The following is a 144,179-nucleotide window of genomic DNA, read 5'->3' on the forward strand; positions in this document are numbered from 1 at the left end:
TTGGTTAGGTTTAAGTAGTTCTAAGGTCTAGCTGACTGATGACCTCAGCAGTTAAGTCCCATAGTGCTCAGAGCCATTTTTTGTATGGTACTCGCCACGTTGTTTACGAGACAGGAAAGCTCATTCCACGCATTTGGCGTCTATTTAATAGCAGAAGCCACTATGTAGCACTCGTATCCAATGAGAGTGGCGACTGTAGAATCTAACCTACTTGATTCATAGTATAGCTTCTAACCTAACCTAACCTCCTTTGGCCCAGTCACAAAATGAGGAGGAGATCGGGCCCAGCGTGCGCACGCTGTCGGCTGACTCTGTCGGGCGACGTCTGGCGACGGTGTCTGACGACCGTTGTCGGCGCCACTGTGATGGCAGCCGTACGGCCGGCGACGTCGCTGTCTCGGCAGTTCCGTACCGGTTCTTACGCCGTGTGTTTGTTCCTCGTTTCTGTCGCCGTTGTTAGTAAAATAGCACTGATCGCCTTTCCCATTTCGTATAACAAAGCAATATTTCGAACTGATATTACGGTTTTTACTCTGTATTCAGGAAAAAATTAATAAAAGCGCCTGTTACAACGCAGACCAAAGAAATACCGGAAAATACCGGTTATTCGGAACTAAAATACCGGTATCGCCTTTAACCGGTCAGTCTTTTCCCATTCCTGCCAGGCACTACTGTGCCACCAGCTTTCTATTAACAAAGCTGTCCAGGTAAAGTCATCGCTAATCACCCAGGGCTCCGGAATGTCACATTTCGAAACATTTCAGTCCGAGCTTCCTTTATTCTCAGGATAGAGTTAACGATAGTCTGTGCGAACGCGCAGGTGTAGATTATCTAAGTTTAGTGTAACAGAGATGAGCATTTATGTTATGGCTGTGGACAGAGAGATTACCCGTAAATGACAACATGACGCGAAATCGGCGGTTTTTACGAAAAATGGCGAAATTTGTCATTTTCCTCGTTCGAGCGCAAAATCTTATAAATCGGATGCCAGTAGTTTAGTGACTTTGTAAAGTGGTAGTTACTTAATGTCGACGTTAGAGCTGGATTTTTGTTCTCAAGACTGAGATGCTGACGCCGCCCTTTCGCGGAGGAGCCCGCGGTCGGCGGGCAGCACAGGCGCTGCCAGGGCGGCCACGCCCCACTCCAGGGTGGGCCCCACGTGTGGTTCGTGAACCAGGCTCGGACCGGCTGCACTCCCTCTGTATCCTACCGACAAATCGATGCCCACCACCTGCTTCACTCACTGCAGAGCCTGCGTGCTCACTCCATTCCGTATCGCTACAACGTGTGACACGCAGCCATTTGTAAACGATTCCAGCTGTGACTCATCGATAATACAGTCACAGAATACTACGTTTTTTTCGTTTTGTGAAGTACATAATACTACATTTCCGAACATTTAAAGCAACATACCGATCTTTGTACACCTTGAAATCTTTTAAAAACCTGACTGAGTATTTTATGCATCTTTGGTCAAACACTCCTTCCATACAGAGAATTGCATCATCTGCAAAATGTTTGAGCTTAATATTAATACTGTCTGCATGGTCATTAATGGGACATCACGAACACGAACAGCTAAGATCTCAACACAGTTCCCTAAGGCAAGAAGTTACCTCTACATCCGCCGATGAATCTCCGATGCGTGACAACTTTCTTCGTCTTCCCTACCAAAAAATGCTCGATCCAGTCACAAATTTCGCTCGATACACCGTACAATTGTACTTTTGATAATAAGAGTAGATGTGGTACTGATTCAAATGACTTTCGGACATCGAGAAGTACTGGGTCTACCTGACTGCCTCCATTCGTGGCTTTTAGTATGCCGTGAGAGAAATAAGTGAGTTGGGTTTCACGAGATTGACGTTTCCGAAATGCGTGCTACTTGACATAGAGGACCTCATTCTGTTCGAGGCACCTCACTATGTTTTAACTCAGATTATCTGCTAAAATTGCACAACAAATCGATGTGGAGGATAGTTGGCGGCAGTTTTATGAATCGCTTCTGTTGCCCACCTGACCTGCGCTCTCTTCCGACAACTGGGGACAGTTTTTTGTTTGAGACATTATAATTAACAGATTACACCTTATAAAAGAAAAGATTACGAAATGCGTCAATGCATAGCAGACGTGACAGGAAAGTTGATAGCGACCCGCTAAAACGTCCAGGTGCGAACTTTTCGCTCATTTTTCTCGACAATAACAGTAAGCAGTGTACACAACACCGCACGTTAATCAACAATGTGTACTTTATTACTACAAGACTGTGTCATATTTAAAATTGTGAGCGAATCTAAACGTTCCGTAGTGATCCCACGTCATCCGAATTTGATGGATCATAAGACGAACACTTTAAATTTTGCGATTAAAGTGATTTTCATTTTCTGTTTAAAAAAGTGATGTGGCGACAACTGCTGAACAAACTTTCCTCACCCTACTGCACGACAAATCGCAGAAAAAGCGTCGCGTTCTGGACAGGTCTCTAGTGCGGGGCATTAATTAAACTGCATATTTTCGTAGTATGCAAGTATATGTCCACCAAATAAGGTACTTTAGCTTTGCAAACACGTAAACAAACGTGGCGGCGCGTCGCTTTGCTTCTTTCAGCCAGCCGCGGTTTCCCACACATCAGGCCGTCACCAGAAACTTCATTCGACAGGACAGTGAAAATAATACCGCACGAATACTGCGGTGAGCGCCCTCGGTGCTGTGTCGTACCGCCAGAAGCACGTCCGTGTGGCGTCACGTGTCCCGCGCTGTGACCGGCCGACAGGAGAACACGAAGCGGCTGCCGTGTCGATATAAGGTCCGCGCACTTGCTTGTCAATCGTGAACCAACGAGTCTGATAATTTAATCTCACTTTTGGAGCAGACGCTGTTTGTCTATGCTCCAAATGCAGGTACAACATTTCTAACATACTCTGGCACTTTCTTTAAAGAAGAAGAAAACAAGATGCTGGTCCAGTGGTGATTTAGAATGAGAAATACACAAGCTGTAACCTGTTAAAGGGAAATGTTACACTCGAAACGTGACGGCTACGACAGCTTTGTGCGAATGGACAGGGAAACTTCGAATAACTTGTTTGGAGCACCTTCCCGCTCACATTGAAAAAGAAGACACAAGTACGAGAAAATTTATTCTCTTCTACTATGACAGATTATTAAGGTACCACAATGTGGGAACATGAAGCCTACATCGCCGTTGGAAGAATTTCGACTTTTTATTTTACTGCGTGTTATGCTGATTTTCTTCTTAACCTTGTCCTGCGTAAACTATGGCTGGGAAAGATGCTACACGTCTACTATTTTGGTAACTGCCAGTGCTATTTTACTTTCTTGCTTGATCGTAGCTTGCACTGGTTGTGGTGTCTCACGATACGCTCATATATAAATTCTAACAAAAGTATTTCACTAAGCATGTGCGGCAAAACACCATCACACAAGTCAGCCACGTTTTCAAATTTTCCATCAATCAAAATTTCGCTCAAACACGTCAAACACGCGCCGTGTCAAGCAAAACCCTACACGTTCAAATATTTGGCACACAGAGTAAAACTGGGTGCCACTATTTGATTGTGTAGCGGGCCTTTAGGTGTTTTTAAGGGTGAATTGCGTATCTGATAGTCTCAGCAGTTATACGTACGCCATACGAAAATGTGCAGCGTAACTCACGGGCAGAATTAGAGATCTCCCCAAAGTGTACAGATTTAGCGACGATTTGCTGTGTAAAAGTTTCGGGAAATATAACTTCAGTAGATTACCCGTGTTGCAAGTAAAACACTTTTAAGATGGGTTCATTATTACGGGGAAAGCAATTTTTAATTATGAAACTAGCAAACTTTCAATACTATGGAGAGAAGCACTACCGCAGAAGAGGTGAAGGGAAGGCCAGAAGAGATAGAAGGGGGGCAGGGGGGAGACAGGGGGGAGGGGCAAAATCCCCGGGCATCAGGCGTCATGGGGGGCCCCATGTCTCTCAAGGCTTCGGCGGCCCTAGAATACAAAGCTGGCAAATATGAGGTTGCTTTTGTAAAATAATTTCTTCATCCTGCACCTGCATAGCCAATCCGGCTCTTTCTTGTCACTTTTACCATTCTTACAGGTGAACTGCACGCAATTCTATTTCTTGCTTGACTTGAAAGCACGACTTTTTCTTTAGACACTGTACATTGAAACCGCATTACTTGTGATGGAATGCCGGCCGGAGTGGCCGAGCGGTTAAAGGCGCTACAGTCTGGAACCGCACGACCGCTACGGTCGCAGGTTCGGATCCTGCCTCGGGCATGGATGTGTGTGATGTCCTTAGGTTAGTTAGGTTTAAGTAGTTCTAAGTTCTAGGGGACTTATGACCACAGCAGTTGAGTCCCATAGTGCTCAGAGCCATTTTTTTGTGATGGAATTTGAAGTGTGCTTCCTTTAAATGCTGTCGGAAAAACTGACAAAGCATGTGCGTAACAAATGTACGCAGCTGTAGAATGTCGCTATGATCTGTTACGATTGCCAACAACATTCAAATCTAAGGTAATCTGATTGCATCACAAGGCGATTTTACACGAAATATGCAGACAATATTTTCATGCGAGAGTGGACTCAAAATAAAATATAGTAAAATTTGATCAATTCAGAACGTGTATAAGTCGGAAATCTGCCTAAACCGTAGAAGTAGTTCAGTCCCGACACATTCAATACACTTTTACAAGCTAACTTCTTTTTATATATATACAGCAGAACGTGTCTAAAACGGATCGCTAATTCTACGACTTTATTAAGAATTTACTGTGTAATGCCGAAAGTTAATTTTGACACAAAGACAATATATTCCTGACTATCTGCTGAGCGGCGCTAAACGAGAAAAGAGCAGATGTGCTGCGGGCGTGGACATCAGACTGCACCGCTCTGTGCAACAACGAACAGGTTAGCGAGTAGTGCCGGTGCATCAAAGGAAATGGTTCGTTCGTGAGTGCTCGGTTTGGCGGGGTCTCTGGTTTTCCATTATTAGTGACGCATAGGGGGGAGGAGGGGGGAGGGGCGCACGCTGGAACACTGTAGAGCAACTGTGGACGCTGCTGCAGTCGGTGCAGTGAGGGAGACGAGTGTTGTTCCGATGACGCACTAACAGCATTATTTTCTGTCCGTTTCATTTGACTAGTAGCGCCTTAAGTGATAAAATGATTCGAAGGAAAAGTACAAGTCGCAAACACTTTCACTTAATGAAAACATTAAGATAATCGAGGCGAGTGGGATAGACCAACTCTCTGTACACGAAATAATGCTGCGTTTCAAATGCGGTAAAAAACAAATTTACGATGCTTTAAGGAACAAGAAGAAGATACTGGATGAATGGATGATTGGGATGGGGCAAATGAAAAGAAAGGCGAAGAAGACGGGAGATGAAGAAACTAATGGAATAATGTGGGAATGTTTCGTAAGTGCGTGGGAAAATAACTTACCTTTTTCTGGACCCACGTTGCATAGTGAGCCAAAGAGCTTGGAAATACCGGGTTGAGGCATACACGGGAAGGCTGTACAGTTTCAGAGCTAGGCACAACATCGTGCGGAATGAAGTGTGTGGGGAAGCTAAGGATGTGCAGCAAAGTGTAGCAACAGAACGGAAGACAGTATTGTGCGACCTAACTTCGGATTATGATCCGAAAGACGTGTTCAGAGCCGATAAAACGGGTCTGTTTCGTCGCGCACTGTCTTCAGAATCTCTAGCAATTCGAGGTGAAAATACTCTTTCCACAACAGCAGTTGTGACTGGTGCAGCAAGAGCAAAACTCACAAGCGTCTCTCTATTTTTACATGAAGTACCTGTACTTTTAAGGGGATGGAATATATCACACTATCTCTTAGCTGTTTCCAAATTAGCTGCTTCCCATTCCTCAAGTTTCTGCGACACAATGTTGTTCACACATCCGATCTGAAATGTTGCACATCAGTCTACTGTCTTCAGAATTATCAGAAAATTTAAAAATTCAGCCCAAGAAACAGAATTTTTAGCGTTGTACAATGAAATCATTTCAGAGGTTGAAGTGGAGAACTCCATTTTTCCAAATAAGTCAGTTGAGTGTCTTAAAATAAATTGATAACAGGCTCGTATTTTAACTGAGTAAAAATACTTCCTTTCCCAAGTTTAATAAAAATGAAAAAAATTATTGAAGTTTGAAATTTACCAAACTTCCTGTTAATGTTTATTTTCTTTAAGCACGCTGAAATCGTGGTTATTTGCAACTTTTGGATTGAATTTAAAAACATTTCGAACTGACATTGTGTGAAATGAAGCCAAATAAGTGACTGTCGGTTTTCGAAAAATTGTTTCAGCAACGTAGGACACCTACCCTGAGATAGAAAATAAGATTTCCAAGGTTCATACATATCAACTACTCTTAAAAACTCCTCTGAACAATGTTAACAATCTAGTTTTAACACTACCTATAACTTTTTTGTATTCAGTATCAACGAAATCACAGAACGATTTCAGTTCACCCATGTCACAATACTGAAGAAATTAATTCACTGTTGTTTCTGTGTCAGTGGGAAGAACTTATTTCTGCACTTGATCTCCAGTGTGTACCACATGGACTGCACAACGGGTGCCTTCCAGGCTCACCTCGAGAACACTGTTCAGTTAGGGACAGACAATGTTTACTCCACGCATCTTGTGGCACCAAAGGTGGTATCACAATTACCTGCCAAAACGTGACAATCGTGTCAACTATATTTTTAATTTTTAAAATATGCAGGTTATATCCCAGCTAATAATCCTGCTGTTTCTCCACCGGTGCTCGGAAGACAAATTACTTTGCACTGCACACCTTTCGCAGTAATAACTTTAAGCTTTCGTGATTTCGTGCATCCAACATGACAGACACACACTTAGCATTTTTAAAACGTTCACTAAAATCGACTCCTACTTTGTCTTAGAACATTCAAATATCTTCTGAAACAGCCCTCTGACGAGAACAGAGGTGCTGTCCATTGAACGGAAAGAACAATTGTGCTTTGTGGTATGGAAGCCAAACAGGACTTCTTCCGCAGCGATACGTTTCTGTTCCTCTATTTGTAGTATGTGACATGAATTTCAGTCTGATACGCCAAGCTGTCCCACAGAAAAAGACTCTACAAAGAACGAAATGAAAAACGACTAACGGATAAAAGAAAAACCAAAGTACTTTTTCGGGCTATGTAATTACAGATTAAAAACTCTCCCTTACTTTCCTTTAATGGCGCCGTGAAGCATTGTTTCTTTCCACGTCTCATGTCTTCATTTTTATAGGTCAGCACAAAGAACGCTACTTCTCTTGGCTGTGCGTCATTTCGACTGTCAAAACGTGTCACATAAGTGGCCGTAAGTTTTCCTTGGCTTCACCTACAAGCACACAACTTTTCCACCGCTAACATTTTCAACTTGATACGCCAAAGTCTTCCTCTGTTTGTAGTTTATCCGTACTTAAAAAGAAAGTTATGCTGCCAGAAATTCTCGCAGAAACGGCGATCAGTCGCTTCTTTTTCTTTGTGTGTTGCGTTTTGTCGACACGTCCCCCATGTTCAATGAAAAATACTGAGCGACCCAGCGTACATTGTACCTTCGTATAGTCGTGGTTTACTACGACAGGGAACTCTCCTTTCATGGGTTTAGAGGAAGAACACTTTCTTCTCCTCGTATTAACGGGCACGAGTTTCCCTCACATGCAGCAAACAGACAATGGAGGGCGCTAAATCGAGCCTGCCGAACCTTGTGTTGCAACTGCCGGCTACTTCTAACTGTTGTCCCTAAGAGTCTGAGGACATAGTGTCGGCTGCATCTGCGCGCCTCCCCCCGTCGGAGATTCGAGTCCTGCCACGGGCATGGGTGTGTGTGTCGTCCTTGGCGTAACTTAGTGTTAAGGTGGATTAAGTAGCGTGTAAGCTTAGGGACCGATGAGCTCAGCAGTTTGGTCCGATAGGAACTTAACGCCACCACCTCGGTTGCATCTACTACAAATTTGTCACACAACAGTGAATAGCTAATGCGTAACTATGAATACAATTGAACATTGATAGCACTTTAACGTTCTTTAACGACAACTTGTTACATCCGTCCTTCACTTCCGGGGTAGCAAATGATCGAGACGAATCGCGACGGAAAATCATCTGTTCACACCCGTCCTCAACCCGTGACCAAAATACAGCGTCTTCTTTCATCTTTGCGTTCACAGGAAGCGGTATTTGGTAATCGGTTTACAAAATCTGGTTTTGGGAGCCCCATGTAGGAGGGGGTGTGTGTTACCAGCTGTATAGCGCGGGACGAGATGAACGGTCTGTGGCGTGGATGGGACGCAGGCTGCCCGGCCGTGCCGACACCGACGTCGACGCCTCGCCCGCCCTGCCGCAGCCGTTCCCTCGCCTGCCTGGCAACGCCGCCCCGTGACGTCAGAGCTGGGTGGGGGCAGCCGCGCGCCCCGGCTGTCGGTGCGGCCCAGTTCACAGTTGACTGTTGAGGGAGCGGCCGAGAGGACAGGAGCGTGCGACCTGACAAAGGTAAGGCGGCCAGCCGGCTACTGCAATTTCTGGACGCTGCCGATGTTCTGCACGCTTTTGTGTGGTTTGTCGCGTAACTTACGAAGGCAACGTCAAGGAACTGCTCGTGTCTAATATATTGTCTTACTTTTAAAAATCACGATGGCAACGAACAAAGGGATCGCGAACAGGGTGTTAAATTACTGCTTTGAGTGTTCATTAATTTATTACTCGTTATTTATCGCCTTGCTCGAGCCTTTTAACCGGTGAAAACTTGAGCAAGAATAATGTAGAACGGATGGAAAATACCGCCACGTAGAGTCGGCTAGTATTTCGATGGCAGTGTAGATTTCTCCAGAATTCTCGTACCAAAGGTATTTAATATGAAAACCTCGCGTTCTTGATTATGTTCGTAGGACGCAAGTTTCCGAAAACCATCAAACTCGGCACTTGTGACTGGGTGAGTTCTATGTCGACACGGCGTCTGCTGCCACTGGTTCCAGCAGCCGTGGTTGTCTGTAACAATGGACCGCTTGCCTGGAACTGGAGGTCGGCTACAGGTTGCCTATGTAGCGGTTTGCAGGGATGACAAAAATTTGTTTTTCAATATTTCGCTTACTTTTGCCGACATTAAGCATCTACAATGTTGTCCTACCGTACTCATTCAGAGGTATAATCTGACATTACGGGGTCCACACAGTAACATAACAACAGTTGGTAACTTGGCGTGTCTCGAGGCGACGTATTTCATGGCGCTGAAATACGCGGACGTTATTCAGCCAGTCTTCCAGAATGACGGCAGTTAGCGATTTCCAATAAACTCCGGACGGCATTTAAAACACTTAAGATATTTTTCGGTAACCCCCCCCCCCCCCCCACACACACACACATATACGTGAAGTAGCACATATTCGTCGCTCATGCGGTCACCTTCCGCATCAGACTTAACGTTTTAGTTTATTACTTCATTGCAACTGACTCTATATTGCCGACAGTTTGCAGACTGTATCCACGCACCCCATACGAAGTGTTGGCAGAATTAACATCGTCTTACAGATATAACGTCACACACGTTTAGCCGCGCGAAAAACTGGTTTTTGTTTTGGCGACTTCGAAAACACGTTAAGAATAATTTCAAACCGTCCCTAAACTTTTTCTCGCCCACAGGCTTAACATAAAGTATTGCACACGTTAAATCGTCTGGAAAGTAATCAGACGTCGGAAGTTGTTTTGTGCATGGGCATTGCGAATACTGTGTAATCCACTCACTGATCACAACACGTAGCGGCGTGCCGACGTGCTCCTGGCCATGAAACGCAGCACTCGCGTTCATTTCACTACTTTCACGATTCTCTGGAGTTGAGGTTGCGATGCGCGAGCGATTTGTTGCTTTGCTTAATATCCCGGTTAGACTGAGGCGAAGATTTGATTAGTAGTTGGCGAATTCTTGAGAATTTATCGTAATGTTTGTGCCTCTTGAAGTAAACCTTTTGTATTGTTGTTTATCGTTCTGTGACGTCACGTCTCCTAGTTTGACATTACTAATGAAAGGAAAGCGATAACACACCACAATTTTTCTGCACTACACGACGGTGCAGCGCTTCTTCTGTCCGTTCTCGTGTTAATATTTGTCTGGTAAGAGGGCCTCGTGTGTCGACAAAGCAGCGCATCGGCGATCTCTCTGAGACGCGTCGTGTTCTGCGTGGCTTGTCGTGCTTGCGCATCAGTCGCATCGTAAGTGACGAAAGAACGAATATTGCCGATTGTGAAACTGTCACCTACCAACTTCTGTACTTGAGGTTCAAATGACACGATTTAAAGTGCAGTGTAAATTTGTGTGTGCAGGCTATTGACGGCGGTAGAGTAGAGATTTAATTTCTCATTTCCAGTGCAATAGTATCGAACGTGGAGGTAGGTTTATGCTGTCACTTTCCGTCAGAGGAGTGAATCACGTCAGAATGGTAACATTTGTAGAGAGATTCGCTAATTATATGTGACTGAAACCTATAGTAAATACTTCGTTCAGCCACTTACTCTTAATGAAGCCTTATCAATTATCGATGTTAAGTCTGTTTCCGAATTATGGGCTGGCACTAACGTCTTACTGATGCAGTGCTGAAAATGTGTATCAATTAGAGTGCACATCGCCATAAAACGCAAATTTGAGTACCACAAGTATATAATTTTCAATTTGGAGAATCGGTGTGTTGATGTACCGGTTTCCGAAGTCAAGTTTTCTTCCCTGTCGCAGGGACAGGATGATTTGATAAAAGTCGCACGAATTCTGTGAATAATAATTACCCCGATATCGGTGCTCCAAATTGCTTTCACTCTTTTGACGTTGAAGTTTCTGTGGTGGTTTTCCTATTTATACTGGTCTATCAGAAAATATGCAACGCAATTGATGCACAACGTATTAAAAGACCTCTCCAAAACGTCTCGTGTGTAGCGAGATTAGTCGTGTCGAAGTGTGGGGAAATGTGACGTTGACGGATGAACAGTAGCCGCAGCAGAAAAACAGTTTCATAAAAAGGCCGCGAATGTGTGGAATCCACGCTTTGTCACACATCGATTGTCCATAATAAGGGACTAAGATCACTTACGTCTTACGAGTGTGTACAGTGTTTCTTGGTGCTTCTAATTCTTTAGGTGTTTTGTCCAGGGGCAAAGTGTGTGACAGTTGCGTACATTTCCTCAGTGCGGTGCTTGACACGGTACTTGGGCCGGCAGTAGCCGCCACTCAGGTGGAGACGGTGGCGAGGCAGCGCCGTGACGCTAGGCTGCGGCAGTGCCGGGGGGGGGGGGGGGGGGGGGGCTCCCCCACTGGCTGGCCACACTCACACGTTCAGAGGTCCGGCGTGGGCCGTCAGCTGTCGTATGGCCGCGAAGCTCGGTAGCTATACTGATGCGTCAGTGGGGAACGGATTTACACTGGAAAGAAATTATTTCCAAGTTGAGGAACGCAGAATGTTCATTTTATTATTAAACGCCACTTGCACAATTCGTTCAGTATGAGCACCGGAGACTTCGGCGAGATGTTGTACAGCGAGAGATTCGCACCTGGTAACCAAAATTGGAACTAATTTTTTCCAGTGCAGACTGGTATCGCATTAACGCGTTAGCGTATCTACCAAGTTTCGTTGCCATACGATAATTACAGACAAGAGTGGACATCGGCGAGTAGGTGCATTTTACTTCCGACCAGCCGCCTCTGTCGAAGAAAAAAGCGATTGGCGAAAATTTCGCTGTCGCCTGTGGCCCGTTTGGTCATAAACCATTCAGTAGTCAAATGGCTCTGATCACTATGGGACTCAACTGCTGTGGTCATAAGTCCCCTAGAACTTAGAACTACTTAAAGCTAACTAACCTAAGGACATCACACACATCCATGCCCGAGGCAGGATTCGAACCTGCGACCGTAGCGGTCGTGCGGTTCCAGACTGTAGCGCCTTTAACCGCTCGGCCACTCCAGCCGGCCATTCAGTAGTCAGTCAGTTAACAGGAATCTACAGTTGTCTGACTCCCGTCGTGTTTCATTTCTGTTAAAGCACCAACTCTCTGTACGTTCTGTAAATGCCCGTATCTTAAGTACAGGCGGCTGTCTGAACTGGAGTAGGTCGCAGCTACCGATACCGGGCTACCACATTGACTCGTGGCGTAATGATGTGCTGTGTGACGTCACACACACTTACGGACACAACAGAACGCAGTGATGTTCTCATAGTGCCATATTTTTTGTAATGTATGCTGTGGTGGAAAAGTCATCTGTTGCATAGCCCGAGGTCTAGGCTAGGCTGACAGGTTACAGTATCGTTGTAAGTTACTTGAGCCAAAGAAATGCAATGTTATGGTATCAAGAAATCTTGCTGTGGCACGTATTTTACGCATGTTAGATTTCGAAGAGTGTTCTATGTCCATTTTGATGTCATGGGTCGAAATAAGTTGGAATCGCCACTATTTTTCACTAGTGGGCACCGTTCGTCCCTAGTGTAAAGGCACGCCGGCCGGTGTGGCCGTGAGGTTCTAGGCGCTTCAGTCTGGAACCGCGTGATCGCTACGGTCGCAGGTTCGAATCCTACCTGAAGACCTAAGCTGTTGACTCCTATAGTGCTCAGAGCCGTTTAATTTTGAACAAGCCTCTGCACGAAGAGGCGTCGGTGCAGCCAGCCAGCCCCGCACGCGTCTGACACGTGAGCACGGCGCCCCGGGGGAGTCCCCACGTCCCAGGCGAGTACAGCAGGGGTGGGCGAGCTGAAACACGTACCTGTTTCGAAACAAATAAAACAATACAATGTTATGTTTCGATACGCAGTTTCGAAACAGTTTGTGTTTTGTAGTCGTGTAGACCTGACATTGTCATCTTCAATGTATACTGTATAAATATTTCCGTATAAACACAAATGAGATGTGAGAGTGCTAATTAAATCGCAGAAAATATGAAACTTTCACTTAGGTGTCTTGACAGTTTATTTCCTACAGCAAATGCGCTGCTTTCGTGTCGTGTGACTTTCATACATTCCAACTGGCTGAGGACAGAGTCGGTATCTTTGACATAGCAGATTTTCCCAAGCTCGTTTCCCTGTATTATAGCTCCTAATCTTGATAGTTTTATGAGTGAAAATCTGTATGGGCTCTTGAAAAGGCATATCATGAGATGTAATGTATTGAGATAGCGTTCTGGGAAGCGAGGCACTGAAACAACATTTATGAGTGTGCCACTCACTCTTTTCTTACAGTTAAATTGACCATTGTTTGTCTCTCAGGGCAGGCCTGCAAAGTGACTGATTCACACAGATCAAAAAATTGCCATAACAGACAGGAGCATATAACGCAGTGGTCAAATATGGCAGTTTTTCATCAAACATTAGTCAGCTGCGTACAGCTCATAATATGTAACCTGATAGCCCTGGAAAACATGTTAAAACATTTCAAGGTAACAGAAATGCAGAGATCGGTATGTTTCCTTGAAGCGTAAAATCCAGCCTAAGATTTAAATAATTCGTACAGGCAGGTATAGATTCCATCCTCAAGTTTAGCAGTTACTGTATTAATGGCCTCATTGCTCTAATCGGAGTTTTTAAGTCTGACAGTGACTTTGTAAACCTTTGCTTAATAAGACAACTTTTGGCAAGGTTGCATTTCTTTCGCTGCTAATTTCTGTTGTGACTTGCACAAAAAAGGAGATAGTATTTCACAAGATTTTTCAATACCTGACCGTTGGACAGTTTTGTTTGTAAATCCGCACTGAAGATGGCGAGGGTGTAAAGGCTATTTGATTTTCAAAAGCCTGTCAAACGTTTCATACAAGGAATTCCATCTCGTAGGGCAATCTTGTTTCGGCGTTAAAATAGGGACGCCCATTTGCTTCCGAATATTGTGTAATTTCTCAAATGCTTGAGGACTTCTTTTGAAAAATTCCGTTATTGACTTCTTCTTTGCTCTTGTCTCAGTAATTGGTTCAAAGCTTACTTCCACAGTTAAATTCAGTGTATGTGCAAAACAAGGTACATGCCACCATTTGCACATCATCACTGCCTCCACCATATTAGATGTATTATCTGTAGTGCAAGCTATAATTTTATTGGTAATACCCAAAGCTGATATCACATTTTGTAATTCACTGGAAATGCTTTTAGCTGTATGTTTGTTATGGAATTTAAAACTAGGTATCAAATATGACTTAAGATTGCAGTTTTCATTAATGAAGTGAGCAGTCACTGCAATATAATTCTCATTGTTCACAGACGTCCATCTATCAGTCGTAATGCAGATGTAGGATGTAGCTTGCACTGCAGCTCGTACTCGTGTTAGGGTGTTGTCGGACACTTGAGAGAGTAAACTGTTGGGGGCGGTTTTTCTACTGGGGGTAAATAGTTTTCATTTATAAATAAGTCATTTTTCTAAACTCTTCACTCTCAACTATTCTTTAACAACACGTCTCAACATCTATTCGTCTATTTTGGCTCGTTTGGATGAAGGTACTGCTCTTATTGCAAATCCAGCCATCTCTGTGTACCACACCTACCCAGAATTGAATCGGCAGATTCCTGAACAATTGCTGTGGAAGTTTAACTCGCTTCGTCACTTTCCAGATTCATAAAAACTGGTTTCGACCGAGTTTCACTTAAATTGACTGTTGGATGCTAATGTCCCAAAAGTCTGTTTAAGCAAGAGGTTGAACTATTAAACGACAACACTGCCGAACGCTTCCTCAGGATTCATCCTCTTAAAATCATCCCACACAGTGCTTCATAACGCGATAGCTGAAGACAGTAGAACCACCACGAACGGAACTGGAGGCGGGAGCAAACTGCAGAAAAAACGGATATGCTACTGGGATTCCCACATTCCGTTGGAAATCATTGTGGAGAATAGGCACATTAACTATACTCACAAATAAAGCCACGTAATTCGAATATATAACGGGACAAATTTTTGTCCCTCAAGGTGCTTCGAACCATTACTGTATAAATTCACCCCGCTTCCCAGCCCTTCCCGTTCACCAGTACACCACCAGTGATACATCAAGCAGCTTTCTTGCAGTTATACCTACATCTGATTTACGTATATGTCTTAAAACTGCCACTCCACGCCTTTTTTATTCAAGATATTATGGGCTTACTTGCGTTTTTCGATATCATTACTGTACATGAACAGAGAAGCGTATGTTATTAAAGATGTGTAATTTAACTGAATGATTTTCACACATTTATTATTTTCAATGTGAATTGTGTGCGTTATTTTATTGTTTGGTTAGTGTTTATAAAGTAGATATTCCGCCATTTCGGAATCGGGCAGTCAGCTAGAAAAGAAGTTTTATTTTCGGAAGTCTTAAGCTTCATGCTGTTGTTCGTGAAAAAGATTTCGACACTCTTGAAAGTGTTTCATGAAGTGATACGCTATATGTGTTTCAGTATCTGTGCCCGAATCTCATCCGACACAGAGCGGAATGAAACATCACTGTTTCTGTACAATTAGTCCGTTCCACGCTTAAGTGGAGGGAAACAGCGTTATTCTGAAACAACGATACAGTTTTTGTGTCTGGCTCGAGATCGAATCTGGTTCCGTTATTCGAGACAGGGCAGAATGAAACACAACTGTTTCGAAACACAGAACCACAGCCGTTTCGAAACACTGAAACAGTTCCACGTATCGATACACTGTACCGAAACATAGAAACAGCGGCCAAGTCTACAGTACAGATGGGGCTGTTCCGTCCACGGTTTTGTTTCGTTTGCTCTGTTTTATTGCGTCTCACTGTTAAGTTACCCTTTTTCGTGTGCTTTCAAATTTTCGTTAGCTCATTGGCCGAGTGGCCTAAAAAGAAAGAAAATGGATCTGAAAAATATTCCCGCGCATACTTACGACGCGAGTTATCGGTAACTATCAGTATGGCTTCTGAATAATACAAAAATAATTGAGTTGAACTTTTTACTGCTGATGTTACGACGAAACGTGCTTTCCAATGCAGTGGCAAAACACATTGATTACTAATGGCCTTCTGTATAATATTCATGTTGATTCTAGAAACAATATAGTGGAAATAATAGTGCACTGAAGCCCTCTTTCTATCGCTACATTCCCGACAACAAACATCGTTAGAAACTATAGTTCAGTTCTTTTATCTTGGCGGCTCGCGCATGCCCGCCCATACGCGGGAGAATGCTGCGTTGCCAGTTGTACGCGCCAAGAGAAGCAACGCCATACTATAGTGTAGTTCGCAAATTTACGTTTAGGGGGGAGCGCGCAGCTTATGAAGTAAAGCCACCACGGCCGCATTAAGCCTTTCGCTGCTGCAGACACGTGCTCCCCGCATTCCGCGCTGTGCGCGATTTTGTCATCACTGCACTGCTCGCCTGTGCTGACTCATGGTGTTCCGACTGCTTTGACACACTTATCATTAGATTTCACAAAAACTATTTGGCCCAAAAATTCGATTTTTACACATCTTCTTGACTGATACCTTTCCCCCATAAATGACTTAATGTTGTTTCTATGTTCAACGCAGTTATTGTGCAGCATTAAATTTAGTAAACCATTGCACAAAATTTTGAACAGTTTGCAGAGGTAAAAGTCCATAGCGTATACTTTCCGTATGGTCGATTTTAGTTGCCACAATGTTGGGAATGAAATCTGGACAAGATACCTAAATTTCGTATAAAATTCACTGTATAACAATATCTCATTTAAGTACCAGATAGGTGTTGTATGTAATATTGAGAAATATTCCGTCTTCGGCGACTGTAATAACAGTTTTGTTTACACCGGGCGTTTGGCTTTATTTTAAATCACTTCAATCAATCAAAAGGAAGTAGACAAAATACATTAAACAAAACTTTGGACTTACAAAACCATTAGGACTTATCAGTGAAGTGCTCTGAGCTATGTCAAATATAAATTTTGTATGTGGCACACACAAACAGCATTTATATGCTAAAACACTGATCAGCCGACACAAACGTTGAATATTGTGTAACCGCAGCGCAAAACTACGAAAGGTGACTTAGCAATGGAGGAGACAAAATACTGTCCACTGAAGGTGCTTCGAAAGAGAAAAATGCGTCTGGTCTAAATAAGACGCTTATTACAGTTGCAGAAGAGGAATATGTTTCAATATTATTGTATAACAGCGACTGTGTAACAAACAAGAAAGAACGTCAGTATTATTGTGTATGTGCCTTACATTTCATTGTTGTCAATCGCTGCGATTGTCATCTGCATCGCTGTAGTCAGTGTCGCATTCCGAATCATCAAGTCTTAGAGTGATGACGATGCGTTCAAGCAGATTGTCAATTACAATTTCCCTTTCCATGTCCTCCTCCTGTAGCCTTTGTGCATGCCGAACACATTCAGCCCATGTTGAAGGAGTAATTGTCATGTGCTTCGTGCAAAAGCCTTTCTGATCGGCAATTTTAAATGTCACTTTTCGTTCTGTGGCATACCCTTTCACTTGTGCCCAAATTAACACTATCAGATTGTAGTGACAATGACACGGTGGCAAACGCAAAACTATATGTCCATCTTCCTGAACAATACAATCGATTTCATAAACTTTTGTGCGAGGCTTATGGAGCGCTAAAAGTTCCAACATTTCGGCACGAGTTTGGTTTGCTGTATGTGGTATATTTTTACTTGCAAGCCACAACATATCGGCTTTTTTGTACTTGTTGTGGGTGTCTTGTCAACAGCGGAGTGATAACTAGCATTGTCCATTACAATCACCGAGTTTGCAGGCAAGTAACGGAGAAACTGATTCCTAAACAACAACTTAAATGCCCCTGAGTTCATTTCGGACCGATAATCCACTGAATTGCTCTTTTTTGCCCGGAACACTAATTTGCTTTCTGGAATGAATCCGGAAGCAGAACCAGCGTGAAGCACAATTATTCGTCCACCTTTACCAACTGGTTCTTTAAACCCACCCGAACCATCACTCATTTTCCAACACGCTTTTCTTGTGTGATTTTGGTTTACCAATGTTTCGTCCAAGAAAAAAAATGTTCTTATTCCCTCATTTTCTTACTTCAATGATACGTGTTACAAACTGTGCCCTTGAACCAGCGATCTCACTACGTTCCATGAAAAACTTTCGTCATTTGTATGTACATCTTTGAATCCAATATTTTTAAGTATCTATTCATCGAAGTCATCCAATGATACAAAATCCGACGAATTTGTGATCAAATTTGTTAGAATTGGATGCCCCCTTTCGAGAGGAACTAATTTTCATTAGGATTTCTTTTGGCTCTGTGTGTCGTTTTCAAGAGATCTCAATGTCCCCAGTTAAAATGAACACCCTTTATAACATTAACAGTGTTTATAAATTGAGAAATATTCCATCTTTAGCGACTGTAATAAAACTTTTATTTATACCAGTCATTTCGCTTTTTTCTAAAACGTTCTGATTAAAACAAAGTTGGCGAAGTATACAAAACTGAATTGTGAACGTAATAAAACATAGAAACTAAAATATGTGATCAGTGAGGTGCAGTGCCCAACAATTTGTGTTTGTCACAACGGACTGCAAATACTTGCCAAAACATCGATTAGTCGACGAAAACATTGAATATGATGTTTCAAAGCAGCGAAGCAAAGAATTGCGTCAGTCAAGTAGCTCGGCAACGTACGAGCCGAAATTCTGCTCTAAATAATATTTTTAATACTGTCGCAAAAGAATATATCTCAATATGAATAGTAAAACAGCGGCTGCGGAAGAGAAGATATACAAACAAAACAGATAACATGAATACTGTATGTGTGCCTTTTCATTGTTTTTAATTGATGTGAAAAGAAATATTGGAGGACAAAATTAGAAAAACCGAAAACTTATGATTATAATGAAGAGACAGAGCACCAGAAATTTCAAAAAATTACATTCAGACGAATAAAATTCATGAAGTAAGACATTTCGATATTGTTTCTAAATAAAGAAAATATCAAGCAACCAACAAGGTTTGAACTCGGCACTTTTCGATTAACAGTCAAACACCTTAACCATTACGCTAACGCAGTTTCTTTCTTTTTTCTCATTTTGTTGTATATTGTTCGTTGAATTTGTTCGGGGCGGACGTCGGATGACACCCGTTCAGGTTCACTCAGTTTTTTACTACAGAGGGCAGCCGACTCTCTGACCGAGCACGCTGAGCTACCGTGTCGGCAGCTCGTCGTTCAACACAACTCCTGGAGGACTCTAAAATATCACGCAAAATACCGACAAACACTGTTTGTATTTCGTCAAAGTACAATAGAAAATAAACCGCTGTTCTTTATTGCGAAAAAGCGGTTCTAGGGAAGATACAAACACCTTTCGTTGCTATCGCCTGATTTAGGAGGCTTATTGCTTGTTTGGTTTAATTAGTTAATAGAATATGAAGCAATTGGTGTAAAGAATGCTTTATCCAAAATTTCTATAAAAGAAAGTCTGCTATCAACACATTGCTTTTGTTCAATTGCTTTACTTTTGCCTGAACGTTTCTAAAACTGAAGACACCCAGTTCTTGTGTTAACCGCCATTTAAATGAAAATTAGTTTCTGTACAAAATCTGTAATCCTCACAATCGAAACTTCCTGGCAGATTAAAACTGTGTTCCGGACCGAGACTCGAACTCGAGATCTTCTGTTGGAGCACTTGCCCGCGAAAGGCAAAGGTCCCGAGTTCGAGTCTCGGTCCGGCACACAGTTTTATCTGCCAGGAAGTTTCATATCAGCGCACACTCCGCTGCAGAGTGAAAATCGCATTCTGGAAAAGTCCCTTCACAATCGGTTTTTCTCTGGAGATGTGAAATTATCGAGAAAAATTTTCCATGCAAACTGGTACTTCGGAGCTTCGTGTTCGGACACCACACTTATAGACGGAAGCCAACAGTGAACTAAACTACAGATTCAGTATGTTTTCAGTGAAGAATAAATAAACGAGAGGCAGAATCACTCGTGAGTGGTAACGAAAATTATGTATACGTGTAAAAGTCTGCGCTATTGTAGAGGTCCATCTGCTCTTAAATGAACTTCGGATCAGTTACTGTGGCACTTCGTATGTTGTAATCTAAATTTCAGCTAAGGAAAGGATCCATCCGTCACTGATATTATAAGGAAACCATAGTGTCAGTAGGACGTGAACAACAATGAATAGCGACAATGATACGTCACCATACGTTCTAGAAAACACTATGAGATATAAACTACTGAGCTTTATTTTGCAGGAAGAGTAAAGCCATTGGTGTATTTATTTTTCGTGCTTTGCACTGAATGAAGTTCTAGACATTAATTTTAGAATTCAAACACACGCTACCTATTAATGATACCTGCGTCTTTGTCTAAGAGTAGCGAAATTGCGTTGAGTTGGATGTACGTACTTAATAAATAGTTTTCTGGAAAGGAGTAATATAGTTCCGATACATTCACGTACGTAATCGTTGATTGCTTACGGCAAGATGGCAGATGGTAATGTATGCAGTATAGGTACGAGCATTGAAGTCAGTACGTAGTTTTGGCGCTGTGTGGTTAGTTAGTACAGAAGTGCTAGTACATTCTGTGAATGGAAATATTAGGCGCTGCAGTGATTAATTGGACACGCACAGAAGTACTTTGATAACATTGTCACGTGCATCCTTGGAGGCAGGTTATGTGTGCAAATATTATCTATATTAGTCAAAGAACTCGTAAATACAGTATTGCCAACCTGTCTAATAATTAAGAGAACTTTTGGCCGTACATAAAATTAGCAAGTGGATCGAAATCATCAGTTGAGTCGCTTAGTGACCACACCGGCACGGCCCCCCTGCGGGTTCGGGGGTAAGACTAGGCCCGCGGTATTCCTGCCTGTCGTAAGAGGCGACTAAAAGGAGTCTCAAATGTTTTGGCCTTAATGTGATGGTCCCCCTTGGGGTTTGACCTCCATTTTTCAAAATTCTACAGAAGTACGAGCCTTTTGGGGAAGGACACCTTACATGGTGTACCACTGGTCCTAAGTGCACTAAGACCTTGGCACTCAGCATTGCACCGGCGTTGTCACCATACCCATTGTCCTCAAATTGGGCCTAAACGCCTGATGGGTTGTCCAAGTTACGCCCATAGTGCATCTACATCTGCACCAGCGATCATGATGGACTTTCCATGGCACCAGAAATCCAGCACGGTAGCCAGCCCGTCGTGGTGGGGTCGTCATGTACCCTCTAGGTTGTAGCCCCCTGACAACACAGGGATCGTACTGCCGATACCTGAGCTGCACCCTCCCCACGTTGGCCAAGGAGTAGATGCCCGTCTCCTTGGGGCATCAGGACTCCCGGCAATGGTCATCCTGCCAGGTGGCCCTTGCTGCGGCTGGGTGGCGCCCGTGGGGAGAGCCCCTGGTCGGAGTGGGTGGTATCGGGGCGGACGTTTCGCACATGAAACGTCAACACGTATCAGGTCGCTCTGCGGCCGAGTCTTCCAAAAGAAAAGGTACCGTTTCTAGTTCTGGTTCTCCTGCCCTTTCCCCCTTGGCCACTCCATGGGAGGAGGGACAGGCCCGCCGGCTTGGGGCGAAGTACTTCCCCTGCTATTTGGTCTGTTCTCGAACAGATGGGGGGACGTTCGCCACCTCCAAGCCCATGTTCTTTGTTCAGCACATTGAGGACATCTTCGGGGAAATCGAGGCTCTCAGCAAGATGCGATCAGGGTCCGTTCTTATCAAGACCACCTCTGCCACACAATCGGCGGCACTCCAGGCGTGCGACCGCCTAGGGGACATCCCAGTATCCATTGCCCACATCTGGTACTAAATAGGACGCAGGGGGTTATTTTTCATCGTGACCTCCTGCTACAATCTGATGAGGAGCTCAGGGCCAACCTGGAGCGCCGCGGCGTGCATTTCGTCCGGCGAGTCCAGCGCGGCCCCAAAGACCGTCGCATCGACACCGGGGCCTTTATCCTCGCCTTCGAGGGGGACGTTCTCCCGGAGAAGGTAAAGGTGATGTGCTACCGGTGCGACGTGCGACCTTATGTCCCGCCTCCTATGCGCTGTTTTAGGTGTTTGCGCTTTGGGCACATGTCATCCCGGTGTGAGGCTGAGCCCCTTTGTGGCGACTGTGGACGTCCTCTTCGTGAGGAACATAGTTGCACCCCACCACCTCGGTGCCCTAATTGTCCTGGCGTCCACTCGCCTAGGTCCCCAGACTGCCCCGCCTATCAGAAGGAGAAAAAGGTACAAGCAATCAAAACTTTGGATCGGCTCTCTTATTCTGAGGCCAGGAAGAAGTATGATCGCCTTCATCCCGTGTCACTGGCCACTTCGTTTGCCTCCGTTGTGTCCACTCCTTCCGCTGTATCCTCACCTCTATCCTGTCCCCCCTCCGCCTCCTCTGCCCATCAGGGGGCTCTGCCTCTGCCTCCCAAATCCCTCCCTTCCAACTCCTCCTCCCCCGCGGCCCCCACCCCCCCTGCCCCAGGGACCACCCTTCCTCCTCCTCCTCCTCCCCCCACGCCACCTGAGAAGCGCTCCTCTTCTCAGGCGTCCATCGGGGACACGTTCCGGACCCCAGCTTCCGAGGTCCGGCGTTCCAAAACGGACCCCGCGCGTGAGGACCTTCTTCAGGTCCAGCCCACCATCCCTGTGCCTCCTCGGCCTTCCAAGAAGGCCTCCAAGAAGAAGTCTCTATCCCCCTCTCCACCCCGGCGCGTTTCATCTGACGCTTCATCCGTGAGTCGCTGCTCCCGGCCGTCCTCAGTTTCGCCGGGACGCTCTGCTGCCAGGCGTTCCGCCGGCCTTTTGTCGGCAAATGATGCGGCCCCTCCTACACCATCAGGGACAGCGGCCGCAGCTGGCGACGAGTCGATGGAACCGGATCCGCCTGCCGTCAGTTGTAGCGTTGTTGCCTCGCAACCTGGCCCTCCGCGGCCATCGAGGTGACCAGCTCTTCCCCGTCTCGTTCCCCCAACTTTTTGACTAGCAATGGCGTTGTTTCATTGGAACATAAGAGGTATTCGATCTAATAGGGAGGACTTACAACTGCTCCTCCGCCTGCACTGTCCGCTCGTCCTTGGTCTCCAGGAAACCAAGTTGCGCCCGACTGACCGTATTGCCTTTTCCCACTATACCTCGGAGCGGTATGACCTCGCCCCTGTGGACGGTATCCCAGCTCATGGTGGGGTCATGTTGCTCGTTCGGGACGATGTCTATTACCATCCCATCCCATTGACCACCCCACTCCAAGCAATAGCTATCCGCATTACTTTTTCTGCTTTTACTTTTTCAGTTTGTACCGTCTACACTCCACCGTCATCTGCTGTTAGTCGGACTGACATGATGCACCTGATCGATCAGCTTCCCCTGCCGTTCTTATTGTTTGGCGACTTCAATGCCCATCATCCCCTTTGGGGCTCTCCTGCATCCTGTCAAAGAGGCTCACTCTTGGCGGATGTCTTCAACCATCTCAATCTTGTCTGCCTCAATACCGGCGCCCCGACTTTCCTCTCGGACTCTACCCATACCTACTCCCACTTGGACCTCTCGATCTGTTCTACCACTCTTGCCCGTCGGTTCGAGTGGTATGTCCTTTCTGACACCTATTCGAGCGACCACTTCCCCTGTGTCGTTCATCTCCTGCACCACACCCCATCCCCACGTCCTTTGCGCTGGAACATACTGAAAGCTGACTGGGGACTTTACTCCTCCCTGGCGACCTTTCCGGACCACGATTTTTCCAGCTGTGACAGTCAGGTCGAATACCTCACGGCTGTTATTATCCATGCTGCCGAACGTTCCATACCTCGTACTACTTCTTCTTCACGTCGCGTTTCCGTCCCCTGGTGGAACGAGGCTTGTAGGGACGCTATCCGTGCTCGACGACGTGCTTTACGCACCTTTCGCCGCCATCCTACGTTGGCGAATTGTATTGAATACAAACGACTCCGAGCGCAATGCCGTAGAGTCATCAAAGACAGCAAAAAAGCTTGCTGGGCCTCTTTCACGAGCTCCTTTACCAGTTTTACTCCCTCTTCCGTTGTTTGGGGTAGCCTGCGCCGGCTGTCGGGCATTAAGGCCCACTCCACAGTACCTGGCCTGACCTCAGGTAATGAGGTCCTTGTTGATCCTGTGGCTGTCTCCAACGCCTTTGGCCGCTTTTTCGCGGAGGTTTCAAGCTCCGCCCATTACCATCCTGCCTTCCTTCCCAGGAAAGAGGCAGACGAGGCTCGGCGACCTTCCTTCCACTCGCTGAATCTGGAAACTTATAATGCCCCCTTTACTATGCGGGAACTCGAACGTGCGCTTGCACTGTCCCGGTCCTCTGCTCCGGGGCCAGATGCCATTCACGTTCAGATGCTGGCACACCTTTCTCTGGCGGGCAAAAGCTTCCTTCTTCGTACCTACAATCGCGTCTGGACCGAAGGTCAGGTCCCCATGCGTTGGCGTGACGCCGTTGTTGTTCCTATACCCAAACCCGGGAAGGATCGACACCTTCCTTCTAGTTACCGCCCCATTTCTCTTACAAGCTGTGTCTGTAAGGTGATGGAGCGCATGGTTAATGCTCGGTTAGTTTGGATTCTTGAATCTCGACGACTACTTACTAATGTCCAATGCGGCTTTCGTCGCCGCCGCTCCGCTGTTGACCACCTTGTCACCTTGTCGACATTCATCATGAACAACTTTTTGCGAAGGCGCCAAACGGTAGCCGTGTTCTTCGACTTGGAGAAGGCTTATGATACCTGTTGGAGAGGAGGTATCCTCCGCACTATGCACAGGTGGGGCCTACGCGGTCGCCTGCCCCTTTTTATTGATTCCTTTTTAACGGATCGAAAATTTAGGGTACGTGTGGGTTCCGTATTGTCCGACGTCTTCCTCCAGGAGAACGGAGTGCCTCAGGGCTCCGTCTTGAGCGTAGCCCTTTTTGCCATCGCGATCAATCCAATTATGGATTGCATTCCACCTAATGTCTCAGCCTCTCTCTTTGTCGATGACTTCGCGATCTACTGCAGTGCCCAGAGAACATGCCTCCTGGAGCGCTGCCTCCAGCGTTGTCTAGACAGCCTCTACTCATGGAGCGTGGCAAATGGCTTCCGGTTCTCTGAAGAGAAGACGGTTTGTATCAACTTTTGGCGATATAAAGCGTTCCTTCCGCCATCCTTACATCTCGGTCCCGTTGTTCTCCCATTCGTGGACACAACTAAGTTTCTAGGGCTCACGTTGGACCGGAAACTGTGTTGGTCTCCACATGTCTCTTATTTGGCGGCCCGTTGTACACGTTCCCTTAATGTCCTCAGAGTTCTTAGCGGTTCATCTTGGGGAGCGGATCGCACTGTCCTGCTTCGCTTGTATCGGTCCATAGTCCGATCGAAGCTGGATTATGGGAGCTTCGTCTACTCGTCCGCTCGGCCATCCCTCTTACGCCGGCTCAACTCCATCCACCATCGGGGGATACGTCTTGCGACCGGAGCCTTCTACACTAGTCCTGTCGAGAGTCTTTACGCTGAAGCTGCCGAGTTACCTTTGACCTACCGGCGCGACATACTGCTGTGTCGGTATGCCTGCCGGCTGTTGTCTATGCCCGAACACCCCTCTTACAAGTCCTTCTTCGCCGATTCTCTCGACCGTCAGTACGGGTTGTATGTGTCTGCCCTGCTGCCCCCCGGAGTCCGCTTCCGTCGCCTGCTTCGACAATTGGATTTTGCCCTCCCTACCACCTTCAGAGAGGGTGCGAGCCCGACACCACCTTGGCTCCAGGCTCCGGTTCGTATTTATCTCGACCTCAGCTCACTCCCGAAGGAGGGTACTCCGGCTGCAGTGTATTGCTCACGGTTTGTCGAACTTCGTGCTCGACTTGCTGGTCACACCTTTATTTACACCGATGGCTCCAAAACTGACGATAGTGTCGGCTGTGCCTTTGTCGTCGGGACCGCCACCTTTAAATACCGGCTCCTTGACCAATGTTCCAGCTTTACGGCCGAGCTTTTTGCTCTCCATCAGGCCATTCAGTATGCACGCCGCCACCGCCATTCATCGTATGTACTTTGCACTGACTCCCTCAGTGCTCTTCAGAGCCTTGGGGCTCCCTATCCGGTCCATCCCTTGATTCAACGAATACAGCAGTCCCTCCATTCTTTCGCTGATAATGGCGGTTCTGTCAGCTTTCTGTGGGTCCCCGGACATGTGGGAGTGCCTGGGAATGAGGCTGCGGATGCTGCAGCCAAGGCTGCAGTCCTCCTGCCTCGGCCAGCCTCCCATTGTGTCCCGTCATCTGACGTTCGTGGGGATGTATGTAAGAGGCTTGTGTCCTTGTGGTGGGATGCTTGGTCATCCCTCCAAGGAAACAAGCTCCAGGCAGTAAAACCGCTCCCAACTGCTTGGACAACTTCCTCCCGACCATCTCGGCGCGAGGAGGTCCTTCTGACCAGGTTGCGGATTGGGCATTGCCGGTTTAGCCACCGCTACGTGCTCTCTGGTGACCCAGCCCCGCAGTGCCCTTGTGGTCAGGCATTAACGGTGCGCCATGTTTTATTGTCGTGTCCCCGTTTTAGTCAATTTCGTGTTGTCCTGTCCCTGCCATCTACCTTACCGGATGTTTTAGCTGATGACGCTCGAGCAGCTGCTCGTCTTCTGCGTTTTATAACTTTAACTGGCTTGACCAAAGACATTTAACCTTTTTACTTATTTCATCTGCATCTTTGTCAGGTCCTTTTGATGTCCCCCCATCCCCTTGAGTTTTAGCAGGTTCCTTGTGCTCTAACACCAGTGACTGGGCGCTAATGACCTCAGCAGTTGAGCGCCCTTAAACCCTACCACAAAAAAAAAAAAAACAAACACCGGCACGGAAACGGAAGACGACAAACAGAAGGCGAAATACAGGACTACCATAAATGATTCACTCGTTTCCAGAATTCTAAATTTCCAAAGTATGACAACTACAGGTACGACTGATGGGTGGATGTAAACTCAGACTCAGCGAGTTTAAACTGTACCGACCACCCCACCGTACGAATGCACTGCCTTTACTAAATGTCGACAAGGCGACGGAAGAGTTTTCCTTTGCTGGAATACACGAGATATTTGAACAAATGTGGCAGCTACAACCGTGGACGGGAGTGAACGAGATTTTTGTACGCAGTCCAAATAAGTCAACAGCAGGCACAAGCCGCGAACTCGAAATACAGCAGCAAAATGTTGGGAAGATGATGCGTCGGCGGTAACACTTCGCACGACAATTAAAAGCGGAAGGTTGCGGCCGGAGCCTTCAGATTCGCGCCACAATGTAGGGAGCACTGGAGGAAGAACATGTCGCCCCCGTGCCGATCTTCAGTGACGAAGCAACGTTGCATTTATATGGAAAGGTGGCTTCCTCCTTATGAGGTCCGTCAGGGGACCGTGTTTTCCCACCCCCACTGCCAGAGCTCAGAGAAGGCGTCAGTGTTTCTGTGCTGGCCACTGACAGCGTGTTGCTACGCGAGGTGCGGAACGAACTTTACTACCGCTTTTGTGTTTCGTGTCAGAAGTCCCTCACAGAAGATTTGTAGTGTGCAAAATGTAAACTTGGTGGGTTTATGCTTCTATTCAAGCACGGATCCTATGTTTACAAGCGGTACTTCGTAAAATATGGATCTCTGATAACGAATTAATCGTTTATACTGTTTTCCGAAGTTACTTCACAGTCGAAGATCATCTGCCGGCCGAGCGGTTCTAGGCGCTACAGTCTAGAACCGCGCGACCGCTACGGTCGCAGGTTCGAGTCCTGCCTCGGGCATGGCTGCGTGTTATGTCCTTAGGTTAGTTAGGTTTAAGTAGTTCTAAGTTCTAGGGGACTGATGACCTCAGAAGTTAAGTTCCATAGTGATCAGAGCAGTTTGAACCATTTGAACTCATCTGTTTTCGCACAAACGCCCAAATAATGGCAGATGTGAAGTGGTCGCGGAACATAAAATCACCTAAAAACCCTAAACAGTGGAAAGGCATCTGCACTGGGTGAGGTACCTGCACAAATTTTAAGGAAGGACTTTCTCCCGTCACAGAAGCTGTTTATCGCAGACCGCTGGAACGATGAGTGGTACCAAGCGATTGAAAAAATTGCCGTTTTCAAGAAAGGTCAACGGACAAATTAAAACAAGTCTAAGAGATAAAGCTGCCAACACGTGTGATGTGACACGGCCCTTAACTGCTGAAGTCCAGGAGAAACTCAACGTGCAGAGGTGTCTATCCGGAGTCTGTTTATTGTGTATATCTGCCTCCCACGTCGACGTTCTGAGCGCTCGATGTGACGGCCGCAACAGCAATCACACACTGGCAGCGCCCGAGTCTCCTTACAATGGTACAGGAAAGTTACGAAGTCCCAGTGAAAAACTAGTCGGAGTCATAATTCCACAACTGTGGGCATTTATTATGCAATCAGAACATTCGCCACGTCTTCCACCGTACGTTAACGAAACCCGCTGCCCGATTATTTTTAGTCGTTGTAGACGTCTTTGTGGTGACGTCTCTCAATATCAGCATGGAGGCGAAATGTCCATCTTCGACTGCTCCCTGCCTTGTGGCGCAAATCTGAAGGCGCGTCCGGCCCGTGTGTTTGCTGTTGCGGCTTTCAATTGTTGCACGCGATGCAGACGGTATGTTTGCAAGCGTAACTGCCGACGCATTACCTTCCACACACTTTGCTGCGATATTTGGAGTCCGTCCGTGGCTTGTGGCTGCTGTTGACTTGTTTGGACTGCTTACGAAAATTTCGCTCACTCCCACACAGCGGTTGCAGGTGCCACATTTGATCAAATATCTCGCATATTCCAACACACGAAAACTCTTCCCTCGCTTTGTCGGCATTTTGGCAAGGCACTGCATTCGTAATGTCAGGTGGCCGGCACAGTTTAAACTCACTGTGTTTGCCGTTATATTCGTGCTCCAATCATATTTGTACATGTGTTTCGGAAAATTTAGAATTCTGGAAAGAAATGATTTGTGGTAGCTCTGTATTTCGCCTTCTGTCCGTTGTCTTCCCTTTCTGTGGCAGTAATGTCACTGAGCGACTCAACTTACGGCTTAGATCCGCTTCCTGGTTTTATATAACGCCAATTTCTTTTTAAAATTTTTAGCCAGATCGGTTCAGCAAATTATATTTACGAATTCTTTGAATAACGTAGAAAATATTTGTACACATAATCTGCCTCCAAGAACACCCCCGACAGTGTTTACAATCCTGTGCCCTTACTATTAGTCACGGCTGCGCGTAATATTTCTTTCGCAGAAAGTACTAGCACTTCGGTACCTCCTGACCACTCAGTGCCGACACTCAATGTACTGACTTTAATGCCAGAACATGCATGTGTACTTTATTATCTGGAATCTTTCCGTAAGCAATCTACGATTACGTTCATAAATGAATATATGCCTCCTTGTATCACAGCCATATTACTCCTTTGATACACAATTTAATTATGTACTTAGGTGGAACCAACGCAGTTTCGTGTCTGACTGACGTTGTTGTTGTTGTTGTCGTCTTCAGTCCTGGTACTTTTTTGATGCAGCTCTCCATGCTACTCTATCCTGTGCAAGCTTCATCATCTCCCAGTACCTACTGCAGCCTACATCCTTCTGAATCTGCTTAGTGTATCCTTCTCTTGGTCTCCCTCTACGATTTTTACTCTCCACTCTGCCCTCGAATACTAAATTGGTGATCCCTTGATGCCTCAGAACATGTCCTACCAACCAATCCCTTCTTCTGGTCAAGTTGTGCCACCTCTTCTCCCCAATCCTATTCAATACTTCCTCATTAGTTATGTGATCTACCCATCTAATCTTAAGCATTCTTCTGTAGCACCACATTCCGAAAGCTTCTATTCTCTTGTCCAAACTATTTATCCTCCATGTTTCACTTCCATACATGGCTACACTCCATACAAATACTTTGAGAAACGACTTCCTGACACTTAAATCAATACTCGATGTTAACAAATTTCTCTTCTTCAGAAACGCTTTCCTTGCCATTGCCAGTCTACATTTTATATCCTCTCTACTTCGACCATCATCAGTTATTTTGCTCCCAAAATAGCAAAACTCCTTCACTACTTTAAGTGTTTCATTTCCTAATCTAATACCCTCAACATCACTAGACTTAATTCGACTACATTCCATTATCCTCGTTTTGCTTTTGTCGATGTTCATCTTATATCCTCCCTTCAAGACACCATCCATTCCGTTCAACTGCTCTTCAAAGTCCTTTGCTGCCTCTGACAGAATTACAATGTCATCGGCGAACCTCAAAGTTTTTATTTCTTCTCCATGGATTTTAATACCTACTCTGAGTTTTTCTTTTGTTTCCTTTACTGCTTGCTCAATATACAGATTGAATAACATTGAGGAGAGGCTACAACCCTGTCTTACTCCCTTCCCAACCACTGCTTCCCTTTCATGTCCCTCGACTCTTATAACTGCCATCTGGTTTCTGTACAAATTATAGATAGCCTTTCGCTCCCTGCATTTTACCCCTGACACCTTCAGAATTTGAAAGAGAGTATTCCAGTCAACATTGTCAAAAGCCTTTCCTGAATCTTTCTTCTAAGATAAGTCGTAAGGTCAGTATTGCCTCACGTGTTCCAATATTTCTACGGAATACAAACTGATCTTCTCCTAGGTCGGCTTCTACCAGTTTTTCCATTCGTCTGTAAAGAATTCGCGTTAGTATTTTGCAGCTGTGACTTATTAAACTGATAGTTCGGTAATTTTCACATCTGTCAACACCTGCTTTCTTTGGAATTGGAATTATTAAATTTTTCTTGGTCTGAGGGTATTTCGCCTGTTTCATACATCTTGCTCACCATATGGTAGAGTTTTGTTAGGACTGGCTCTCCCAAGGCCGTCAATAGTTCTAATGGAATGTTGTCTACTCCCGGAGCCTTGTTTCGACTCGGGTCTTTCAGTGCTCTGTCAAACTCTTCACGCAGTATCGTATCTCCCATTTCATCTTCATCCTCTTCCATTTCTATAATATTGTCCTCAAGTACATCGCCATTGTATATACCTTCTACCTTTCTGCATTCCCTTCTTTGCTTAGAACTGGGTTTCCATCTGAGTACTTGATATTTATGCAAGTGGCTCTCTTTTCTCTTATGTTCTTACATGGAACCAACGCAGTTTCGTGTCTGAGTGACGTATACGTGGACAGAGAGCCAGGTATCGTGAACAGGTAGCGTGCAAGTGTTTGAATTCTAAAATTAGGTCTTGAAGTTTATTATGTGCAAAGTCACGTACGAAAAACCACTGCACCGATGGCTTCATTCTTCTTGCAAAATAATGCTGAGAAATTTATATATCATATTGTTTTCTAATATGTAGAGTGAGCTATCAGTGTTGCTGTTCGTTAACCTGTAATTCACGTCTTTCTGACAGTTTACTTATATTATCATTAAATCGTGGCTCTGGCTCCTTTTCTTGTGCTAATTCCGAATACAACATACGAAACGTCACAGTAAGTGATACAACGTTGTGTAGAGCACAGTTCGCCCTCTACTATATTTGACTTATACAGATAATATAAGGAATTTTCGTTACCGCTCACAAATGACTCCGTTTCTCGTTTATTCACGGTTAAATTGCTGAAAACTTCGGCAAATCTAGTGTTTGCAAATATTGTTCTATTTATAATTTATGAAAATACGCCCTTCGACATTCATGCCTCCTTTATTTCGTCGGGTAAATTTTTCCAATTCCAAGAGGACATGTTAACTCTGCCAAGTCAGAGATATAATTTTAGTCTCCTTTTTTATCACGTTGAAACAACTATCTCTCCATGTTTTCCTACTATGAAAATTAGTATTGAATACTTCTTTATACGTATCACCTGTACAAATTATTTACTCTTTTTACTTCTTTACATAAAACAAAATGCAAATTATCATTACTGCCTAGGTAGACTTAAAACATGAAAAATTGTATCTGTGATCGCAGTTACTTTCTAACGCGCCTAAAAGAGAATTACTATCATCTTTGTAATCTCTTTTGGTTAGGGGTCTTCCAGAATATTTTTCTTTGAGACCCAAAATTAATTAGGGAGACATTCTTTCTTGAAATGAGAATGAGGGAGCTGATTTTTAATTTTTTATTAATGAAATCTTTATTTGTTTATCTTAACAGCAGTTAATCGTCGGGTGAGAACGAATGGCAGCAAAGGTAAATACTCAGACCAACAACGATAGTGAATGATAACCAAAAATGAAAAAAAAAATTCTAGGCCCCAACAGATACTGCAGGGCCTCCTGCACCCCGCATTCTTACACACCACGGCGAGGCACGGATTTCTGAGCGGAAGAGAACCCACGACCCCTTACATCGGTCCAGTCCAGTGCAGTCAGGACTCGGCAGCCGACACGGCAGTCAAATACTGTTCCAACATGTGCAGAGGTCACTGAGGAAACCTCGAAGAAACTATAATCACAGGTGTAGCCGTGTCTGTTCTCACAGTTAGAGGCAGTACCCAGTCTTCACATGACGAATGGCACAGTTTTTGTAAGTTCATGCAAAGCTTTATTAACGAAATTTTTCTCTGACGAAACTTTCCATATAGGACTTAACAAAACTACCATGACGTCAACAGTTGTGTGTGGTGACCCACAGTGTTGACCTTACTGTAGTTAATTTGAAGCGGCAGAAATCAAACTTGGTATTTGACCCTGACGTTACTGCAGCTTACAGGCGTGTGTATACCGATATATCGCCTTGTTATATTGTGAGAAACCGCACAGGTAACGGAGTGTTCGGTGGATTTTTTTCTTTGCACATAAGTTCCGATACAAAGCCACTAAATGTGGCACCAGTGCTCCGGTAGTATAAAAACCGAATATGGTGACTGCTCAGTCTGTTCGGCATCAGCCAATCACAGCCCAGATAACGCCCGCGCATTACGAACTGTTAAAAATAACTACAGATTGCTGCAAAAACTGCTGCTACAGATTAGCCGTTCAAGCCATCGTACTTGGCGCAGCCCTAGTGGGCAGACAGAATAATTCGAGCACTCGGATAAATACCAGGGCAGCCAACAGTCAACGGAATCGATAAAATGTTGTGAACGGGCAGCTCATACGAATTAATTACGTTAAAAACTTGCGACATATAAGCTTCTCTGTAAGACTGATATGAAAATAACTTTGGAAAATACAAGCGGAGATGATTTAGAGTTCAAAGCGCTTGTAATGCAAGAAATGACAGTGAAGTGTTTGTAAGGATACATTCTGAACCTATAATTTGCTCGGGTCTTGACGATCGTATCCCGTCTACACGTATGGCGTGGTGCAGGTAAAATCTGTACTGTCCAGAAATAAGGTGGACTGCACAAAGTACTGTTCGCGTTAAACTGCAATGTACGGCCTCAGGTATTACGACAGGGGCTTACAATCCCAGCCGTGTCGTTACTCAACAATGCTGAGCGGACGTAGAGGCAAGTGGAGGACGGAGTTGTTTACTCGGAATGCAGCGTTCTGTAGCAGGAAGCGTTGACAGTGCTCGCTTCTTGGAAAAAATAAAATAAGAAACTTACACGAAGCACTACACAAAGGCCACGGCGTGCAGCGTTCGTTGCGGGCGTTACGAAAGGGCGAGGGGGGGTGTCACGTGACGTCAGAGCCGCTGCCTCGCCACTTCTGGGACATTTGCTTTCCTACAGCAGGGCGTGTGTGTGAGAGAGTTTGTCCTCAATGGCACTGATAATGTCGTACGTGGTTGTGAGTAATGTATTGCTAAATACTTAATTTCCTATGTCGCAATCTCACTTTCATGTTGTCCGCGGCTCGTGGTCTTTCGGTAGCGTTCTCGCTTCCTGCGCGCGGGGTCTCGGGTTCGGTTACCGGCGGTGTCGGGGATTTTCTCTGCCTCGTGATTGGGTGTTGTGTGTCTTTCATCATCATTTTGTCCTCATTCACTCGCAAGTCGCCGTAGGGGCGTTACAGAACTTGTGGAGCGACGGCAGAACCGCCCCGCGAGGGGTCACCCGGCCACCAATGCCATACGCTCGTTAATTATTGCTTTCATGTTTCACAATGACAGTTACCTTTCAGTTATTTTTCTTTGATGTTACGCTGGGAATTGTCTTAATGCATGCAATCTAAATGTGCCGCTGCCCTATCGAAATGATTTTTAAAGCTAAAACCTTCGAAGATACGCTTTGGCACGCAACTTTTTCAATTACAGGCCACACGTCCTGTGGATAAATTCAGTCGAGACCGTCTGTAGCACATAACTTTTAACGACTTGTCTCCTGTAACACCAAAATCTAATGGTTCCATTTAAACCTTACGTGAATGCTACAGCACCGAAATCTAACAGTCCCATGTAATCCCTATCTGAACGCTACATTTAAAAACTCCCTTAGTACGTCTTTTTCCGACTTATCGAATAAAACTAAGTATTTTTATTCTATTTTCGGAGAAATGCATCGGCTGTAAGGTCCAATATTCGTTTTTTTCTGCATTTTTTGTTGCTATTTTATGGACGTAACGCGTATTTTCAAACTACTCCTGCAGGTTGTTGGTTTCAAATCAAGCATCACAACGAAGACATCGTCAAATGCAAAATGAGTACGCACATATTAGATGTCAAAAGCAAACAAATGTAACAGATTACGTCAAGTAGGACAGTGTATTGTAGTAAGCGTTACTGTACAGCATATAGTCCAGAATCTGTAACAAGAGATTCATTTTTTTGCATTCAGATGATACAATTGTATGGTCACAAATTTTCACAACTTTTTCAAGAGCGAAAATTTTTTTGAATGATTCTAAAATATTTCTTTCCCAGCGGCAGTTATTCGCTGATTTTTGTAGACTTCATGGCGGAACCACTTTTACATATTCTTGGAGCATCTTCTGGACGCACTCTGCTAGACCTTGTGGCACATTTGGAGTGTTGTTACCTGTGTGGATTGTTTCTTCATTGCCCACCACATCTTCTTTATACGAATTCTCTTGAAGTTCTATGTAATTTGATCCTAAATGACTTGATAATTTTTCGTCCACTAAAAGTCACGCAAGAACCTATGCTTCATTGAGGTATCTTTAACTCATAGTAGAAAACCTCCTTTAGAAGAAACATCTTTGCTCTCCGTGACAAAGGGCTAATAATAATAATGGTTAGCCTATTAATCGACCACCAACTGAAGCTAAACAAGACGCTCCCAATGCGCCATGAAGCTTACATTCCAAGTTGCAAATGAAATGTGGACCATGTTAGTTATGGTCGCAGATGGCGCCAACCCAGTGCAAAGTATACCTTTCAGCATAAAAGTTACCGTTTTCGCTCTTCTGTGTTAAAATGTGTCGATAAAAATCGTAGTTCAAGATCGCTGAAACTCCTTTACTGATTACTAGTTCCAGATCATTGACGAGTCATCTCCCGATCTAAATATACAAAATAGTATAAGAGGTGAACAATAGCATAATACGTTTTATGTTCAAAATTCCATTCTACGATACACACACATATGTAAGTAGTAATATGTATTGGTATGTATCAGCCACGAGGCATTACACAGCGCCACAATCTGTTTAGATGAACCGCTCTTGCTGTCACGCACACACTGAAAGATGTTATAGACCGTGATAAAAGTAATGACGTACGAAGGCCATTTCGTAAGTGGTACACACGTTTAGTCTCAGCTAGTGCTTGATTTGTGAAAAAATGTTTCCGATACTGTGACCTTCCAGGGTGGGACTAAGGGGTGTGTTGCTGAAATTCAGGAGTCTTAATACGTTATTTTAACGCTACAAGAAAAGTGATTAATGTGGCCACAGCCGAAAGCAGTGCAGTATTTTAAGATACAGGAAGGTATGTGCAGTACTGGTGACCACGTGCAGTACGTAAGGCTGGGCGCAGATTCAGGTGCGTATAGCGTGTGTGGCGCAGCGCGCCCTTCTGTACATTCACAGGTTCACACGGGACAGCCCCGCAAATTGCGACGCGACCCGACTGGGGCGCGAACGCGCGTTGCCCCGCCCTAACACCGTGGTAGGAGCAGTCCTGCCGGACGCTCACTTCGCCGTGGCGCACAAGGGCAGTGCAAGTATTGCCTATCCGAAAAATACGGCCTCACTGTACACTGAATTTTATTACAGGGTGTATACGACCCGGAAGATCCGGGAAAAACCCGAGAATTTTTCCTTGTTTTAGTTTTCAGTTAAATTTTTGTAACATTCACTGGTAAGAACCAGTACTCTGACAAAGGATATTACTGTATCCCGCTGCTGCAGAATAGCTCTTCAACAATAAAACATTAATTTTTGTCGTCTTTCTTATGGTTTCAGACTACCTTTTCGCACTTTCCTTTCGCACTGCATCTGTAATTCCAGCACTGACGCAAAATTTCCGCTCTAGCTATCTATTGCGCTTGCGAGCTTGCCTCCTAACTCATTCGCAGGACGGCCTACTTCTACTTGCGACCATTCCTAGATGAGGTGCCACTTCCGCAGTTCTCGTGTATACCCTTATTTATCTAAGATTGTTGGAATTTTTCGGGGAATCCAACGTAACTAGACTTCCTATGCGTATCTGTCGTGATTCGTCCTAAATTTCTTTGCCGACAACTGGAACACACAGCATTTTCTAAACTTTATTTTCCATTTCCAAAACTCCTTCTGTTCCATGGCTCGAAATGCCTCCCTAATGCTCACACATAGCTGATACACGATGTCAACAGATATTTATTCTAATCGTTTCCAACGGAAATAGCGATAGATTTGCAGGTGTGTGTGCAAACAGAGGAAGTAACTTAACGAACGTTGATCGTTGCCCCTCAGAATTCTCACGATGCGGAAATGACGTTCATGTGGGGGATGGCTCTGAGCACTATGGGACTTAACATCTATGGTCATCAGTCCCCTAGAACTTAGAACCACTTAAACCTAACTAACCTAAGGACAGCACACAACACCCAGCCATCACGAGGCAGAGAAAATCCCTGACCCCGCCGGGAATCGAACCCGGGAACCCGGGCGTGGGAAGCGAGAACGCTACCGCACGACCACGAGATGCGGGCCCAGGTGGGGGATGATTAAATTTTTCCGCCAGGACACAAGTGACTTCTCCACTAGTACAGACGTTTTCGTAAGGTACAAAGAACGGAATACAAAACGACTGACACATTGTAAAGAGTGATACAAAAACTATTTACTGCTAGTTTCACAGTATCGACCATGAAAAAGTGTTCATAGCTCATAACGTACGTGTTTTAGGACTTCGGTTTACTTGACCTTTTTTCTGTCACTGCCCTTTTTAGAGATGTCCATTCTAAGTGGCTAATGAGCTATACATTACTGCAGTATCTGTAGCCTCACAGACCTTTAAGCGTATCTCTTCATTCCTTAGTGCTTCCCACATCTTTGCATATTGGTTCTTCCCCGACTAGTCTCCTCAACTTTAGCCTGGTCTTCACCACTACTAAATTGTGATCTGAGTCTATATCTACTCCTGGGTACACCTGACAATCAAATACCTGATTTCGGGATCTCTGCCTGGCCATACTGTAACCTAACTGGAATCCTCCTGAACGGAGTATTTGCTATTACTGTCTGAGTTTTATTGCTGAACTCGTGTTTCTTCTTCCTCGTTCCTTCTATACGAGTCCCATATTCTCCTGCTACCCTTGCTTCTCCCCCCTCCCCCCTACCACCGCATTCCAGTCCGCTATTACTACTATAATCCGTTCATCATAAGAATAAACATGATGTAAACATTGCACTATGTATTCTTCCGCGTTTGCTGGAACAAGCATTTAACTTGGACAGCACTGACCAGTCAGCTGGTGCAGCCAGCCTGGTGTGGCGTGGCCAGCTGCAGTTCACACGTAAAGAGGGACGAGCAGAGGAGCAATACAGCTTCGAATGTCATTCTTAAGCAGCATCAAATAATACACGGCAAATTTCCCACAATACGCTGCTTTGGCGACTAGAAGAAAACCGCATCACGTTATCGTTTCTAGCTTACGTACGATTGTAACTGAAAACAAGCATGATGAAAATTCCCAACCGCACGGTAAGTTTTCTGCATAAGCTGTGTGTAACGTAAGAGAGTATCGAAGGATTTCACCGTATAGTTAAATATTGTAGCCACTGCCTATCATCATCAGAATCCACAAAGCCAACAACCAGGCGCAGCATTTTCTCTTCTTTTATGACGAGCCATTCTATATCCCGCCAGCGTTCGACAGTGGCGTGCGAAAAAGATGGGTGCGTTAATTCCTGTACGTCTGGCAGCTTAGCAGTCTTGTTGCTTCTCGCGCCAAATCGCGCAGCTTGGCTCCACATGAGTTCTGTTGGGTTCATACTGTAATGGTGCAGTAGCAAGTGTAATTGTGCAGCATTTGTATTATGTGCTCGATGCTGTGAAAATGACTGTTTTTCACGTTTCTGTGATACTACGTCTGTGGTATAAAACGATGGACCTAGTCCAAATATAGAGGATTTGGTTTTTATTTTTGCCTTAAAAATTAAATTGTTAGGATTCTTAATTTAAACAACTTGTATGAACAGTCTTTCATGAATCATCGATAATTAAGAATTTGTATTTGAAATGGAAACAGGAATTTAGAGTCCATTATGTAATTAGAAACAAGACGTGCATTATTCGTGAAAAATTGTGTTTTATAATTAGGAGATGTAGTTATTTCAAATTGAACGGGAGATTTTAACCAGCGAATAACCGCATTTGGTTCATATTCCATTACGCTATGAGCCGCCGGCCGCTGTGACCGAGCGGTTCTACGCGCTTCAGTCCGGTACCGCGCTGCTGCTACGGTCGCAGGTTTGAACCCTGCCTTGTGCATCAATGTGTGTGATGTCCTTAGGTTAGTTAGGTTTAAGAAGTTTTAAGTCTAGGGTACTGCTGACCTCAGATATCGAGTCCCATAGTGCTTAAGAGCCATTTGAACCATTTTCCATTACGCTACCGACTGCGCTATACGTTCGTTCGTGACTTGCGTTATACATAACGCTGGAGAACTTCAAAGCCGATAATCTCCATAAATTTATGAAAAACATTACGAACAGCCTATTTCTCGGCACTTTTTAGCCGTATTCCACATGCATGTTTCACCACGGAACAGAAAGCAGCCTCAGCCATCTTCATACTGCGCATTAAGAGCGCAACAATCAGATCACAAAGCTGCAGAGGCTGTGACTGTATACGATTTTTGAAATAAAAACCACGTAGCTAAAGCATGATTACGAAAAACGTTGATGGCTGTTAATATATTAGAATATCTGCGTTTTATTTAACGGAACTTAGTAATGAGATACCTGATACACCAGTAGAGCCTACTTCTAGGAGTGTTAACACCACCAGTGTAACTGTGCTACGGCCTTTGTTTACATCATCTTTATTCTTATGATGAACGGATTATACATTTTCATCTCCCTTTATATACTGAATCGCCGCTTCTGCCCTGTCACCGAACGGTTCACAGTAATTCACTCTGTCCTACCTTTCTTTTCATAACGAATCCTACTCCCGTTGTACCATTTTCTGCCGTTGTTGATACTGCCGTATACCTGTGTGACCGAAACCCATGTCTTCTTCCCATTTCGCTTCACTGAACCCCACTGTATCTATATTTAGCCTTTACCATTTCATATTTCAGATTTTGCACCCTCCCTACCACAAGTTCAAACTTGTGACATTCCATGCCCCAGGTCATACAACCTAAACCTTTCGTTCGTTTTCCGCCTTTTCCTTTGGTCGCATCCCCCTAGACAGTCCCCTGAAAGGGATCCGAATGGCTGACCAATCCGGAATCCTTTGCCAGTGGAGGAATCATCAGCCCACTTTCTCGATTACAGGTCACACGGCCTTGCGTGTACAGACATTCGAGACTGTTCATAGCGACATCACTTTTAACGACTTGTTGGCCGTGACACCGAAATCTAATGGTTCCATCTAAAGCCTGTGTCAACAATATATTTAAAAAGTCGCTTAGTACGACATCTCTTTTTGCGACTTATCGCATAAAAGTACGATATTTAATCCAGTTTTGGGGAAACACATCGGCTGTAACGCTCAATGTTCGTTTTTGGTTGTTGCGTATTCGTAGACGCAACGCTTATTTTTGAACTTTCGATTGCAGCAGATTGTTGTCTTCAAATTAGGCCTCACAACGAATACATCGTAAATGCAAAGTGCGTACGCACATCTTAGATGCGAAAAGTAAACAAATATAACAGATTACCTTAAGTAGGACAGTATATTGTAGTATGCGTTATTGTACTGCATTTAAAGTTAAAGCAACTGAGTTGGCTGCGGTCATAGAAAACTAGAAAATTAAATCCCAATGTGTGCTCTTTTTTCAAAGAACAGAGATGGAGTAATAGGGTATTCGTCATTCATGTTTTGTGGTTACATGTGTTAAGTACACGATTGGCCATTAAAATTGCTACAGCACGAAGATGAAATTTAACAGACAGGAAGAAGATGCTGTGATATGCAAATGATTAGGTTTTCAGAGCATTCACACAAGGTTGGCGCCGGTGGCGACACCTACAATGATCTGACATGAGGTAAGTTTCCAACCGATTTCTCATACACAAACTGCCGTTGACCTGCGATGCCCGGAGAAACGTTGTTGTGATGCCTCGTGTAAGCAGGAGATATGCGTACCATCACGTTTCCGACTTTGATGAACGTCGGATTGTAGCCTATAGCGATTGCGGTTTATCGTATCGCGACATTGCTGCTCGCGTTGGTCGAGATCCAATAACTGTTGGCAGAATATGGAATCGGTGGGTTCAGGAGGGTAATACGGAACGCCGTGCTGGATCCCAACGGCCTCGTATCACTAGCAGTCGAGATGACAGGCATCTTATCCGCATGGCTGTAACGGATCGCGCAGCCACGTCTCGATCCCTGAGTCAGCAGGTGGGGACGTTTGCAAGACAACAACCATCTGCGCGAACAGTTCGACGTTTGCAGCAGCATGGACTATCAGCTCGGAGACCGTGGCTGCGGTTACCCCTGACTCTGCATCACAGACAGGAGCGCTTGCGATGGTGTACTCGACGACGAACCAGGGTGCACGAATGACAAAGCGTCACTTTTTCGGATGAATTCAGGTTCTGTTTACAGCATCATGATGGTCGCATCCGTGTTTGGCGACATGGCGGTGAACGCACATTGGAAGCGTGTATTCGTCATCGCCATACTGGCGTATCACCCGAGTGATGGTATGGGGTGCAATTGGTTACACGTCTCGGTGACCTCTTGTTCGCATTGACGGCACTTTGAAAAGTGGACGTTACATTTCAGATGTTACGAACCGTGGCTCTACCCTTCATTCGATCCCTGCGGAACCCCACATTTCAGCAGGATAATGCACGACCGCATGTTGCAGGTCCTGTACGGGCCTTTCTGGATACAGAAAATGTTCAATTGCTGCCCTGGCCAGCACATTCTCCAGATGCCTCACCAATTGAAAACGTCTGGTCAATGGTGGCCGAGCAACTGGCTCGCCACAATACGCCAGTCACTACTCTTGACGAACTGTGGTATCGTGTTGAAGCTGCGTGGGCAGCTGTACCTGTACACGCCATCCAAGCTCTGTGAGACTCAATGCCCAGGCGTATCAAGGCCGTTATTGCGGCCAGAAGTGGTTGTTCTGAGTACTGATTTCTCAGGATCTATGCACCCAAATTGCGTGAAAATGTAATCACATGTCAGTTCTAGAGGAACATTTTAACGAGAAACATAGGAGCAAGTGTAGGCCTACCTGTAATTTATGTTCAGAATACTCTCTTACCATTTTGGTACTGTTGATTAAATTTTGTGATCCAGTAACTGAAGCGGAGGTGTGTCCTTCCTGGCTGCCCTACCTCACAGCACTCAGTGCAAGTTCTAAAAGTGCTCAACACGTTACCTCGCTCAGTCCAAGACTATCTTCAATATGAGTGAACCGTTCACGTCGTTGCTCCTTCTTTCTTCACTTATTGAAGTTTCCTGCATTTTGATGGCATTATATTGCTGTACGTAGCGGACAAACGTAAGAAAAATTCCTATTCAGTCCCTCTCCACAAATACCGCATTGTAAAAACTGTATGTAGGTGCACCGTATTTCTGCTGCTTTTCCGAAAGTCAACTCCAAGACAGCCTAAAATTTATAGACGTGGAATTATTATTAAAATCCAAAGCAAAAACCGGTTTGTGCGACTGTCAGCTATAACTACCGTAAACCGTCGGTCCCTTCTACGTCGTTACAACCGGTTTCCACTGTTTGTTGTCTCTGATGCGGAGTACAATATATTAACACAGAAATCAAAAGTTTTGCTCAGTTCAGGCATTCGCCGGAACTAGCGAGGCCATCTCACAAAAACAGTAATAGAAAAGGATCGTAAAGATTCCCGTTTTCTCTCCTTGTCTTCTTTTTCTGCCATTTTCAATGATTATAATGCTTCTTTTATAAAATCGCAGTTAAGTTTTTGCAACAAATACGTGGTTTCCCTTTCAAATTTTTGGAATGACAAAATGTTTTACCGCCTATCACAAGTGGTTTCCATTGCCTCCTGCATCCTCGTGCTGTTGATCACTGCTGGTTCTTCGACATTTTTAACGCAGTTTCGCAGCCCTCCTGACAAGGCCGCTGGCGGAACGAGTGTGACTTTCTGTGCCGGAAGTCTTTGGCCGCCATTGCTGATTGTTTTTATTCTAGAATTAATCAGTGGCGAGGCTGGAACCGAAGAGCAGGGAAATCGTGATTATTAGTGAAATAAGCTACGCGTGTACCACGGGTGCAGTAATCTACACACACACACACACACACACACACACACACACACACACACACACACACACGGTGAGGAGGGGTTTGGGAGGGGGGGGGCAGAGAGAGAGCCGCTCCCATTAGCACCAAAACTAAACAAAAAAGGAACATATCCCGCAGTAACAGAACAAACTACACGAAATGGCGCAAGGAGGTAGGGAAAGGAGTGGTGCAGAATGTCCGGGGCCCCACTATCACCCGAACGAAAGTACTTACGACGTAGGTACCATGTACTGAAATTGAAAGATATTTTGATTTCCAATCACACGACGAAAGGGGGATACGCCCTGTCAGTAGTCAGTTAGGCCAAAGATAGATTTGTACCTGCCTATAGCAGTTCAATGTTAGCACTGTAGTCGTTACTTGGAGGCTGGTAGAGCTTTGGGGTTGCCATATTTCAGTATTTCACAAGGCAGCGAAGCGGTAAATATCATAGAAAATAACATTAAATTATAATCAGTGCACAAAAATGCACCCGGATTCAGCTGTGTCGCCCAAGAAAAGCGTTCATCAAGAAAACTATCGCCTAAATGGCGATGGCTGTATTCCTTTCAAAACTTTTGCCCAGTTTTCTGTCATTAGTGGACAAAATGCCGGAAGGTGACCGAATCTTATCACCTGGGTAGTATCAGTTATGAAAGTCAGTTCCGATATGGAACCATTTTTTGGCTGGGGTGGGGGGTTACAGAATGAGACAGCGCATTCTGTAGTTCGTTCGTTTCCAAAAGCGCGCTGCTTGAATTCCTCCGAGCTGGCAGCGCCCTTAATCCCTCCCTCACCCTTTTGTACAAAATCTGTTTCTGCTCTTGTGACACCGCAGTAACTGAAGCCAGCAACTTCATGCACAGTTAAATCTTAAAGATGTGTCCTCATTCAGACAGTGTCAAATGACTAAACATGCACGTGTAAAGGAAAAACCAGCTATGTCAGAATTCAATCGTTTGTTGCGGGGCATTTTATTTTATTGTTAAACAGTGTACAACAACCGGTTTTCCTCGATTCTCCACCGACCCCGGGTAGTTCAGCGAGCCGAGCCGCTGAGCTAGCAATCCCTGGATTCGGGAGAAGAGGTGGTTTGAATCCATCCGCCGTCAGCGTTGAAAATGATTTTCAGTGGATTCCCATTTTCAGTTTAGTCAAATGCCAGGGTTGGTTTCTTACTATAGCGCCTTTCTTTCCTGAGAGATTCCACTTCCCTTAAAGACGCAGCCCCTCTGCTTAAATGAAAACAGCTGCATCGAGTGCATGCCAAGCATCTGTTTCGAGACACCGGGCGCTAAAAGCAACATGACATAACCCAAATGCTCCTCATTTAGCGTCACGCATGTCTGCTGGATTCTTGTGCAAGGCAGAAAATTACCTCCTTTATATTGCAAGAAGAGACAGATGCATACTTAAATGAGAAAATTTGGGAAAGCGTAAGACTGGATAATTCCAAATCGTTTGCGTTTTCGCCGCCAGAAATTATTCTACCTTCTCTGTCGAACAGACGTCTCTCTCTTCCTTTACACTCACAAGGGCAGCTCACCTGCTCCCTACAGATTTATGGTCTCTGCAGGGCTCGGCCAGACGTCAGTGTGACATAAATGGGGGCTCCAGAAGGCCAAGCGTTTAGCAAACAGCAGGTATTTCGGGGCGGGTCGGACGAGGAATGAGTCATTTGTCAGCACAGCTCCCAGTCAGCGGTTGGCGCACCAGAGACAGTTCAGAGCGGTAAACCGAGGGTCCTGGGGCGGAGTCCCTACATGCAATCTTTTTAGCTTTTTCCTTTCATTTTATATGTCACATGCACTACAAATAAAACGGAATAATACTCCAGACATTGTATTTATTAGTATTTTAATAAAAGGCACGAAAACGAATCGGAAAGTAAAATTTGAGATTGCGAATGTAAGGGCTAGCAGAAAAGTAATACCTCAGAAATTTTTGTCTTAAAGTGCTTTAAATAAATCAAACCTTATTAACGTTCTACATTTCCGCTGGATGGACAACTAGCGTAAATGTTCAGTTATTTCCCATTTATTTAAAAAATTACTATGTTTTCATTAAAATTTAATCTCCCTTTATACTGGTTAAGGAGATCTACACCAATTTTTTTTTTTTTTATATACATAGCTTACATATTATAAGGACGTTTTGGAGTACTTGCACACCATTTTTTTACTGGCAAGAGAACTTCGTGTTTAACACGTTTTTATAACTCTTTTCTGTGGCTACAATTATTTGCACCCCCATTACTGGCATTATTACAACTTCATTTCTATTTGGCAACGATTCTAACCAACATAAACCACTGCCACTATCTGCTAAACACTGCACTTCTTCGTTACACACTTGCAGAATACTTACTGGCTGACTCAACACCTTCCTTTCATTGCTGGTGTCAGAACCCTCCTCCAACAAATCGTTCACAGCCTCCCTTCAATCGAAACCTTCTGTTTCCAGAAATTAGACACATTTTTGCAGAATTACTCTTTTCTCCCTATTCTGTTCACTAAATGAAAGCTCAAATTTTTTGCAGCGTTTCGTCATTCTCCCTTTCCTTTCTGTCTTTCCCTTTTTCCCACAATTAGTTGGCTGACCCCGATTTGGTCACCATTTTCCTGCCTCTCCCTAGTAGCCTCACCAACGTCGTCATTTATAGACGCTAGTATTTCTTCTACACTGACACCAGTAATCTCCTGTAATTCTGCACCATCTATACTTTCTCCTTCCCCAGAACATGACTAGACTTCAACTTGGTTACTAAAGACTTTCTGGCAATCGCGTTCTGTCAGATTTTCCGCAAATACATCACCCACTTCGTCTGCAACACGGTGCTCATTTTGTGTGTCCGTCCAAACAATCCCCTAAACCTCCGTTAAATGTACAGATTTGTATATAGCGCGTTCCGCCTGTTACTACCTTCTTTTGCTCCTCACAATTCCTGGCTGTTTAGTTCTAACACGTACGTAGGGTTTTGCTAGCGGGTTCAAATTAGTACTTCCCATCTTGTAAACGCTAGCCCTTTCACAGACGGCATTTAGTTTAACAGATTCTCGGATTCTGTACCATTTCTTATGTCCACCACCATTTGCTGTCGCCTTGGCGTTACATCGTCCTGTCACACCGGAGAATACGGTCGATAATTGTGCACCTGCTCCCCATTATTTCGCCTATCATTTGGTGGATAGCGCCACCTCTCGGCACCTCCGCCCCTGCTATTTCCACGGTACTCGCCAATTGTGTTAACGTTTACACTGTGCCGCGATTCTGCATTGTTCGGTCGTTCGATACAACATTTACTTCTACGTGATTACACCGCTATTCACAAAAAACTGTCTGGCAGAGGGTTCAATGAACCACCTTCGTGCTGTCTCTCTACCGTTCCACTCTCGAACGGCACGCGGGAAAAAGAGCACTTATATTTTTCTGTGCGAGCCCCAATTTCTCTTATTTTATCGTGATCATTTCTCCCTATGTAGGTGGGTGGCAACAGAATGTATTCGCAATCGGAGGAGAAAACTGGTTATTGAAATTTCGTGAGAAGATCCAGTCACATCGAAAAACGCCTTTGTTTTAATGATTGCCACTCCAATTGACGTATCGTGTCTGCGACACTATCTCCCTATTTCACGATAATACAAAACGAGCTGCCCTTCTTTGTACTTTTTCGATGTCATCCGTCAGTCCCGCCTGTTACGGATCGCACACCGCACAGCAATACTCCAGAGTAGGGCGGACAAGCGTGGTGTAAGCAGTCTTTTTAGTAGACCTGTTTCTCCTAAGTGTTCTGCCAATGAATCCCAGTATTTGGTTTGCTCTACCCACAATGTTATCTATGTGACGTTCCAATTTAGGTTATTTGTAATAGTAATCCCTAAGTATTTAGCTGAATTTACAGCCCTCAGTTTTGTGTGTCTTATCGCGTAATCGAAATTCAGCTAAATTCCTTTAGTACTCTAGTGAATAACATCAAACTTTTCTTTATTCAGAGTCAATTGCCACTTTTCACACCATACAGATATAGTATCTAAATCATTTTGCAAGTCAAGGCGGTAAATGACAGCATCATCTGCAAACAATTTGTGATGGCTACTCAGATTGTCTCCTACGTCGTTAATATAGATCAAGAACAACAGAGGGCATATAACACTTCCTAGGGGAACGCCGGATATTACTTCTGTTTTATTCGATGACTTTCTGTTACTACGAACTGTGACCTTTCTGACAGGAAATCACGAATCCAGTGGGACAACTGAGGCGATACTCCGTAGGCACGCAGTTTGATTAGAAGACGCTTCTGAGGAACCGTGTCGCAAGCTTTCTGGAAACCTAAAAATATGGAATCAATTTGATGTCCTCTGTCGATCGCACTGATTACTTTATTAGTATAAAGAGCTAGTTGTTTCACAAGAACGATATTTTCTGAATCCGTGCTGACTGTGTTAATAAATCGTTTCCTTCGAGGTACTTCATAATGTTCGAATACAGTATGTGTTCCAAAACCCTACTGCAAATCGACGTTAATCAGATGGGCCTATAAAACAGCAGATTACTCCTACTTCCCTTTTTGGTTATTGGTGTGACTTGAGCAATTTGTCAGTCTTTAGGTACGGATCTTTCTGTGAGCGAGTGGTTGTATATAATTGCTAAATATGGAGCTTTTCTTATCAGCATACTCTGAGAGGAATCTGACTGGTATAAAATTCGGACTGGAGGCCTTGCCTTTATTAAGTGATTTGAGCTGCTTTGTCACACCGAGGATATCTACTTCTATATTTCTCATCTGGGCAGTTGTTCTTGATTGGAATTCAGGGATCTTTACTTCGTCTTCTTTGCTGAAGGAGTTTCGAAAAACCATGTTTAAAAGCTCTGCTGTAGTGGCACTGTCATCAGTGACTTCACCGTTATCGCGAAGTGAAGGTATTGATTGCGTCTTGCCATTGGTGTGCTTTATGTATGACCAGAATCTCTTTGGGTTTTCTGCCAGATTTCGAGACAGAATTTCGTTGTGGAAATTATTAAAAGCATCTCGAATTTGAAGTATGCGCTATATTTCGAACTTCTGTAAAACTTTGCCAACCTTGGGGATTTTGAGTTCTTTTAAATTTGGCATACGATCTGACGCGTCTTGTGTACCATGTGGGATCAGTACCATCACTCACTAATTTATGTGGTATATATCTCTCAATTGCTGTCGATACTATCTCTTTGAAAACATACCACAACTTTTCTACACTCATTATGATTTGTATGCTCCTCCTCATACAACAACTTGTCAACTCTCTCCAAATAACTAACGAATTTATGGAAGTCATCCCTCGGAGCTGCAATAATTTTGTTTCGCCAGTTCATGGGCAGTTATAATACCTCACAAAATTCTTTTGGAAGTGCATTTCCTGTTGGATCAAAACGTAAAAACTGCGTGTTAGCGACATACGATATTTCAGACGATTCTGCTACAAAACTACACCCACAAGTGTTAGTTCCATGTCTGAGGTTAGTTTCAACTTGGCATAATCTACTGCTATGCTCACCCGACTTATTTTCAACCTCTTCTACCTAGTCAGTCAGCTGAAAAACATTTTCTTCTGACACACCCACTAGGTCACACACACTTTTTACTTCATCCATACATTTGGCATTTCTTTTATCACATCTACCCTTCGTTTGCAATAGTAACTTCTTAAAGGCATCTGTTACTTCAATTTTTACAGTTCTAATGGATTGTTGGGAGTTATTCTCAATTTGAGAAATTTTGCCATCTATTTTACATTCTAACGACTTCAAATCATTTTCTCACTTTTTTAAACCGCAGTTTGCCTTACAAGTTTTTCGTTGATTTTCTGGCCAATTGTTTCGGCAAAATTAGTATGTTCATCTTTTATAGAACCCATTATAGCTGCAAACATTTATTGCATACATCTTGGTTCTATTTTCTGCATTACTGTTTCCTGTTTATGTTGTTCCACCGATACTATACGAAATTTTGTATCCAAATTTGACACATTTGATTTAGTTACACTCCTAGCATTGCCATCACAGAACTGGTTGTTACCGATTTCATGCTTATGTCACTTCCAGGCTCTACATTATCTCCACCAGTTACATTAACTGACGTACTTGAAGCAGCTTCTACTCCACAGCCTGTAAATAACAAAGAAACATCGTCAAAAATGTCCTCTTTTTACTGTAACATCTACTAGGCCTACTCCTCTCTGTTCAGCCCTGCTGGTTTGTGAAGCACTTCTATTCATTGAGGGTCCGTCCTCTTTTTATCGTATTTTAAAATGTTTATCACCTTCCATGTTACTCTTTGAAAACACACACACACACACACACACACACACACACACACACGTAACAAACGTACCTTTCATTGAATGCTGCAGCCTCGGCATGCTGAAACCGAGTGTCAGACCACCTCAGCCTGCCGTACCAATGTAAGGGTCCCCGCTCATCGTGTAAGTTAGCATCACTGCTCTTATGTACTGCTGCTCGTTGATACCGCTATGACGCTGCCTGCTGCCTCGCTGCGCTCTGTATTACATCTTCTTTCTTGTCAGTCTGTCCGGCGTCGCGAAATGGGTTGGGTTCAAAATTCCGCGTGTACCGATTTACTAAATTTCCCTCAACCACGGATTCAATGTACCACGGCTTTTTTACTGTTTTCCCCGGCATGTGCTCCATGTGCGTCAGCACGATTCCTGTTGCCTGCACCTACCTGTGAACTCGTTGCAGCAGATCACTGGTAGGAAGGTCGAGCAGAAACCTACCGTACTGCGACTCGCACCAGGCTGCATACAGCGTAACTATTCTGAGAATTGGGAAAAGGTCTTAATTTTGAGTGAAAGGTAGAAGTACTAACAAAATTTTGGTATATTCTAAAATTTAGAATTAAAAGTTCACTGCCAACCCCGCGCTAATCGTAACAGTCATGGGCAAACCCTTTCATTCACGTTAGCAAGTCTGTGGTAACGTATTTCCCGAAATCTGAACAGCTGCTAAGCAAGGATTGTTCTTAAACGCAAATGCTCGCCACACTATTAAGTTTGAGTGTCTAATTAATACAATCAAGTTTTTGGTCATCGATCTTCTTAATGTGCCATGTGATAATTACTTACAAAATCCGTACTTCCTAAAACGTCTGCATTCGGTGTCTTAAAAATTTCTCACACTAGTTCGTACAGCGTTTGTCAGTATGACAATGATGTACATATTTACACATTCACGCATCATTCACACTGTTGAAACGTATACAAAACTGTACAAACATAAACAAAAAATCATTCAAGAAGTAAACAGAATAATTCACGAAAACATTCTCTTGGCTTGTTCGTTGAATGTGTCTGTCCCCTACTTTACTCTGGTGGATGAAAATTAGAACCACGTACTCTGCTGAGCCCGATTCAGACCGTCTGCCACTGTACATGAATCAGTCATTCTCCCGATAAAGTCTTGAGACAGGAGCTCACTCGTAGATCCCCTGTGTGAAACAACTCCTGCAAGGGTACGTGCATAACCGCTAGTGAAATGACGAATAATACAGATTCAGACCATAAAACAATCTACATCTACATCCATACTCCGCAAGCCACCCGACGGTGTGGGGCAGAGGGTACCTTGCGTACCTGCGTCGGTTGTCCCTTGTATTCCAATCTTTTATTGTTCGTGGAAAGAGATTGTCGGCATGCCCCTGTGTGGGCTCTAATCTCTCTGATTTTATCCTCATGGTCTCTTCGCGAGATACACATAGGAGGGAGCAATATACTGCTTGACTCCTCGGTGAAGGTATGTTCTCGAAACTCCGACAAAAGTCCGTACCGAGCTACTCAGCGTCTCTCCTGCAGAGTCTTCCACTGGAGTTTATCTATCATCTCCGTAACGCTTTCACGATTACTAAAAGATCCTGTAACGAAGTGCGCTGCTCTCCGTTGGATCTCCTCTCTCTCTTCTATCAACCCTATCTGGTACGGATCCCACACTGCTGAGCAGTATTCAAGCAGTAGGTGAACAAGTGTACTGTAACGTACTTCCTTCGTTTTCGGACTGCATTTGCTTAGGATTCTTCCAATGAATCTGTCTGGCATCTGCTTTACCGATGATCAACTTTATATGATCATTCCATATTAAATCACTCCTAATGCCTACTCCCAGATAATTACGCAATTAACTGCTTCCAGTTGCTGACATGCTGTATTGTAGCTAAATGATATGGGATCTTTCTGTCCATGCATTCGCAGCACATTACACTTGTCTACATTGAGATTCAATTGCCATTCCCTGCACCATGGGTCAATTCGTTGCAGATCCTCCTGTATTTCAGTAAAATTTTCCATTGTTAGAACCTCTCGATATACTACAGCATCATCCACAAAAGGCGTCAGTGAAATTACGATGTTATCCACAAGGCCATTTACGTATATTGTGAATAGCAACGGTCCTACAACACTCCCCTGTGGCACACCTGAAATCACTCTTACTTCGGAAGACTTCTCTCCATTGAGAATGACGTGCTGCGCTCTGTTATCTAGGAACTCTTCAATCCAATCACACAATTTGTCTTATAGTCTGTATTCTCTGCTTCATTCATTAAACGATTGTGGGGAACTGCATCAAACGCCTTGCAGAAGTCAAGAATCACAGCATTTACTGGGTAACCCGTGTCTATGGCCTGAGTCTCGTGGACTGTGTTGTTTTCTTGAATAACATGAGAGGTAAAGAGAATATCCCGTTGAATAAAGTACTACTATAGATCTTTACAACCTTTTTAATATTTTGGTAGATGTCCATTTTGAACCATTTCCAGACCAAGAAACATTTCGCTGTAGAAAAAATTTGGGGATAATGTCTTTGCCGCATCTGGAGCTTGTACTCCAAGTGAAATGTGCTGAAAGGAAAGGAACTCTTGAAAATATTATTACTAAAGATTTGCAGTTACTCACCAACGGCATCAGTCTGACAGAAAGGGTGTGATAGTGTTGAAACTGACTGATGACAGACAACATTTATCAGCTGTTGCTGGAGAGAGGTGTGCCTGTCTCTCGTAGAAGTATCGTCAGTCACCTGTATGCTGAAAGAGCTGCTCCGTGTTGCCGTGTTTCAGAATCGTCTGCAATGGAAGCAGTTAAGGACGTGACGGAGACAGTGACTGTGGACCTGGGTGCACTCCTGGACGCCGGGGACGACGCCATGGTGATACTCGAGGCAGGTGACACTCGGCTGGTGGCACACAGGGCCGTCCTCGCGGACAGGAGCCCCGTGTTGGCGGCCATGTTCGCCCACGACACCCTCGAGACGAGCACCGGCGTGGTGCGGATTGCCGACGTGGAGGGCCCGGTGCTGAGGCAGCTGGTCTCCTACCTGTACACCCTGCGGGCCCCCCATATGCCTGGCACGGCCCCCCAGCTGCTGGCCGCAGCGGATAAGTACGGGGCGTCGCGGCTGAAGGCGGAGTGCGAGCGGCAGGTGGCCGCTCAGCTGACTGTTGAGACCGCAGCAGCCGCAGCCGTACTCGCAGTCCGCCACTCCTGCAGTGACCTCAAGCGCGCTGCACTGGCGTTCATTAAGACCTGTCCGTTCGAGGTGATGGCCACTCAGGGGTGGGCAGATGCGATGCGGAAGCAGCCGGAAGACTTGATCGAAGTGAACCGACTGCTGTACGACCCACCACCAAAAAGCAGGTGAGCGTGAGGAAAATCTCTCATTCCTGTCTCTCAGTTCTGGATGTGTTTGTGTTTCCAAGTCAATAATTTTTGCCACTGAGTTTCTTTACATTTGTATCTGCTGTATAAATCAGCATCATAGACAGTCAATTCACGATAGGTCAGTGCTATCATTGCTCTCTTGTAGCAGTTTCAGTGAATCCCTAAACTGAACCCAGTTTATTATCAGGTATGTTAGCTAAAAAATAATCAGAGCGTTTGTAGACATTATTCTGTTAAACTACATGTATACATAAAGTGGTTGTTTCGGTTTTAGCATCAACTGTCATGACAGAAGCCCCCTGCGGGTTCGGGGGTTCGAATAGGCCCGCGGTATTCCTGCCTGTCGTAAGAGGTGACTAAAAGGAGTCTCAAATGTTTCGGCCTTCTGTGATGGTCCCCTCTTGGGTTTGACCTCCTTTTTTCTTCCAAATTTCCGTCATCAGTGCGTGCCATTTGGGGAAGGACACCTTACGTGGTGTTTTTCTATTGGTCCATCATGCTCCACCATCTTGCATGTTACCTATTGTCGTGTGGGGGGGACTATGCCCAACATCTTCTGGGTTGTCTCCTTCTCGCCTTGTGCGCTCTCTTCTTCTTAGCACCTACGACAACTGTGGACCCTTTAAACACCTAAAATCCAGCACGGTAGCCAGTCAATTGTGGTGGGGTCGTCATGTACCCTCTTGGTGGTAGCCCCCTGACCACGCAGGGATCGCACTACAGATGCCAGAGCTGTTTCCTCCTCATGCATGCCAAGGCGAATGTGCCCATCTTGTCTGGGGCACGGGGACTCTGGGCAACGGGATATCGGCCAGGTACCCGTTGCTTTGGCTGGGTGGCGCCCTTTGGGAGAGCCCTCGTTCGGAGTAGGTGGCATCTGGGCGGATATGGCGCAATGAAGCGCAATAAATCACACCAAGCTGGTGGTCGCACGGCCACCAGCGTCTCTAAGCGAGGTAGAGTCGACTTCGATGCTGCGCACTATGAGCCTCAGACGTTCCCCTCGTTGGCTGCGCCATGGGAGGGACGCCGATCTAGTGCCAAGCGGGAGCCTTACGTACCGCAATACCTTGTCTGCAGCAGGACTGATGGTGACTCCTTTCTTCCGACGAAGCCTATGTTTTTTGTGGAACACCTGGAGGATAAGTTTGGGGAAGTGGCGGGGTTGTCAAAAATGAGGAATGGGACCATCCTCCTCAAGACGTCCTCCCCAGCCCAGTCACGAGCGTTGCTCTCGTGTGATAAGCTGGGTGATGTCCCTGTTACCGTCACTCCCCACAGTAGCTTAAATATGGTCCAGGGGATTATTTACCATCGTGACCTCTTGTTGCAATCCGATGACGAGCTGAGAGCCGACTTGGAACGATGTGGTGTGCATTTTGTCCGTCGTGTCCATAGAGGTCCCAAGCCAAACAGGGTGGCCACCGGTGCCTTTATCTTGGCCTTCGAGGGTGATGTCTTGCCCGAGAAGGTCAAGGTGATGGTTTACCATTGCGACGTCAAGCCATACGTGCCTCCCCCGATGCGGTGCTTCCAGTGCTGGAAGTTTGGGCATATGTCCTCCCGTTGCCCATCCAGCGCTACATGTCGAGATTGCAGACGCCCCTCTCATCCTGATTCACCATGTGCACCTCCACCTGTATGTGTCAACTGTGGGGAGCACCACTCTCCATGCTCGCCGGATTGCCCCGTTCTTCATAAGGAGCGGAAGATAATGGAATTTAAGACCCTGGACCAGCTTACTTATCGAGAGGCTAAACAGAAATATGAAAGGTTGTATCCTGCTTCCATTCGAACGTCTTATGCTGCAGCCACGTTATCATCGCCCACGCGAGCGACGGTTGTCGCTTCATCTGTGCCGCCTTCAGTGGGCCCTCGGGGCCATGTATCTCTGTCTGCCCCCTCGTGCCTGGGGGCAAGCCTTCCTCTGTTGCCCCCTTAGCAGTTTGGGGCAAACCCTCTTCTGTCGCTCCCCCCACGCTTACTTCAGGAGTGACATCTGCTCCACAACCGGGAGGCTCGATCCCTTCCCCTCCTTCTCCGCCGGCGTTGCCTCCGCCGGTTCCTCTCCAGCGGAAGGGGTCCCTCGGGGCTCTCCCTTCCTCCATTTCTTCTCCTTCCCAGCCAGATGTCAGCCAGTGGCTGAAGGTTCCGCCACCTGCTGGTCGTAGGGCTTCTGCGTCGTTGTCAGCCTCCGACGCTCCTTCAGAGAAGCTCTCCCAGCCCTCTCACCCTAAGGGCCGCCATGAGAAGGAACGGCATGTGTCCAAGAAGGACGTTCCGGCGGTTTCAGCACCGCCTGCTGCACATAGTCCTGGCTCCGGGGATGAGGTGGAGATCCTCGCCTCTGCCGCGGATCTCGCCCTCACGGAACCCTTGGGGGCCTCTCCTATGGACTCAGCTGCCTCTCCCCCGGTCGCAGCAGTTGGCTCTGAGGCGCTGTCTGCCTCTTAGTCGCATTCACGCCCTCCCAGTCCCTTCCTGCTTCCATTCTCCAATGGAACTGCGGTGGTTATTTCCGCCACCAGCCTGAGCTCCGGATGCTTCTGAGTGATTCCCCTGTTCTCTGCATTGCCTGCAGGAAACTTGGTTTCCAGCACTGCGGACCCCCGCCCTTCGCGGTTATTGGGGATACTATAAGAACCGCGCTGCCTGTCAACGAGTGTCAGGTGGGGTTTGTCTTTTTGTTCACCACTCTGTTTGTAGCTCGCCAGTACCCCTTCAGACGCCTTTAGAGGCAGTCGCTGTCAGGGTTGAGCTCTCGCCGGCTATTACTGTTTGCTCTGTTTACATTCCTCTGGATGGGGAGCTCCCCCGACATGTCTTGGCTGCACTGCTGGCTCAACTCCCGCCACCTTTGCTGCTTCTAGGCGATTTCAGTGCCCACAACCCTCTATGGGGTGGGACTGTCTCCGATGACCGCGGTCGGGCCGTGGAGCATGTGTTGGCTCAGCTCGACCTTAGCCTCTTGAATACCGGTGCTCCCACGCATTTCAGTGTGGCCCATGGCTCTTTCTCGGCCATCGATCTCTCTCTTTGCAGCCCCGGACTTGTCCCATCCCTCCACTGGCGAGTGCATCCTGACCTCTGTGGTAGTGACCATTTTCCCATCTATTTGTCACTGCCCCAGTGTCATTCTTCTGGGCGCCTGCCCCACTGGGCTCTCCACAGGGCTGACTGGCCGGCTTTTACTTCTGCTGCAACCATTGAGTCTCCCCCCCCCCCCCAAGGTGACATTGACGGGGTGGTCTGTGTCTTAACCACATCCATCATTTCGGCGGCCGAGGCTGCCATCCCCCGCTCTTCTGGACTCCCTCGGAGGAAGGCTGTACCCTGGTGGTCGCCGGAGATTGCTGAGGCTATTCGCGACCGTAGGCGGGCTCTCCAGCGTCATAGGCGGCACCCGTCTCTGGAGACTCTCATCGCCTTTAAGAGGCTCCGTGCCTTGGCCCGCCGTCTTATTGCACGGCGTAAGCAGGAGTGCTGGGAGCGGTATGTCTCCTCCTTGGGCTCCCGTGTCTCCCCCTCGCTCGTGTGGTCCCGGATCCGGCGGATTTATGGATACCAGACCCCTATGGGTGTACCTGGGCTCTCCTTGGACGGCGCTGTCTGCACGGACGCTGCCGCCATTGCTGAACAGCTTGCCGCGCACTTTGCTAAGAGCTCGGCGACTGCATCTTATCCCCCCGCCTTTCGTTCTCTAAAGGAGCGAGCCAAGCAGACGCAGTTCTCATTTCACACGCGTCGTTCTAAAAAATACAATGCTCCTTTCAGCGAGAGGAATTCCTCGCTGCCCTCGCCGATTGCCCTGATACAGCACCAGGACCGGACTGCATCCACGCGCAGATGCTGAAGCATCTCTCCCGGGACTGCCTGAGACACATTCTCGCCGTATTTAACCGCATTTGGAGCGAAGGCGTGTTCCCGTCGCAATGGCGAGAGGGTGTTATTGTCCCCATCTTGAAGCCCGGTGCGGACCCACTGGCGGTGGACAGCTATCGTCTCATTACCCTCACCAACGTTTTGTGCAAATTGCTCGAACGTATGGTGGGGCGGCGTTTGTGTTGGGTCCTTGAGTCGCGCGGTCTCCTCAGTCCATCCCAGGGTGGCTTCCGTCGGTGCCGGTCTGCCACGGACAATTAGGTGCGGCTGGAATCTGCTATTCGTACGGCCTTTGCCCGACGTCAGCATCTCGTTGCTGTATTTTTCGATCTGCGGAAGGCGTATGACACCACATGGAGGCATCACATCCTCGCCACATTGTATGAGTGGGGTCTTCATGGTCGGCTCCCGGCTTTTCTTCAAACCTTTCTATTGCACTGCTCTTTCCGGGTGCAAGTCGGTGCCGCCTCTAGTTCTTCTTATACACAGGAAAATGGGGTCCCGCAGGGCTCGGTGTTAAGTGTGTCCTTATTTCTAGTGGCCATTAATGGTCTGGCTGCAGTCGTGGGGTGCGGATCGCTGCACGCTGCTGCAATTATACAGAGCCCTTGTGCAGTCTCAGCTTGATTATGGGAGCCTGGCCTATGGGTCTGCATCACCCTCAGTGTTGAAGTTGTTATACCCCATACACCACTGTGGGGTCTGGCTTGCAACTGGCGCTTTTCGTACGATCCCCGTGGATATACTGGTGGAGGCTGGGGTTCCCCCGCTGCGGATTCGCCGCCATCGACTGCTCGCCGACTATGCTGTCCACGTGCATTGCTCGCCAGGCCATCCCAATCGTCGCCTGCTTTTCCCTGCCATGGTCCTCCATCTGCCCGAACGGCGACCTAGGTCTGGGCTTTCCGTCGCTGTCCGCGTTCAGTCCTTGCTGTCGGAATTGGGTTCATTCCCTCTTCCGCCTCCCTTCCGGGTCCGTGCACCTACGCCTCCCTGGTGTTTGTCCCGGCCGTCCGTCCGTCTGGACTTGGCACAGGGACCCAAGGGCTCGGTTCCGCCTGTGGCCCTCCGTCGCCGTTTTCTTGCGCTCCTCACCTCATTTTTGGACTGTGAGACTGTCTACACTAATGGTTCCTCGTTGATAGTCGCACTGCCTACTCTTTTGCTCATGCTGCCCATGTTGAGCAGCGCTCCTTGCCGGCTGGCTGCAGTATTTTTACTGCAGAGCTGGTGGCCATATTGCGCGCTCTTGAGCATATGCGCTTCTGCTCAGGTAGGTCCATCATGATCTGCAGTGACTCCCTGAGCAGCCTTCAGGCCATCGACCGCTGCTATCCCTCCTCTCCTCTGGTGCCCTCCATTCAGGAGTCTGTTTCCGCCATTGCCCGTTCTGGTCGTTCAGTGGTCTTGGTTTGGACGCCCGGTCATGTTGGCATCCCAGGGAACGAACGTGTAGACAGGCTGGCCAAAGGGGCGATCGACGCCCCGGCTTTGGAGATCGGCCTTACGGCTCGCGACAAGCAGCTGGTGTTGCGCCGTAAGCTGATTGGGATGTGGGCTGCTGAGTGGCGTGGCATGACAGCCCCGAATAAACTGCGGGCTGTCAAGGAGACGACCGATGTGTGGCGTTCCTCGCTGCGGGCTTCTCGGAGGGACTCGGTAGTCCTGTGTCGGCTGCGCATCGGCCATACATACCTGACGCAAGGCCAACTGTTGCGTCAGGAGGATCCCCCCTTGTGTCGGTGTGGGTCCCGGCTGACGGTCGGCCACATTTTGCTGGAGTGTCCTCGACTGCGCACACTCCGGCAATCTTTTAATCTCCCGGGCACTTTGGCTTTGGTTTTATCCGACGATGCCTCCATGGCTGACATGGTTTTACATTTTATCCGTAGTAGTCCATTTTATGGTTCGATTTAGGGAGGTCCTGCGCCTTTCCCTTTGTGTCTTTTGTCCTTGTGTCTGTTGCTGTTCTGGTGTGCCGTGAGATGGTTGACTCTCTTTTTTTTCTCGTAGTCAGTCAACCAGTCTCCGGCCATCCTCCTTTCTTCTGTTTCTTTCTGTCTGGTGTTCCTCTGTCCTGTTCTTGTCTGTAGTGTCTGTTGCTGCATTTGTGTTCTTTTAGCGCCTGGGGGGACGTTTCCTCCCCCTTTGGTTTTTACCTGCTCCGTAGATTTTCGGCTCGCCTGATTTTGGAATGGGGGACTGATGACCTTCGCTGTTAAGTCCCCCTTAAACATCCCAACAACCACCACCATCATGACAGAGGGTACACTCACTGTGTGAATAGAGCATGAGCCAGACTGCTGTGGACACAAAGCTGTATTGCCCAGCACAGGCTCACGCAGTGATGGGTGTGGTTTGCAACTGCCAGCCTGTACTGGTTGCTGTAAGCCTGTTCAAATAAAGTAGTGTTCAAAGTTGTTCAGTGCCTCTGTGGCTGATTACACTGAGATACCTTTGAATAGTGTCATGCTGCATTAAGGTGACGACAAAGTAAGTCACTTACAATCGTCACCTCGAGCAAGGTAGTGTACTGCAGAATCATCATAGAGGAGGGTGGCAACATTTTTACAAATTTAGATTGCTGATGTTGACCTGTGGAATTTTCGTCATGTAGAAAAGCAGATTATCAGAGTATTCCCTGTTCACACATCAGCACTACAGCTTTGTCTCTGTTGCATAGTTTGTCACCTATTTCTGTGTGCAAGCCATGGCAGCAAGTACCCCAACATAATTCTTCGTTCTCTCCAAATCCAAGCAATACATAAGGGATTTTAATTGCTTTAAGGGAATGTTGTTGTTGTTGTTGTTGTTGTTGTCTTCAGTCCTGAGACTGGTTTGATGCAGCTCTCCATGCTACTCTACCCTGTGCAAGCTTCGTCTCCCTGTACTTACTGCAACCTACATCCTTCTGAATCTGCTAAGTGTATTCATCTCTTAGTCTCCCTCTACGATTTTTACCCTCCACGCTGCCCTCCAATACTTAATTTGTGATCCCTTGATGCCTCAGAACATGTCCTACCAACCGGTTTCTTCTTCTAGTCAAGTTGTGCCACAAACTACTCCTCCCCAATTCTATTCAATACCTCCTCGTTAGTTATGTGATCTACCCATCCAATCTTCAGCATTCTTCTGTAGCACCACATTTAGAAAGCTTCTATTCTCTTCTTGTCCAAACTATTTATCGTCCATGTTTAACTTCCATACATGGCTATACTCCATACAAATACTTTCAGAAACGACTTCCTGACACTTAAATCAATACTCGATGTTAACAAATTTCTGTTCTTTAGAAACGCCTTCTTTGCCATTGCCAGTCTACATTTTATATCCTCTCTACTTCGACCATCATCGGTTATTTTACTCCCTGAATAGCAAAACTCCTTTACTACTTTAAGTGTCTCATTTCCTAATCTAATTTCCTCAGCATCACCCGACTTAATTTGACTACATCGCTGAAATAAAATCACATAATTGTCAGCTTCCTTACTGGCATTATCGTAGCCTATGGAAATTTCTGTAGGAAATGTTTCTCCGACCTGAGCATCTCTGATCTTGTAAGAGTTTACGGTGCACCAACACTAGATCATACAAAAAAACTCGGTGGCAAGTATCAATCAAACTTCCAGAACGTTCTCCTGGTACCTTTGTTGTATTAATAGCTGCAGTGGTGTGGTATTGTGTCAAAGAAAGTTAATTACTTTCTATTTCTTTATTTTTGTGCTAGGGGCATATAATTTTACTAAGAGAAGAGATGCATTTGATTTATAAGGAAGTCGATCATAGGCAGTCGCTGTTCTGAGACTGGGTCCATTGTTATTCTCAAAGTGGATTCCTTTTTTTATAATTTCTGAAGAAATTTATTTTTTACTTTGAGGTGGTGCTAAGCAGCTTTGTTTATCCAATATAATGTTTTTTGAAGAGGTCATTCATTTTTGTAGTTTCTTCTGTTACTATTAACACCACCGGTCTTTGCAGAGACGAGACTTGTCCTCAGTAAACGTAGCCTACGTAGCACAGATAACCCCTCCAGAAAAATTCCAGGTGGTAAAAGGAGGCCTAAAAAAAGTATTGTGCAATTGCGTAAGAAAGTCCATAATTTTTTCTATCTAGCATACTACATTGATGCATATTGCCTAAAAGGGCCACCCATAATTTGACTGAAACAAGTAGATTCATGCATAAGATCATAGAGATTTTGTTTTACATGTTCTCGTACAGGTTGCAATAAGTTTAGTTACCAACCATAATTTATTTGAAGTTATAAATTATTCTTGGAGTGACTTATTGAATGTTGTACACTTGACAGTCATGAGGATTGTTGTTTAAGCCTTCGAAAATGGTGCACTAAGTATTTTGTGCGTGTATGTGGTAAGTGCGCTGAACAAATCATATCAGAGAATAATTTTCTCATTTTGAGTTGGTTTGTCTTGATGTGGTGGTTTACCAGTATGGCCCAATCAATTACTGGGAAACATCATGAAATGTGACCAGTTAACCATCATGCAACACTTTAATTCAATAGCAAATATTGCGGAAGAAAGAAAGAAATAATTTAGTGTTAAACGACCTATCGACTGCAAGACCATAAGAGACAAAGCAGAATCTACAGCACTCAAATGTGGGAAAGGAAATAGTGGCATTTCAAGGGAAAGGTCACAGCATTTGCATTGATTAGTTTAAGAAAAAAAGGAAAATGTAAACCAGGATGGTTGGGTGGACATTTGAGCCATTGGGCCTTCACTTGATAAAATGAAAATGTTTGGTCCTGAGAAAAAAATGTACCATCAGAGCCTACTGAGTCCTTAGAATGTAACAGTATGCATCTGGTGTGACAAAGGTCTTTTGTGCTAAGAAATAGTTCCCAGGGATATGTCCATAGTAGTTAGCATCTGTTGTATTCGTGGTTGCCTGCAAATAATTTCATTGTGTCATTTGAAATAGTAATATGTACTCATCAAATCAAAGGAGAAAAGTAATTTTGATTTTTATTGCCTCTAAGTGTCTCGTCAACAATGATGGATGGTGTTGATTTCAACTGTCACACAAAACATTTCAAGCCATCATTTCAAGGTAAGACATGTCACTCGTAGCAACTGGCAAAAAGGAATTCGATAATAAACATTTTCTTGTGTGCAGTCAACAACGATGATGCATGCAGCATGCAGGCTTAGATTCCCACTCCACACAGAACTTTCCGTTAAGTTATTTCAGTTTAAGACATCTGCACATCTTGCTACAGCTAAACTAAGCAGATGTTTAATGTGTATTTGTGGTTAGAAAAAAATGATAGGTGCTGGATTCAAATCCCAGTAAAGGTACAAAATACCTTCTCAACATTTCAGATTCTCATCTTGCTATATTTGGATATGTAATGTATTATTGCCCTTAGTTAACAATCCTATTACTTGCTGGGTTTGAATCATCTAACACACAACTTTATGCTACGTCATTTCAACATTTGCATAGACATGCTTACATGTGGCCAAAATGATATTTAAGATCTTTCATACTTACTTAACAGAGACAATAGTTGCTTAATTGGAATCCTGGATGCTAGTCCAATACAAATGTCTTCGTCATGTAATTTCAAGTTGAAAGTTAGTTTCTGGAATGTCATTTACTGCAATAAACTTGAGTTTACAAGTGCTGAAGACTGTCACCTAATTATACCAGGTTTCGTAATATTTACATTATCGTGACATCAGTCTGATTGTGGACTCAGTGTTGCAGATCAATTTATTCAAGTAGTGTCTCGTAGTAACCATTTTGTAGAGTGAAATGCCCGTACCGAAAAGAGATCAAAGGGGCTGTAAGACTGTAACATTATGTGGGTGCATACAATTTAAGTGGAGTGGAATTCAGGCCGTTTGGATTGATTTCATGGTGATAGTACCTGAGCTGACCTCTCCGGTAATTCTGTAATTGAGTTTTTGCAAATGTTTGGCATTGTATGTACCTTCTGGCTGAACTTAGTTTTGAACTACCTGTTGTATCGTGTTCAGCGACTGCCGTGGGAAGCTCAGGTGGTGCAGCTGATAGTTACTAGCTCACTGGTCATTCATTTGTATTAACGGGAGCCCTATCCCCATATTCGGCACATGTCGTCCATTAGTTGCCAGTGTGTGGATGGTCCCTCAGCAGTGCTGGCCATAGGGAGGCACACCCAGACCCCCACGAGGAAACGCCAGCCAGCTCACACCCTGCCTCTGTCTGTATGTGCAGCGCACCAGTCGTTACGGAGCTGAGTACCACAACCAGAACCACCACCACCTCCGCCGCTGCCGCCACCTCTGCCAGCGCACCTCGCCAGACACCTGCTGCTGCGCGGCCCACGACTCCTCCACCTGATAAGGCCACAGTCTCTCGAATGCGGTGAGTTCCCTCATCCAACTCACACACACACACACACACACACACACACACACACACACACACACACACACACACCATTGTATGGTAGATCAGACATAAATACCGAAAAGCATCAGAACATACATTCATGGGTGGTATCCTCAGGACTAGATCATAGTATCATGGGAGAGAGATTAAACACTGTCAAATGAGATAATTGTATGTTACCCTAGATGTATTGGAATGGTCTAGCAGAGGTCACACATAGACACACATTTATGAGACCATTTTTGGTTCTCGTCAGGAATGAGACAGGAAAAAATAACCCAATAAATTGCTATAAAGTTTCTGTTAGTAACAAAAAATACATTCTGCAAGCACCAACCAGAAGCAAATGTCAGCAGAGCCTTAGCTTTTCAGGGTGTGGTCCACCTTGGTTGCTCCACTGCTGTAACAGCCAGTCCCAGTAACCACAGACATGCAAAGGGGCCGGCCGCGATGGCCGTGCGGTTCTAGGCGCTGCAGTCCGGAACTGCGGGACGGCTACGGTCGCAGGTTTGAATCCTACCTCGGGCATGGAGGTGTGTGATGTCTTTAGGTTAGTTAGGTTTAAGTAGTTCCAAGTTCTAGGGAACTGATGACCATAGATGTTGTCTCATAGTGCTCAGAGCTGTTTGAACCATGCAAAGGGGAAACTCTGCCTCCTGTTGACAATGTGTCTGTGTGAGCACCAGATTGACAGTGCCATGAGCACCCAGAATCCAGTCATTTCTGGTATACGTTCCTCTGTCTTTCCCTTCAGTTTTTAACCTCAACAACTACCTCTAGTGCCACAGTAGTTATTCCCTGATGCCTTCAAATATAACTTACTATGCTGACCCTCGTACTTGTCACAGTTTTCCTCATACCACACTATCCTCACCTGTTCTGCACAGACATTCCACAGTTCTTCTGTTAAGAGTTCACCTAGTTCAAACATCCTTCTATAGCACCGAATTTAGAATGCTCCGATTCCCCTCTCGTTTTTTTTCCCATAATCCACGATTAATTTTTATGCAGTACTGTGCTCCAAACATACATTGAGGGACATCCAACACAAATTAAGGCCTATCCTTGGTATTAGTAACTTTGTTTTACAAGGAATCTCCCGCTTTTCCATGCAACTTTATTCCTTATAACGACCACGCTCTGTCTCTCAATGTAAGTTAGCTTCACGTGTAATAGTTACTACAAGCAGTCTACTGCGTGGTCCATAATTCTGATGTAAACATTGGCCACCAATGTTATTTCTGCTACTCCACAATACTTTCCTCTTCCATTCATTAATCCTGATTCAGTGTTTATTCAACTATTTATTACATTCATCAACTCTGGTGATTCATTCGGAATTTCAGTGAACACAGAAATATCACCAGTGAATTTTATTAAACGAAATTTTCACCTTCAGTTTTAATTAAATTCCTGGAAGTTTCTTCAATTCCACCAATGATTCTTCAGTGTTCATCTGAACATTTGTGAAGACTACTTGCATCCTTATCTTTAATCATCTTTGAGTAAGAGTACCAATTCTTGTTGATTATTGCTCATATTCTATGTCATCTTCTGTACCTTTTAGAAAAACAGTTCACTGTTTCATTCTGTCAAATGTCATGTAAAGATCTACAAATCCAATAAACATCTCGATTTTTCTCTCACATTCCTGCCACTGTAAAGTTGAAGGTCGAGTTGACCTCCCTGGATCCATTACTCCAAATACTCAGAGATCATAAACTTTTCCTTCCATTCTTCTGGATGTTGTTATTTTTGTCACTAAGTTGGATTCATGAGCTGTTTAGCTCATTGTGCATAAGCTATCACACTTACCAGCGCTTGGTCACTTCTGTAGTGTTTGGATGTCTTTTTCTGGCTGGCTGTCTGTTATGAATTGTCTCTCATTGATTATGTAGACAAATGTGAAAATTCGTTTGATCGCCATTCATTATTGCATTATCTAGAGCCTCATAGAAGTTAAAATTCACATTCCATTCCTGGGTACTTCAGTATCCTATTTATTTACACACTGAATTCATGTAACAACTCTCTTAAAATTTACTTCACTCATTGTCATAACTAAATTGTGATCTGACTGTACATCTGGTCCTGGGTACACCTTAAAATCAAATACCTGATTCCAGAATGTGTGTCTGGTTGTGATGTACTCCAGCTGGAAATGTCTTTACCAACTAAAGCTCTGCCTCCCTCCTTAAGAGCTGAGAATGCCAAGATTTCGAAGCAGCCATACAAATGTCACAGAATACAGGGCACAGCCTTGCAGCAAGTCAGCCATCCACATGTGGTGGAATGGTGCAGGAGGGCTCCTCTGAAGGGAGTGCTTGTAATGGTAACACAGAGCACCATAAATGGCAGTCAGTGATTACATTAAACCTCTCTGAGGAATTTTTGAGAAAGTTGTGACCTTGAGATAACCTAATGGGAACAGTACAATCAATCTGTTTGACTGGGGTTCATTTCCAAAACACTCCAGCAGAGTATAACCAACACTAAAAAGGTGGTTGAGGATCAGATGTTCTCCAGCACAAAAGCAAGTCGTAATATTACGTATTAATATCAGTTGCCAGCCTAATTAGGAATTTTTGTCAAACAATGTAATAAAGCTCAAGGCAGTGCTAAGACTAACTTGACTTTCCTTAACACCTTCTAAACTCTTTCTTGACATCTGTTCGCACTACAACACAGTAATATAACCTTGCAGATAAATGTAGTACTAACTTGAAAGTGAAGACGATGTACCTTGAATGAACTAGATGCAGCAGTTAATACAACCCATCACCAACACACATGATACTAATAGCATTACTAAACAGGGCAGAGCATGAAATGATTCTGATTTAAATCGGGGTTTATTATGATCATACTCTATAACAACCATGCTTAGTAGAGTTTCTCTATGCCATTACATGAACCAGCTTGCATTAAAATAGCTAACACAGTAAATATTTCTTTCTTGAGCTCAGTTTGAAGCAATTAAACAGAAAGCAAATCTAACTACACTGGCTCTGGAGGGACCTTTGCTTTGCTTCATTAACCAACTAGCCTAGCACATGATGGCTATTACACTTTCATGGTTTGATGAACCATGCTCATTAACAAAACTACACAAGTGTGTATGGGAAATGGTGAGTATTCTCATAAATAATTATTCATGAAGTGAAGCACAAGAAACTATCTCTCTTCAAATAACAAATGTGCTTTGAAAAGCAGTCTTTTAACCTTCTCAAAATATGGCTGACTGTGCAAATGCCAACACAATTTTAAATTAAAGTTCAAACACCTTCTCATAAAATGAACAGTGGTAAAGCTTTGTAATTCTGATCAAAGTGAATAATTAATAATGATTTTTACTTCTATTTAATATTATTATTCTTTTAACTAACAACTTTACTATTTACGGATACCTTTTTAAGTAAGGCAAATTATTTAAGAAAATGATTGCAGATCGATTTAAAAATGCCCTGGCAGTGTAGTATTTCTCAAACTATAAAACTGAACTTTAAACACAACTCCACACATCAGAAAGCAATCACAACTATTTCTACAGCTGCTGAATAGTCTTTTCATAATAAATTAGCACACTCGGAATTATATTCACTAGGATAGGATTCTAAAGGTTTGTGATTTGGGATAATAACAGGTGTAATGTATAGCTTTTAGCAACACCACGATTATTATTAAAATCACCCAAATTTCACAAATACCTAGTTCATTTACAGTGCCAAATATAAACAATTTGGTGGAAGGCTGGTGGCACTGGTGGCATGATTTGCAGTGGCTGTTAACATGGCGGCGATGCAGTCATGGCAGTACTGTTGGCCTCGCCCTGTTATAGATCTTCTGAATTATATTTTTGCAGGGCAAAAAACAATGCCATTATACATGGTATCACCAAATGCAGAATCCAAGGTCCATAAATAATGCTCTTAGCTCCTCTGCCTCAAAACTGCAAGAACATGAGCCACAATGTTCTGCTACTGCTAACGAAATGTTAACCACAGCACTGCTCGGGCCAGACTCCTTACCCGTTGTGAAGGACACATTTCAGCTTGCGCTAACGACTCCTTTTCCATTCCGTCAGGCTACTTCCGTAGCTCCAGGGATTCCCCACATTTTTTACATTCAACCCTGCATTCGCTAACTATGGACCAAGTCATTTACAGTACATTATATAATAATTATTCCAGCAGTTATTTACATTAACAAGCTTAATTTAAACTATGTTCCAAAAGTTCACATAAGTGAAATATGTATATATTATCAAAGAATTTCCATGACAGATAAAACACTCTACATATGACAGATACAGTACTCTACATAAGCAACTCTACAACTAGAAATATCAATACAAAGTAGGTCAAAAATGGATGTTACATATGTCCCATGGTTCACTGAAGATTCCTGCTAGGCAAACATCAATAACACCTTAATGGTACCAAGCAGTCGAAAATAATAATCACTTCATCCAGAGTTGAGCATGAAAAGAACACATTGCAAAACACATTAAAACACTATACACTCTATACACGTAATTACCAAAACAAGACATAAGCAACATTATTCAATTATGTACACCTGTCATAACTGACTCTCATTTTGTGAAACAGTAAGTTGAGTAGTAAGCAAAATATATCTGTATTGCCAAGAATATTGAGTAGCATTTTGTAAGCATTCAAGAGATGTAGGTATACACACACAAGTATACCCCCTACAAATATCAAAAGCAATTTGACGTTGTACATGCAACACATCCAATAGCATGATTTTGAAGTTACAAAGGAGGAAACTATCAATGCTGATTCTAATAATAGTACTCCATTATTTGATATTTACATAAACAAACATATTTAAACTGAACCTACTATTCTTTTCTTACTGCCTTTATTTGAAACACAGTCCCTCTTTGAAAACTGTAGCAAAACACATACAACACTAACAGATATGAAAATAAAATAATTTTGCTACCTGCAATAGCAACTTGCACTGCATTTGGCAACATTAACAAATTACATATCACATTAATCAATTGGCTGCCCATTTTGGGTTTTGGCAGTCTATTACAGACAGTTTTTTTACCCCACTTTGGCAAGTCTTCTATGCTGCCCATTCTGTATTTAAGGCATTCCACATTTCTTTTAAATTTGGCATCATTTGCTTGTAGCCCTTTCAGTACAGGGTTTCACATATTTTACAACAGGTTTTAGAATCTGAAACTTCTAAGATAGTAACAGCAATTTTACATAGGTTACAACATTTTTATAAGAACATAAATTACAGTTAAATACAGTATAGTAGCTTCATAAGATAGATACATTATTTCATCTACAGCATAATATACATTTTTAGTCTGGTATGATTTCTTCATTTATTCATTCCTAGGTACATACAGTTTGAGATCCACTACATTATGGACATCAAGGAGCTTCTTCGACTCTGGGGAGATTAAATAGTAGGTGTTGTTGTGAGGTGTGTCTTGTACTGTGAATGGCCCATTATATATACATAAATTTAGAAATTTCATGGTTAAGTTCACTTGATTATTCATGGGTCTTCAGAAGAACGTAGTTACCAATTTTGAACATGACAAACTTCAGGTTGCTATTGTGCCTTTTAGATCTCGTTTTGGCTTTGTTTTTTCTTTTACCAATTCTTTCTTCTGGGCTAATCCCAAATCTGTAAACGTTGGGAACTCTAGTTTTTTCCTCAATTAAACATTTGTTCTTAGTATTGAGCAGAATTTCCCCAGGTGTGAACTCAGTAAACCCATGAGGCAAGGTCTTCATTAAACTCTCAAATTCACATACGAATCTGCCCTACACTCAGTGGTTATAGTGACAATAGGTCCTACATAACCATCCTATTTCCCTCGTATACCGTTCAACAGGGTTGCTGCCTGTATGGTAGGCCGAAATATATTTAGTTTCTACACCATTCTGCTCCATGCCATCTTTCCAGGTTTTTGGAATTAAATTTGGGCAATTATTGGGCAGTACTGCACTGGGTTTTCCAATGGTTCTCAAATACTGAATCATCCTGTTGAATACTGACATTGCTGTCACCTTTTTTGGGAGATACAATTTTATGAATTTAGAAAATACTTCCAAAATCACTAAAATACATTTACAGTTAACAGAAGTTGTGGGGAGGGGTCCATACAGGTCCACAGACAGTAAATCCATGGTATCTTTAGGTAACGTGTTCTGCATTGGGCCTTGATTAGTTCTATTGGTTACCTTAGCTCTCTGGCAGATGTCACAAGACCTAATACGTTCAGTTACCTTTAGACTTGTACTATAACACTAGCCAATATATCTAGACACTCCTTTGGCCCAATGGTAGTGAAAGTAATATGACATCTGTATCAAATTGGGTAGGACAACACACCATCCATTCTTCAGTAATGAAGCCTTTCCTCTTACACAAGATACTTTTAAAAATCAAAATTCACTTTCACAGATTTCCAAATTGGATGCTCATTTTGATGATATCGCATGCTTTTGCAAATCTGTTCAAATTCATTTTTGCCTCAACTTCATGTAATTAATTTGGAAAGTTCCATCTGCATTGCATTCCTTGGGTACTTCATCAGTACCATTGGGACAATTCATTGCCACATAATTTTTTGCAGTCTTTACATAGCAGATTTCATAATTCAATTGTTGCAAGTATAAAGCCCATTGGGTGAGCCTGCCATTTAGAAGGCAACAATCTTTAAGGAATGTTGGAGCTTTGTGGTCAATGTGTATTACGATCTTAAAACCCCACCAATAATCTATAAATTTCTTGAGGTCCCATAATATGGCCAAGGCTACCTCCTCTGATATGGTGTAGTTCTGTTTGTTTCCTGTCAATGCCCTGCTGGCAAAAGCTATAGTTCTATGTGCTAAATTTCCTGTACCATTTATCTCCTGGAAAATTTCAATACAATCCCACAGGTGCTACTGTCAGTATTCATATTGAAAGTTTGTGACAGTACTGGGTGATGTGAAACATTATCATGTCAAAGTTTAATCTTTAAAGATTCACAATCCTGCCGACTCTCATCTATCCAAACAAAAGCACTTAATCTTTTTATAGATTGTTCAATTATGGATTATTGAAGGGTTGCCCCTTAACAAATTTTCTGTAAAATCCACACCAACCTAAAAAGGCTTAAAACTGTTATCTATTTTTTGCTGGGGGAAATTTTTCTAAGGCATGTAGCTTTCTCCAGGTCCTTATTAATGCCGGTATTAGTAATTATATGGCTCAAGAATTTAATTTCTAATTTTACACGTTTACATTTCTATAATTTTAAAGTGATGGCTCCTGCTTGAAGAGCTACAGTTTGGAGCTTTTTTGCCAGTTTTCATTGGAGATAAATAAATCATCTACATAAATAGTTAACCTGGAACTCAACTCCTCCCCTAACACAGTCCATAGCTCTAATAAACACTGCCAGAGAGGTATTCAGTCCAAATGGAACTACTTTGTATCGATAACATTTCCCAGTAAACAGGATTGCTTTATATTCATGCGATTCTAGACTTAATGGGATTTGCCAATAGCCAGCAGTCATGTCAAAGCTAGTTAAATACCTCATTATGAAATTTTGTCCAGATTTTCAGGCGTGTCCACCTCTCTTTTTACTTTGTTTAGAGTTTTGCATCAGTGGCAACATGTACAACTCCATCCTTGTTTACAATGATAAGTGGACTGATATATTCGCTGTTACTGTGTTATCACTCCTCATTCCATAATCGTATCTGTTTCATTCTGTACGTCTTGGTTTTTAGAAAAAGGTACCGAATACAGTTCCACAGAGAATGGATCCAGAGTTGCAATACAGTATCCAAAATTTCGAGCCAGTCCGGGTTAGCCGAAAATGATCTACTGTTGCTTTCTAAGATAGTAATAAATTCTGCTTTCTCAGGGCCGGCCAGAAATTCTGCATGCGTGCGGTGCTCCTGCACATGTGCAACTTCCGGGTCACAGCGTGTATGCCACAGCCGCCAGTATTCATGTAGTGCATGTTTCTATGCACAGATGTCACTTTATGCACTTGCTGTGGTACTCTGTACCAGCGCATTCTAGTGCTCTTTCCACAGCTTGCAAGCCAACCATGGGAAGGTATTTTGCATATTAAAACATTTACAATACTGTCACAGTCTACTCATTAAGACATCTACTTTCATGTTACCAGTTTAACCCAGTAAGACAAGAAATAGTTAACAATCGTGGGTTTTTATTAAGGCAGCTTGACTGAAGACACGCAAATACGCGTAATGTTTTCGATCTAGTATTTAAGAAAGAGAGCAGTCAGCGACTTCCAGCGAACCTTATTCATAATTTCAAATAACATTAAACTAATGCAAGGTTTCCTATAACTAATTCTCGGTGCCCTCAGTTACACCCACATAATTTCGGTCTCACTGACCTCTGGACAGAATGATAACCGCAGACCTCTCGATCACCTGCTATTTCAATACTATTATCAGTTCCATCTAAAATCTGCATAATAACCGACAATTAGATGAAGGTTATTGTTTATCGACTTCAGCCGAGCGTAGCCCTTCACACATTAAAAAAACCCTAAATGTAAGTATACATTGGAACAATCGGTTTAATGAGCAATTTTCCTGATAATAATGTACCATGGAGCAGAATGATGCAATAATGCACAGATAGTAAACAAGTTTTAATTATGAAAGGAATAAATCCAAACACGTTTATCACTGGTCATGAGAAATGATACAGTTAATATCGGGCATAAAAGCTCAGCTTATTGACGAAGGCAAGCAGTTGTGAAGATTTTCATCACTTATGCTTCATAGAAACCTTGATTTATTCATTTTCATCACCCAGAAAAACCTTTCACAAACATGTGTCAACCTGAACGTGGACATAAGTCTCGCGGCATCTTTGTGCAGGCGTGGAAATTCTTGTTGTGAAAAATTTTCGTTAATTTCTTTTGTACTTCGCACTGCAAAGAACTTGTTCTTCAGTCTTTTGTATTGCACTGTAGGTCGATCAGTTCGATCTGTAGATCATTCGGAGCATCTTCAACTGACGACGAGAACGGTCGAGCAAAGAGGCGAATGGCAGGAGACAAACTCGTATCATCTGCAAATTGTGCTTGAAATTGTTCCTTAATTTTTACAATTATTGATACGTATTCTTGAAATCTAGCACTTTTATGGACCAGTCCAAGAGTCAGGAAATATGCAGTGTTTTCTGTCATTAGCTGGCGCTCCCAAAGTGCAAGCTTCCTTTCAAAGGTATTTACTTTTTTCAACATGTCAGAAATTAAATTATTTTCACCTTGCAAACTGACGTTCAGGCTGTTCATGTGAGACGTAATGTCGACAAGAAATGCAAGGTGTGATATCCAACAAGGGTCTTACAACATAGGTTCACTTTCTCCCTTCTCATGTAAGAATGTTACTATGACCAAACGTAAATAAAAAAATATTTTCAGCATTTTACCTCAACTGATCCAGCGTACTTCAGTATAGTAAGCTATGTCGCCGTACTCCGCTCCTAATTCCTCAAAGAACCGCTGAAACTGGTGATGCTTATGCCCATGTGTCTTCAGGTAGTTTACAGTATGCACAACAATTTGCATGACTGCTCCATTACATTTCGGGAATGCAGCCGCATAAATTCTGCTTCTTCTTCTGAAGAAGAAGCAGAATTTATGCGGCTGCATTCTGAAGAAGAAGCAGAATTTATGCGGCTGCATTCCCGAAATTTAATGGAGCAGTCTTTGCGCCGCGAAAACCTGAAGATTCACAATTTGCATGACGTTTGCTAAAGTTACTGATTTTGCACAAAGTGCCTCTCGATGCAGAATGCAGTGAATTCCATACGTCTCATTTGTGCGCCCTAGCTTTTGGCGCATCCGTGCTATGAGTCCTCTCCAGTGGCCTTGCATTGATGGTGCTCGATCTGTGGTCACTGAGACTCACCGATTCCAATCCATACCGACACCATCAATCGCTTGCTCGACAGCTTGGAGTAAGTCTGCACCTGTAGTAGTCCCTTTCAAAGGTACTAAGTCCAAAACGTCCTCTGTTACACAAAGTGCGTTATCGACACCTCGTATGTATATCACAACTTGGGCTGTATCTGTAAGATCTATTGCTTTGAGCGCAACAGAGAAAGCAACAAATTTTTTTGCCTTATTTATTAGCTGCCTGTGCACGTCGCCGACCATAGCACTAATACGTCTTTGTCACTGTTTGTTTGGATAGACTGATTTCTTGAAACCTGCTAACGTTTGTGTGGCACACAAGTTCTGCAGCATCAGACACCCTTTCACAAAATCCCCTTCGTAAAAGGGTTTCCCAGATTGCGCAATTGTTAATGCAATTCTAAAACTTGCTTGCAGTGAAGATTTAGTGTGGTTGTCATTCTGGAAAATTGAAAACAGTACATTTTACATCATACAGTAAAATAGACATAAATGTAACACAAGAAACTGAGAAGTATCAGTTATATTGACATCTTCAACTTCTGTAGTCCTGTCTTCCTCAGTTGCGTGTAATATTACGGTATATTGATAATTTTTACTTATGGACCGTCTGACAGCAACTGAATAAAACACAATTTTAGTGCCATATGCGTTTCACCTTTATTTTCTGCAAGGCATCATCAGTGGCCTGGAATATGTACATATGATTGCTATTTTATTTAAATTTTTGTCACTGTGCCTATAGGTTATAAACAGTTCTGGTGGTTGCTATTTTGTATTAAGTAGTAATGTTTTGAACTGTACTTACAGGTTGTGTGGACAATTTCTTACATATTACCCTCCTGTTACATTTTTGGTGTTCTTCTTCTTATGAACGCCAATTTGCGGTTTTTTTCCACATTCCACAGCACTATGCACTGAATGCTTGTTTTAATGCAATGTTTTGGTTTCTGTTGCCAACTGTCAAATGTTTTTGCCAAAGATCGAAACTTATGAGTGTAATTATTGAAGTATCTGTGGTCTGTTCGTGTGTGTGTGTGTGTGTGTGTGTGTGTGTGTGTGTGTGTGTGTGTGTGTGTGTGTGTGTGTGTGATATTAATTTTATATTTTTTGTGCTGTGTGTGTGGGGGGGGGGGGGAAGAGAGTTTTTTGTTTTATGTTATTTCCTTTATTAAGTGTAGTAGGGAGCTTGTGCTGATGTGTGTTCATTTGTTTTTCTGCTATGGCTTTGTGGATGTGGAAGTTTCCTTGTGTTTGCATAAGATGTTTGTCATGGTTGCTTATTCTCATTATTTTCATTTCTTGTTCCATGTTTGTAGGATGATGGTTGTAGTGTTTTAAACGTTCTGCAAATGTGGAATGGTTTGTTTCATACTTCCAACATCTGATATGTTCTTTCTATCTTGTTTCAAAATTCCTGGATGTCATGCCTATGTATACTGCATCACAACTTTGACATTCAAGTTTATATATTCCTGATGGTTGGAATTTGTCTCTCTTGGTAGCTGGCTGGCTTAGGTGTGATTGAAGGGTTTGCCCAGGCTTATACGCTATTTTGAAGCCCTGTCTCTTTAGGATGTTTGCAACTCTGTGTGTTAGTTTATGTGTGTAGGTCATGGTGTACCATCTGGTTCTTTTCTGTGTGGTGGTGTTATTGTGTGTGTTTGTTGAGTGTGTTTGTAAGTTTTCAGCTCATAGGTTATTTTGTATTCTGGAAATGTTGTGTTTGTTTTTTATTTGTGTTTTTATTTTTTGATTGAGCCTGTGTACCACATGTGTCATACCCGTTGTTCCTAGCTATTTGTTTGATTGTATGTTGTTCATAGTTTCTCTTGCTGAGTGGGATTCTGTTTAATCTATGTAACATGTGTCTTAGTGCTGGAAGTTTCTGGCTGTGGGGGTGGTTGGATGTGGAATGTATTATTGTGACTGTGGCTGTTGGTTTTGTAAAGATGTTAAATGTATGTTTGCCAGTTTCTTTTTTAATTGTAATGTCAAGGAAATTTGATTTTCTTTTTCTTTTTCAAGTGTGAATTTTATGTTCTGATGAGGTTTGTTTATTTCCAAATGGAGTTCATCTATTTTTTAACTTGGCTCATCTACCAGACAAATAATATCATCCACGTATCTGTACCAATATATGATTTTGAAACTTTTATTTGTGGTTATTTTTTCAAATATCTGATTTTCTAGGTGACTGATGAAAATGTTTGCTAGTGTTTCTGATATTGGGGATCCCATGGTCAGTCCATCAGTTTGTAGATAATATTCTTTCTCAAACTGAAAGTAGTTTTGTTCAGTTGTCAGTCTGAGCATATCTGTTATTTCTTTTATTGCGTCTGTGGTGAGGTTGCTGTGGGATGAGAGGTTTTGTTCTATGATTTCTATTGTTTCTGTGATAGGGATGGAGGTATCGATATATTCTATATCGAATGAAATCAGTGATGCTGTGTGTGGTACCTCTATGTTCTGTATGTTTTCTATTAGGTTTCCTGTGTTTATCACTGTTCTGTTGTTTTCTACTTTATAGTATTTTGTAACTAACTTTTGGAGGTGTTTGGCTATGCGGTATGATGGGGCTTTCTTGAAATTGATAACAGCTCTCATTGGCATTCCGTCTTTATGTACTTTCGGTTGACTGCGGAGTGTTGGTGCTTGTGGGTTTTTCTGTGTTAAGGGGTATTTCTGTTTGTCTGTGAGTGTGTGTTCAATGTTTTTCAGTGTTCGTTTCACATTTGCCTGGAATCGTGTGGTTGGATCTGACTTCAGTTTTCGTATGTCATTGGTGTTTATGTATTCCTTGGTTTTTATGATGTATTGCTCTTCATCCATTAGTACTGTTAAATTTCCCTTGCCTGCTCTTGTTATTAATACGTTATTGTTTGTTAACTTTTGTTTTAACCTTTTCATAGTGGCTGCTTCTGTGTGGTTGTTCTTACGATGTGTGTGCTGTGTTTGTTTTATTATGCCTTTTATTCCTTCTTTTACTAGTTCTCTTGTCAGTCCTATGTTTATTTCACAATTATTTTGTTGTTCTTCACGTGTAAGGATGTGTTCAGTTTCTACTATGAGATTTTCTATGTATTGATTGTTCACTTAGCTATTGGTGCAGTGTTTCAAACCTTTTTCCAAGAGCATTTTTTCATTTTCGTGTAGTTCTGTCTATTAGGTTAACTAAGCATGGATGAAATGTGTGTTGGTGTTCATGTAGTTTCACATTTAAAATGTAAATGTATTTTTGCGTCTTTTTTACCGTTAGTTTCATTATCTAATGTTTGTTTGTTTTTGTAAATGTTTCATTGCTGTGTATGTGTTGTGTTCAGTTTTTTCTACTAGTGCCATGAAAGCTGCGGCGTTTCCTACAGTTTTTGCCAATTCTAGATGAGTCTCATAGAGCATCATGTTTAGGTGCTGTTTTTTTTTAATAGAGCATCTTAATTTCATGTAGTAACCAATATTGTTCTGCAAATGATTTTGACTTTTGTGCCACTGCAGAACTGTTTTTAACTTTTACATTAATGTAACTTGGAATTAAATCTTTCTTTTTGCATGTTTTGTTGAATTTTATGTGCTGTATCGTCTGTAAGAAATTGTCCACGCAACCTGTAAGTACAGTTCAAAACATTACTACTTAATAGGAAATAGCAACCACCAGAACTGTTTATAACCTATAGGCACAGTGACAAAAATGTAAATAAAATAGCAATCATATGTACATATTCCAGGCCACTGATGATGCTTTGCAGAAAATTAAGGCGAAACGCATATGCTACTAAAATTGTGTTTTATTCAGTTGCTGTCAGACGGTCCATAAGTAAAAATTATCAATATACTGTAAGTATCAGTTACTCTGACGTACTGTAAAATAGAGTTGATGTGTCTCATCCATTTTCTTAAGGACATTTAATTTTGCTTGCCGTTCTTCACTGTTGAGTACACTACACTCGTCTTTGTGATATGTATTGTAGTGTCTTTCAATTGAAAACTTACGCTGGCTGCCTATTATTCGGTGGCACAGCACACACTGAGTTTTCACCAATGGCTACAAAAAAGAATTGCAGTACCCAGTCATTTTTAAACAACTGAGAACATACATCTACATACACACTCCGCAATCCACCATACGCTGCGTGGCGGAGGGTACCTCCTACTACAGCTAGCATCTGCTCTCCGTGTTCCACTCCCAAACAGAACGAGGGAAAAATGACTGCCTATATACGTCTGTATGAGCCCTAATCTCTCTTATCTTACCTTTGTGGTCTTTCTGCGAAATATAAGTTGGCGGCAGTAAAATTGTACTGTAGTCAGCCTCAAATGCTGGTTCTCTAAATTTCCTCAGTAGTGATTCACGAAAAGAATGCCTCCTTTCCTCTAGAGACTCCCACCCGAGTTCCTGAAGCATTTCCGTAACACTCGCATGATGATCAAACTTACCAGTAACAAATCTAGCAGCCCGCCTCTGAATTGCTTCTATGTCCTCCCTCAATCCGACCTGTTAGGGATCCCAAACGCTATAGCAGTACTCAAGAATAGGTCGCACCAGCATTCTATGAGCGGTCTCCTTTACCGAAGAACCACATCTTCCCAAAATTCTACCAATCAACCAAAGATGACCATCCACCTTCCCCACAACTGCCATTACATGTTTGTCCCACTTCATATCGCTCTGCAATGTTATGCCCAAATATTTAATCGACGTGACTGTATCAAGCGCTATGTTACTAATGGAGTATTCAAACATTACAGGATTCTTTTTCCTATTCATCTGCATTAATTTACATTTATCTATATTTAGAGTTAGCTGCCATTCTTTACACCAGTCACAAATCCTGTCCAAGTCCTCTTGTATCCTCCTACAGTCACTCAACAACGACACTTTACCGTACACCACAGCATCATCAGCGAACAGCCGCACATTGCTATCCACCCTATCCAAAAGATCATTTATGTAGACAGAAAACAACAGGGGACCTATCACACTTCCCTGGGGCACTCCAGATGATACCCTTGCCTCCGATGAACACTCACCATCGAGGGCAACGTACTGGGTTCTATTATTTAAGAAGCCTTCAAGCCACTCACATACTTGGGAACGAATCCCATATCCACATACCTTAGTTAGGAGTCTGCAGTGGGACACCGAGACAAATGCTTTCCCAAAGTCGAGGAATATGGCATCCATCTGATACCCTTCATCCATGGTTTGCAAGATATCGTGTGAAAAAAGCGCAAGTTGCATTTTGCAGGGGCAATGCTTTCTAAACCCATGCTGATTCATGGAGAGCAACTTCTCTGTCTCAAGAAAATTAATTATATTCGAACTGAGAATATGTTCAAGAATCCTGCAATAAACCGACATTAAGGATATTGTCTGCAATTTTGAGGATCTGTCCTTCTACCCTTCTGATATACAGGCGACACCTACGCTTTTTTCCAGTCGCCCGGGACTTTACGTTGGGCAAGAGATTTGCAATAAAAGCAAGCTAAGTAAGGCGCCAATGCAGTAGAGTACTCTCTGTAGAACCGAATTGGAATCCCATCAGGACCTAGCAATTTTTTTTATTTTCAACCCATTCAGCTGCTTCACAACCCCAGGGATGTCTATCACTATGTCCTCCATATGGGAATCTGTATGACACTCAAATGTTGGTATGTTTGTACGATCCTCTTGCGTGAAAGATTTCTCAAATGGTAAATTTAAAATTTCAGCTATTGTTTTGCTGTCTTCAGTTGTCAGGCCAGACTGATCAGTGAGTAACTGGATGGAAGCCTACGACACGCTTACCAATTTTACGTAAGACCAGAATTTCCTTGGGTTTTTAGCAAGATCTTTTGCTGAGGAATGACGGTGGTAGTGGTTGAATGCTTCGCGCACCACTCTTTCTACAGCAGCACGAATCTCTACTAACTTTTGTCTGTCCTCATTCTCCCGATCTTTCTTGTACCGCTAGTGTGACTGCATTTGCTTCCTGAGCATTCTCCAAATTGCGCTGTTGAACCACGGTGTGTCTTTTCCATCCGTAACCCACATTTTCGGCACATACTTCTCCAATGCGTGATTTACAATGTGTTTAAAACTTGCCTGTAATACTTCCACATCTATCGTACCGGAAGTCAATGAAGTCGATTAATTTACTAAGTGGGACGCTAACAACTGCTTATCTGCTCTTTCTAATAAGAATACTCTGCTAGCCTTCTTGACTGACTGTGTAACTTTCGTAACCATAGTTGTAATGACAACATCAGGATCACTAATCCCTGTCTCAACACTGACGCTGTCGATGAGGTCTGGTCTGTTCGTGGCTACCAGATCTAAAATATTTCAATTACGCGTTGGCTGTCGATTCAGCTGCTCAAGACAGTTTTCGAATAATGTGTTGAAAAGTAATTCACACGACGGCTTGTCTGTACCACCTGTAATGAATCCATAGAGATCCCAGTCTATACTATGTAAGTTGAAGTCGTCTCCGTCTAATATAGCATGATCCAGGTACTTCTGCGATACAGAATGTAGACTCCCTTTGAATGATTCTAGAACTGTCAAGGTGCAACCTGGTGGCCAGTAATAACACTCCACATTTAACTTCATTTCCCGTAGCCCTGTTAAACGTGTCCAGATAACTTCACTATCACACTCTACTTCGACCTCAGTAGACACAATATTTTTGTCAACTGCATTGAAGACACCACCTAGAACGATGTCTAATCTGTCTTTCCGATACACGTTCCAACCCTCACTAAATATTTCAGAACTTCCTGTCTTGGGGTTCAGCCACGTCTCAATCGCGAGAATAATTTGCACGCCACACACTTCCTGGAGGGCAGTAAATTCAGGAACTTTATTCTGAATGCTCTGAAAACTTCCTGCTAATATCTTGATAGCTGAAGTGTCTTTACACAGAGCGCGTCCTGTTTCCTCTGCGTGCACGTCGACTGGTGAGTGTTCATCAGGACACCTCACACTACTGCCTAGCCTAAAAAAAAACCATGTGCATGCCACAAGTACTCTGCTACTGGAGTAGCCGCTTCCTTTGTGTAGTGTACCCGTGACCTATCTAGGGGCATCCCACAATTTCCCACCCAATAGCGCAAGTCTAGAAATCTGCAGCCGAGACCATCACAGAGCTGACGAAGCCTCTGCTTGAGACCCTCCACTCGGCTTCAAACCAAAGGACCCCGATCCACTCTGGGAACGAAGCTGCAAATAGAGAGCTCTGCTTGCACCCCGTGTGCGAGGCCAGCAGTCTTCACCAAATCCGCCAGCCGCCCATACGAACTGAGGATCGTCTCAGAACCCGAGCGACAGGCATCATTGGTGCCAACGTGAGCAACTACTTGCAGACGACTGCACCCCGTACGCTCGATAGCCGCAGGCAAGGCCGCCTCCACATCTCGGATGAGGCCCCCCGGCAGACAGACAGAGTGCACGTTGGAATTCTTTCCAGCCCTGTATGCTGCTTCCCCAAGGGGCTTCATCACCCGCTTAACGTTGGAGCTTCCAATAACCAGCAAGCCTTTGCCCCCGTGTGCCTGCTCGGACCCTGCTGAAGGAGCGGCCACCTGTCCACTGACAGGACGAACGGGCGAGGCCGGCCAGCCAGCCTCCACATTGGCCCTCCGCCTAGAGAGACGCGAATGCGTTGCAGTCCGTCACTCATCCTGAGGTGAGTCCTTTGCTTTTTCACAGTACCTGCCATTTCTCAGTGCTTATGTCAAGGTTTCGGACACCAGGGGTAAACGGGACTGGGTGTGTTGCGGTCTTGCTTGTACCACATAAACAGGGAAGTGGAGCTGCCGCCGTTCATTTAGGACACATGTCTAATAACAGATGTCACTGTCGTTTGCTGTCGCACATGTGCGCACATCACCACCACTTCCGCATGTCCGCACACTCATTTCCGCTTTGACCTTTTTAATACATGACACATGGTCGTGTGACTGTTTTCATTTCTGAAGAAGTCCTAAGTACGATACATGTGAATGTGATGCTTTCAGTTTATCTTGGTCTCATCGTGAAAGCTGGTTAGTTCAAAGACTGTGTTTATGTATACATTTTCTGGGAATTACCTTTCATTTTGAGTAAAGAGGTCCACGTGACAGTTTTAGATTATGCTCTGGTAGCGCCGAAAATAAGCTGTTGCGATCCCGCAGTTGCTATACTCAAATTCCTATGTTTCATGCTGCCCATCCACCCTACACTTTTCGTCAAACTCTTTTTCCGCGCCCTTTATAATGTTGTTGGATGGCAAACCTCGCTCCACCAGCACTGCTTAAATTATTCATTTCTTAGGTGCGTTATGCATTATCACTGAATGACCGCCAACCCGGGCGTCCGCCTATATTCCGCCAAGCGTCAGCAGCTCGTGGTCTTGCCGTAGTGTTCAAGGTTCCCGCGCTTGGAGTCCCGGGTTTGATTTTCGACGAGGCCAGGGATTTTCTCTGCCTCGAGACGATGTTGCGTGTCCATCATTGGCATCAACTAAAAAGAATTTGCAATACGGCGGCCGAACTCCCACACGTGGGGCCTCCCGCCTAACAATGCCAAATGATCATTTCATTTCATTCTGCCATGTCACTAGAAAGCCAGCACACTATCTACAAAATCACAAAACCAGTACCATACTTAGTGACACATTACTGATTGTGAGCACATTCAGACATTAATCACAAATTCACGTGGTAGTAATGCAGAAGCAGAGTTGACTTTTCCATTAATTCCCCGTCTAACGCAGCCCACAGACCCCACAGACCTTTGTCGCTACCTCAGCGAATGATTGTTGCCGCTAGCGCCAAGGAAAGTTGGAATTTTAAACTCTCCCGCAAGGACCAAAAAAACTCTAAAGTTAGTACATACTCACAGCACTGTGTAGGATGAAGTTCGAACATAATGTACGAGGTAGGACTGGCAGCTTGCATTACCAAATATAATTTTTTCTTCTGTTTGACACAGTTACACTCAAAGATTTTGATTTGTGGGGACAATTTCTACATAACATTGTCCATCTCAAACACGTGCTTGCAAACAATTTATAGCTGTTAATGTGATCTTCACAAAATTTTGCTTTCCAGAAAAAAATTAGACGTTTCCCATTAGTGTAAATAACATTGGACTCTGTCTTTGGAAATGCTAATGTACAAAGCAATTAGGGCACGCGTATATAATAGCAATAACTGGTATTTTTATATTTGTACGGATTAGTAACACTTATTCAGGTTTCAGTAACGTTACTAAGACAACTGGTGTAAGTTTCATCGACACGTACTTGTTGTACAACATACTGAATACGACACTGCAGAGCCAGTGTTATTCCGAATCACAGTGCGAAGTTCCGCAGCATATGCTTGCGTCTCCAATGGAACAGGCACTACGGCGGCTACAGCGTGTACTCGTACATCTGTACAGGTGAGACATTTTACCTGGAAGTCGTTTGCCTGATGTCGGCGAATAAATACGATATTGCGACCGGTCGTGATAAGCGGGAAACACGGCTTCGAGTCCCGGTCTGACACAAACTTTCACTGTCGTCATTCCACTGTTCATCTGACGGTTGTCCGTATTCGCGACTGGGGAAGCGTTTCTCGTATTTCATAGCACGTGTAGTCGCCGCTTTGCCCGTTCCTTCGGAGGTGCACAGGAACTTTGCATCGTAATTCGGAATACCACAGGCGCTGCAATAACGCAAGTAAATTCGATGTTAGTCTGTACCCGTAAAGATAAGATTGTGGCGGTAACTCTGTCATTGACGCAAAGTTCCGATTACCCTTCCAGGAAAAAAAGTCAAATGTAAATACAACGCATCAAAAGAAGCAGAGCAATGGGCAATTCCGTTAAGTTTTTAGTACTCAAAGCGACATAAGTGAACTCCTGTATCGTAGATCGTATCTCTGCTTAGCAACGTAAACAGAGATCGCAGTTTGGTTCGCACTGCTAAATAATTTAAAAATATATTTATATTACGGACAGTTGTGCTTTGGGCGGTGTCCATTATCGTTCATAGCCTTTCGACAAGCAATTACACAAAAGTTTCGTTTGTCTGGGACCAGAATAGCGGCTTTTGCGGCCGTCCTGACCGTGCGCGCTGTGGCGTTTCTGTTTGGGTTTTAAGACTTTACGTTCAGTCGCTGCGTTACAGTGTTGTGTAAAATTGATTCTGGTGATGCAGCATTTTAGTTTCCTTGTTTTCGCGAGCTGTTAACTGCTGACATGGCAACCACGTTTCCCAGAAAGCTTACCCTAAGATTTGAATTTGACAAAGCAGGCCGTAATGTTCAGCCAAGTTAACTGGAAACTCATGAGTGGATCGTTGTCTTTATTGGCGTTACTTCGGACCAGACGCACACTGATGATTATAACTTGGAGCAATACTGCTTTTTTGTGAAGCTGCTTTCCTCGTTGGTGCTGGAACGGATTTTGCGGAAATTTGAAGGAAAAGCTGAATTCCACCATCGCGATAATTCGGTGAGTAGAGTTACCATTTCAAATGCTGATGTTGATTATAAACAAGTCAGAGAATTTAATTTCCCCCCTGAGGTAGAAAACTGCTACTTAAAAGACGTATTATCTAAATAAGGTGACATCAGGCAAATTTGTAATGAACGATGGTCCAGCCAGCATAGATTGCGATGCTTTAGTGGCGTTTGTTCTGTCGATATGCATGTCAAACAAAACATTCCATCTCATATTTTGGTTTGTGGCTACAAAGCGCACCTTATATACAATGGACAGACTTTGACTTGTCATATATGAAAGTGGGCATATCCGGCAAAACGGTCCAAAAAAGTGTTTGTATTGCAGAATAATTTACAACAGCCTGAAAGGTTATCACTGGCTGATCTTGTGACCGAAAATCAATGACGGGTGGTGACCTTTCCAGCATTATGGGAAATGTGGACGATAGGCCACAAAATACTCTTGAAGCATTTCCACCTTTACTCAGGAAAGACACTGTAGACAATCCGGCTGGAAAAAGTAGTATAGCCACTAACAAGAGACGTCGAACTTGTAACGGCAGTAGCACAGATGAAGAAGATATCAGCCTGTCGCTGAAAGCTGTAGGTGACATTCAGAAAACAGTACTGGGAACTACTGTTTCAGACAATATTGTCAGCATAGATTCAAACTCTTGAGTCAAGTGCATCAGTAGACAAATAGAATCCGCCACCATCACCCGAACAGGTCAAAGTGACACTACAGTCCCATTCTGTAGCGCTGGGCGCACCAGTAGATGGCAATGTGCTCGTCTCGGTGACGCCACAGCCCCGCGCTGCAGTACCCGTACGTCAACCAACGCAGACAGATTCACTCGCGGATGCAACTGAAACCAAACGTGACGAGGTAGCGAGTGATTGTCAACAACAGGCGACGTCACAGCCCAAATCCCAAGACGAAGAAGCGGAGTTTTGCAGCAATAACACAAACAGCAAACGAAAGTGATCATATAAGTAACGGGGCATTGGAAGAAAGTTTGCAAACTGCGTCTGCGCCGCCTTTGGCAGACGAGATGAGATGGTGGCACACGACTGCCCCTCAGATCCACCGACACCGCCCTCAGTAGAAAACTGCTCAGGGGCTGGGTGGAGCAGACATTCGGTGAAGGCCAGACTCAATGCAAATCGCAAGAAAAGTAAAATGAAAGGTTCTAAAGCAAACCGGGACGGTGGTCTCCAGTCAGATTCTCAGGAAGTACCCGGCATGGAGTGGCATGAAATGATATACCAGCGGGAAAAAAATCATGTTACACTCATATACGATTACCACGTTAAACATTAATAGGATACAGTCGGATGTTAAAATAGCTGCTCTGAAACAGTTTCTGTATGAGTCAGCGACGGATATTGCTCTCCTACAGGAAGTGGTATTCCCACAGTTAAATTTGTCCAATTACGTCGATTTTTACAATATTTCCACTGAAACGAGTGTTACACGGCCATTTTAGTTAGAGAAGGCATCCCCGTACATAACGTTGATAAATTAGAATCGGGGTGAGGTATTGGAATAAATGTAGCAGGAGTTACTATAGTCAATTTATATGCTCCTTCTGGCAGCAGTAATAAAGCTGCAAGAGCCACATTCTTTAATGAAAGCGTAATTTCTTTACTGAGGAAAAACCCCCTCCAACTTAATAGGAGGAAATTTTAATTGTGTATTGAGTCGAAAGGATCAAATCCCCAACTTCAATTAATCAACTGACCTGAGACGTCTCGTTGATGATTTAAAATATGCGTGGGAAATAAAATAACCAACAATGGTGAGCTTCACTCATATTGTTGCGAATTCATGTAGTAGAATTGACAGAATTTATGTATCGGAAAATTTAGCAGATAAAGTACTGAAAACAAACTGTTCCCGTTAGTTTTTCCGATCACAGTGCGTTGTTGACCTGCGTAAACTTAACACCACACCCTACCAGAAGAGTAAGAAGCCAGTGGAATCTAAATATTTCGGTATTATCAGAAGACGACTTAGAAGATGCCCTAACCAGAGCTTGGGAAATGTCTCCGTTCACTGAACAACTTTCCAAGTGTGATAGAATGGTGGACCCAACGAGCGAAACCGAAGCTAAGGAAAGTTTTAATATGGCCAGAGAAAGGAAACAGACTGTAGAATTCTACTACAGCATGCAAAGGGAACACTACGATCAGACAGATGCAATTCCTACAAGATTAAAAGACATCAAGCAAATAAAATCAAAATTATCAAGTCTGAAACGCAAGAAACTGGAGGGACTTGTAATGAAATCCAAAGCAAAGTCAGTCACTGAAGATGAGGCTGCTGCACAGTACCACCTTGTCAGACACGCCAAGAATAGTAGTTTCGTGGATAAACTTCAGATGGATGATGGTACCATACTCACCACCCAAAAGGAAATAATTTCAGAGATCTCGGCGTATTATGAACGTATGTATGCGTCAGGGGAAACAGACGAAGAAGAATACGATGAGCTCTTTGGTGCATATCTTCCACGAATATCGCCCCCCCAGGGGGTCCACAACTCTTTTGTGGATACGTGCATGGCGAGCACGGGGCCCCGAGCCATTGCAGCCTTCTTTATCTCCCGGGCTGCATTTCCTTTCCCTTCCCCTCCTTTCCCCTCCATACCCCTTCCCCTCGCCCTCTCCTCTCCCTCTATTGGTGTCCTTGATTATGTTGGCCCCCGCTATCCTCCTGGTTCTGTTGGTTTTACACTCCGGCTTTGTTGCGTAATCATCTCCTCCTTCTGGCATTCCTTGGTCCCCCTCTGGGGTTTGACCTCCATTCCAAAATTTCTCTTCCGTAGTGTGAGCCATTTGGGGAAGAGCACCTTACCTAGTGTCTCCGACGTGCGCCCTCCTCGTACATTCCACCTTTTCTTTTACGTTGTTGTCTGATGCTAGGGTGCATAGCCAGCACGGTAGCCAGCCCGTGTGGTGGGGTCGCTATGTACCCTTTTGGTTGAGCCCCCTCAACACACAGGGATCACACTTCTGATACTTGAGCTGTGACCTCCTCATGCATGCCTTGGAGTGGTTGCTCGTCATCCTGGAGCATCGGGACTCCCGGCAATGGCCGCCGTGCCAGACGGCCCTTGCTGTGGCTGGGTGGCGCCCGTGAGGAGAGCCCCTGATCGGAGTGGGTGGTATCAGGGCGGACGCTATGCAGATGAAACGCATACAGGTCCAAAACTCTGGCCGCTCTTCTGCGGCTGTCTCTCTGCGTGGTACTGATTCCTCAAGTGCTGCTTCTCTTGCCCCTTCGGCCTTCCCTTCCATGGCTACCCCCTGGGAGGAGGGTCAGGCCCGTCGTCTAGGGCCAAAACCTTTCCCCTGTTATCTAGTTTGCACCAGGACTGATGGAGATACTTTCACCAGTGTCAAACCTTTATTCTTTGTGGAACACATTGAAGACAAGTTCGGCGAAGTGGACTCCCTGAGCAAGATGTGGTCGGGTTCGTTGCTGATAAAAACCGCTTCGGCTGCCCAATCTGCGGCCCTTCGTGCCTGTACCCATCTTGGCACAATTCCCGTGTCCATTACCCCTCACCAGTCTCTAAATATGGTACAAGGTGTGATTTTTCAGAGACCTCATCCTTCAAACTGATGAGGAACTTTGGGAAAATCTCGGACGGCGGGGTGTTCACTTTGTTCGGCGTGTTCAGAAGGGTCCTAAAGATAATCGTATTGATACTGGTGCCTTTATCCTGGCCTTTGAAGGGGATGCCCTTCCTGAGAAAGTTAAGATTATGGTCTATCGCTGTGATGTGAAGCCGTACATCCCACCTCCTATGCGGTGTTTTAAGTGCTTGCGTTTTGGCCACAGGTCTTCTCGTTGTTCCCAGGACCCTCTCTGTGGTGACTGTGGACGTCCACTCCATGAGGGGAGTCCCTGTGTTCCCCCTCTTGTATGTGTAAATTGTCATGGTAGTCATTCTCCACGTTCACCAGATTGCCCAGTCTATAAGAAAGAAAAAAAGATACAGGAGTATAAGTCCCTTGATCGTTTAAGGTACACAGAGGCCCGTAAGAAATATGCACGATTGCACCCTGTGTCCATGACATCTAGTTACGCCTTGGTTACATCTTCATCCCTTCCTCCCCCTTCCTTACCCCCATCCCGGACCCCTCTCCTTCCCCCCTGCCCTGTGGCTCCCACACCTTCTCCTCTGGGCGCTGCTCCCCCTCCCCAGCCGGAGAAGTGTCCCACTCCTTCGGCGTCTGCCGGTCAAGGGCGCCTCTCCCGGGATGCCCCTTCCCGGCACCTTCCAGGTCAAAGGTCTGCTGCAACGTGGCGACCGCGAGAGCCGCGGTCTCTCGGCTCCCAGGTCGCCCGGTCTCTTTCTGTTCCTGATCTTGCTGCAGCTGGCTCCTTTATGGCACACAGCCCTCCTCGATCTCAGCCTGAAAAGAAGAAACATAAATCCCGGGACAAAGAGCCTCTGGTGTCACCAGAGGTCCCTTCCCCGACTTCACAACCGGATTCTGACCTGTCGTTTATGGATGTCGCCCCCTCCTTGTCGGTGACGGGTGGGGACCCGGCGGTATGACTGGATTTAGCGTGTTCAGCCCTCATTTAAACCATCGTTCTGTGGTTCTCCAATGGAATTGTAATGGCTACTATCGTCACCTTCCGGAATTGCAATCCCTTCTTTCGTCCTACTCAGCAGCTTGTGTGGTTCTCCAGGAATCTCATTTTACTGATGCTCACTCACCGACCCTCCGTGGGTTCCGCGTTTTCTGTCGAAATCGGGTCGGACCCTTGCGGGCTTCTGGTGGCGTTTGTACGTTGGTCCGTACAGACATTGCTAGCACGTGGATTCCTCTCCAAACTACATTGGAAGCGGTTGCTGTTAGGGTCCACTTAGACTCTGCAGTCACAGTTTGCAATCTTTATCTCCCTCCTGACAGGACTCTTACACCTGCTGCCTTAACTGCCCTTCTTCAGCAACTTCCTCCTCCCTTCCTCCTCCTTGGGGATTTTAATGCTCATCATCCTTTGTGGGGCAGTGCCTTTCCATCTAGATGAGGTCTTCTTATAGACCAATTTATAGCAGACCACGACTTGTGCCTTCTTAATGATGGCTCCCCTACTCATTTCAGTGCTGGTCATGGTACCTTTTCTGCCATTGATCTTTCTCTTTCTTCTCCCTCTCTCCTCCCTTCATTACACTGGTCGCCACATGACGACCTTTGTGATAGCGACCATTTCCCGTTGATTATCACGCTCCCTTCCCGCTCCCCGATGGATAGGTTACCTCGTTGGTCTTTCCACCACGCCGATTGGCCTCTATACACTGCTCAGGTCGAGTTTTCTCCCTCTTTGTCGGGCTGTATTGATGACGTCCTACGTGACGTGTCTGACGCGATTGTTCGCGCTGCTAACCTTCCTGTCCCGCGCTCATCTGGACAATTTCGTCGTCAAGTCCCGTGGTGGAGTACCGCCATTGCCATTGCCATCCGTGATCGCCGTCGAGCTTTGCAACACTTTAAGAGGCACCCATCTGTAGCCAGCCTTTCTACCTTTAAGCGCCTTCGCGCTAAAGCCCGTTATTTAATTAAACAGAGCAAGCGGATATGTTGGGAAGGATTAGTTTCTTCCCTTGGTTCCACTGTCCCTCTGTCACGGGTATGGGCTGCACTTCGTTCTCTCCAAGGTTGCCATCGGCAGTCCACCCTCCCAGGCCTTCACCTCCCAGATGGCATTTGTATGGACCCATTAGTTCTCGCAGAACATCTTGCGACCCATTTTGCAGTGGCATCAGCGTCGGCCTCCTATCCAGCTGCTTTCCTTCATCAAAAACGGCAGGCTGAAGCTGTCACCTTATGTTTCACCACTTGTGAGTCAGAATCTTACAACAAACCTTTCACTGAATGGGAATTTCTTTCCGCTCTATCTTCTTCTCATGATACGGCCCCTGGCCCAGATTCCATTCATAACCAGCTGCTTCAACATCTCAGTGCTCCACAACGGCACCATATTTTTCGGGTGTTTAACCGTATCTGGCTCCAGGGTGACTTCCCTTCTCAGTGGAGGGATAGCATTGTGGTTCCTGTCCTTAAGCCTGGTCAGAACCCCCTATCTGTTGACAGCTATCGGCCAATTAATTTGACCAATGTTGGTTGTAAGTTACTTGAACGGCTGGTAGCCCGTCGGCTCACTTGGGTCCTCGAATCTCGGGATTTATTGTCCCCTTACCAGTGTGGCTTTCGAGAGGGACGATCTCCAATCGATCATTTACTTCGCTTGGAATCCGCAGTTCGGCAGGCTTTTTCCCAGCGCCGCCATTTGGTTACAGTGTTTTTTGACCTTCGCAAGGCCTATGACACGGCCTGGCGCCATCACATCTTACTAACCCTTCATCAGTGGGGTCTTCGGGGCCCACTCCCGATTTTTATCCGCCAGTTCCTGATCCATCGGTCATTCAGAGTTCGAGTTGGTACTGCTTTTAGTTCTCCACGGACTCAGGAGATGGGCATCCCACAGGGTTCTGTGTTGAGTGTCCTTTTCCTCATTGCTATCGATGGACTTGTGGCCTCTGTCGGTCCCTTGGTCGCCCCTGCCCTGTATGTGGATGATTTCTGCATTTGGGTTAGTTCCTCCTCGATGGCATCTGCAGAACGGCAGCTCCAGGTGGCTATACGGCGTGCCTCTGCATGGACCCTCTCACACGGGTTTCAATTCTCTCCTTTAAAATCGCGGGTGGTCCACTTCTGTCGCCCTACTACAGTCCACCCTGATCCAGAGCTCTATCTCGCTGCACAAAGATTGCCTGTGGTTCCACAGTTTCGTTTCCTGGGTCTTCTTTTCGACAACAAGCTCACTTGGCTGCCCCATATCAGACTCCTGAAGGTAGGATGTTTCCGTAAACTCAATGTCCTTCGCTTCCTTGCCCACTCCTCTTGGGGTGCGGACCGTTCCCTCCTCCTCCGTCTTTATCGTGCTCTAGTTCTGTCACGTTTGGACTATGGTTGTCAAGTTTATGGTTCAGCTGCTCCTTCCACACTGCACGTGCTGGATCCAGTCCACCATCGTGGTATCCGTTTGGCCACCGGTGCCTTCCCTACTAGCCCTGTTGATAGTCTCCTGGTTGAAACTGGGATCCCCCCCCCCTTTCTGTTCGGCGGTCCCAGCTTCTGGTGTCTTATGCCCTTACTATCCGTTCTTCCCCCCTGCGGGTCCGGGGATTAGAATAGGCCCGCGGTATTCCTGCCTGTCGTAAGAGGCGACTAAAAGGAGTCCATCCCCCTCACGGGGGTAGTTCGCGCCTGCGTCCGGAGACGGACGGTTCCACGACCTATCATCGTGGTCCCTTTGGTTTTTTCACTTCTCGTTTCTTCCTTCCTTTTGTTGGTTCCTTTCTTTGCTCTTCTCCACCTCACTGTCTTCCTTACTCTTTCCCTTGCCTTCTCCTTGCCTTCTCATTGCCTTTTTCTCCTTGCCTTCTCATTGCCTTTTTCTCCTTGCCTTCTCATTGCCTTTTTCTCCTTGCCTTCTCATTGCCTCCTTCTCCTTGCTTTCTCATTGCCTTCTTCTCCTTGCCTTCTCTGGTCTCCGCCTCGGCGTTTGAGACAGTCTGTCCTCTTTCTCCCTCTCTCTTCTTTTTCCTCTTCTTTCTTCCTCCCTGTGCGTGTCTGAAGGCCGACCCACGCGTTCGCACGCGTAGCCGGTGACGGGGTAACGCGTAAGTCCCCGCCCTGGGTAGACATGTAAGGCACGCGCGTACCCCCTGGTAAAGGCCAGGCCCGGGGAGGGGTGATTGCCTGAGCTGATACCTTCTGACCATGCCGATTGGTCCCTCCGTCTGTTTCTCAGGAGGTGTGACCTGAGGTGTAAACATTCACCTAAGGCGGGAGTGCCCTCTGAGAGGGTCCCCACAAGGAAGGAGCGCGCCATCGGAGACGCTGGCAATCATGGGGGATTCCTCCGCAATGGATTCTACTCCATCTCTTTCGACTTCGACCCAAAAACGGAAACGTGACCAGCCAACAGTGACAAAAGTACTACCGGCTGCCCCACAGTTCCTCGTAGTTTCTCGAACTGAGGACGGAAAGGATTTTTCCTCTGTCAACCCTTTCGTTATTCAGAAGGGCGTACATGCCATAGCCGGATCTGTCAAATCCTGTACCAGGTTGCGTAACGGCACCTTATTACTAGAAACTGAGAATCCCTTTCAGGCACAAAAACTGCTTCGGGCCACCCTCCTGTACACGTTCCCTGTCCGGGTGGAGGCCCACCGAACTTTGAATTCGTCTCGTGGTGTGGTCTATACTGGCTGCCTCGACGGATTGACTGACGAGGAGCTTCAATCATTCCTCGCTGAGCAGGGCGTGATGGCTGTCCATAGGGTCATGAAAAAGGTCAACAATGACCTTGTACCGACCCGGACAATTTTCTTGACCTTCGATAGTGTTAAGCTGCCATCGCGCATTAAGGCGGGCTACGAGGTTATTTCTGTTCGCCCCTATATCCCGACACCTACGCGCTGCTACCAGTGTCAGCGTTTCAATCACACTCGACAGTCTTGTTCCAATGCGGCTAAATGTGTCACCTGTGGCAGGGATGCCCATGAGGGTGACTGTCCACCTCCGTCTCCTCGTTGTGTGAACTGTCAGGGTGACCATGCAGCATCCTCCCGCGACTGTCCTGTCTATAAGGAAGAACGCTGTATCCAGGAAATTCGGGTCAAAGAGAAAGTGTCCACCTCGGCTGCTCGCAAGCTATTGGCTAGTAGGAAGCCCACGCTGCTCCCAGCGGGGAAATACAGTACTGTCCTCGCCTCTCCTCGGCCTACCCGGGAGGTAGCAACCCAGACATGCGATCTGACCTTCAGCACCACGGTCGTCCGTTCGGCCAGTGCTAAGATCGCGCGGTCGACGTCTCCTCTTCCTCCCATCACCCCACAGACACGAGCACCTTCTTCAGCTTCTGCTAAGATGAAGACACCGAAGTCAGATGCACGGGCCTTCAAGAAGGAACCATCCCGTGCAGACTTCCTCCGTACCTCGACCTCACAGCCTTCGACCGGTACTTCCACTACACGTCCTTCCAAAAAGGCGCATAGGAAGCACAGTTCTCCTTCCCCGCCACGGCGCATTTCTTCTCTTGCGCCACCCAGCGGCTGCCGCCCCAGGCCGTCATCCGTTTCGCCTGGCCGCACCGCTGGTCGCCGTACATCTGGCCGTTCACTGGCGGAGGAAGCTCCCCCTCCCGGCCATCCTCCCGAGATGGCCGATGACCCTATAGACCTAATGGACGATGACTGTCCGCCTACTGATAGCGGCGGCAGTGCTCGCTCGAAGCCAGGCCCTAAGCGGCCTTCGAGGTGACCACTTCTCTCATCTTTCTTTTCTTACGATGGCACTTATTCACTGGAATATTCGCAGCATTCGCTCCAACCGAGAGGACTCGAAGTTGCTGCTCCGCTTGCACCGTCCGCTTGTCGTAGCCCTCCAGGAAACGAAGCTACGCCCATGCGATCAAATTGCCTTGGCACACTACACCTCTGTGCGTTTTGACCTACCCCCTGTGGTAGGTATCCCAGCTCATGGAGGGGTTATGTTGCTGGTCCGGGATGATATTTACTACGATCCCATCACGTTGCACACCGGCCTGCAGGCAGTTGTCATCCGCATTACTCTCCCCACTTTTACGTTTTCCTTTTGTACCGTTTACACTCCATCGTCATCTGCCGTTACCAGGGCAGACGTGATGCAACTTATTGCTCAGCTACCTGCACCATTTTTGTTAACTGGAGACTTCAATGCCCACCATCCCCTTTGGGGCTCTCCAGCATCCTGCCCGAGGGGCTCCTTGTTAGCAGACCTTTTCAACCAGCTCGATCTTGTCTGCCTCAATACTGGCGCCCCTACTTTTCTTTCGGACACATCTCACACCTATTCCCATTTAGACCTCTCTATATGTACTCCCCAACTTGCACGCCGGTTTGAGTGGTATGCACTTTCTGATACATATTCGAGCGACCACTTCCCGTGTGTTATCCATCTCCTGCAGCATACCCCCTCTCCGTGCTTCTCTAATTGGACCATCTCCAAGGCAGACTGGGGGCTCTTCTCTTCCAGGGCGACCTTTCAGGATCAAACCTTTACAAGCTGCGATCGTCAGGTCGCACACCTCCCGGAAGTCATTCTCGCTGCTGCTGAATATTCCATCCCTCACCCTCCTTCTTCTCCACGTCGCGTACCGGTCCCCTGGTGGACCGCAGCATGTAGAGACGCTTTACGTGCCCGTCGACGTGCTTTACGCACTTTTAAACGCCACCCTACAGTGGCGAATTGTATCAATTATAAACGATTACGTGCTCAGTGTCGTCGTATTATCCAAGAAAGCAAGAAAGCCAGCTGGGCTGCTTTCACAAGCACCTTCAACAGTTTTACTCCTTCTTCTGTTGTCTGGGGTAGCCTGCGCCGGCTATCTGGCACTAAGGTCCACTCCCCAGTTTCTGGCTTGAAGGTCGCGAATGAAGTCCTTGTGGCCCCTGAGGCTGTCTCCAATGCCTTCGGCCGCTTTTTCGCCGAGGTTTCGAGCTCCGCTCATTACCACCCTGCCTTCCTCCCCCGCAAACAGGCAGAGGAGGCTAGGCCACCTGACTTCCGCTCCTCGAATTGTGAAAGTTATAATGCCCCATTCACCATGTGGGAACTCGAAACCGCACTTGGCCGATCACGGTCCTCTGCTCCAGGGCCTGATTCTATTCATATTCAGATGCTGAAGAACCTTTCTCCTGCGGGTAAAGGTTTTCTTCTTCGTACATACAATCGCATCTGGATTGAGGGACATGTTCCCGCATGCTGGCGCGAGTCTATTGTTGTCCCGATTCCTAAGCCGGGGAAGGACAAGCACTTGCCCTCCAGATACCGACCTATCTCGCTTACCAGCTGTGTCTGTAAAGTGATGGAGCGAATGGTTAACTCTCGACTGGTTTGGCTGCTCGAGTCTCGACGCCTACTTACCAATGTACAATGTGGATTTCGTAGGCGCCGCTCTGCTGTTGACCATCTGGTTACCTTGTCGACCTTCATTATGAATAACTTCTTGCGGAAGCGCCCGACCGCGGCTGTGTTCTTTGATTTGGAGAAGGCTTACGACACCTGTTGGAAGGCGGGCATTCTCCGCACCATGCATACATGGGGCCTTCGCGGTCGCCTCCCTCTTTTTATTCGTTCCTTTTTAATGGATCGACAGTTCAGGGTACGTGTGGGTTCTGTCCTGTCCGACACCTTTCGCCAGGAGAATGGGGTGCCACAGGGCTCAGTTTTGAGAGTCGCTCTCTTCGCCATCGCAATCAATCCAATAATGGATTGCCTCCCAGCTGATGTATCAGGCTCCCTTTTCGTGGACGATTTTACCATCTATTGCAGCGCGCAGTGTACACGTGTCCTGGAGCGCTGTCTTCAGCGTTCTCTTGACCGTCTTTACTCCTGGAGTGTCGCCAATGGCTTCCGTTTTTCTGCCGAGAAGACGGTCTGTATTAACTTCTGGCGCTACAAAGAGTTTCTCCCACCGTCCTTACGACTCGGTCCCGTTGCTCTCCCAATCGTGGAGACAACCAAATTTTTAGGCCTTACATTTGACAGGAAACTTAGCTGGTCTCCACATGTGTCATATTTGGCCGCCCGTTGTACCCGTTCTTTAAATGTCCTCCGTGTTCTCAGTGGTCTGTCGTGGGGAGCGGATCGAACCGTCCTACTTCGTCTATATCGGTCGATCGTCCGCTCCAAGCTGGATTATGGGAGCTTCGTATACTCCTCTGCACGGCCATCCATCTTACGCCGCCTCAACTCCATACAACATCGGGGTTTACGACTTGCGATCGGAGCATTTTATACCAGTCCCATAGAGAGTCTTCATGCTGACGCTGGCGAATTGCCACTCACCTACCAGCGCGATATACTGCTTTGTCGGTATGCCTGTCGGCTACTGTCAATGCCCGACCATCCGTCTTATCGTTCCTTTTTTGACGACTCTCTCGACTGTCAATACGGGTTGTATGTCTCTGCCCTGCTACCCCCTGGAGTTCGCTTTCGTCGCCTCCTTCAACACCTTAATTTTTCACTCCCTGCAACCTTTCGAGTGGGCGAGAGCCGCACGCCACCTTGGCTCCAGGTTCAGGTCCGCGTTCACCTCGACCTCAGCTCGCTCCCAAAAGAGGTCACCCCCCATTCGGTCTACCACTCCCGTTTTTTGGAACTTCGTTCGAAGTTCATCGACATGACTTTCATTTATACAGATGGCTCTAACACCAATGACGGGGTCGGGTGTTCCTTTATTGTCGGGGCACAAAGTTTCAAATACTGGCTCCATGGCCATTGTTCGGTCTTCACAGCTGAGCTCTTTGCCCTCTACCAGGCTGTTCTTTACATCTGCCGCCACCGACATTCTGCTTATGTCATCTGCTCAGATTCCCTGAGCGCCATCCAGAGCCTCAGTGATCCGTACCCGGTTCACCCTTTCGTACACCGGATCCAACGCTCTCTTCAGCAGCTGGTGGACGTCGGTACGCCGGTTAGCTTTATGTGGGTTCCTGGCCATGTCGGTATCCCTGGGAACGAAGCTGCAGATGCCGCGGCCAAGGCTACGGTCCTCCAGCCTCGGACAGCTTCTTGTTGTGTCCCTTCGTCCGATTTTAGCAGGGTCATTTGTCGGCGCGTTGTGTCGCTGTGGCATGCCGATTGGGCTGCACTTACCGACAACAAGCTTCGGGCCTTAAAACCTCTTCCCGTGGCTTGGACGTCCTCCTCACGCCCTTCTCGGCGGGAGGAGGTCGTTTTAGCAAGGTTAAGAATTGGACACTGCCGGTTCAGCCATCGCCATCTGCTGACGGCTGCGCCGGCGCCGTTCTGCCCATGTGGGCACTTGCTGACGGTTAGACACATTTTAATGTCCTGTCCAGATCTTACCACACTGCGCCTCGATCTTAACCTGCCTAATACTTTAGATGCCATTTTAGCGGATGACCCACGAGCAGCTGCTCGTGTTCTTTGTTTTATCAATTTGACAAACCTCGCTAAGGACATTTGATGATGTTTTTTAATCCTATGCCTGTCAGTCTGTCTTTTATTGTGTTTTCCCTTTTAGTTGTTGTTGTCAACTTGTGCCTCGCGGTGCATTCTTAGAGTAGTCAGGGCGCTAATGACCATTGAAGTTGTGCGCCCGAAAACGACAAAAAAAAAAAAAAAAAAATCCGTTCTTCTCCCGCTCACCCTTCCTATTCTATCCTATTCCCAGACCATGGCCGTCGCCCGCCCGACTCCCGCCCTCGGGCGGGTTTACCGGTTGGGCTGCGCCTTGCGTCTCTTTACCGTGATTTTCAGCTTCCTTCTTTGTCCTGTCTTCCTCGCTCCCTCCCCTCCACTCCTCCTTGGTTAGTTCCTCGGCCTCGAATTCGGATGGATCTCCGCCGTGGTCCGAAAGATTCCATCCCCCTGGTGGTGTTCCGTACCTTTTTCCACCAAATTTTATGGGAGTTTCGGGATGCTGTTGTTTTTTACACTGATGGCTCTAAATCTGCTCATCATGTTGGGTATGCCTTCACGTCCTCTGTTGGAACGGAAAATCATCTGCTGCCACCTACATGTGGGGTGTTTACTGCGGAATTGATGGCAATTTCCCGGGCCCTTACCTTTATTAAACAATCCCCACACAACCGCGTTTTGTTATGTACGGACTCGATGAGTGGCCTTCTTGCTATTGACCGGTGCCATCCCTTGGTCTCTGCCATCCATGACCATCTCGCTGATCTTCACCGTGCCGCTTGTTCCATTGACTTCCTATGGGTCCCGGGCCATGTGGGTATCCCGGGTAATGAGCTCGCTGATAGTTTGGCTGGGGGAGCAGTTTCTTACCCCCCATTTTCTGTAACCCCTCCTGCAGCGGATTTACGGCTTCACATCAAATCCCACTTCGCACAGTCATGGGCCAATTCTTGGGAGGCTACTCCACTGTCTAATAAACTTCGTGCAATTAAGGTGACACCAGGCCCATGGCGTTCTTCCTTTCGCCTCTCCCGCAAGGACTCGACCACACTGTGTCGTCTCCGCATTGGCCATACCAGGCTGACCCATGGTTTTCTTTTGCGTGATGAGCCACCCCCGCTATGTGGTTGTGGAGCCTTCCAGTCAGTGGCCCACATTTTGGTTGAATGCCCCCTTCTTTTGGCTCTGCGTGCTAAGTACAGACTCCCCCACACTTTACCTTTGATGTTGGCTGACGATTACCGGATGGTCTCTCTGGTTCTCGGCTTCCTCCGGGAGAGTGGTTTTTATTCTCAGTTTTAAAGTTTTTAATCTCTCTGGTGTTGGGGCAGGGCGGTGAGTGTTTGGGTGTCTCCCACTGTAGGCAGTGTTCAGAGATTCCCGATTCACCTCCCTGACCGGAATCCTCTTTTCTTCCCCTTTTACTCTGTTTTTACCCCTTCTTTTTAAGGCTTGGTTAGTCTTTCTATTCCCATACGTACTTTCTGCATTATAGCAGTTGTACCTTTTAAGTCACAGATAGTCTTGCCTATGCTGCTTCAGCATGGTGTTGGGTTCGTTCTCTTGCCAACTTCCCTCATTTGTTTTTACTAATGACAACGTGACTGCCCTTTTACGTTTTTTCCCTTTTTCCGTTTTATTGTTCTGACTTTTCTGAGATGTCCCGTTAGTAGAATGGAGTCTATTTGAAACAAGGGACTGATGACCTAGCTGTTTGGTCCCTTTACCCTCAACCAACCAACCAACCAACCAACGAATATCGCGAGATGATTTCTTCGGACATCACCAAGGAAGATGTATTAGAAACCGTGTGCAGCTTCCCCGCTAAGATATCTCCAGGACCTGACAGACTGCCCATTGAATTCTATAAACGATTTTGGACCCTAATAAGAGAAAGTTCACCGAAATTGTCAATGAAGTCTTATAGGGGAAGCCAGTGCCTGCAGAGTTCAAACAATGCAAAATCGTGCTGATCCCAAAGAACAGAGGCTGTAAAAAAAAAATCTACGGCCTATTTCGCTTTTAAATTCGGATTATAGAATTATAGCTCGAGTAATTAACAAGTGCTTTACACCATGCACCGCCGACATCATAGGCCAACAGCAGACTTGTGCTTTCAGAAGGACGATTTTACAAATTGTGCTTTTGTATCGCGATGTCATTGCACTAGCGCAGGCAAGTAACATAAAATGTGGACTGCTTTTCATAGACGTCCATAAGGCATTTGATCAAATTAATCACAAATACCTGATAGAGACAATGCGTCGAGTGGACTTCCTGCCAAGAACCATCGACATCCTCAAGAACGTGACAATGGGTGTTACTGCACAAATCTCCGTTAGCTGTCAACTGAAAAAACAAATTGACATAAAAAGGGGTGTTACCCAAGGAAGCCCCTTATCCATGCTCCTGTTCGATATACCGCTGGAACCTCCCCTGAGACAGCTACAGCACAGGCTGACAGGCATTACCATGACCGTGGTAGGCGCTTACGCTGACGATGTAGGCGTAATCATCAGAGACCAAACAGATGTGACACAACTAGAGATGGTACTTGCAAAATACTGTTCCGCATCAGGTGCGAGGCTAAATGGAAACAAAAGTAAATTTCTAAATATCAAGCGGCTTACTAATTTGCGCATTGAGTGGGAACCATGTTAATGAACGCAAAGCTCTTTGAATAGCATTGACAACTCCCCTTTTAAAAATGATAGCAATAAGTTGGCTGGAGGTGGCAAGAAAAATCAAGGGAGCTTTGATTGAAAACTGTAAACGTAGCATAGACCAGTTCCAGAGAATACTGTTTATCAACACGTATATTTTATCCAATGCCTACTACATAGCACACGTTCTCCCCATTCCATCGATGGTGGAGAAGGCGATCATGTCCACCTTAGCAAAGTTTTTGTGGGAAGGGGAATTGTTTCGAGTGCCGGTGAAGACAGCAGTTTTGCATTCAAGCAATGGAGGAATGGGTCTGACATAAAGTGTAAAGCGATGGCATTGTATGTTAAACGAACATGGAGCATAATGTGTAACGATCCATGGTGCACTACAGCAAAACTATACGACATTGTCAGGTCAGAAAGTGTAGAGCCGCCGATAAATATACAAAAAATAAGTTTTAAGCTAAAACACATTAGGGAGTATAATCTTGAACTAAGTTATCCCAGCAAAAAGCTTTTAAACTCCAAAAAAGTTACAGCAAAGGCGATTTTAGCTGAAAGACGGAAACATGAAAATATGGAAAATGAATTCGAGAAAATACTTAAATATCAGAATCACAATAAGAAATATGGTAACATGCTCCGAATTGTCAATAGAATGGGTATTGGTTAGGAACTGGATTCCTAGTAGAGAGGGAATGGGTTGGGTTCACGTTCCCGACCCCAACCTCACCTGCAAGTCGCACATGAAAAATAAATCAGTAGTACAGCAGATACAAGAATATGACGGCAAACATCTGGTGTCTGATATAAAGGAAGATCTTGAACTCCCCAGGGATGCCTTTAGAAGGCTGGAACTGACAAACATAAAAGGCAGTGAAGGACTTTGCGATGTCGCTGTTCGGGACTGCTCCTCTGTCCACGTAATTTACCCTGGACGGAACACCCGTCAAGGATTTACTGAATGATTAATTTGGGTCTGCGAAATTACGATCAGGAACCTCAGGCTGCAGAAGAGGAAGGCGACAGTGAAGGTGCGGATTTGTGCTACTGCTAAAGACTGAATATGATTCCTCATTCTTTGAATGTTGTAATTTATGACTGCAATGATGTCACCTCATTTGTCATTTCTTTCTTTTTGTCCAACAACACAATTCATGGCAGTGGGTTTTCCATTTTCCACTGTAAAGTATATGAGGAGAAACATTGGTTTTTTAATCAGAATAACAAAGTCGATTGGGAAACATTCAATTTTTATACATATAATAATGATAAACAAGAACCGCAGTGGTAATTATCGTAAAAACAAACAAAGCAGTAATTTTGCGACATCTTGCGCAACGTATAAAAACGGGCGTTTGCTATAAATCTGTACAAAAACATGCCCCATTAACATTTACGAAAATGTTTCTAGTTTATGATAATTTTGAGGCAAACCAGTCATACTGAATCATATCTCGGAATATTGGTGACGATGATTGATGGAGAATTATAGAATGAATTTTGATGCAATCTTCCCGGGAATTATTTCACGATTCTCCTGTTACAATGCGCTGCAATTTTGCAAGCGCTTTACGAAATTTTTAACTTGCCTGTAAACGTAAACATCACAAGGTTGCACCAAAGAAGTGCATTTTTGAGGTATGACTTTCAGAGACCAAGTTGGCATATTTTCGTCACCTTGAAAAATTGCATCATATGTCTCCGGAATCGTTTGAACTCCCCAAGAGTCAATGAGAAGTAAATATTTACTCTCCCCGACGAAAGATTTTAAATATTTGCGGAGAAAATCCATGTATAAAACTGTTTTTCCTTTCCCGGACTGCGATGATGTTACGATAACGTTCGTATAAGTATTGCCATAGCCATCTATTAATTAGTAAATACGAGGTCCGAAATGACGGGTCGCTTCTTGTAAGCATATGAAGACATGTGGGAGCAGTTTTCCGGATAATGTTATTGAATATTGTGCAGTGTACGAATGCGTCACTTTATTCAAATCCGACTTTTTCACGAAAACTGTTTTACTTACTTTTCAGTGAGATTGATATTAGTATCCTAAAACAATAGTATTTTTAATATTAAACAATATTCGAATGTGTATGTAAATATCTTTTTTCTATAATTAAATTTGAATTGACATATTTTACATCGGTAAAAACATTTTGTACGCAGAAAACGTGTATTTACCTGTTTGGTCAGTATGTATCGCATAATCCTCGTCGTGGTATTGAGGGATTAACCGGCGCGTCTGCCGACGAAAGGCCTCCGCAGATGCCTGGATGGCCTCCATTGACGCCGCTCCTTTTTTCGAAACCAGTTTCGTGATCTTGCGTTGTGAAATTCTGTGCTTCTGTTTAAATGCCGTGACCTATCGATCAGACGCCTTGAATTTGAAATCGACGAATTGTGCAGCCGCAGCCAATGTCCATTGCTGTAAATTTCTTGTCGCAACTTGCTGATATTGCTGTCTTGCTTCCACAAAATTCACGACTTTGTGGGCAAAGGGAATCATGTCACTTTTAAATCTTTTCGGTGACGGTTTATATTCGTCTGGAGACGAATCATTTTGTGGCACTTCGAACTGTCGGTCGTTCTCCTCAAATTCTTCACAATCCTCTTGAGCGTGAATTAATTCCTCTTCAGTTACGAATGTTTTTGCACCCAAAAGTTCCAGTGTATTATTATAAAGTTCTCCAGCCAATAACATAGCATCGTGAGAGATTTCTTCCGAAGATGTCGATGCAATTAAAATATTTTCCGTCGACAGCTTTTCATAATACACCACTGCGCCCTTCAATCGTAATTTTGATAGGTCACTATGAACGGATTCTTCAGGAATTTCTTCTCCTATTCCAGATGAGCCAGCAACTTCTTCAGTCGACGTGTTTAACCGCGGATCGGAATAACAGGTCGAAATTTGAAACGGGCATGTCTGTTCACGACGAAGTCGAAAAACAAACTGCCGTTTACTTCTCGCGGCTCGCGCACATCCTATGCGCAGATGGCCATTACAATCCCAAGCGGACCCTTACAAAGCCCCTCTAAACCTTGAAACCCCATGAAACGAAATAGAATAACGAGCACGAATATTTTTCAGAATGAAAAACTTTACATTCTTGAGCTAAAATAATGAAAGTTTGAGAAACTTTTTGAATAATTGGTGGAATAACAAAAGAAAATGAATCAGAAGAAAAAGAACCCAAGCCTCTGACATAAGAGTCCGAGCCCTAACCATTTTTTTAAATTGGTCATAACATTCCACAGAAGTACATAATTTTCAACTAACATTTAAAAGTAATAAAACTAACGAAAATTAAGTACAGGTTCCTTGACATTTTAGAAGAAATAAAGGCCTAAACCAGATAGTGATGTTCGTCACTTGATAGTATTTGTTTTTCAAAGATTAAATTCTCTCTCGTTTCTTCATGTTCTGAATCGCATAATCGAAAATAGTTCACATGACGCTTCTTCTGAGGAAGTTGGCGTATGTATCATAGTAATTATTTATGTGTAGTAGCTTGTGATGCTGATCGGAGACTAACGTCCAAAAATCTCCTTTGCTCCCTTCTTTACTGGACAGCAGGTAAAATACCGCGTGTCCTTTCCACCAGTTGACGGCATTTTTCTTTGAGGTGGGGTATAATTCTTTTTCCGGGTATAAAAGGCACGTTGGCGTTATCAAATACGGCAGTTTTCTCTGCATAGTTGCTAATTTTTTTCTGATTGACAACCATATATTATCTGCATTTCCACAGACAAATTGATGTTCATCTCTGTCAATCAGGTTGAAAGTGGTACACAAAGGGGAATAAGCCAGATTAATGGAATGTAGTCTGGAGTTCGAAGAAAATTTCCTATTCACAAAATAATACCACAATGACTAGGCCAAACGGCGGCTCGGCACTGGACCAACATTTTATACTCATAAGGCACCTGAGAAACTTTGGATAGATTTTTCACGGGGTTTTCCGAGTAGTGCGTTCTAATATTTTAGCCACGTGAGGTGTTAGGGGTCCACGCAAAATTTCGGACAAATCCCCGACCCCGTGGTCGTGACGTCTCCTTGTGAGTTGTAGTGGGGAGGTGGCTAATCTGCACGTGACCAGCGTTTACGTTTAGTGATTTTGCTGTCTCCTCTTCGTTTATTGCTCTCACGTCAAACGAAAACAAAATTGATTTCTGTGGCCGCGAGCTATCAAGCGAAGTAAAATACACTGATGAGAGTACAGTAGACTAAAATATGTTGTTAGTTTCAGATTTTATTTTATTTCCACATTCCTGGCAGTCGGGCCTTAATCGCCTTGCAGAACAATACTTATTTGGCTTTTATTAATCTTCCTCGCTGAGGCAGTGAAGTTATTTTTTTAAATCCACATTATTGGCTAGTTTCAGCTGTTTGCTGCATTTCAAAAGTGCACGTTTTCATCCAACCAATTATTATGTTACTAGCACCTGCAAACACGATTTAAGTTTTGACAGAAACTTGTCCAGTTTTTAGGTATAATCTACCGTGGTTGCTTACATGCTTCAGTACTCTCCCCATAAAATTCAGCAGGAATGCAATTATGCGAGACGAAATGCAATTTCGAAACCAAAGACGAGAGTATGTTCGATATCTGGCCTTTGGGTTTACACAAATTTGTGAATAGACCCGAAATACTATGAGCGTAGAATCGCAAATGGAGAGACACATCCTGCAGAAATCTGCGCACTATACCGTGTTGCCCGTTCGTGGTTGGTTGGTTGGTTGGTTTGGGGAAGGAGACCAGACAGCGTGGTCATCGGTCTCATCGGATTAGGGAAGGAAGTCGGCCGTGCCCTTTCAGAGGAACCATCCCGGCATTTGCCTGGAGTGATTTAGGGAAATCAAGGAAAACCTAAATCAGGATGGCCGGACGCGAGATTGAACCGTCGTCCTCCCGAATGCGAGTCCAGTGTCTAGCCACTGCGCCACCCCGCTCGGTGCCCGTTCGTGCATCGTGCAGCTGCCTCTTAACGTGATCTCATTTCGGGGATAACAGAACCAAGTCAGGAGCACGCCTTAGGTAGCCAAGGTGGCCAGTGACTGTCGATATGGACCGAGAAAGAAATGTTTCGAACAGGTTGTAGTCAACCTCCACGGAATCGGAATTTTCCATTAGTGTGCAAAGGCCTACATTAAGACAGTCATGAACCAATGCTCTGTGCAGACGGGTGTTCATTTGGAATGATTCTTGTGATGGTCGGGGCTAGGTTCTCACATAAGGTAATCAATTTAGGAAGTACAAACAGCACATCATCTCCTCTGGTGACTGCATTCGAAAAATGTAGTGTTGCACTGTGGTTCCAAACGGACATAAGAGACGTAACTTTGCTACTTGTTGCGCGAGAGTCCTTATAGGTTGGGCCATGGTGGAGGCCTAATCATGCCAGGTTGAAAGCCAGTCACCAGTAAGCTTTCTTACGCGAGAGTGTTTTTTGATGAATGTGCCACTCATCGTGCAAGATCACTGGGCAGCTGATTCTTATTTTATTTCGGCATGAGATGTGGAAAATATCGGTGCTGGACTGAGATTCGAACTCGGATCTCCCTTTTCGTCACGTCTGATGGCTTTGTGTTGATACTTTCCACCGTTCGCCTTGCGGTCTGCGCGGCTGCCCCTGTCGGAGGTTAGAGTCCTCCCTCTGGGATGGGGGTGTGTGTCGTCCTTAGCGTAAGTTCAGTGGAGTGCAGTAAGACCTTACCACAAAAAAAAAGTTCCACTGTTCTGTTGTTTCCCCACGATTCCAAAGTTGTTACCGTCTTGAGGAAAGATGCACGACTGGGTTCGAATCTTGGTCTGTTTTTTCAACTTGTAGCAAGGACACACCAAACTTCATGTGACAAATTATTATGATTTTTGACGCCTCTCTGTACTTTGTGAACGGTAACAGCGGGTATGGGTTTCGATTTAGTCAGAGGCTGTTGGCTAGTGTTGAAAAAGACTGTCAGCGTCTCTTTTCATGTAGTCGGACGGTATGTGCAGGGTTAGATTCCCAGTCGCCACAGGAATATTCGTCGTGTCATTTCCAAACCAGACGTGCGCACATTCCGCTGCTGGTGAAACGAACGCCAGTGTGCCTTCAGCGGCCGCCGCGTGCAGACCTCTGCTGCGAGCTGCGGTGAGTCTGAGAGCTTATCGCAGCTCTCCGCTGCAGTCTTTGTGTCTTAGTGAATGTCGGGAGATGCTAGTATGAGTCAGTTCCGCACAGCAGACACAAACTGGTCGACTGAAGCGCGACAACGTCCAACAAGCAGTCCAGAAATTAAGTGAAACTTCGGAGGGAGGTTCCAGTCGCGCTACTCAGCCTGGACCTGTCATCCACACACCAGCCGCCGTCAGTGCGCACGCCCCCGCGGAAGTACAGCGAGACGCAAGCGCAGCTCCCCACAGAAACGCGCCAACAGCCGCTGATGGCCTGTTCAGGTTTCTGCTCACGAAGAACTGCGCGGACGAGGTGGCGGCAGATGGGGAAACGGCAGAAACTCGTTCAGCTTCCAGAGGCGCACCTGTGAGTCTCCGGTAACGAACGGTTACCTCACTTAGACCCAAGTGGCAGGGGGCGGATACGTAGGTCACATTTGTCAATAGCTTTTGTACTGAGTGTATTCGATGAAAGAGTCGAATTTATGAAACGTGGTACATTACGAACCCATGTCAAACTTAGAGAATTGCACCTTTAAACATCTGAAAGTATGTGGCTTGAAACACTTTATGTATGTGGCAGACACTGATGTTATTCTACTTCAGGAACTAACGGCCGCTGCGCTACACGATGTCGCTGTAATTAATGCTGGAACTGGAATTGAACTGGAGACAGCGATACTCTCAAAAGAGTCAGCCACGTTGAACCACTCACAAATAATAGAAACAATCAACATCTACATCCATACTCCGCAAGCCACCTGACGGTGTGTGGCGGAGGGTACCTTGAGTACCTCTATCGGTTCTCCCTTCTATTCCAGTCTCGTACTGTTCGTGGAAAGAAGGATTGTCGGTATGCCTCTGTGTGGCCTCTAATCTCTTTGATTTTATCCTCACCGTCTCTTCACGAGACGTGGGAGGGAGCAATATACTGTTTGACTCCTCGGTGAAGGTATGTTCTCGAAACTCCGACAAAAGTCCGTACTGAACTACTTAGCGTCTATCTTGCAGAGTCTTCCACTGGAGTTTATCTATCATCTGCGTAACGCTTTCGCGATTACTAAATGATCCTGGAACGAAGCGCGCTGCTCTCCATTGGATCTTCTCTATCTCTTCTATCGACCCTATCTGGTACGGATCCCACACTGCTGAACAGTATTCGAGCAGTGGGCGAACAAGCATACTGTAACCTACTTCCTTTGTTTTCGGATTGCGTTTCCTTAGGATTCTTACAATGAATCTGTCTGGCATCTGCTTTACCGACGATCAACTTCATATGATCATTCCATTTTAAATCACTCCTAATGCGTACTCCCAGATAATTTACGGTATTAACTGCTTCCAGTTCCTGAGTTGCTATATTGTAACTAAATAATATGGGATCTTTCTTCCTGTGTATTAGCAGCAAATTACACTCGTCTACATTGAGATTCGATTGCCATTCCCTACACCATGCATCAATTCGCTGCAGATCCTCCTGCATTTCAGTACAATTTTCCATCGTTCCAGCCTCTCGATATACCACAGCATCATCCTCAAAAAGCCTCAGTGAACTTCGGATGTCATCCACAAGGTTATTTATGTATATTGTGAACAGCAGCGGTCCTAAGACACTCCCCTGCGGCACACCTGAAATCACTCTTACTTCGGAAGACTTCTCTCCATTGAGAACGACATGCTGCGTTCTGTTATCTAGGAACTCTCCAATCCAGTCTCACAATTGGTCTGATAGTCCATATGCTCTTACTTTGTTCATTAAACGACTGTGGGGAACTGTATCGAATGCCTTGCGGAAGTCAAGAAACACGGCATCTACCTGTGAACCTGTGTCTATGGCCCTCTTGAGTCTCGTGGACTTCTAGTTTCCAGAAAAGTCATTATACTCGAACGTAATACGTGTTCCAAAATTCTACAACTGATCGACGTTAGAGATATAGGTCTATAGTTCTGCACATCTGTTCGACGTCCCTTCTTGAAAACGGGGATGACCTGTGCCCTTTTCCAATCCTTTGGAACGCTACGCTCTTCTAGAGACCTACGGTACACCGCTGCAAGAAGGGGAGCAAGTTCCTTCGCGTACTCTGTGTAAAATCGAACTGGTATACTATCCGGTCCAGCGGCCTTTCCTCTTTTGAGCGATTTTAATTGTTTCTCTATCCCTCTGTCGTTTATTTAGATATCTACCATTTTGTCATCTGTGCGACAATCTAGAGAAGTAACTACAGTGCATTCTTCCTTTGTGAAACAGGTTTGGAAAAAGAGATTTAGTATTTCGGCCTTTAGTCTGTCATCCTCTGTTTCAGTACCATTTTGGTCGCAGAGTGTCTGGACATTTTGTTTTGATCCACCCACCGCTTTGACACAAGACCAAAATTTCTTAGGATTTTCTGCCAAGTCAGTACATAGAACTTTACTTTCAAATTCATTGAACGCCTCTCGCATGGCTCTCCTCACATTACATTTCGCTTCGCGTAATTTTTGTTTGTCTGCAAGGCGTTGGCTATGTTTGTGTTTGCTGTGAAGTTCCCTTTGCTTCCGCAGCAGTTTTCTATCTCGTTTGTTGTACCACGGTGGCTATATTCCATCTCTTACGATCTCGCTTGGCACATACTCATCTAACACATATTGTACGAGGGTTTTGAACTTTGTCCACTGATCCTCTACACTGTCTGTATTTAAATCAAAACTTTTGTGTTGAGCCGTCAGGTACTCTGAAATCTGCTTTTTGTCACTTTTGCTAAACAGATAAATCTTCCTACCTTTTTTAATATTTCTATTTACGGCTGAAATCATCGATGCAGTAACCAGTTTATGATAGTTGATTCCCTGTTCTGCGTTAACTGTTTCAAATAGTTCGGGTCTGTTTGTCACCAGAAGGTCCAATATGTTATTGCCACGAGTCGGTTCTCTGTTTAACTGCTCAAGGTACTTGTCAGATAAAGCACTTAAAAAATTTTCACTGGATTGTTTGTCCCTGCCACCCGTTATGAACGTTTGAGTCTCCCAGTCTATATCCGGCAAAGAAAAATCTCCACCCAGAACTATGACATGGTGGGGAAATCTACTCGAATTTTTTTCCAAATTATCCTTCAGGTGCTCAGCCACAACAGCTGCTGAGCCAGGGGGCCTATAGAGACATCCAATTACCATGTCTGAGCCTGCGTTAACCGTGACCTTCACCCAAATTATTTCATATTTCGGATCTCCGTCAATTTCCTTCGATACTATTGCACTTCTTATCGCTATAAACACGCCTCCCCCTTCACTGTCCAGCCTGTCTCTGCGGTATACATTCCAATCTGAGTTTAGAATTTCATTACTGTTTACATCTGGTTTCAGCCAACTTTCTGTCCCTAGTACTATGTGGGCATTGTGACCGTTTATTAATGAGAGCATTTCTGGGACCTTTCTATAGACACTCCTGCAGTTTACTAATAGCTTATTACTATTGTTATTCCCCATTGCGTTTTGCTTACTACTACCTTGTCGCGTCTCAAGAGGGGTCTTGTTGGGCCTAGGGAGGGAATTCTCTAACCTAAAAACCCACATGTGCACTCCACACGTACTCCGCTACGCTTGCAGCCGCTTCCTCACGCCTGACATATTCAGGGGGCCCTACATTTCTCCACCCGATAGTGGAGGTCGAGAAATTTGCACCCCAGATCTCCGCAGAATCGTCTGAGCCTCTGGTTTAAGCCTCCCACTCGGCTCCAAACCAGAGGACCGCGATCGGTTCTGGGAACGATACTACAAATAGTTAGCTCAGATTCCACCCCGCGAGCGAGGCTTTCCGCCTTCAACTCCGCCAACCACCTGTATGAACTGAGGATGACCTCTGAACCCAGACGGCAGGAGTCATTGGTGCCGACATCAGCAACAGTTTGCAGTCGGGTGCACCCAGTGCTCTCTATGGCCGCCGGCAGGGCCTCCTCCACATCTCGGGTGAGATCCCCCGGCAAGCAGACAGAGTGAACGCTGGCCTATTTCTCAGACCTTTCCGCTTTTTCCCTAAGCCTAACGTTGGAGCTCCCTCCCCCTGTGTGCCTGCTCGGACCTTGCTGAAGGAGCGGCCACATGTCCACTCACAGGCAGAGTTGGCGATGACACACGGCCAGCCTCCACATTGACCCTCCGCCTCGTGCGCCGCGAACGCCGCTGAACCCGCCACTCCCCTTGGGGAGAGGGTGGCCCAACCGCGCCCGGTAGCCGCGAAGATGTCTCGACAGCAGGGACAGTGGGTGACGCATGTGTAACACCTGGGGTGTACCTTGCGACGCACCAGACCCCCCACCGCCGCTACACTGAGGCAGCAGCCTGAAGACGGCTGACCACGGCCATCAACACGCTCAGCTGTTCGCGGACAGTGGCCAGCTCCTCCTGCGTCCGTACACAGCAGTCACACATCCTATCCGTCGTAAGGAATCAATTTACTGTAGAGAGTTAATCAACTTTTAACTATACTGCTAATTCACTAAAGGCGGCTGATAGTTGACTAAACTGTGGTTACCAGACACTTCTTGTAGAAAACAATGAAAAAAGCACTACCTGTCTAAGGACTGTATTGAAAACACTAGCACTGCTGGCACTATGACTGACTAAAGAACTCTTGAGATCAGTTACTGCCCTGAATGGTGATTACAAAATTAATGGTGCGCGTTCTTGCCTGGAGAGTGAAAATGATAATGCATGAGGTGACTGGCCCGTATGGAACCACGGTGGGTAGAGACAGAACAAGTATTCAAACTGTCCGTGAATATAGCGACATCGTAGCTACGGCACATGTTCACACGCTCGAATGCGCCATAATGTCGCTCGATTTCGGGAATTCTTTCGATAGGGTGAGTCACCAGTGCCTTCTTGAAACAATGACCGTACTGGATTTTCTGCAATATTTTGTCAAGGTAATTGGTATAATAATGTTGAAGAACAGCAGTTTGCAAATCATGAGGAGTGGCCAGCTAACAAGGCAGTTCGCACTCAAGAGTTGTGTGCGACGAGAGGTGGTCCTGTGAGGAGGGCCTCGTTCGCCACTGCCGCTGAGCCCCTCCTAGCCGCTCTGCAGAAACAGCTACGAGGGCTGCACGCATGCACACACTCACATACCGCCAGAATATCGTGTGTTGGGCATACACAGGTGACATGGATGTGGTGATCTCCAGCGAGAGCGAGTCGCAGAAGGCATTGCAGGTCACCAACAAATACCAACTTGCATCAGGTTCAAAGCTAAGCAACACTAAACCACACCTCATGAATGTGGGGTGCGGAATATCTTTGCGAAACATGCGAGACCTCAGTCCAACTTCTGGCTCTGGACTACAGGTCTAATATAAATCGTACTGCAGGTGCAAACTCTAAGAAAGTGCTTGCCAGCGTTCCAGTTGGAGTCAAAGAACATACAGAAGGCTTCACGACATCCAAAGGGTACACTTTGCACATATGTACATGGTCTCTAAAGTCAACTGCGTGACACAAGTTTTACCCATTCCATGTGAAAGAGCAGCAAGATTTCTGTCAGCTACGAATCATTTTCTAATTCGTGGTAATATTTTTAAGATAAAGTTTGACACGTTGACCATCTCAGGCGGAAACAGGGTTGGGGATTAAATCTCACCGACTTTGGGAGAAAGTGAGAAACTTTATTCGTGTGTTCAACACACGACATGCGGAAGAAGACACAGACGATCCTCACGCCGCACTTACCAGACGAAATTACTCCCACTGTCTCGAATCCACCGACAGATGTACGGCACATTGCCAATGGCTTTTATCATTTTGAACAATTTTGATTCCAACTCAGTTATACTCAAACCAGAGTTGGCCGTCGAACATGGTAAAAGTCAAGAACATGTGCGTGGAATTAATGAGAAGCAAAAGCGGAAACGTGACTGTACAAAAGTAGCCGCACTACAGCTGGAGGGCAATTTCGACAAACATCGGCACGCCTCGCCTACCAACAAGTGTGAAAACTACTCGGTAGAGGGCAGTAAACAGGAAAGTAGCAACCAAAGTGAAACTTGATGCAGTCCACCTGGGTGGTCGGCAGCACGTGAGAGAATTAAGACCTGATAGCAGGCGAGGTTTGTACGCGCTCAAGTGAAGGACATATGGTGAGTTATCATACAATTGTTAGCCACAATAACACGAACTCTACTCCCAATACCTTGCCTTCCAATTTTTTTGAATCATAGCGACGTGCCATGTGAATAAAGGAATGCTGTAAACTGGCTAAGAGGACAACGTACCACCTGCCAGCAGAGGGAAACGAGACCACCTGCCAGCAGAGGGAAACGAGACGGGCGGGCGCTGGGTGGGTCGCCGCACGCACGCCGGGCACAAGCGGGCCACGGGGCGACGTGTGCGTCGCTGAGGCGGAAAACTGCGAGAGGAACTTCGTAACATGTTTCAGTGCATACAGTTACGTGAAACAGTGTGCAAAGTGAATAGAAAAAGGCGTAAACGCAGACATCATAATGAATCGTCCTTAAGCTCTTTTGTGTTAAACGGTGTTTCTTACTGCCTTATTTATTTTTAAGGAAACAGAAATCTAATTTGAAATACGTAGGTCAGAATCACTATATTTTGTGTTGAAGGAATCTCGGAGGAAAAGCTGGTCCTCACGACAGAACACATGCTACTTTTTAGTACACTTTATTTTACTTCATTCTGTATGTCAAAAATCCTTTTAACCAGAAGCGACTGCACTGATTTCTGCTGTTCTGCGTTACATTCGTCACCTGCTGTATCAGGAATCGCAGCACGGAGCTTCCAGCGCGTGCAGTACTCAGGGATGGCAGAAGACCAACTTTCCAAACGAGCCTCGGGAACTGAGGCATTGGGCGAGTTACAAGATGTTGAGAAATAAATCGGAAAGCAAACCATCGTGAACACAGAGCTTGGAAGGCGTCGCTCTCAGCTGAGTTAGTTTGTGTGCAAACACGGTCTTTCAGATGAAGTGCCAAAAATAAAAAAAATTAGAAATGAAAAAAATAAAATTATGCGCGAAAAAAGCGCAGCGACTCTGTGACAGGTATGGGGGAGGCGTCGTGGCCAGACCTCGGAATGGTTAAAAAATTAAATGAAAGAAAAGGGGTTAAGGGCGCGAGTTTCTAGTCTGCATGTAGTGGATTTGAATACCGCAACTCGCATGAATTTTAATTCGTGGTAATAGTTGCTAGTTAAGAACAAGTTGAAATGATTCTTGCTACGAATGCTGAAGGTCTGGGTTCGTTTCTCACATCCGGCAATCATTTTTAACAAGCATCAGCAGCATCTCTACCACCTCTGGTAGTCTGCAGGAGAGTCGCTACAGGTTGGGCCCTGACAAAGGCGGAAGTCACGCCAGGTCGAAACTCTGTCACCAGTCACCTTTCTTAAGCGATATTTTTTTAAATCAATGAGCCAATTGCTGTACAAGGCCACAGCGCACTTGACTCTTACTGTATTGGAGCCTGAGACGTGGAAATTCTGACGCTGGCCTGGAATTCGAACTGAGATCTCCCTTTTTCGTCACGTTTGATCACTTTCACATGATGCATTTCCACTGCTTCATTGTCTCCACTTGTCTGCAAACTCATACAGACATTCACAAGAGACACATCCCTGGGTTGGAACCCTGGCATGTCACTTTAAGTTGCAACATGAGCACAGCAAAATACATGCGAGAAATTATTCTGATTTTACGGATTCTCTGGGCTTTGTTACCAATAATGGTGGTACTGATGTCGAGTCCCAAGTAAGATGGGCAGCTTTTCGTCCTGTCGTGTCAGTTTCAAACATGCCACTCCGAGCTACTGGTGAAAGAGAATAGTACAGTCGAGGTATCTTTGTATGTAGTCAACAACGATGTGTCCAGGGTTCGATTCCTAGTCAGTAGAAAATTTTCATCATTGAATTTAAAATCATGACATGTCCACATTTCGCTGCTCATGAACTAAATCAATATATGTCTATGCGTGACTAGAGGTCAGTGTCGATAGGTGTTGGTTTCGAATGCCCATAACACAAAACACTTTCGTCTCCTGGTTTCAGTTTGTCATCTCATTGCTGGTTAAAAATGACGGTTTCTGACGTTTCATTCTGCTTAGTTAACCATCCGATTAAGTGCTGCGTTCGAATCTCCGGGAAACACAAAACTTTATGGCAGATCATTTCAAGTTTCAACTTGCACAGAGTTTGTTACTTTTGACTGAAACCATGCTCGAGATATTTCTTCTTTACTTGTTAAGATTGCATTCCCGGATTGTAGCGAAGTAAGAAAACTTTTGTCGTGTCTTTTAAAGGAGGATGCTGCTTTCTGAGGTTTCGTTTATTGCAATAAGTTTGAATATGCAAGCGTAATGTCTGTGTAATGTCCAGTAACACGATTCCTGGTATTTGCATTATCGAAGTGTCAGTTTCATGTAAACCGATAATCACACAGAGCAGTTTTCTCTTGTGGCCTCATGCAGTGAACATTTTGTACAGGCAAAGACTGTACCGAAAACAGAGCAGAGGAACAATGTTACGAGGACTGATTACAAATCAGGCGAAACACAATTCAGATCGTTCCGTAAAGTTTCTGGCGTGCAGCCGCATAAATTCAGCCTCTTCTTCTAATATTTCGGCCGAACACCGTCCCGCCATCTCCAGAGTGAGCCGAGGTGACTGACGCTGCCGCACTTGGTCCGTCCTTTTAAAGCCGAGGACCGAACCACTGAATTCATGCGGCTGCACGCCAGAAACTTTATGGAACAGTCCTTACGCCGCAAAAACATTAAGATGGACAACTGAGGTCGTTCAGATGATTTTGAGCGTGATAGCACATGTTAAATACATGTGCGTATGCTATGCAGCCATAAAATCACACACACACACACACACACACACACACACACACACACACACACACGGTTTTTTTATGGGGGTGGTGTTGCCGAGTTGGTGTTTGTCTCACATGTTTTGAATAAATTGTTGTCCATGTGTCAGAAAGTTTCAGTGTTCGGTAAGGCTGAATGAAGAAAACTGCCGGTAACTGCAGTGAATTTTTTTTGCGTGCACACCAGGAAAGTGTCTGAAAACCAGGAGACGGGATTCTTCTTGTGTGACGTCTGGCAGTGAAGCTGCAGACAGAGACCAGTATCAGCTGCAAGAAGCCTGTTCTGTAGTGGAGGTGAGCGACTGGTTAGGTGTAGCGTCCCGAGAGCGAAGGAACTGACTTGCAGCAATGAGTGTGACAAAATGTGGTAATGAAATTCTTTCAGAGGTTGTATTATGCTATTTGTAATGGACGATGAATGAAGATTTTCTTATGAGGGCGATAGAACAGATGTACTGTAATTTAATACATACACACAATTGCGCACTGTTTTGTACTGTGGGAGGGGGAATACGGTAGATTTGTTTCAGGACAGATTTGTATTCGCAACAGTTGTTTCCTCGTGTGGCTGTCTTCCCCATTGTGTGCTGTGTGTTTGCAGCAGAGTGGCAGTTTGTGTGTTTTTTGCAGGAGCCTCTCTGCAGAGGAGAGGGCCAGGAGGCTGATCCAGGCGGCTGAGCAGGGAGCAGTGGGGGAGCTGAGTGTGCTGATCGCCGCAGGGGCCGACGTGGGGGCGAGGGGCGAGGGTGGGTGGACCGCCCTGCACTGGGCAGCGTACAGGGGAGACGTCGAGGCGGCGAGGCTGCTGGTGGGAGCGGCGGTCGACGCCAGGGACAGCAGGGGGTGTACGCCGCTGCACTGTGCGGCAGCCTATGGCCGCGCAGAAGTGGCGGCTGCGCTGCTCGACGCGGGGGCCGACAGGGGAGCCACAACTGGTGATGGGCGGACAGCGCTGGACATCGCCAGGCAGTACAACAGGAGGCGGCTGGTGGAGATGCTGTCATGAGGCAGACAGTCCAGCGAACTCTGTGCAAAAAAACAGGAGAACTGAAAGAGTTTGTAGGAGAGCAATATTCATAATTTTTTAAATAAAGATCCAAAAAATTCAATCCTATTGTGACTCACTAATTTCAGACCTCTTCAAGCAAAATACAGCACACAAATACTCTAAGGAACGTTGTAGCAAAAGCCAGACAACGCCAGATAACAGCAAAATAATTCAAGTAACAACGGACAATCCTTCTCTCAAGAAAAATGTCTCGAGTACACTTCCAGACTAAACTTGGCAAAAGTCAACAGTTCACTGTGAACAAACACAACTGCTCTATAATATCTGATCGCCGAAAAGTATTTCACACCAGTCTGCAAGGTGCTGCATCAGACTACTCTAATTTGCAACATACCGAGATTAACGCTATATGAGTTCTATCACCAGAATTTTCGCTCCTGATGTCAGACTCAATTGCTGGTCGCGGTGGTCTCGCGGTTCTAGGCGCGCAGTCCAGAACCGCGCGGCCGCTACGGTTGCAGGTTCGAATCCTGCCTCGGGCATGGATGTGTGTGATGTCCTTAGGTTAGTTAGGTTTAAGTAGTTCTAAGTTCTAGGGGACTGATGACCACAGCTGTTAAGTCCCATAGTGCTCAGAGCCATTTGAACCATTTGAATCAGACTCAATTTACTTCTCCATATTCAGCAAACATTCTACTCTACCGTACCTGTTGTGTTTAATAACAACGAGATCGTAGTAGCAGTATGCACACTACATAATGCGACTATCATTTGGAACCATACAGTCAGTCTACATTTAACTAATCACAATCAGACCACAACATCACACGCCTACAAAATATGAAGGAAATCCTCTCTATCTGGTATTGTTGTCTCTACTTGACATACAAGATTGCAACGAGCAAAGCAATTCTAGTTGCATTGGAGACAGAACACCGAGGCCAGAGTTTCAGCACACGAAAGCAATTTCGCAACGACGCACACGAGTCTCCACACTCATCGGTCACAACGGCACAGCTGAGACGGTGACGCAAGTCGTGGAGCTACAGGTATTAATATTACACTTACTTTGACTCATACATCGAGTAAATAAGTGTAGTGGAGAGTGTACGCCTATCAACTCAGTTGCTGTCACCTCACTTCATTCCTTGTGGCCGTGCTGCGGTCGCAGCTGAGGCAGCTCGCCACTCTCTACCAGTCCGTGGCTCCTGCCACAACTGTCAGCATCCCCTCTGCTTGTGAGGTGCCAGCAGGCAAATGGCAGAACAGTCCGTAAGGCCGTCACTCAAACTTCACTCACAAAGAGTACTGACAAGGCGCAGACACAACATTGCCTTCACGAATCTTTTCAACAGTAAAATTTCTTCTCCGAGACCTTCGTTGTTCACGTCTACACTGTAGCAAGATTCGTCGTTTCCCACAAGCTCTTGGACCGGAGAATCGTGTTCGCTTACGTAGTTCCATGGGAAACGGAATGTGTCCATGTTGCGTGTGGCTGCACGCGGTACAGTCAAGTTCCCTACAGCTGTGTAACAACGTGGCAAACATTTAGCTGAAAACTGTTCCTCGAGCTATGGTTTAAATCGTCCCCTGCTGCTTCATCAACAAAAGCGTTTTCTTCTGCCCTGCCGTTTCTCTCAGTCATCAGTCATTACATTCAGTTCAGGTGATATTCCAATATTTTCTGCTACTTCGCAACTTCCTGCATAAATTGTATCCCAACATTTCTCAGCTGATTTAATTCTTCTGCAAGACTCTTATTACTACCACTTGAAACATGTTTCTCCGGTTTGAAGTACAACTTTACGTATGTTTATTGCAAGTAATAATTTCAAACACTTCTGAATACTCATTAGTTTAATGTGTTGCTCCAAGTTATTAGCAAGTTCAACCGTCCATTGTAATCCTGGCAAATTCTCAGCAAATGGATGCATGGCACCTACCCACACAGACCCTCTCGTTGCCGATATCTTCTTTTAAAACTTTCCGTAGCTGCCACTTTCATTTTAACCCTCCAGGGGGTTCACAACTCTTTTGTGGACACGTGCGTAGCGAGCACGGGACCCTGAGCTAATGTGGCCCTCCTTCCTTTCCGGGCTGCATACCTTCCCTTTCCTCATCCTTCCCCCTCCCTCAACTTGGCCCCCCCTCACGTCTGGCTCTTTCCTTCCCTTTCTCCCCCTCTGGTAGTATGGTTTGTGCCTACGTCTGGAGACGGACGCTCTTAACAGTTACAAATTCCTTGCTTTCTATACTTGCAAGTCTTCGCCCTTCCTCTCTCCTTCTCTTTTCCTTCCCGCTTCTCTCTGCACTTTTCTCCGCTGCGGCGTTTGAGACCCCTCTTCTTTCCTTTCCCTTTCTCTTTTTTCCTCCCTGTGCGTGTCTGAAGGCCGACCCACGCACTTCCATGCGTAGCCGGTGACGGGGTAATGCATAATTCCCCGCCCGGGGTAGACAGGTTGGACAGGTACGTACCCCCTGGTAACGGCCAGGCCCAGGGAGGGGTGATTACCTGAGCTGATACCTTCCGAAAGTGCCGATTGGTCCCTCCGTCCGTTTGTTGGGAGGTGTGACCTGAGGTGTGAACAATCACCTAAGGCGGGAGTGCCCTCAGTTAGGACCCCCACAAGGGAGGAGCGCGCCATCGGAGACGCTGGTAATCATGGGGATTCTTCCGCAATGGTTTCCTCACCTTCCACTATATCTGCTCACAAACGTAAGTTCACTGAGTCTCAGCCATAGACAGTTCTTCCATTGTTGCCACAGTTCCTTGTTGTTTCTCGGTCTGACGAAGGTCACGACTTCTCCACGGTGAACCCTTTCATTATTCAGAAAGGTGTCGACGCAATTGCAGGTCCTGTAAAGTCTTGTTCCAGATTACGGAATGGCACCTTGTTGTTAAAAACAGTCAGTGCCCTCCAGGCACAAAAATTGCTGCGTACTTCTCTGCTCCACACCTTCCCTGTCTGGGTGGAACCACACCGTACCTTAACTTCCTCGTGTGGAGTCGTTTATACACGCTCCCTCGATGGATTGTCTGACGAAGAAATTCAGCACTACCTGTCTGACCAGGGCGTAACGGCTTTTCATAGTTCTGAAAAAGGTTGACACGAACATCATTCCAACCCGCACTGTCTTCTTGACATTTGACAAAGTTCAACTCCCATCGAAAATCAAAGCAGGCTATGAGATAATTTCCGTTCGCCCTTATGTCCCAAACCCTATGCGTTGCTATCGGTGTCAGCGGTTCAATCACACCAGCCAGTCCTGTTCCAATCCGGCAAAATGTGTTACGTGTGGCAAGGATGCCCATGAGGGTGCTTGTCCACCTCCATCCCCTCGCTGCATCAACTGTATGGGTGACCACGCTGCTTCCTCTCGAGATTGCCCCGTTTTTAAGGACGAAAAGCTCATCCAGGAAATAAGAATGAAGGAAAAGGTGTCAACCTTTGCTGCTCGAAAATTATTCGCCAGTCGCCAGCCCACCGTGCCTCAGGCAGGAAAATACAGCACTGTCCTTGCTTCTCCTCGGCCAACAAAGGAGGCAGCCACGCAGACTTGCAACCTCACCTTTAGTGCCACGGTCGTCAGATCGGCCAGCGCAAAGATCGCCCGTTCAACCTCACCACTTTCGCCTGCCCACTCTATGGCTCACCATTCATCGGGTTCTGCTAAATCTCGAGCCCAAAAGTCAGACACCAAGCCTTCCAAAAAAGAGCATACTCGTGAAGAGTTTTTACGTACCGCAACTTCCTAACCATCAGTTCCTCCTTCATCTAAACATCATACTTCTAAGAAGGCTACAAAGAAACCCAGTTCCTCTCCTTCTCCGCCAAGGCGTGTCCCATCGACAGCACCACCTGGCGGAAATCGCCCTCGGCCGTCTTCTGTGTCGCCGAGGCGCACTGCTGGTGGCCGGTCAACCGGCTGGTGGCAGGAGCTGCTCCTGACCAACCTATGGATCAGGATCTACTGCCTTCGGCTGACTGACATTCCATGCTGTCAGTCGCTAGCTCCGAGCAGTCTTTAAGTTGACAGCAACTTTGGTCACATTCCTCCATTTTCTGTTCACCCCATGTCCATTATCCAATGGAATATCCGCGGCATTCGAGCCAATAGGGATGAATTGTCGATCCTCTTACGATCCTACTCGCCGGTGATCTTCTGTCTTCAGGAAACAGAGCTGCGTCCCCATGACCGCTTTGTTCTCTCTCATTTTCAGTCCGTCCGATATGATCTCCCCTCTGTTGAAGGCTCTGCAGCCCATGGAGGACTCATGATTCTTCTCCATGATACTCTCCATTATCACCAAATCCCCTTAAACACTTCCTTCCAAGCTGTCGCCGTCCGTCTTTCCCTTTCCGGATACACGTTCTCTCTTTGTACTGTATACATTGCAGCGTCCACACCAATGGCATGAGCTGATCTCCTTCATCTTCTTGGTCAGCTTCCACCCCCGTATTTGCTGGTTGGGGACTTCAATGCCCACCACCTGCTTTGGGGATCTCCACATCCTTGTCCACGTAGCTCCATATTGCTAGACGTCTTCCACCAAGCGGATCTAGTTTGCCTCAACACTGGGGTCCCCACATTTTTGTCTGCCTCCACGACAAATTTATCCCATTAGGACCTTGCGGTCGGTACTGTTCCGCTAGCTCGGCGCTTCGAATGGTTCGCCCTTGATGACACACACTCGAGTGACCACTTTCCATGTGTCCTCAGACTGCAGCCTCAACTGCCATATATGCGCCCGCGACGCTGGAAGTTTGCCCAAGCCGATTGGACACTTTTTTCGTCTCTAGCGACATTCGATGACCGTCGCTTTCCCAGCGTCGACGATGAGGTCGCACATATTACCGACGTTATTCTTACAGCTGTGGAACGTTGAATACCACGCACCTCCGAATTGCCCCGGCGCCCCCCAGTCCCTTGGTGGAACGAGGCATGCCGTGACGCACTACGTGAGCGGCGACGTGCTCTTCGCATTTTCCGTCACGATCCTACTTTGGCCAACTGTATCCGCTATAAGCAGCTCTGTGCGCGATGTCGTCGCGTCATCCGCGATAGCAAGAAGGCAAGCTGGAAATTCTTTATTAGCTCATTTAACACCTTCACTCCCTCCTCGGAATTTTGGAGTCGGCTTCGACAGTTCTCAGGCGCGCCTAGTTTCTCCCCGGTCTCTGGGCTCACTGTTGCGCATGATACATTAGTGGACCCCGTCGCAATTTCTAACTCATTGGGTCAGCACTTTGCTGAGATTTCGAGCCCTTCCAATTACCCGCCAGCGTTTCTCCCGAAGAAACGTGCAGCGGAAACGCGACCTCCTGCTTTCTCCTCTCCAAATCGCGAAAGCTACAATACTGTTTTCTCAATGCGGGAACTCCAACATGCACTCTCTTCTTCTCGCTCCTCCGCCCCAGGACCGGATGGTATCCACGTCCAAATGTTGCTGCATTTATCAACCCATAGTCTGCGTTACCTCCTTCGCCTTTATAATCGAATTTGGACCGACAGTACTTTTCCCCGACCATGGCGGGAGGCTGTCGTCGTTCCTGTTCCGAAACCTGGAAAGGACAAATATCTCCCCTCTAGCTATCGCCCCATTTCTCTCATGAGTAGTGTCAGTAAGGTTTTGGAGTGTATGGTGAATTACCGTTTAGCTTGGTGGCTGGAATCCCGCAGTCTTTTAACACCTGCCCAATGCGGATTCCGAAAGCATCGTTCTGCAGTTGACCATCTAGTTGCTCTCTCCACTTACATCATGAATAATTTTCTCCGGAAACGCCAAACGGTAGCAATATTTTTTGATCTGGAGAGCATACGATACCTGTTGGAGGACAGGCATCCTCCGCACACTGTTCTCTTGGGGCTTTCGAGGCCGGCTGCCCCTTTTTCTTTGCGAATTTATGGCAGAGTGCACATTTCGGGTGCGGGTGAACACTACTCTCTCCTGTAATTCTCCCAAGAAAACGGGGTACCCCAGGGCTCCGTGCTGAGTGTTGTACTGTTTGCCATTGCCATCAATCCCATTATGGATTGTCTCCTTCCTGATGTCTCGGGCTCCCTCTTTGTGGACGATTTTGCGATCTACTACAGCTCTCAACGGACCAGCCTTCTTGAACGACGTTTTCAAGGATGTCTCGATCGCCTCCACTCTTGGAGCATCGCAACCGGCTTCAGTTTTTCTCCCAGTAAGACCGTTTGTGTTAATTTTTCGCGACATAAGGAGTTTCTTACACCCTCCTTACATCTAGGACCTGTCAACCTTCCGTTTTCAGACGTCGCTAAATTCTTGGGTCTTATGTTTGACAGAAAACTATGCTGGTCCTCCCACATTTCGTATCTTTCGGCTCGCTGTCTGCGATCCCTCAACACCCTCCGTGTCCTGAATCGTACCTCCTGGGGAGCGGACCGAGTGGTCCTTCTCCGCCTCTATCGCGCCTTAGTGCGCTCGAAATTGGACTATGGAAGCATAGTCTACTCCTCTGCTCGGCCGTCTATTCTTCGGCGTCTCGACTCTATCCACCACCGTGGATTATGTTTACTGTCTGGAGGTTTTTACACCAGCCCTGTGGAAAGCCTTTATGCTGAGACTGCTGAACCTCCGCTGTCCAATCGGCGAGCAGTCCTTCTGAGCCGCTATGCCAGCCATCTGTCTTCCATGCCTGCTAATCCAGCCCATGACATATTTTTCGACGCCTCCTTTGATGTAGGGTATGCAGGCCGTCCCTCCTCCGGGAGTCCGCTTCCATCAACTGCTCCTTTCTCTTTCCTTCCGCTTTCCTAAAACCTTCTTGACAACTTGGGGTACAGCACCGCCTTGGCTCCGTCCCCAGATCTGCCTGCTCCGTGACCTTTGTCGATTTCCCAAGGATGGTACCCCTTCACTTGTTTATCATCGGGCATTTACTGCTCTGTGCACAAATGACGGAAGCCACATTTATTTACACCGATGGCTCGAAAACATCGTTAGGTGTAGGGAGTGCCTATGTTGTTCGCGACACCCCAAATCACTTTCGGCTTCCCGACCAGTGTTCGGTCTATACTGCAGAGCTTTACGCTGTTCTCCAGGCTGTCCACTACATCCGCCGCCATCAGCGGATACAGTACGTTATCTGCTCCGATTCTCTCAGATCTCTCCTCAGTCTCCAAGCTCTTTATCCTGTGCACCCTCTGATCCACCGGATTCAGGACTGTCTGCGCTTGCTCCACCTGGGGGGCGTCTCGGTGGCGTTCCTCTGGCTCCCGGGACACGTTGGTATCAGCGGAAATGAGGCGGCCGATATTGCAGCCAAGGCTGCAGTCTGTCTTCTTCGGCCAGTTATTCCATCGATTCCCGTCGCCGATCTACGGAGCGTTTTATGTCGTCGTGTTGTTCATTTATGGCACGCGCACTGGTTGACACTTCCCCAAAATAAATTTCGGGACGTGAAAACTCTTCCTTGTGCTTGGACCTCTTCCTCCCGACCGCGTCGTCGGGAGGAGGTCATTTTAACTAGACTCCGGATAGGGCACTGTCTTTTTAGCCATAGACATCTTTTAAGCGGCGATCCTCCCCCACTCTGTCCCCACTGCTCTCAGTTGTGGACGGTAAGACACCTTTTAATTGAGTGCCCCTATTTTACTCCGTTACGCGCCCGTCTACAGCTGTCGCCTGATATATCGTCAATTTTAGCAGATGACACGCGATCGGCCGATCGCGTTCTAGAGTTCATTCGTGCTAGTGAAATGACGTCAGTCATTTGAAGTTTTTTGGGACAACCAACCCCCTTCTGTAGTGAATTTTTAAGCCTTCCTTCTGCTTTTAGTTTCTCCAATTCTATGACTTTCGTTCCCATTGCTGCTAGTTTCAGTTTTCTTACTGTTTCCTAAGTCACAGACCGGGCGCTAATAACCTTAGCAGTTTTGCGCCCTAAAACCATAACAAAAAAAACTGACTTTCATTTTAAATGAGTTTCTTAGAAACACCAGTTGTACTGGAGACAGAGGAGAAACGTCATGGGGAACTATCGCAGTTAACTCGAGTGCTTCTTTTTGCCGCGTCTTCCCCACATGTAGCACGTGTGAGCTGACGTTTCGTTGCTCTGTGTGCAACCATGACTTCCATATCGGACACAATCTTACACACCGCCGCGATATTAAACTCTCTTTGTGGAGGTAACAGAGAGCCATGTCATGCATCTCGCCGAAAGTTTGGCACGGCCTGACGCCCTCCACCTTGTGTTGTCTGCTACTGCGGCTCACTGGAACGCCACAGCACGCTACAGCAGAGGGGAAACAGCCCAGAACTCCGTCTGCATTCTTCCCATCACCAAACACAACGGCATTCACCGCATATATCTGGCGATGAAACTAAAGTGATATCGTTTGAAACGAGTTCGTATTTATTTAAACTCGTCGTTTAAAGTGCCTGTCTGGTGTCTGAGAAATTGTTGAAATTTGATACCGAAATGCGTAAATCTCAATACAGTGCAGCAGAACTGTATAAAAATGTATGTGAAGGACACGCTACACGATGCGAAATCCCCTGTAGCCAGGTCATCAAACAAATTGCCTGCGAGAGAGCTGGCCGTTTTGAATGTAATTAATATACGCAACTTGTCTACAAAACTAATGACTCAGATTAAAATGTTGGCCCTGGATTCTGTTAATCCTTATCTTTAGACATGGAAACAATGACTGTACCAGAACTGCTGCCGGCCGAAGTGGCCGTGTGGTTAACGGCGCTGCAGTCTGGAACCGCAAGGCCGCTACAGTCGCAGTTTCGAATCCTGCCTCGTGCATGGATGTTTGTGATGTCCTTACGTTAGTTAGGTTTAACTAGTTCTAGGTTCGAGGGCACTAATGACCTCAGCAGTTGAGTCCCATAGTGCTCAGAGCCATTTGAACCAGAACTGCTTTTGTATTTATAACGCATCTGAGTTTGTGTCAAACTGCTTAGAAATTGACAAATAACACCTTTCTGCAACAATTTACCGATCAGAAACGTCTGAAATGATACGATATCTTCACAGATGCATTCTGGTGTGTGGCGGAGGATACTCTGAGTACCACAGGTGTTTCAGCCTTTTCCTGTTGCAGTCGCAAATGTGTTGTAGTCTCATCAAAAAGTTTGAAATCGACTGATAAACTTCACGTCCACAAGAGTAAACAGCTTTCATAAGTTTTAGCTCAAAGTATCAGTTCCACTTACGATTAGCAGAAGTACTGAGCGCATCCTTCACATACTTCCGTTCAAAATTTAATTTTTGTACAGTTCTGTTGAACTGTATTGAGATTATGAAATTGCATTGTCCTCCTTTTCCAAAAAGCTCCTTCACAACTGTAGTGGACAAGGTTCATTCTCACGCTAGGCTTACTGTAACTGAGGAACCAATCGAAAACGGAGCCGAAATTCTGCCGTTTGTATTGACATGCTTCCATGTATCAATGATTCGGAACGGAAGACTCTAGAATATTCGGTAAGTGAAAGGCCGTGCCAGGTTAGTCCTCAGGGACGGTGCGAGAAATATCTTTGGACTACTTGTCTGTTAAGAGCTCTGTCTGGTTTTTCGTCGTTTGGCGACAGACCGACGTTGGGCGGCCACTGCTCCCAGAATCCACTCAACTCGTGACGTGTTTATTACAACCGATCCAGCGCCGTCACGCATGCTGCACGCTATAATCTGGAGAACTTGGCCTTGAATTGTTCTCACTGTCTCAACATGGTATTAGTTAACTGCAGGAGCGTCTACGGAAAGTTCTCAGAACTAATCTCGATAAGTAGTAACAATGTCCACACAGCAGTAGGGATGGAAAGCGGGGTGAAACGCGAAGTCAGTAGCAACGAGATTCTAAATTCCGGTCGAAACGTAGGTCTTAAAGAGAGTTCGATCGCTGGTGTTCAAAGCAGCGAAAAGTAGGATTACATTAGAGAGATCAGTGGAGATCCCGAATGTAAAATAATTTGTCAAGCCAAGCATTAAAGTTGGATCAAACGTGGTAATGGGACGCTATAGACTCAGCAGCAACAGTGGCGGAACAGTTTGAGCGGAAGCTGGAGAATATTACGCGTGAATTTGCTGGCCATGTTATAGTTTTAGGTGGAAACTTTATGCTGCCATGTACACAGGGAGACTCAGGTGGCGAAAACTGGTGGTAGGGCCAGAAAATCATAATAAATTAATCCAAGTGCTTTACCCAAAAACTAACTCGATCCATTAATCTGAGAACCGACTGGTGAAGATAACACCTTAGGCCTGCTGGTAACAAAGAGACTCGAACTTTTCGAATCTGTTGGGGTAGAACAGGGAATCAGTGATCCCAAGACCGTTAGAGAGTCACTGAAGACGACTGTAAACAGGAATACAAAGAAAGGGGGGAAGGTCGTTCCGCTCAGCAAGAGCGACAAGAAACAGGCCTCAGACTACCTGAGCAGTCAGCACCAAAATTTCCTCTGCAGTACTAAAAGCGTGGGTATCAATGGAAGAAGTTGAAGAGTATCGTACAGTATGCTGTAGGATCACAGCGATGAGTATAAGGCACTGATTTCCATACAAGTGCGCCTCGGCGCACGCCAGAACACGAGAGAACAGTACAGAAATGACAGAGATCCGAATGTCATCAATGGAACTTGAGCCAAAGAAAGAGTTCTTTGTGGGAAGCGATCCACACCTGTAACCTGTTAGGTTGCTGTCTACGCAACGATAACCTGCGTAAACATTTGGTCTGGTGGTTTAGGCACTTTACAGCACTTTTACCCACGTACAAGTAGCTTCAGGGGGCTACATTTACGCCGCGGAGAAAGTCGTAGGTGGGGGCGCGACGCGGAATGTGGGCAGCGAATGCGGCCGAGGGCCGCGCATGCGCAGAAGCAGCGGGCAGGGCCGGAGCAGGCGGTAGGGGTGCTGCAGTAGGGGTGCTGTGAGCAGGGAGAGGGAGGGAGAGAGAGAGAGAGAGAGAGAGAGAGAGAGACTAAATCGGGATTATCACTTAGCATATAAAATTTGGAACACTGTTTAGCGATACGAGCTCCAGTTCTACTCAACAGCTTAAAATTCAGCCATTGTCGGAGACACCAGCGTTCGGCTGGCAGTTAATGTCACAATATTACAAAGATATTTTCTTCTGCTCTACCAGTAATTTCGCAGTTGTATCTCAACACTTCACATCTACCTAATGGCCGTATACGGTGTACTAACACTAAACACTACTTTGATAACAGTTGTTTCACTTATGGGACAAAACGTTGCATTATAAAATTTCTGCTGCAAACTTCAGCCATACGCAGTGTCATAACAATAACAAACTACACAGTTACAAGTATGTGAAATACGGACATTTTTCCATTACTCAACGTATGTCTGTACAAAATCCCCCACCGTGTCCTCCAGATTCGCGCATGTGCAGAGCAAGCTGAGTTACAGGGGGGGGGGGGGGGGGTGGGTCATTCTCCGCGTGACAGCTGAGTTACAGTGGGGGGGGGGGGGTCATTCTCCACGTGACCCGTGTGTATGTTTCGCGACATTGCCGGTCTCTCTTCCTTTACAGCTCCTACGTCAAATGAAAATGAAACACATTTCTGCGTCTGGCAGCCATCAAGTGAATTAATATACATTCTCATAATAATGAAAGATTAAAATAAGTTAGTAGTTCCAATTTTCCGATTTTGCATTATTTTCACCTTATTAGCAATCAACCATTAATGTCTTCATGAAGCTATTTCTGTCAGTTCTGGGGAGAAATTTGCATCTATTAATTTTTTCCGTTGAGGCAGTTAGTTTATTTGAAATGAAGTCTTTCGTTCCGCACTATTGGCGATAACAGGTATGAAGCTGACTAAGCAGGCAAATTTGGTCAGTAGTTTTGAAGTAAATGTTTTGTTTCAAATACACACATCAAAAAAAGTTTTGCATCAACCCGCTTCCCAGATTTCCTGAAGACAGATGTTGGCTGTGGATATTGTATCACAGACACGGTCCCTATGATTGTTCAGAGATGTCACTAAAACGTCCCAAAAGACGTAAACAACCATGCACGAACAGCGCCAATTAGATGGAGTGGGTCCGACAGCTGATCAGTTCCAGTCATTCCACCAGGAAGGAGGTACACGGCTCGTGTCGTCTGTAGTTCAACCATGCCTAGACGGTCAATATTGCGGTTCTATAGCTTCCGCATTGCTACTTTGTGCCAGGAAGGGCTCTCAACAAGGAAAGTGTCCAGGCGTCTCGGAGTGAACCAAAGCGATGTTGTTCTGACATGGAGGAGATACAGAGAGACAGCAGCTGTCGATGACATGCCTCGCTCAGGCCACGCAAGGGCTACTACTGCAGTGGATGACCGCCATCTATGAATTTTGGCTCTGAGGAAACCTGGCAGCAACGCCACCATGTTGAATAGTGCTTTTCGTACAGCCACAGGACGTCGTGTTACGACTCAAACTGTGCGCAATTGGCTGCATGGTGCACAACTTCACTCCCGACGTCCATGGCGATCTCCATCTTTGCAACCACGACACCATGCAGCGCGGTACAGATGGGCCCAACAACATGCCGAAGGGACTGCTCAGTATTGGCATCACGTTCTCTTCACCGATGAATATCGCATATGCCTTCAACTGGACAATCGTCTGAGAGGTGTTTGGAGGCAACCCGGTCAGGCTGAAAGCCTTAGACACACTGTGTAGCTAGTGCAGCAAGGTGGAGGTTCCCTGCTGTTTTGGGGTGGCATTATGTGGGGCCGACGTACGCCACTGGTTGTCACGGAAGACGCCGTAACGGAGGTACGAAACGTGAATGCCGTCCTCCGACCGACAGTGCAACAATATCGGCGGCATATTGGCGAGGCATGGACGACAATTCGCGCCCCCATCATGCACATCTTGTGAATGCCTTCCTTCAGCATAACATCACTCGACTAGAGTGGCCAGTGTGTTCTCCAGACATGAACCCTATCGGACATACCTGGTATACATTGAAAAGGTTCTTTATGGGTGACGTGATCCACCAACCGCTGTGAGGGTCTACTCCGAATCGCCGTTGAGGAGTGCGACAATCTTGACCGACAGTGCCTTGATGAACTTGTGGAAAGTATGACACGATGAATACAGGGAGGCATCAATGCAAGAGGACGTGCTGCTGGGTATTTGAGTTAGCGGTGTGTACAGCAATCTGGACCACCGCCTCTGAAGGTCTCGCTGTATGGTGGCACAACATGCTTATATCTGGTTTTCGTGAGCAATAGAAAGGGCGGAAATGTACAGTTTCCAGAACTCTTGCAACCGAGGTGATGCATTTAATATATAGAACGTAATAGTAAAAATGTTAACCAGATGTAATTACTTACCGAATGAGAGGAGGAGGTACTGATTTGTGTGCGCTTAAAAGCGTTCTTTCAGACAGAGCATCTTCATTTTGCAAATAAAACACAGTTGCTGACAGGAAAAATAGTGGCAGCCAGAATAAATTCATAAATGTGCTGAAAAACAACAGGAGAACAATGCTATTAGTGCAGTTCATAAGGGAATCTGTAGACAGAATTGGAGATAGCAGAATGTAATGTTAAAAATGTAGCCAGATGTTATTACTTACCAAAGTAAAGAAGGGTGTAATCATTTCTCTACATTTGAAAGCCAGATTTGCAAATAAAACGCAGTCGATGGCAGAGTAAGTGGCGGCACCCATAAGATGCTCATTAACCTGCAGATAAAAAGAAGGCGAACAAACCCATTGCTACATTTCATATAGGAATCTGTAGACAGCATTCGAGGTTCCAGGATGTAATATTAAAATCGTTAATAAGATGTAATCGCTTACCAAATGAAAGACGGAAGTACTTATTTGCCCATATGTCAACACCAGTTTTCCAGTAGCTTATCTCTATTTGGAGTTAAAGCCCAGCAGGTGGCAGAGTAAATGGTGGCAGCCAGAATAAACAGCTTAACCTGCCGAGAAAGAGCAGGAGAGCAAACCTGTCACTGAACAGGTCTACTGGGAGTCTGTTATTTTCACTTCTGGATTTGGTACATACTACGTGTGTCTCAGACGCTAAGAGACACTTCTGAATCGCTTATCATTATTCGCCCACAGTCTTCACTCAGAGCAACTGTGTCGCTGGAAGGTGAGCTCGTTTTTGTCATCACTGCTGGAATGAAGGAAACATTTTTTTATTTTGTGATACTGCAGTCGCGTGTAGTTAGATTCGTTGTTGAATCAGACAGCCATGTGAAGACAATTGAGATTTTTCATTAAAGATTGTTTGATTTTCACTGTAAGGGTTTTTTCATGTATGTCAATTATTTTTCTAACAATTATGAGAGTAAGGATTTGACATAAATGTTGTCCTTTTCCAATATTAGTGCATGTTGTAACATAAATTTCATAGAGTTAACAATGTATCAGATAATGTAAAAACAGTTTGTTAAAGGCATATTTCACCTAAGAGCATTGTGCACATGTTCAGTCCAAGTTATTTTTGTTTAAAGGAGTCTCTCACTCAGTGGTGTGTACAACACAGTTTACTTGCTGTCTGGAGCATCGGCAGTAAGCTCTCAGCAACTGCAGTCAGAACTTTGCAACTGGCGTGCGCAGAGCAGCAAGCACTGCATTTCCAAGCAACTACACTACGAGGTGAGACATTTTCATTTCACGATCTGTTTGCTACGAAATTTATCAGCGCACAGGGACCATTTCATGAACAACATTATTTGGCAGACCATTGAAGCACAGGGACAACTTTGTTTAATTCATGAGATTAACAGTAAAGTTCAGGGTTTAATGAGTTTGCACATTTTTACAATATGAACACAGTAACAGAGCGTATCATCTCGTTGGCAGACATAAGACACACGCTATTGCAGGACAAAGAAACAGCAACAAATGAATGTGTACCATCCGGTTATAAACGTACAAACTGACTCACATAATTTCACCGCAGCAACTGACTATGGCGTTCCAGTCACACTGTTTTGTGATGCAGCATGTAATAAACGCAATGCCAATAATTCTTGCTCTATGATCCCGTTACAAACGACTACAGTTAGAGGACACTTAAAATTTACTCTTCATGGCCACACATTTTATGCAGGGTTTTTGATCATCCCACATTTAATAACAGAAGTTATGCTGGGTATGGATTTCTTGATAGAAGATGAAGCCATTTTGGGCTTTAAAGACTCTTCTATTCTACTATGCAACAATAACCAGCAAGTTGCATTAGAGTTTGAGAAGAGCATTTCCACCGAGGAACAGGAAATTAACAGATTGGAGCTTTTTCCACACACAAACAATACACAATGGTATACACAATTTTTCACCGACACGTCTTTTGCTCTCGCCAATACAGTTGAAGAATCAAAGCCAAGGTAGACACTTGTGAAGCAGCAACAGACGAATCAAACAACACACTGAATGGGACAGATATTTCAGCACACCGTTCATAGAATTTCTAATGATTCAACTTTGCTCTCGCCACATTTAGTTTTGAAGAATAAAAGTCCGCCAGACAAAATAAAAGAACTTGTTTCTCTCCGCAAGTCACAATGTTTATGTCATCGTGAATTGATTGACATTGGAATTACTAATACAAAAAAGGCAGCTGAGAAAAGGAAAATGCTAAAAAAGAAGGTAAGTCACAACAGAAAATTCAAAGTTGGACAAAACGTTTTAGTTCGAGCACACCCTTTGTCTTCTAAAGCAAAGAACAGGTGTCATATATTTGTATTTCTGTATAACGGACGATTTCTGAGTCGACGAATCCCACTTCTGAATGTAGTACATCTTGAAACACTCAGAACGAAACTTTCCAGAAGTTTCCATCACCTCACCAATATAAAACCTTTCATTGCATAATTATTTGACTTTCTACTCTTCCTTGAGATACTACACCATACCAATATATAACACCTATGTTCTGACAACACGAATTTCATTTTCTTATGACGTCAACCGTTTGCGAGTAGTAGTTAAGCTTTTTCTACAGGTTTTCTTTCACTGACATGTATGTGTACATGAAAATAACAATTTCTTCTCATACGGTGCTATAAGTACAAGCCACTTTGTATGTTAATTTTCACTGTCATTATTTTTGTGTAATAGATACAACAGAGCACATATCACGTCATGCTCTGACATAACTCACCCCTACCTTTACATTACATCATTTTACAAGCAGAGATTACGTAAAAGAAGGCAGCAATGATTTTTTTCGTCAATGACAAAGGCATCACACAAGATAAAAGCAACACGAGAAACAATAAATCGAATTTTGCGCGTCGTAAAGCATTTTCTCTTACAGGCTAACGTACAGAAGTATGCAACAACGGATTCCAGACAGTACTGATAAAACAGGTAGAGTATATATTTTTTCACAGGTATAACACGTACTGTCAGTAATCGGAGGAGATATTCAATTTAAGCGTCTTGCACTGAGATACTCTGAGATATAACCAGGATTTCTTCATTCACTGTTGGAATTTTATTGTAGGTGTCGTATGTGAAGTGAAGACTTAAGGCTTCATTATAGATGAAGTATGTGTAGCAATGATTTATAGATTTTTATAATGAGAATACGATGAGATAATAGGAAGTGAGAATAGCGAACTTTTTATGATTATTATGCAGACGTTTGTTATTTATGACATGAAGTGGCATATCGATGTTAGGGATTGTCACAGAGTACGTGATGATTTTGCCCTTGTTGCATGCTTTGTTGATTATGTTTTGGTGTGTATCTCTGACGAGTAGTTCTTCTAATGGTTTGAGAAAAGGTGTTGCAAAACGATAATACAAGGCTGTGAATTTACAAGAAGATAAACACATTGTTTCAAAAATATGCATTTTTTTGTGAACAGCAATGAGAAGGTTTGAAGACGCTTATTACGATGTACTTGTTTTGATGAATTTCTGACTTTGCTTGGGCTAGTGTATTTTTTCCTCATTTACAGGATAATACCATTTCTCATTCTTTTTCGCCTCTAGATAACAGACTTAATCGGAAAGAGATAAATTCTTAATTGTTTTCGTTCTGCACCTTGACTTTACTTGTTCGTAGATATTAAGTACTCTTCCTGATTCCACTTAAATTTTGCATTTGGGGCAGTTGTAAGTAATCGGCATGTGCATAGGTTAAGGTTTCGTGAACACATTTTCATTTGCTTTATGTTTTGTGACTCAGAGGCAAAAGACAGATGTAATAATCATTTTTTTTCTCTGCAGAAGTAAAATATTGTTCACATTCCATTCCTTTGCTTTCCTTTAGCCTGTATCCTTATGGGCATCTACTCGAGTATATAAAAAGATACACGCTGCAGAAATCAGTATTGTACGCTTGCATAACAACAAGGGTGGCAGACGCATGCTCGTGTGAAAAGTAAGAAGACGGACGACAATGTTTGCCTATTGATACTCTCACAACGCATTGTACATGTAGTGGTTACTGTATTTTAATGTTTCTTTTCTCTCACAGCGTGAAACCGATTTTGATTATGATTATTCTGTCTGACATGTCACTGCCGACACAGCAGTGTATATTGTGATTTGAATATTCGTAAGAAATGCTTGTTATTCTTTGTTTTTTAATCTGAGAATTCAGCATAATTTATGTAGTTTTAGATAAATGTAAGAGATTTATTTTCTTTCACTGTGTTGTAACAGGATACACGTACTTCGCGAAAACAGCACATTGATGAACTCGAGTAGAGTTATTCTCTGCACTGTGAGACAGTTGGACGTATTATGGACGTTTCCTTTACGACGGCATGCCAAATCGATTATCGTGATTTTAGATGGCTTCACAGTCATTTTGTTAAAGTGACGTGGAAGTACCTTTTGTGAGCGGTCTGGCTCTGAGTTGTCACTGGGTTTATTATGGACAGGTACAGCATCCACCAAGTCTGCTCTCAGCCGCCTCCCACACAGTCACGGTACGACGCTTTCACCTGGTGAGATATTACAACGTTGTGAGTGCTGGAAGACACTTCAGCATGATCTGCATAGCGTACTGTGTACACTCGTGCCAGCAGCTTCGTGTATGAAAACCACGAAAAGACAAAATTGAAATGGCTCTGTGCACTATGGGACTTAACATCTCAGGTCATCAGTCCCCTAGAACTTAGAACTACTTAAACCTAACTAACCTAAGGACGTCACACAACACCCAGTCATCACGAGGCAGAGAAAATCCCTGACCCCGCCGGGATCGAAAAGACATTGCTTCGATACACATTTGATACGACAAACAGACGACGTAATCACAGCCAGTCTCACGACATTTTGTGCAAAATAACGACAAAGAAAAATGCCGTCAATGTCATTTTTTCCCACAGTTAATGACTTCAGAACTAGTGCACACTAATGTAGTGGACAATTTTCTTTAACTTGTGCACACTGCCTTCAAACGGAATGTAGCGCATTCTAAATACACCTGAACGCCAGTGTAATCAACATTTGTAACTTTACTTGGAGTGCACCTGAGCAAGAAATGGACGATGATTTTTGCAAATTAATTCATCGGCGACGGCGCACTGCCACTTACAAAACAGAAAAGTTTTTCATGACTTGTTTACACTGCATATACAATATACTACACTACTTCCTAGTTTACTACTATTTTTGTGTAATATTACGCAGACGAAGTTTTCAGTACAATATTTGGCATGTGTAAAACTCCTCCTGCAAAATTCTGCCCAGAGAGGGCGTGAGATAGTCAAATAGATAGTGAAATAGATCTACTATGAGTTTCTTCTTCTTTCGAATTACCTACTTGGAGGGTACGATGAATCAACTTTGGCTATTCTACATTGTATTAGATTTCCCTAGTTTCCAAATTTCCTTCCTCCTTTTAGTGTGTTATTCCCTTTCTTGTTGAGTCCACTCTCGTCTAGTTGTTTTCTTTCCCTCCTGAAATTCTGCTTTTTGTGCTGACTTTCTGAAATGTATTCTGTTTTCTGTTGTGTGTATTGTAATTCCAGCGTTTTGTGTCCTTTCCACTCCCTATGAACCATGCGGCGTTGGATTGGTAGCTACAGAGTAATGTGATTCTACGTTTGGTTAGTCTGTTCTTATCCATTCCGAATATACCTCCAAAAAACTGTAGTCTTCTCTTCCACACTACATCAGTTAGTTTTTCAGTTTTCAGGTACAGCACTCTGGTCTTAACCTATATTCAGCATTATCGTTTATTTTAGCTCCATGTATTTTCCTTAAAATTCTTCTTCCGACCTTCAGTGAGTTCGTCATTTGCATTTAAGTATTTTATACGTACTGTGTGTGTCTCAGACGCCAAACCACAATCTTGAGTCTCTTATTCTTCACGGGCAGTTGTGTCGTGAGAGGAGCGCGGGAGTTGTGACGTCAGAGGGGTAGCGAGGGAAGCGCCGAGCAGGGGACTCGTGGCAGTGTAGGCGTGGAGGCGGGCACGTCTGAGTTAAAGTGAACAGTGTCTGGATATTGTGAGATGGGGGGGGGGGGGGGGGGAAGACTTGACTAGGGATTTGGAATGAAATGAGAGCAGGAAAGAGTATGAAGAGGAATGAAGGCAACATTCCTTATTTAGTGACACCACAGTCATGTGTAGTTGAATGAGACATCCACATCAGGGAACTTCAGATTTTTCGTTAAAGATTCTGTGATTTTCACTGTGAGGTATTTTTCATGTTTATTGATTATCTGTCTAACGTTTGTGAGAGTTGGAGTTTGGTATCTGTGTCGTCCTTTGTCAGCGTTAATAAATGTTGTAATATGAACTGCATACGAGTAATAATATATCAAATAATTTTAAAAGGAGGTGCTTAAAGAGACATTTCATCTACGAGCATTGTCCACAACCTCGATCCAAGTCATTTTCATTTAAGGACTGCCTCACTCAGTGATGTGTGTGAAATAGTTTACTTGCTGTCTGGAGCATTGCACTGCGCTCTCAGCAAATGTAGTCAGAAATTCGCAACTGGCGTGCAGAGAGCACCAAGCAAGCAATTACATTACCAGGTGAGATATTTTCATTTCACGATCTGTTAGCTACGAAAATTATCAGCGCACACAGAGACCATTTCATGAACAGCATTATTTGGCAGATCATTAACGCATAGGGACAACTTTACTTCATTAAAAAGATTGATAGTAAAGTTCACAATTTTGGAACGATTATGCAACATGTCACATTCTGGCAGACAATTATAATACGTTTCTCTCTCTGTTGGAAATGCAACCAAGGCTAAACAACAGGAAACTAGTACGAAATCTCAAATAAAATGAAAGGAATTATTTTAAAGGAAACTTTCAATATTACATTTCACATAGGACTCTGTAGATATTATTTGACGTAGCAGAATGTAATATTAAAAATTTTAACCAGATCTAATTACTTAACAGCCGATAGAAGGAAGTACTCATTTTTCTACATTTGAAAGCCAGATTTCGTGTAACGCATCTTCATCTTCACAAGAAAAAGGCTGTCGATTGCTGAGTAAATATTGGCAGTCAAAAGGAGGTCGTTAACCTGCTGTTAAAGAAGAGGAGAACAACCCTATTACTACGTTTCGTACGGGAATCTGTAGATTGCATTAATGCAATTTTATAAATGCAAACCAGACGTTATTAGTTACCAAACGAATCAAGGAAGTACTCATTTCCCTACCTCTCAGAGCTATCTTTTGAGTAGGGCACGTTCACTTTCCAAATGAAACGTACCCGATATAATAGTTCTTTTGGAGAAACACTATTGCGAAAATTTAGAAAACAGGCTTTTGACGCTGACAGCCGAACGATTCTAGTGCCACCAACATGCAGTGTGCGTAACGTCCACGAAGAGAAGATACGAGAAATTAGGGCTCATAAATAGGTATATGGAGAGTCGTTTTTGCCTCGCTCTGTTTACAAGTGGAACAGGAAAGCAAATGACAAGTAGTGGTACAGGGTACCCTCTGCCACGCACCATACGGTGGCTTCAGGGGTACCTATGTAGATGTACTACATTTCTTATAGGAATCTGTAGATATCTTTTTTATCAAATGAAGGAAACAAGTTCTCATTTCTCTACCTCTCGAAGCCAGCTTTCGATTATCGCATGTTCTGTTTGCAGACAAAAAGCAGCCGATGGGAGAGTAAATGGCGGCAGCCAGAAGACGCTTGGTAACCTGCTGTGGTAAATCACTGGAGGACAACTGTGTTACTACATTCATGTATGAATCAGTAGAGAGCATTTTAGATAGCAGAATATAATACGCCCAACAGCCAGAGAAACTGGCACGCCCCATGAGCACGCAAAAGTGCCGCAACACGACGTGGCATGGCCTTGACTAATGACTAGTGTAGTACTGGAGGGAACTGACACCATGGATCCTTCAGGGCTGTCCATAAACCCCTTAGAGTACGAGGGGGTGGAGATCTGTTTTGAACAGCACGTTGCAAGGCATCCCAGATATGCTCACTAAGGGGCGTTTGGTGCCCAGCGGAAGTGCTTGGACTCAGAAAAGTGTTCCTGCAACCGTTCTGTAGCAATATTGGACGAGTAGGGTGTCGCCCTGTCCTGCTGGAATTGGCCAAGTCCGTCGAAATGCACAATGGATATGAATGGATGCAGGCAATAAGGCAGGATGCTTGTTTATGTGTCACCTGTCAGAGTCGTAGGTACAGGTATCAGGGGTTCCATGTTTCTCCAACTGCACACGCCGCAAACCAATGCAGAGCCTCCACCAGCTTGAAGAGTCCACTGCTGACACGCAGCGTCCATAGCTGTACACGTCAATCCGCTCGATCAATTTAATGGAGACTCATCCAACCAGGCAAGATGTTTCGAGTCATCAACAGTCCAATGTCGGTGTTGACGGGCCCAGGCCAGGCGTAAAGGTTTGTGGGCCTTCGGCTCCAAATGCCCATATTATGATGACAAACTGAGAAGGTGGTTAAGATAGAACCCGGGGAAATATGTTATGTTGTGTCAAATCTCATCCTACGTGTTTGCTGCCAACATGAGAACTGCAATGAAATTATTTGAGAAGACTGGTGTTTGCCCAACGAACCTCGACGTCCTTCCAGGCGGTGACTTGCCACCAGCCGCTACGACTGGTATTCTGCCGCCACGCAGAAGCCTTCAGCCGACCGTTCAGCAAAACCCACGCACTGACGCTCCCACTGACTCCCCCGACGCACCTCGTGGACTCGTGCAAGCTGACTGCAGCGCCAGATTACAAAATACTGAGCTGGAGCAAAGACGTCAGTGTTCATCGATGCCTGGTACTCCAAATTCGTCCATAAGTAACTCCACTGGGTCAACCGTCCCTGGTTTTACCCCGGAAAATGTCACGCCAGTATCCAGAGCACCTGAGAGTGACGAGAAAGACAGGTCGAACCGCCATTCTCACATCATCTGCCTAAGAGAATGAGGTACAACAAGAGACCAAGAAACCACTTAAGCTAAAGAATCTGAACAGAATAGAGCAGAGATCAGGCTGCTGGCTGGAGAAGAGAAGAAGAAAGGAAAAGAAACATATCTTCCCTTACAGGAGAGGAACACAAAAGAAAAACAAATTGACTCTACAGAAAATGAAACATACGAAGACGACGAAGATGCGGCATGAACATATCGCAAGGAATTGTACTGGACTCCAACTGAGGGACGGATTGCCTGACAGAAGAGCAAACAGTGGGCTGGTGACTCGTGTGCTGGCACAGGCAGCGAGGACGGTGGATCCCAGCTCACCTCTAAGACGTGTCATCGAAGAAACTTAAAAAAAAAAGAGGAAAAGTCGAGGTCCATTCCACCCTGTGTGGGGAGCGGAACGGCCTTGAAAACACTTTCCTAGTTGGCTGGTACAACAAAATAATGTGTATTATTCTATTTTACTTTCGTTTGCGGAGTATACTAAGAAAATGTACCGTCCCTAAGTTTCCGCACCTTGCTCCGAAAGTAAGGCGCCCCCCCCCCCCCCCCTTCCGCTGGAGCAGCTTCCCGGCTGCGCCTCCCGCGGACTCAGCCACGCCGTGCTCGCCGTACGAAAGCTTTCCTCACGAAGCAGCGCAGCTGCGCACGGGGCGAACTTCGGTCCAAACCTTCCAGTCCGACGGCCGCCGCAGCCGGCTGCTTCGTTCTCCATTTCTTGTCTTAATGTCCTCGTGTTGTGCACTCTACCTACACGCGTCACTCACCCTTACAAACCCTCGTATGCCTCGAATGTAGAAGAAGGAGCAAACAACGTCGTTCGCTGTAATCCAGTAAACTCAACAATATTACTTTTCATGTCTGTAAACACAAATCTACGACCTACCCATTTTCATAGAGGACATCTTGAAGATGGAAAACTCCTGAGAGAGAAAGAGTCTGTTGTCATTGTCTTTTGCGGTAGTGCTCGTCTCTCCTACATCACTTTCACCAACACGAGTATTTCGCCACTGCCCATTTCGTATAGGGTTCCATTCGTAGTGCCGCTCTGTTAAGCTTCGTACAGAACACACTGCTCTGAAACCTAAGGTACTTTGCCTCACTTTTATCTACTCCGAATATAGCACAGAGACGGACAAGGCGTGGCACAAACACTGTAACGTAATATCAAGTACCCATCTAACACAGGGGTTTTTCAAATGTTTCCTCTGACGGAACTCTTCGAGAATGCTGGTACTTTTACGGAACGCCTTTTTTGTTTTGAATGTTAATGAAACTTTAAAAAATGAGGATTAGTTTCATTCAGTGATTACTTCGATTTAACTCATGACTAATAACACAGTAATCATAATAAAATGAAATAAAAATTAATATCGTCAAGGTGTTCACGAAAAAAAGGCCATGTTATAAACATTTTCTCGTGGAGCACATATGTTCCACAGGCCACAGATTGGGCAACCCTGCTGTAAGAAAATGCTCTGTGTTGAGTGCAGGGCGAAAGAGCACCAGTTAGTTTGAGACACACTGCGAATCTGATTGTCTTCCTCAGCAAACCAACAAAACACAGTTGCACAGGTGCGTCTAATTTTGGCTTCCAGAATGAGATTTTCACTCTGCAGTGAAGTCAGCGCTGATATAAAACTTCCTGGCAGACTAAAACTGTGTGCCGGACCGAGTTCGAGTCTCGGCGCACAGTTTTAATCTCACAGGAGGTTTAATTTTGGCTTACTGAAAAAGACGCACCGTCCAAAATACAGGGGCGAAAAATTCATTAACTGGATAAAATTGGAGTAACATTTTTGCCAATACGTATACTGGGTAAGATGAACATCAACAAAAGCAAAACGAGGATAATGGAATGTAGTCAAATCGGGTGATGCTGAGGGGATTAGATTAGGAAATGAGACACTTAAAGTAGTAAAGGAGTTTTGCTATTTAGGGAGTAAAATAACTGATGATGGTCGAAGTAGAGAGGATATAAAATGTAGACTGGCAATGGCAAGGAAATCGTTTCTGAAGAAGAGAAATTTGTTAACATCGAGTATAGATTTGAGTGTCAGGAAGTCGTTTCTGAAAGTATTTGTATGGAGTGTAGCCATGTATGGAAGTGAAACATGGACGATAACCAGTTTGGACAAGAAGAGAATAGAAGCTTTCGAAATGTGGTGCTACAGAAGAATGATGAAGTTAAGGTGGGTAGATCACGTAACTAATGAGGAGGTATTGAATAGAATTGGGGAGAAGAGAAGTTTGTGGCACAACTTGACTAGAAGAAGGGATCGGTTGGTAGGACATGTTTTGAGGCATCAAGGGATCACAAATTTAGCATTGGAGGGCAGCGTGGAGGGTAAAAATCGTAGAGGGAGACCAAGAGATGAATACACTAAACAGATTCAGAAGGATGTAGGTTGCAGTAGGTACTGGGAGATGAAGAAGCTTGCACAGGATAGAGTAGCATGGAGAGCTGCATCAGACCAGTCTCGGGACTGAGGACCACAGTAACAAAACAATACTGGGTAATATGGGACTAGTACCATCGACAAAGTTGTTTTCAAATCGACAGTTCGCTTAACTTTTTTGTTATGAATGACAGTAAACATTGAATGACGTTCGCTACGAGACTGTTTTTCCCGTCCCGGGCTACTTATCGTTACAACGCAGGAGCACTGTAACAGTGTGTGTGGGTGGGTGGGTGGGGGGGAGGGAGGGAGGGAGGTTTTGGTGCTCGGTTCCTGTCTGAGCTGGCTGCATAGGGTTAACTGCCTTTGGTTTACTTCGAACCGGCGGCCATTTGTGTAGCCATTCGACATCTGTCTTACTGCAGCTACGTTACAGTGTACTGTATTAAGAGAGGTGCGAACGACGACCCCGAGCTGGCGCCCAGGCAAGTTGTGCAATGCTATTAATTCGTTTTGCAGAAGATTTTAATTGGGATGAAAGTAATGCACAGCTAATGGTGCCATTTGTAGTTGCACCGATAGCACTTTGTGTGCAATAACATGCAGAAAACACGTTTATCCGGGAATTTTTTGAAACGTGCAGCTTCTGTACTTTTAACTGGTATAAATAGGTTCAAATTTTGCACGAAGGAAGCTAAATGGATAAAGTCAAAATGAGCCAAGATACTAGGTACACCTGGTTTCAGTTTTCATCTCTACATGCGCCAGTTGCTACGACGTGCTATTTTGGGCGCCCACACGCGCACCTTTACATGTGTAAGTCAACATGCGCGACCGATACGTGCCCATGTAAACCCCGCTTAATGTACCACTCTGTACCTCCCGAGGTTTTTAGCAAACTAAAGAGAGACAAATACGGCGTAGTTTTTTAGTTAATGCCGATTTTTACTGCACTACACACGCTGCCTCTTGTGAAAACTACGTTGTATGTCATCACACACGACACTACTACCGGCTCTCATCCCTTATCGTCTTCAGGAGGGCAGGTTACTGTCAGCTTGGGGCGCTGCCGTCGCTGTGCATAAGGAAAACGGGCACCTGTGTGGTGAGAGTAACCTGTTAATTCTAGACTGTGGTTAGACAACACTCAGCCGCTGCGACGCGATATACACAAATACACGTGAGGTGTGTCGTAGGATCCTTAGTGCCTTCTCATCTTCCAGCAAACGGCCTCGCCGCAGTGGTAATACCGGTTCCCCTCAGATCACCTAAGTTAAGGGCTGTCGCGCTTGGATGCGTGACCATCCGGGTCTGCAGAGTGCTGTTGGCAAGCGGGGCGCACTCAGCCCTCGTGAGGCAAACTGAGGAGCTACTTGAGTGAGAAGCAGCGACATAGGTCACCAAAACTGGCAACAGCCGGGAGAGTGGTATACTCTCCACATGCCCATCTGTACCTGCATCCAGTAATGCCTGTGAGCCTCAGATGACACGGCGGCCGGGCGGAACTGTTGTGCCTTCAAAGCGTGTTCAGGCGGAGTCCTTTTTGCTCCCGAGGTTCGCAGATAAAACACCTCGACCACAAAAAATTTATCGCCAAACCATTTCGTGGAATAGCTGAATTCGTAAGAAATCACTCATCATTATTACAAGCATGTTGTATGAACATAATGTGTTCGCTTTTCTGCACCTACACAAAGTGGTCATATGCAGGGGTGTCACAAAAGTTTGCAACGTAAGTTGGTGTGCCAAAAAGTGGAAAAGGTCGACAAACGCGGCTCTAAAATCTTATTTACTCCTTTTCGGCATTAGTCATCGTTGTTCTGTAATAGACTCCTGCATAAAAAGAGAATTCGAAGTTACCACTTTTCTTTAAAAGAAATCGGTAATACGAGATTTGAATTTCAGTTCTCAGTGTGGACAAGGAAGTTTTCTCGGCGCAAAGGTAAGAATAATTCACCAGTCAGTAGGAGAGCGTAGACAGCTGTGATGGTAACCAGTCGCAGTTGCGAATTTTTGCGGTGTGAGTTACTTGCCTCCAGATCAGGTGGGGAATGTGCTGAAATGTTCGTATGTAGTTCGTGACATTTGTCTTATGCCAGTTAACATGTATGAATCACATATGTGCTCGTAAAACAGATCGTTTTTAGCGTTCTGTCTCTCTCTGTTTATCCCTCCTCCACAACAGTCGGTATACATCACAATCACTCACAGGCAGAACCGATACAGTAATCATTGATTGTCTTTCACAACAAATAGAAAACTTAGATGTGTTGTCGTCAATGCCATAACAGCATGCCTTTCTAGTCATGTCGAATGCCTTTCGTGGCTTGGGTTTATCCGATATGCGAATCAGGAAATACGTGGTACGAATTTGATGGCACCTACTTTGACGTTGATGACATTTTCATCTTCATCATACCTTGCGCGGCACACGAATAATCTGAATTCGAAGACGCTGTACTGAACGAATCGGTAGCTGTGGTGCTGTGGTCTCGGGTTGGTGACAACCAGTTGGTGCAGCAGTGCCGCCAACTATATTGTGAAGCCTGAAGTGACTCTGCCAGGTTGCCGTTTGTGTTGAATCTTTGCGCTACAATATACCTGACATACACAAATGCAGAGGGTGTCTCAGGAGGCACGTTCGATATTCAGGGATATTTTATCAACAACAGCATGACTCCGATGCTGGTATATAATCACCGCTGTGTAAGGAAGGATGTAGTGTTCTGATACAAACAAATGTATTATAGTGATAAGTGGATGTTTCGCAATGCTGCCTTTCGAACTGTTACACAATAATTGTAATGTGTTACGCCTTAATCGAGCAGGTAGGTTAGAAAATTTAAAAAGGGAAGTGGACAGGTTAAAGTTAGATATCAGTACTTTAAACATAGCTGCGCTACAGCAACGGTTCCACGTAAATCAGACTAAGAGCAGCCGACCAGTTGCAAAGGATAAAGTAATCTTTACCTAGGTTTCAATAGATATAAATCTATCTTCTTCAGAAGACGGCAATATTATAACATGAAGTGATATGTCCTTATCATTTAGGCAAACATCTGCATAGTTACATTAATCATATAAAATATAGCCCTGAAAACAGGGTTTGTCGAACAAATAAAATAGGTACATGGAAGTTGCAGAGCGCCTAAGCGACTATGCAGATGTTTGCCTAAACGATAAGGACATATCACTTCATGTTATAATATTGCCGTCTTCTGAAGAAGATAGATTTATATCTATTGAAACCTAGGTAAAAATTACTTTATCCTTTGCAACTGGTCGGCTGCTCTTAGTCTGATTTAAAGTTAGATATAGTGGGAATTAGTGAAGTTCTGTGGTAGGAGGAACAAGACTTCCGGCCAGGTGAATACAGGGTTATAAATAAAAAAACAAATAGGGGTACTGCAGCAGCAGCTTTAATCATGAATAAAACAATAGGAGCATGGGTAAGCTACTATAAACAGCATAGTGAACGCATTATTGTGGCCAAGATAGATACAAAGCCAATGTGTACCACAGTAGTACAAGTTTATATGCCAACTAGCTCCGCAGATGACGAAGAGATTGATGAAATGTATGATGAGATAAAAGAAATTATTCCGATAGTGAAGGGAAGCGAAAATTTAATAGTCATGCGTGACTGGAATTCGATAGTAGGAAAAGGAAGAGAAGGATAAGTAATAGGTGAATATGGAGTGGGGGTGAGGAATGAAAGAGGAAGCCGCCAGGTAGAATTTTGCCCAGAGGGTAAATTAATGATAGCTGACACTTGGTTCAAGGATCATGAAATAAGGTTGTGTACATGCAAAAGCCCTAGAGACACTGGAAGGTTTCAGACAGACTATATAATGGTAAGACCGAGATTCACGAACCAGGTTTTAAATTGTAAGACATTTCCAGGGGAAGATGTGAACTCTGACCAAAATCTATTGGTTATGAACTGTAGATTAAAACTAAAGAAACTGCAAAAAGGTGGTCATTTAAGGAGATGGGACCTGGATAAACTGAAAGAACCAGAGGTTTTAGAGAGTTTCAGAGAGAGCATTAGGTAATCATTGACAAGAACGGGGGAAAGAAACACAGTAGAAGAGGAATGGGTAGCTTTGAGAGATGAAATAGTGAAGGCAGCATAGGATCAAGTAGGTAAAAAGACAAGGGCTAGTAGAAATTCTTGAATAACAGAAGAAATATTGAATTCCATTGATGAAAGGAGAAAATATAAAAATGCAGTAAATGAAACTGGCGAAAAAGAATACAAAAATCTCAAAAATGAGACCGACAGGGACTGCAAAATGGCTAAGCAGCGATGGCTAGAGGACAAATGTAAGGATATAGAGGCATATCTCACTAGATGTGAGATAGATACTGCCTACAGTAAAATTAAAGAGAACTTTGGAGAAAAGAGAACCACTTGTATGAATACCAAGAGCTCAGATCGAAAACCAGTTCTAAGCAAAGAAGGGAAAGCAGAAAGGTGGAAGGAGTATATAGAGGGTCTATACAAGGGCGATGTACTTGAGGACAATATTATGGAAATGGAAGAGGACGTTGATGAATATGAAATACGAGACATGATACTGTGTGAACAGTTTGACAGAGA

At 45.0% G+C, this 144,179-nt stretch overlaps 1 protein-coding gene across 1 annotated transcript; it reads left to right on the forward strand.

Moving 5' to 3' along the window:
* The first annotated feature begins 8,481 nt into the window (after window positions 1–8,481).
* LOC124720359 (ankyrin repeat domain-containing protein SOWAHA-like) lies at window positions 8,482–114,929 on the forward strand. The gene is made up of 4 exons (XM_047245690.1): window positions 8,482–8,520; window positions 51,823–52,399; window positions 62,531–62,680; window positions 114,446–114,929. The coding sequence occupies exons 2-4, from the start codon at window positions 51,834–51,836 to the stop codon at window positions 114,819–114,821; spliced, it is 1,092 nt and encodes a 363-aa protein (XP_047101646.1). The 5' UTR covers window positions 8,482–8,520; window positions 51,823–51,833; the 3' UTR covers window positions 114,822–114,929.
* The last annotated feature ends 29,250 nt before the right edge of the window (window positions 114,930–144,179 follow it).

The sequence above is a fragment of the Schistocerca piceifrons genome, chromosome 11 (assembly GCF_021461385.2).
Source record: "Schistocerca piceifrons isolate TAMUIC-IGC-003096 chromosome 11, iqSchPice1.1, whole genome shotgun sequence".
Taxonomy (NCBI): domain Eukaryota; kingdom Metazoa; phylum Arthropoda; class Insecta; order Orthoptera; family Acrididae; genus Schistocerca; species Schistocerca piceifrons.

Coding starts and splice junctions, on each gene's coding strand:
- LOC124720359 (XM_047245690.1), top strand. CDS start 51,834: ATGGAAGCAGTTAAGGACGTGACGGAGACAGTGACTGTGGACCTGGGT. Junction 52,400..62,530: donor GACCCACCACCAAAAAGCAG/GTGAGCGTGAGG, acceptor CTGTATGTGCAG/CGCACCAGTCGTTACGGAGC. Junction 62,681..114,445: donor GCCACAGTCTCTCGAATGCG/GTGAGTTCCCTC, acceptor TGTTTTTTGCAG/GAGCCTCTCTGCAGAGGAGA.